The sequence below is a fragment of the Mauremys mutica genome, chromosome 2 (assembly GCF_020497125.1).
Source record: "Mauremys mutica isolate MM-2020 ecotype Southern chromosome 2, ASM2049712v1, whole genome shotgun sequence".
Lineage (NCBI taxonomy): Eukaryota > Metazoa > Chordata > Testudines > Geoemydidae > Mauremys > Mauremys mutica.
Genome location: NC_059073.1, coordinates 246,873,374 through 247,017,552, shown reverse-complemented (window position 1 = coordinate 247,017,552; position 144,179 = coordinate 246,873,374). Strand labels below are relative to the sequence as shown.

The 144,179-nt window shown below is 43.0% G+C and overlaps 2 protein-coding genes across 2 annotated transcripts; both read left to right on the top strand.

The window, feature by feature from the left end:
- Positions 1 to 33,678: 33,678 nt before the first annotated feature.
- SDHAF3 (succinate dehydrogenase complex assembly factor 3) lies at positions 33,679 to 121,609 on the top strand. The gene is made up of 2 exons (XM_045006486.1): positions 33,679 to 34,164; positions 120,680 to 121,609. The coding sequence occupies exons 1-2, from the start codon at positions 33,982 to 33,984 to the stop codon at positions 120,881 to 120,883; spliced, it is 387 nt and encodes a 128-aa protein (XP_044862421.1). The 5' UTR covers positions 33,679 to 33,981; the 3' UTR covers positions 120,884 to 121,609.
- On the top strand, positions 34,352 to 51,630 carry LOC123364387. The gene is made up of 3 exons (XM_045006485.1): positions 34,352 to 34,960; positions 48,542 to 48,622; positions 49,240 to 51,630. The coding sequence occupies exon 3, from the start codon at positions 49,426 to 49,428 to the stop codon at positions 50,410 to 50,412; it is 987 nt and encodes a 328-aa protein (XP_044862420.1). The 5' UTR covers positions 34,352 to 34,960; positions 48,542 to 48,622; positions 49,240 to 49,425; the 3' UTR covers positions 50,413 to 51,630.
- Positions 121,610 to 144,179: the final 22,570 nt, after the last annotated feature.

Here is a 144,179-nt window from a genome sequence, read left to right as displayed (position 1 = left end):
CCTAAAGGTTCAGGCATGTCTTTATTCTCCTAAGCAGTGCCTCACCATCTACACTACTATTTCTATCCATGCTAGGGGTGTGTGCAGTGTATATACTCTACACACCACAGAGACATAGACTTTGGACTTGTCTACACAGGAAAGGGTGGGGTTTTTGGGGGAGGGGGTATAATTTTTTTTTTTTACATAAACGGCCTGGCTTCCTCTCGTCCCTCCCCCCAAACAATTTTTTTTCAATGTATCTGGTGTCTGATCCCACTTTAATTAATCCACTTTGGAAGCAACACATCTCAATTTCAGAATGAGTTATGGTGCTATACGCAAGGCCCTACTTGAATCATGGGACAATAGTCAAATAATTGCACCAAGTTGCGGACAAGATATGGAAAAGTAATAATGGATGTTTATTAATTGCGGTCATTTGGAAAAGCCAGAGAAGACCTATTTGTTTAAGAAAAATGTGCTGCAACAATATAAACACTCAAGTATTATGTTATGCTTGCTAGATTTTTGATAACTAGACATTTTGCTGCAACTATATTAGAGTCATTAATGTGCAGGGCTGACAGCAGGAGCCCCATCATGCATGGTGCTGACAGCGCAAGCCCCAGGTGCTATCAGCTTGGATAAATGGGTTCTTCAGTACTAGTAGAGGAAAAAAGTGTGTGGTAGATCTCAAAATGTATGCAAAATTATGGACTATGCAAAGTAAGCTCATTAAACTCAAAATTGCGGTGAAAGCCCAATATTGTGGAATCTGCAATATCGCAAATTAAGTAGGGTCTTAGCTATAAGGTTTGTGTGGCTGTATCCCTATTTCAAATTACCTATACCACTTCAGGCAGTCCTCCCACTGCTATCCCATTCTGCATTGCTCCACATCTGGATGAATCTGTCTGCTTACTTGTGTACCCTCCACTCCTCCAGGGCAGGGATGCCGGAACCAGGAGGATCAGGTGAGCCATGGCCCCACTACTTTTAAAAGAGGGAGGGCCATGCCTGCCCACTTTTTAACATGGGTGTAGTTTGGGGGTCTGGGAGACATGTTGCCCCCACCCCCCCCCACAAACTGCAAGCCTTGGGCAGGCGCAGAGTGGTGATGGCAGGGCCTGTGCTTCATGGCGGGGGTGATCAGCTGATAAGGTGATCCACTTCCCTGCTGGAAAGTTCAGCCCCTGCCAATGTTGCCAGCCATTTCCAGGTAGCGGGGCTGAGGTGGGCCTTAGCCCCCCCTCGCCACAAGGCTTGGTCCCTCTCAATGGCTCCTCCTCTGCTCCTCCTCTTCCCTCTGAAGCCCCGACCCCTGGCCAGGCTGGAAGCCAGAGCTGGGCTGTGATAAGAGCTGCCCAGGGAGCCTGGGACACTGTGGGCACCCCAGACTCTCCACCTGCCCTGGGCTGTGCACCATGGGTCCAGCACTTTCCTGAGGAGGAGTAGGGGGCGGGGCCATTGAGAGCGGGATGCAGACCCTCCAATTTTCTGTCTAGCCCACCTCAGCCCATTCCTCCCCCCCCACCCCGCCCACTGGCTCCACTTCCCAACCATGTTTCTGGCTCACCCATTGGCTTTGGCATTTGGCTTCTGATCCCTGGCTCTGACCCTTGTCTCTGTGTTTGACTGCACCCAGAGGCATGCTGTGGTCCTGATCTTTGACTCTGCTCTAACCTCCAGGCCTGGCTTCCTCCATGGCTCTGACCATTAAGCACCACTGCCCATGTCTTAGTCCCAGACATGCTCCTTGCTTACATGTGATCCTGTCTGGAGATCCTGGACTCCCTTGCCCTCTGAGGAGAGCAGCATGTCCAGTTCCATCTTACTGAGAGCCACCAGAATCTGAAGCCAGCCCTGCTCACTTTGGCCTTGTTGACACTAAAGGAGTTTGAGGTGCTAACTACCAGGCTCCATGCCTGTAATACTCCACACACAGAAGTGCTCTCAATGGTACACAGGTGGATCAATCACCATTTGGATTAGACTTGGTTCAGAGCCTGCCCTGTGCTAGTCCCCCACAAGCACAATACCACTGTCATTGAAAACCACTGGCATCAGAGTCCCAGTGATGTACATAGTCTTCCCACTGCCATCCCACACTACACTGGTTACTGCTTGGGTGGACTGTCTGGACTACTTTCTGCACTCCGTTGCAAAGAGGACATGCTGGAAAAAGCCACTTACCTATACAAATAGCACTGCACACTACACTGCATACTGGAGCAATTGCACTTTGTTTTCTCAGAGAACACCTTCTTCTATTTCTGTACAGTACTCTGATTCTATCAATACGTCACACAGAAAGCCAGTTTGCAAGCATGGTGCCAGCTGGCCTGAGGCTACTGTTCAGACAATGGTATTCACTTGGGGGGAGGAGATCCAGGCCCAGCTGAACTTGGTCATTTTCAATATTTTAGGGTATGACTGGGTGTCTGAGTGACTGGGCATCATTCTGAGCAGCAAGCAATGCCATGAGAAGATAAAGGGTTGGAAAGTCCTATATAATAAACTGAGGCAAAAAAGTTGGGTCTGGCTCAGGGTGGAAACTTTACTCCTTTCATGATGAGCTGAATGGAATTCTCTGGTGATTCTGGCAAGTACATCATGCCATGCATTGCTGGGATGAGGAAAATGCCAAGATAAATTCTGAGGTCATGAACTGAGCAGACCAATGGGACAGGGAGCCCAACCAGAAGATCCTGGAAACTTTGCTAGGATCTCAGAATCTTCCTGTGGGCTTTCTGGATCCAGAGATGGGAGCTTACCTGATTCAGAAATAAAAGGAGGGGCTTTTTTCCACTCGTGGATAAAATGTGCTGATGTGGTCTGATTTTGCAGGCCCAGGGACTGGTGGAGCAGATTCCTGGGTTCTTACGAACGCCACTGTGATGTTGTCTGATTAAAATATGACCATATAGATAATTGTTGCAAATACTTATATATTTGCAGCAAATCTTGTACAAAGGTGGTCAAGTGAGGTGTCTATGAAAAGGTTATGATTTGCTGGTTATGATTATGCTATCTGTATGCATGTATCTTTTTTTATTTGAAGTTATAAGTATTGGCTCTATAAGTGGATTTCAAATGTTTGCTCCTGGGCTAATGCCCACAAGGTAGCTAGCCAGCACATCTTGGAGGGACTATTCAAATTAAGTGGCTCATCAAAAAGACACTTAACTCACAGTAGACCATGCAAGACGCCCATCTACACTGAGTGGACTGTCCTGTAAATGTGCTGTTGTGGAATATAGGTATGAATTGGGCATGAACATGTGACTTGCCCATGTGACTCCAAACACTATCTGGTCACCTGTGATTCGCCACTAGCTGGGCTGAGGTTTTTGTTTGAAACAATGGGTTTCCCTCCACATGGCAGAGGATATAAATGGCCCTGGAAACCCCTCCATTTTGCCTCTCCCTGTTCCAGCCTCTTTCTTGCTCAAGCTTCTGGACTATGGACTTATACTGATGGGAGTATTCTAACCAAGGGACTGAAGTCCTTCCAATGATTTGGAAGCAACCAGAGACTTATCAAGCCAGAAGTTTATTCCATCACTGCTACAAGCCTGAACCAAGAACTTTGCAATTACTGTATGTATTTGACTCCTTTAGCCAATTTTAACTCTCACTTTTCTTTCTTTCTTTTTATGAATAAACCTTTAGATTTTAGATACTAAAGGATTGGCATTTGCGTGATTTTTGGGTAAGATCTAAGTAAAATATTGACCTGATGTGTGGCTGGTCCTTTGGGATCAGGAGAACCTTTTATTTGATGAGACTGGTATCTGCCCTATTTCTCAGCCTTGGGGCGTATCTGCCCTATTTCTCAGCAGTTCATCCTGAATTTGCCATCCTCAGTTGTGATCCACTGGGGCATGCTTGCAGTCACCATTGGTGTTTATAAAAGGATGCGTACATGCTCTCACTTGAGGGCCAAAGCAGTCATCTTTCACGTGTTCTGATCATTCCTATTTCTTTCCTGTGCTCCACCCCTTCAGCCTTTGCCATTCTTCTCATGTTCCACCTCTGCAGCATCTGCAACAGCTGCTAAGCTCCTCCCTGCCTGCACTGGGGAGCTTTCGGTCCTCTGGCAAAGAGAAGGCTTTGGATGACTTTCGCTGCTGCACCTCTGCTTCTGATGAACTTACCACCAACATGGTCTGCAGCCTGGGTTCTGACAATGTAAATCTGGCCCAATGTTTGCAAATACATTGAACTTGAAAACCATGATACAATGCTAAGTAGTATAATTTATATATTCACAAACATAGGGCAGATTGTGGATATCAAAGGGCTGAGGGGAGCACAAGGAGCCTTCTCTTGCACCCATGCCCAAGCAGCAGCAACAATATGGCTGAGAAGTGGAGCCAGTGCTCTATGTTAGCACCAGGTGTGGCCCAGCTCAGATGTAGCCAGGTGTATAGGGTAGCACACGCTGCACTCATTGAAAGAGTGCTGGAGCTGTAACTTGCACTGTCCAGAATCCACAGGAGGAATTCTGGTTAAGCCAGTTACAATGCTTCAAGGGGTGCCTGCTGCAGTGTGCTCTTCCATGCATTTCAAATGCAAGGCTATGCCTTAAAGTCCCAATCCAGCCTATAAAATACAGGGCTGGAGTGGGAAATATTTAACAAGGCTACTCCTTTTGCTTGCTGACCTTGCTCCAAAAGTATTAAACTATTTTCTTTATTCCAATATTTAAAGAAGGGGGACAAGATTCCACATTGTTCTTATACTCAAGCTCTGGACACCTATATACCCTATGTCATTATTGTTTCCTTATTACATTTTAATCATTATTACTCAGTCTATGTACATTATGCCAGAGACAGAGAAGAATATCCTAGATTGTCTCCTAATTCCCAATCAATATGGTCTCCTAATTCCAGCTTTGTGTTTTTCCCTCTGAGAGTGTGGAGAAAATAACAATCAGAAGTCTTGATTTTCTGTGTCTGTATCACAAACACTGAGTTGGCTCTTTCACCAGCCCCTTCCCATTTCAACTTGGGGCGATCTCAACTGCCGCAGAGCAGGGTGATCTCCAAGGTAGCTAAGATCCAAGCCACTTGGGCTTTATAGGTCAAACTATCATATTGGATGAAAACCAGAAACAAAATATAAGCTAGTGCACATCATAGGGCATAGGTGCAAATGTTGCCTGAAAGAAGCACCACAAAGCAAATAGACTTCTCTGTGTGGCATGAGCTGAAGTTTCAGAATGGTCTTCAGGTGGAGCACCACATGGAGTGTATTTCAGGAATGTGGCCTGTAAGTGACAAAGGCATGGTGAGATCTGCATCAGAAGAAAAAGGTCACAATGCGTCACCAAACATAGGTGGGGGAAAAAAAGCACACAGTCTGGGCCACTGTTGGCTGGAAATGTAGACGTAGTTGTGGATCTAACAAGACCCACAATTTTATGGCCTGTGTTATGCAGGATGTCAGAGTAGATGATCAGAAGGTTCCCTTCTGGCCTTAAAATCTATGATTCTAGATTGCTAATCTGAATAACAGGCTAATTCCCTCATTTGAGGGGGCTGATTGATCTGTGCTGATATAATTTCCTCTGCTTCTTTCCTCTAACCCAGGGGTTCTCAAACTGGGGGTTGTGACCCCTCAAGGGGTCATGAGGTTGTTATTTGGGGGTCATGAACTGTCAGCCTCCACCCCAAACCCTGCTTCACCTCAGGCATTTATAATATAAAAAAATGTGTTTTTAATTTATAACGGGAGGTCACACTCAGAGGCTTGCTGTGTGAAAGGGGTCACCAATACAAAAGTCTGATAACCTCTGAATATTACTACAGTTTTACCTCATTTCTCTCCTCCAGTATCTCAGAAGGAAAGAGAGTTGCTTCTTCTCAAGTCCATGGACTTCAATACATCAGGTAAGTCTTTTTCCAGCCCTACATTGAGATTGCTCTTTATGACACATGTCAGATTATCACTCCTGCCTTTGTAAATCCATGTTAAAGGATAATTGGTCAAAGTTTTTGAAATGCAGGTTTCTGAAGTTCAAGAGCTCCCTCAGCCTCTCTTAGCCGAGGAAGCCTGGCATCACTGGTAGCTTACTCATGCTATTCAAGGTAGCCTAGATGTTAATTCTCATGTTTTCAAATATAGAAGGAAGAGATTTTTTTTTCTTGTCCTAATTTTTGAATTGTAGCTTTTATCCTTTAAGAAGGCCTTCTTGCAAGAAAGCAAACATGCCCTACTCTAAACAAGCCATACATACATACATCGTATATCCCCAAAGTATGAGTAGGTTTTACAAACTGAGACTTTTCCTACCAGCTGTGAAGATCTTCAATTATATCAAACTTGGGGATATTTTCTTCTCTCACTCAGATTTTTTCATAGAGACTTACTCTTGCTACAGAATGAAAATGGTCCTTCTTGTTGCATAAGGTGAACTACTGAGGCTCTTCTAGTCCTTATGTGCCTAGGACTATACTGATACTTTTGGTTAAGGGATGCCAAAGTTTAAAAAATGTTTGGTGAGAAATAGGGTCCCTCTTTCAGATTCTGTCATTCACACCTTCTGAGACAGGCAGGTGCTTTTAGATCAAGACCTATCAGGATAGGTACCTATGGGGGGAAAAAGATTTTTGGTAACAACTCTTTAATCTAGCAGAACAGACAACATAGGGACAATAAGGTTGAAAAGAAAAAGTGAATATCTCTAGTGACTTTTTAGTCAGATAGTAATATAATTTGAGATTTTTCTGACAAAGTGGAAACGTTAAGGAACATGGTTTTTTCCTTCTTCTTTCCTTTTACTTTTTAAAAAGGAGAAAACACTAGAGCATATATTATTAAAATTCTGTAAGTAAAAAAGCTTCAGCAATTTCTGAATCTGCATCCTGGCCTCCACTCTCAAAAGTTGTCTTTGTATTTTTTTTTTAATATGTAACTGACATGATAAAAAAGACTTAGCATTGTTACAATCAAAAAGATATTCCTTTTGATGTTTAATTTGTTTAAATTTTGCACTGAGGTTTGGAAACACAAGAGACAAATTCCTTAGGCTGAGTCATTAGAATGTGTGCTCAGGAACACTTAGTATGCACCATCACTAAAATTAAAAATAAATGCAAGTAATTACCAACATGGTTTATCTATTTATTTCTGTTTTAATAATTTTTGCTGAATGTAGCCTGCACAAAATGGCAGGGTATCAGATCAGGCCTGCCATATGAAATGAATTTGATACCTCTGCTCTCAAGGATCTTTACAGAGTATTTTCTAACTCGCCAGGTGGGTTCACCACATCCCCATTTCTTTGCAGGGCCCTGCAGTTGAGCTTTGATTGGTCCAACATATAATCATTTTCTCCCCTTCTCAGTTGTCATTCCTTTAGGAGGAAGAATCCCATATCATCTTTTTGGATTGGCCCTTTGTTATGTATTTGTCTCAATGTATTTGTAGTTCAGAAAGTGCCATAATAGTTTATGGGACAGATGAAATCATTTCAGTGCAGCCTGTCTCAGGGCTCATCTAACTTCTCCATAGGGAGATTGCAGTCCCACTGCAGCTTGGGCAACAAAAATAGTAGCTTCCTACTTATAGTGGATTAAAGGGACAAAAGCCCAGATCCTCAAGTGTTTTTAAGCATCTAACACCTACATTGGGCATTAGGCACCTACATGCCTTTGAGGATTTGGGCCATACAGCCAGCACCAAAGCCAAAAGAAGTCAATGGGAGGCAATGGGAGTTTTTCCAGTGGCTTTAATAGAAACTGGATCAGGTCCATTGTTCTTAGACAGGTTTTGGCGTAATAGGTGAAATCCTTGCCCCACTGAAGTTTACGATAAAACTCCCATTGGCTTTGGTGGGGCCAGGATTTTACCCAATGAGTGCTACATTAACTGATGTTGCTGTTGTTAATAAACCAAAACACTGAATTAATTCCACCTCCATACAAAACAAAAAAGGGGAAATTTAATAGGGGAAATATTTTCAGGATCCCAGGAGCAGGGTTTGAATTGAGGAAAGACAGGGAAGAACACTGCTTCCGTTGGTAAAAGACTTGCTAATATTGAGACGCTCAGGATAGAGATGAAGGAGAGCCACTCATGCTAAACATTTAACATTTAATCTTTGCCCAACATCATTTCACAAACCAATGGAGTGTTAAAAAAGAGTGATGGTCACAGATTCCTGCACACCCTTGTTTTTACAATTATGACATGATAACGGTGCTTATTTATCCTACCTAAGCATAAGTATCTACGCAACTTTACAGCGTGTACTTAAATTCATTGTCTGCAAAACAAACTTTACACACCACAGATGAAAACACTTCAGGCTTATTTGAATAGAAAATAAAAGGGATTGCATTACTCTACTCCTTTGCAAATTGGAAAAAAAGAGGCATATACCCCTTCAAAGTTCAGATTTCATTTTCTTCAAATGAAGTTTTGGCAGTTATATTTACAAAACCTCTATTCTTTGCACAGATCTATAAATATTCCAGATTTTTTTAAAACAAAACCCTTGTAGTGAGTTAAAAAGAAAATAATAGGCTGACAAAAATTCAAACCGAAGGTCCCAATTTAGCAAAAAAATGGCAAGAATGAAATTTGAGCAGTCTCTAATAACACTATAACTCTGGCCTAGATCACTTTAAATTGTTAAATTCATCTCCCCAAAGCTATTGCATTTTATATATAACAAAACTGAATATGAAGTGGAGAAGAAATGTGTATAAATCACTTGGATTGTTAGAAAATATACCTGAGTAATAAGCCAATATACATAACCTATCTTATAGGCATGTATACAGATTTATGGTTTGTTTTGCAATTTGGCATTTTTTTCAGCCTTCCATGATTTTGTCATTTTAGTACATTAAAACAAACAGCACGGAAACACAAAATACTTCTTCCACAGCTGTGTTTACTACTTTTTTTTTTCTTCTCAACCAGGCAACCAGTCTGGAGATAAGAGGTTTTCCTGCTGTGCAACACAGTGTAATCAGTTGCACACACAGTACCCACCTGGAGTATTCCAATGTGCAAGAGTAGATGGAAATTAAAGCATTAGAATGGAAAAGTCAATAGCTTTTCCAGAGAGGCATGTTTGAAACAGCAATAGACTCATTCCCTTTTTAACCATATACACATATAAAAAGGAACTTGGAGAATTTGCTCACAGTGTAAGTCTGGATTATACAGGAAATAAACAAAAGGGAACTCCATTTTTTTAATCAAAACTTTATTTTAAAGGCTTTCCAAAATATTTCCATATTATCTGTTTTTTACTGGTAAGCATGATCTGACTAGCTATTTTCAAGCGTTGTTAATACATTTTTATATAGATTTGGCTTTTGTGAGTGTGAAAACCTAATGGACAGAGATCCAATGCAAATTAAATTATTTCACCACAATTTTGAATTTTTGAAAAATTTCAACAAGTCTGTATAAGATGGTCAACCCCCCAAACCCAACTAAAACATTGCTGAATTCTTTTACAAAATATTTTTGAAAATGTTCATAAACAGTTTTGACCAGCTCTAATATCTACCTTTGAAATGAAATGTACATGTCTATGGCACCTTTTCTACTCCAGGAAAAATAGTAGACCTGGTGTAGAGAAAAATACTCTCTCATCTTAAATCAATAATGCTGCTTTCTATTCTTCATCCATTAGTGACAGGCGATAACATTTTCTAAAGCACCTATATTACTTAGGAATTTAAGTGCCATTTTCAAAAGTGGCTTTGGTACTAGGGAGCATAAGTCACATTTGTGCCAGATATGGTGATTTCCTGCAATATCCTGGACATACTTTATTGAATTACATTAAACCTTATTGAACTAAATTTATGGATCACTGTGGGCCAGGGATTGGGTGTAATTCCGTGGGGGAGGGTGACCATAGCTCTCCAGGAAATAAGAACAGTGGCGGGTGGTTAAGCAAATTCACTCAGGTTGTAATACCTCCAGCGAGCTACCTCCACTGAGGGAAAGATTCACATATACTGGTTCCGACTGGATTTTCCAGGGACCAACAGACAAAGAAAAGATTTTTGGTTAAATAGCTTGAGTTTAAATTGACCCCTGGCCTTCTTTCTGATCCAACAACTGGATTGGACCTTCAATAGGGCCCTCATCCTTCCTGGGAAGGGTTGGAAGGACTTGGCCCAGTCTGAGGGCTTGTTCTGAGCTAACAGCTGTTATGAACTGGTGATCACAGGAAAACTCCTGGGTGGGATTTGAAGGTCTGCTCACTGGACAGAGCTCTTGCTGGAATGGGGGTGATCTCTGCTAAGCTTATTAGCATGCATGTAGGTTCCTTTCATTATTTTTACTATGTTTTCTCTGTAATGCATTTACCTTACGAATAAATGTGCTTGCTTATAAAGAACTGCTGGTAAGTTAACTTGGCAATTACATGGTTAAATTTCTGAGGAGAAAAGTAAAGGCGGCCTGCTTAGGCAGCTTGATTTGTAGGCTTATTTTTCAGGTTTTTGTTATGTTATATGAATCCCTATGTTATAATGGGTTAATGTAATGATGTTTGTGTGCTGCTTATGCACATTTATGGTTTTGGATGCAAACTTGTTGGCATCGCCATATTGAATAGGGCTAAACAATAGCCCTTCTCTACAGAACTTTCGCGCCATAGAGGTTATATATATAAGGACACTGTGTCCAGCAACGATGGCTGTCTGCCCTAGAGGCAGCCCGTGAACCCATCACTTTGCGTGGATTTCGAGAGTCAACATTGTCGGCATCACTTACCTGCAAACCATCCAGGAGGATCCTGAGCATGTGCCAAGCCGTACCATTTGCTCCATCTCAGCCAGGTTCCTGCGGTGAACTCCATCTTGAGGCAGTGGAAGGTCCGGACCCCAAAAGCCGCTGTAGGGACTAGGTTCCCAGTTAGCTGTCTGCTGTCCACTTGCCAGTCACCACCATCACCCCGCAAGTATAAAAAGGACTCTAATTAGGGATACCCATAGTTTGCTAAGGGTTATTTGGGTGCCGGGCTTCAGGCCCAACTGGTTCCAACCACTGTGCTGTTTTGCTCTGTTTATTGTTTCTCCCCCTTAACTGTGTTCACTTTCCCCAAATAAATAACACTTTGTTTGCACCTTAGGCTTGGGTTAAGTTTTACTTCCCTGGGGAATGGGGTGGGGTCTGAGGGATTTTATTTTCCCAGGTGATAGTTACTGGATGCTGAGGCTGAATCACAATCTTCTAATTTAGTTTAACTGTTGTCATAAGTTCTCCAGTACAACAGACTTTGCTGGGGAATTCACAATGTAAGCTGAGGGCTGTGCCACCTGGAAATTCCCTGATCAGGAGGGCGAGAGACATGGGTATCATCCCAAGAAAAGTGATGGCTGAGGATCTGGGAGCTTAGAGTGGGTGCAGTTGCCCTGAGCTGTGACACCATTCCATTGACTTTCACTGAACTATATGCTGCTAAGAGCCTAAGGCCTAGATTTTTAAAGGTATTAAGGCATCACTGTGTTCTACATTTCAATACCTAAGTCTTATTTTAAAAAGTGATTTAGGCCCTTAGGAACCTAAATCTCATTGTCAATGGAGATTTTGGCCCTTAAGTGCCTTAATCTCTTTTGAAATGAGGTGTATGCTCCTAAATCAATTAGACTTGCAACACTGAGTGCAACAATGCCTAAATACCTTTAAAAATCTGCACCTAAGTCTCTTTTTTGAAAATGGGACTTAAGTTCCTAAGTCAATGAGGCACTTCTAAAAAATTGTCTCATAGGCTGGGATTTTAGGCAAATTTGGGTGCTTAACTCCCTTAGTCTCCTTTGAAGATCCCAGCTGTAAAATTAAGTTCTGTTTCCCTATAAATTGATCATTTTTTAAAACTGTCACATGATAAAACAGAGTATTGTTTCCTCTCATGTTCAGAAGATATGGTGATTTTGAAAGGTACACAGTAGGACCATAGTGCTTTATAAAAAATTCCAATATTTTTTAGCATGCACATAGAGATACTTGATAAAGGATACAAACTGACATCTTTAGAGGAAGCTCACTAATATATTCCCTTTTCTATCTGCTGTATCCATCTGGTAAATCTCTTAGAGTGTCGAGAGGAAACTCAGTGCAAATCCTGAAAATATAGAAAATACCTGAAAGCAGATCAAACAGAAGTTTGACCTCTTTCCAATCCTAGAAAAAGCAAGAGAAAGATAATGATTGCTTCTTAGGAAGGAACCAAGGAAGTTGTATAAGTACATACCCAGACTACTACTCATACCAAGGATACAGGCTGAATAAAGTAAAACATTTATAGTGGTACTGGCTGCAGTGTAAGGTAGCTACCAAACTTGGCTTGTCAAGATGAATGACCCAATTATCTCTCCTGTAACATGGTATGTCTGTTCAGAATTGTAGCTATACATGATCCACTAGAAGTATAGAGCATCAACAAGTCAAGGCAGTTCTGTGTTGTATAAACTTTCAGTTGCATCCAGAAATGAAGAGAGGAGCTTTCTATAACTGTGGGTTATATCTTTACATTCTTCAAGGGTCATATAAACAAATAAAAAAACCAGGCCATGTCTTTCCCCCAAAGCCATATGGACTAATAGATTAATCCCAGGACAAAAAGCTATGAGGTCCTATATTCTAGCCAACGGTTGGAAGCTGAAATCAGAGAGTTTGAACTAGAAACAAGCTACAAATTTTTAACAGTGAGAATAATTAATCATTAGGACAACTTACCAAGGAACATGATAAATTCTTTATCACTTGGGGACATCAAATCAAGACTGGATGTCTTTGTAGGGTGGGATTTTCAAAAGCATCCAACATTAACCCTAATCTGCTCCTGTTGAAGTCAGTGGGGGCATATCATAGATTTCAATAGAAGCAAAGTTAGGCCAGTGTTGACCCTTTTTGAAAATCCCACTCATAAATGATTTTCACTAGTCCAACTCCCAGTTGTTAAGCTAGATGCAGGAATCTCTGGGCAAAATTCTTTGGCCTGTGTTATGCTGGAGGCAATAGTTCTAGCCTTAAACATATAGGGCACTTGTTACAGCTGTTACATGCATTTCCATCTCTGCTACTGCCTGGCCTTAAAATACTTTGCATTCATCTAGCAATATAATAATTGAGCCTCATTTCCCCATACTAATATAGGGGTAATGATGCTGACCTATTTCATAACTAAAAATGTCTATAGAGTGCTTGAATAAGTGCAGAGTATTAAAACCTGAGAGCTGCATTTTTTCTGAGTTACTAACCATTTTCCTTTCCAGTATCTCCTTTGTAACAGCTTCCTGCAAATGTTTATGCACAAGGGTGATTTTATGTTTGGGCATGGTTCCCCTGAATTCACTTGGACTACTCATGTGCATATGGGTTTGCAGGAATGGGGCCTGTACATTTATAACGCACCTCATCAAAATTCTCTTACAAAACGTCAGATAATGCAGGAATTCCCGCATTGTGGTGTAATCTATAAATGAACACTTGCAATACCAAGATTATTCCTCAAAGAGTGTCAGCTTTTCTAAGGATTTACGAACACTATTAAGTAGAAAAATAGATATATGTAGACATAGACTGATCACATCCACAATGCCTATGCATTCCTTTCCTTCAGGATTGTTTACTATTATATCCCTATGAAAGACACTTTCAGTGCTGGTGTCCATAGAATATAACTGAATGAGGAGTGCTTTCCTTCTCATAGTTTTGAAAGAAAGGTGATAATCTAATTAAATGAGTAATGGTCCTTCAAATTAAATATTGAAAAAGAAACAAAGACATGATTCTTAAAAATGTGAACAGATTAAAAAGAAACAACCCACATTCTGTGCCCAAAGATCTCCATGCAGGGAAATTAATGGACAATCTTGAGAAATCCATTGGATACAAAGCTATTTTACTGCCATGTGCCAGTTTCCTTTTTACGTTGTTTCAGCATTTCTGTCATAACAAACATTGCCCAAAACTGTGGCACCCTTTTCTCTTACCATTTTTCGAGTGGTAGTGGAGCACACATTGATCTGATTTCTTTCATTTTTTGACATCGTTATGTCATCTCTATCCATTTACTCTGACAGCATTTCATTTTGACATTGATATGTCATCTCAACTGACTTTGCATTGAGAACACCACGAGAGTGTTGTGATGATACTATACTAACTGCAGTTTGAATAAATAGGGTCTTATCATGACTGCAGAAAAAAATTATATCAGAAGTAATTGTTGTGCGTGCTCAGTAACAGAGTTTCGGACTCAAATATTTCAGCTATTTCAAAGCCTTTTCTTTTAAAAATGATGAAAAGACTTTATACTACATGCTATGGGCAACATTTAGTCCAAGTGTAAGCAGGTGCAACTCCAGTAAAGTTTATATTCCTGTTACATTAAAAAAAGATGTTAAAACAATGTTGTTTATGTTGCAAAATCAAGCACTCGGTAGTTAAGAAATGCCAGAATTTAGGATGCCATGCAACCTTAATTCTTCAGCCTTGTGTATATGCATTATGATAAAGTCTTTAATTACATGCTCACATAACATATTGTTTTAGAGGATCTCTGCCTCATTCAGTGCAGAGGATGGAAGGTGCTCAGGGAATTAGATTGTTCAATATTTTTTATCATCATCATTACATTAGTGGTCCCTAACTTATTTACTGCACACCATGCAGTGAACACTTCAGTCTTTATTTCATAGTCTCTTCTAGGACTCTCATCACTGCAATATTCGAGTGCTGGGTGCACCCAAACTTAGGTTAAAATGTTCATGATCAGTTATTATTTTGGCAGGCTGCCAATATTTTGTTGCTGCTCCAAGTAACAGAATGGAAATGATGATTTTCAGAAATTTGTATCTCAGTCAAACCTGAACTGAACACCTTGGGAAAAAGAAAAGGCACTTGTCTGGCTCCAGGGCTTTGTCCCAGTTGACTTGCAAAGGCATGGTACAAAGAATGGAGGTGTTAGTACTACTCACTAAAGGTCAAAATAATCTTTTATAATGAAAAGTATTAGGCAGCCTAAATCTAAGGGTTTCTGCCAGCTCCTTCCATAATAATTGCCACAGAATTCTTTCCTCCAAAAAACAATAGACCTATTTCTGATCTCACTTTAGATCAAAGCAAATCAAGTGTAACTTCAGTTTTTACACTAGGGCAAATCAGTTATAATTCTACTGGAATCAAAGAATTTACAGTTAGTGTGAGATTAAACTCATCCTCTATGAGAGGAAGCATGGCCCAGTGCATAAGGGTACTGGACTGAGACTTACAAAATGTGGCTTCTATTCATGACCCTTTTACTGATTTTCTGAATGGCCTTAGACAGAGCACTTTACCTCTTTGTGCCTATCTTTCTCCTTCAACCACTTGTTTATTTAGACTGTAAGCTCTTCCAGGTAGGGAAACTCTCTTATTAAGTGTTTGTACAAGGTCTCTCTGAAGGGGCCCTGATCTCAGTTTAGGCCTTTATGCACTACTGCAATACAAACAATAATATATGGCTCTCTCAGATCTAAATTATGTTTTTGCTTCTTCATAACTTAGGGTATGTCCACACTACCCGCTGGATCGGCGGGTGGCGATCGATCTATCAGGGATCGATTTATCGTGTCTCGTCTAGATGCGATAAATCAATCCCCAAACGTGCTCCCTGTCGACTCCAGAACTCCACCAGGGCGAGAGGCGGAAGGGGGTCGACAGGGGAGCCGCGACCGTCGATCCTGCGCTCTAAGGATGGGAGTCAATCTAAGTCAATCTAAGATACGTCGACTTCAGCGACGCTATTCTCATAGCTGAAGTTGCGTATCTTAGATTGATTCCCTCTCCCCCCCACTCCAGTGTAGACCAGGCCTTAGTGATGATGTAACTAGTTATACTATTTTGCACATAAAATGTTCATGAATTATTAAGTTTAGAAAAATTACCTTTATAGAATTAAACTTGGTATCAACATTGACAAATGCTACCAGTCATTCTTGGCTTTTTTGTCTGAAGATAACAATACACACTATGCTGTATACATCAACACAGGGGGTTGGATGAGATGCCCTCCTGAGGGCCCTTCCAGCTCTACAGTTCTCCGATTCTATATAGATATGGATTTTTTTTCTTCTGCTTGGGCAAAAATTGCTATCTTTTATTATTTTTTATATACTTCTATAGCTGTGCATGGTGCTTTTCAGTCAAATAGAAACATGGGGGGGGGTTGTTCTCGCTTACACAGATGTAAACAGTGCAATATACTGGAGTAGTGTCATTGCAGTTAATGTGTGATTGGAAGCAAAATAAAAGTCTGTTCTATGAGGAGTTTGCAATCAATTAAATCCAGGACAATACAACATGACAATAGGCCATTGTGGACAGGGACATGGGACTGAGGCAGAGAAGGAAGACAGTAGGATAATTAAGATCTTGGGGAGCATGGTTCCCCAATTAAAAATATATAAAAATATATATTAAAAAGGTCTGACCCAATGTGCCTATCTGGGGTCCTCATGGTGCCTGCACATCTAGGGTAGCCGTTGTGCATCGGTTATCCCACCTAAAGGGTAGAATATTTTTTATACTGGACATGACCTCATTTCAGCCAGATTTGAACTAGTAGGAGTTGAAATAGAATTTGTTGAGGTAAAATGCTCCTTTTAAGTCAAAGCGCACTGCCTTTTTCAGACACTTTGGCCCTAACAGAGGTGTGTGGGGCACATGCAATGGAAAACCTAGCTGTGGCCTATTCCAGAGCCAACTGAAGTCAACAGAAAGATTCCCATACACGTCAGCAGGCTTTGCAGCAGGCTCTTGGAGCATAAATCATCTTGCAAAGGGCTACTTGAAACAGAGACAAGGGGCCACATTCTCTACTGGTCCAATTAATGCAGCCCAGCTGAAGTCAATGGCTTTGCACCAGTTTACATCAGTAAAGCATTTGGGCCAACGTGTCATTTCTGACACTCATCACATGTGAAGATTTCACCCTCACTTCGTATTGCTTTTGTTTTCAAACTCAAGCTCCAGGTTCAGCATTTCCATTTCAGAAAATGAACTATAGTTCAGAGTAAAGGTTTTTTTTAAAATATCAAACCGTATTAAAATAACTAGTTAAGCTTTTAAAAAGCTGTTTTCCAAAAAAGCTTAAAATGAAGTTTCTTGAGTTTCTGTTGATCAAAAACCTTCAGTTTCTTGCAAAGCTTAAATCTGGGATTACTGCCAAGTGTTTGCTTCTCTATTGCTACCATATTTTGACCTCAAATGGAACTCTCTAACTACATTACAAATATTATTATATCATGCAAATTAGGAAATGTTTAACATAAAGCCTGAGATAAAATAGTTGCTACTGCTATTTTCCGTTATTTTATGAAGTGGGAAAGCTGTAAAGTATTTTAAGTACTCAATCCTGTCACTTAAAATGTTGAAGAATAAATTACTCTGCAGAGGAGTGTCTCATAAGTTTGCTGAGCCATGATATGGATCTTTGTCTCCTTCCCTTGTCACTTTCAGTAACAGTTCTTTAACAGTGCTTTCTGTCCCACTAAGAGTTATGTTTACTTTATATCATAGGTACCATATTAGATTAATCCAAGGGTATTCTGGCCAGTTAGTCACACATTCCTTAAACTTCATTTTCATCGTTTTTTATAGTAAAGATCTTAATTTTTAACATATACTTTGCTGGAGGGGGAAAAAATCGCAGAACAATTAACAGTATTGTTTACAGGACTGGGTTCTTCATTTGCAGCCAGATGAATATGATTAATATGCTATTGGTGTGGAACAACAGTGACACCTAGTGTTCAGTTAGAGTGCTCTTAGGAGTGTTGTCACTACTAATATATGTCATATGTGACATGTAGTTACCAGATTTTCTGTTCCTGTGCCGGGGCAGCAGATGGCAGGATAAGCTGAAAACGAAGAACATAAAATGTTGTTTTAATAAGACTTGCATTATATGGAGAAATTAGCTGGCAATCTGATAGAAATGATAAAACAAATCAAGTATTTTACAATTGTACAATTACTATTTGAATATAAAAATAATGGGCTAGCTCCTCAGCTGGTGAAACTGGTGTATCATCATTGAATTCAACAACATTTTTAGTTATGCTTTGAAACTATAGAGAGAGTGGAGCTATGCTGATTTATAACATCTGTGGATCTGGCCGAAGAAAAACTAAAAGCAGAGGCAGGAAGTGCACAATAAATCAAGCATCTACTCTTCTCTTTAAAAAGAGATATACACAAATAAAGGCTTCCAACATTTAAAATGATATAGTCATCACTTGTGTGCCACATTGCTAACGCTATTTGCCAGTTTTGTATTAGAATAATATAAACTCTGTAAACTTCATGCAAAATATTGCACACAATCCCAAAGAGATACATGGTATTCCAACAAACACCTTACAATGTAATTCATATACCACGGTCTTTACAAATCAATAAAATAGGCAATCAAAACAAGTATTTTTCTGAATCGTGGAAGGTAAGTAAATTTCACACCAGCTAAGTTCAAAATGTATCATTTTGAAGTGCCCTGTCCTCCATCAACTCTACTCCTATAATTTTTAGTTCTGCTGCTTCACCAAGATGATGCAGTGCAGCAGAACCAGCACCATAGAAAATCATCATATTCTCCTTCTAAAAATGCTAGGTTGTACCAATTTACTGGGTGAGTGGCATGGGCTTGGAAATGTAACACAGCTAGTGCCAGCATACCATCCAGAGGAGGAATACTGTGCTTGGAAAGAAGGTTCTGACTCAAGGCCCATGAAAGCAAATCAATCCACAGTTAAGTGCAACAAAGGCCTTGACTCATCTCACTGGACTGGACCCAGATCGGGATTACCTGGGGTTCCCAGGTGAAAGGCCCCCAGCAGCAGAACATCTGTGAAGGCAGCAGAAAATATCCTGCAGGCAGTGAGTACTGCTCAAAGAATGGCCAGTACTGGGCAGGGAGAGTATAGCCTGGGGAATGATTCAAATGTATGGATTAAGAGGTAAGGCCCTGATTCAGCAAACCACTTGAGCATGTACTTAACTTCAAGCAGGTGCTAGTCCCATTGACTTCAGTGGGACTTAATAAGGTGCTTAATGTTAAGCATGTGCTTAAGTGTTTTACTAAATTGGGGGTTTACAATGCAACAGAACAGCTGAAATCCCCAGTACAATTTTGAATGTATTTTTTGACTTACTTTTGCTACAATGATGTGCTCACTGGACAGCAGGAGGAGGAGGCTGGAGAACAGAATTAAAGGGGATGGGGGAACTACCTCTCATGTCACAGCCTTACTACCCAGCAATGAGATTTTCACAAGGCAGTAGCAAAAAGAAGAGGAGGAAGAGAGAATGGAGAGAAGGGAGGAGAAAAGACACAAAGTGGGAAAGGAACAGAAAAATCAAAGAGAGGCAGAGCAGCACCTGTTATGCTAGTAGTGATATTTATTTGTTGTAATAATAAAACAGAAATCTGTGATGACAATGGTCAGATGTTTGAAATACCACAGAAAACTCTAGGAAACCTTATGCAATGTGTAGGACTTTACTCTCCTGGTGTGCACTCCAGGCAGGGCCGGCTCCAGGCACCAGCTTATCAAGCAGGTGCTTGGGGCGGCAACTCCGGAGCGGGGCGGCACTTTCAGGTATTCGGGGGCAATTCGGCAGAGGGTCCCTCACTCCTGCTCGGAGCGAAGGACCTCCCGCTGAATTGCTGCAGATCGCGATCGTGTCTTTTTTTTTGGGGGGGGGGCTGCTTGGGGCGGCAAAACCCCTGGAGCTGGCCCTGGCTCCAGACTTAGAATTTGTCTTCAGATCTTCCTTGCGGTAATCCTAGCAGCTGGAAAATTGAGAACTGAATTCCCCCTTCAAATGCCATCAGAATGTAGCATTTGAGTCCTGACTTGCAGCATTCAGGATGCAGGACAAAACAGGCATGCATGTATGTGTTAAGCTGCTTGTTTGAATATGACATCCCGGCTTTCAGTTTTGAGTGGGTAGATTGTATATTGAAAAAAATCAAGACCAGGAAAACATTTTCCATATTTTCCGATACATGTAAGTTCTTTTAAAAGAAATATCATGAGATGTGAACTTTCATGTTAAACACAGTGACCTCTAAGAACAAAAAAAGAATAAATCAGATGTAGACTTCCAGGCTGCTCTCCCAAGTTACTAAGTCACACCCAAGTCACTAATAGAGATCAGTCTAGATCAGCTGATAAACTGGGCATAAGCAAATAATATGTGTTTTATCACGGCTAAATGAAAATGTATAAATCTAGGAACAAAGAATGTAGGCCATACTTACAAGATGGTGGAATCAGTAGGAAGCAGTGACTTTGAAAAAAGATTTGTGAGTGGGGTGGATAATCAGCTGAAAATGCGCTCCCAGTGCAACACTGGCCAAAGGCTTAATGCAATCCTTGGATGTCTAAGCAGGAGTGTCTCGAATAGGAGTAGAAATATTACTTCACCTCTGTATTTGGCACTGGTGTGACTGTTGCTGGAATACTGGGTCAGGTAGTTCTGGTGTGACCAATTCAAAGGGGGAGGGATAGGTCAGTGGTTTGAGCATTGGCCTGCTAAACCCAGGGTTGTGAGTTCAATCCTTGAGGAGGCCACTTAGGGATCTGGGGCAAAAATTGGTCCTGCTAGTGAAGGCAGGGGGCTGGACTCAATGACCTTTCAAGGTCCCTTCCAGTTCTAGGAGATTGGTATATCTCCAATTATTACCTTATTAAAATGATGTTGACCAACTGGAGAGGATTCTGAGAAGAGCCATTATAAGATTAGAAATTCTGCCTTATAGTGATAGACTCAGGAGCTCAGTCTATTCAGCTGAACAAATAGGTTAAGGGATGACTTGACTACAGTGTATAAGTAGCTACATGAGGAACATTTATTTAATAACGGGCTCTTCATTCTAGCAGAGAATGTTTTAACATGGTCCAATGGCTAGAAGTTGAAGCTAGACAAATTCAGACTAGAAAATAAGTTGTAAATCGACAACGGTGAGGATAATTAACCATTGGAGCAATTTACCAAGGGTTGTGGTTGATTCTCCCTCACTGACCACTTTTAAATCAAGATTGGATGTTTTTCTAAAAGATCTGCTCTAGGAATTATTTTGGGGAAGTTCTAAGGTCTGTGTTATACAGGCAGTCAGACTAGATGATAACAATGGTGCCTTCTGTCCTTGGAATCTATTAATCTATACTGTGAGAATCAGAAACTATTTTGACTCTCTTTTAGAATTCTTTGTTCTACTTTTATTTAAATTCCCTGCAGAGTCAGTTACATGCAATTTTTGTATATATAAAAACATTTGTTAAGAAAGATAATAAGGGGGTTTTCTTTTAACCAAACCAAAAAAAATTGTAACCACCAGTCTCCCACTGAAAAACATAGGCTTGCTTAGGCTATTTGTCTAAACGGACATTGTGTTGTCAGACTGGAACCTACTTTTAGGATATGTAAATGCATGTTTTAACATTTCCATACTGAAATTTTCAATGGAAACAGGGGATTTTGTTTACTACAAATAAACCTCTCCCTATAAGGTCTGCAGCTCAAACATTACAGCAGGGGCGGGCAAACTACGTCCCACGGGACCGTCCTGCCCGGCCCCCAAGCTCCTGGCCCGGGAGGCTCACCCCCAGCCCTCCCTGCTGTTCCCTCTTGCCTGCAGCCTCAGCTTGCTCACTCTGCCACCAGTGCAACGCTCTGGGCAGAGGGGCTGTGAGCTCCTGGGGAAGCGCAGCTGCAGAGCCCGGCCTGACCCGGTGCTCTGTGCTGCGTGGTGGCGGCAGTGGCGTGGCCCGGCTCCAGGCGGGCGGTGCAGCTGTAGTGCCACCAGCCACCAGTGCTCCAGGCAGCGTGGTAAGGGGGCAGGGAGTTGGATAGAGGACACAGGAGTTCGGGGTGGTGGTCAAGGGTGTGGGTGATGGTCGGGGGAGAAACGGGGTTGAATGGGGGCACGGGTCCCGGGGGGGCAGTCAGGAAGGAGGGGGGGTTGGATGGGGTGGTGGAGGTCCAGGGACAGTCAGGGGACAGGGAGTGGGGGCATGTGGATGGGGCAGGGGTCCCAGAGAGGCCATCAGGGAACAGGGGGGGTTGGATGGTGCTGGAGTCCCAGGGTGGGCAGATAGGAGGTGGGGGCCAGGCCCGACTCCCTCCCCTAACTGGCCCTCCACACAGTTTATGAAACCCGATGCGGCCTCAGGCCAAAAGGTTTGCCTGCCCCTGCATTACAGCCTTGCACTTGTGCATAAGAGCCAGAGAGTGAAACTGACTAGAAATGAATTACATACAACTGAAACTAATTTGTCCATTTTCCCTGTACAAATTGAGAGACCTGTGAAAACGCAACCAAGCAGCTAAATGGTGTAAAATAAATCAGGTCTTTGCAATGATATAAGGTGTTATTAGTGAAAGAGTTCAGAACATTGGTTTTTTAAAAAATATATGGGGAGAGGTCCTTAGCTGGGCCATAGATCTGCTCTTAAGGAGGCTATTAAGCCACTTCGTGCTGCCCTGATCTTTTGAGCAGCTGGGGCCTGGGTCAGTTCTGCTTCTTTCTGGAAGAATCATTTAAATTCAGATACCCACCCATGGTGACCATCTAATCCAAAGAAATCAGACTGCATACCTCTCAAGTGAGGTACTTTCTTATGTGTAGCATGTGCTCTTATTGGCATGTTTTGTCCTAGACCAACTTCACCCATAGCAAAGTAAACAATGTTTGATGTGTTAGAAGCTCTTGTGTGTTAGTGGCCTGATTTTCAGTAATCCAGTCTGCTTACAGCATGTGTGTACAATGATGTACCAACTTTGCATACGCACCACTGTGTATGTATATGTGAATTAGGGACTTCTGCACACACATGGCTAGATAGACCATAATGGCCTAAATTTTCACCAATGATGTTGGGTGTCTCAACTTGAGACATCTGAAAAGGGCCTGATTTTCAGAGACACTTTGGTATACTTCTGAGCTATGTCTTGCCATCTGAAAATCAGGCTCCATTAAGATGTCTTAAGTTGGGCACTCAAAACACTGGTCACTTTGGATAACTGAGGGCTTATAATAAAACTATCACAGACATTATCAACCAAACCCATCAAACTGCAAATTTCTTGTCTAACCTTAGGACTGCAAGAGGTCGTTCATGTTAATCTGCCAAATGAGAAACTCTTCTCTTCATCCTGAGGGACATCCAAAAGATGGACATGTAGGCTATTTGAGTTGGAGAGATGAGCAAAGAGCTGGAAGTGAGGATGGTCTGAGTTCTAAATCTGGCTCTGCCCCTTACTTGCTACAGGGTCTTGGGCAAGTCACTTCATCACAGTCTCAATTTTCCCACTGGTAAAATGCTGGTACAGTACTTAACTATTGCACAAGGGTGTTGTAAGTATTAATCATTAGTGGCTGTACAACCTTGGGAACATGCAACACTCTATATATGCTAATTATTATAACGAGCTTAGAGTCTTCCTCCTCCTTACATGTTTTCCCTTTGTGGGCATGGTCAGCCTCCCTCCTCTGACCATGGACTGCAGCACACTGGCTGAGACGTACCTTTCCATCATCATGGGACAAAACAGTCATAATGTTAAGTTTTTATTTTTTTTTAACTCAAACACTACAGCCAGCCAGTGCTGACACAGGTATCCCTCCTTCTCTCCCCTCTCTCATTTTAGAGACTAAACAAAGACAAGATTAAGATGTGTTTAAAGTCTTCTCAGATCTACAAGCATTCTCTTATTAGATGGTGTTCAAACTATTTCTGAATGTTTCAGCATATCTTTACTTTTCTTTGATTCTTCTGAGGTTATATGGGTGGTTACTGGCAGAACTATACAAATACAGTGTTCACAGCTCAGCAATCCTTGGATCCAGATTTGGAGTTCAATGTGGGTGGCATGTGAGTAAATGCCAATAAGGAGGCTACGACAGGGTTGTTCCTTACAGAAACTAAATGACTCAGTACAGAGCCTTTGCAAGCTGCAATTTAAGGGCCAGAAGTATTTTTTTGTAACTACTCAAATGCAAGTAGCAAAGCTTAAATTTTGCAATGATGTTATTTATATTTTTATTAACATTTTTAATCTTGCCTGAAGGCATCTTTCTGCTAGCCAGTGTCAAGAGATAATCAATGTCTTTCAGCACTATTGCTGCTAAGGACATTTGCAACTCTCTGTGCTGCTGGAACATAATTCAGTTCATTTTAGGGTTAAGACTTCAAACCTCAGTAAATGTATGTTCCTTCTGAGACATCTAAATAATCTATATATAGATTTCCTTAGCACACCCTGTACTTTTCACTGGTTTCGTGGATAACTTATCTCATGATGAGAAAACATCACCCAAACTACTTTTCAGAAAATCCATCATATAGATATATTGCAGACCAATACAAATCTGTGCAAACCATAGAGGAAACAGGGTCTAGTGGACAAAACATGGATTTGAGAGTCAGGAATGATGGCAATATAATCCCAATTCAGCCACTGACTCAATGTGTGGGTGGGTGTGGGGGATATCACAACCTCCCAGGTTCTCCATGTGTAAAGTGGGAATGCTAGCACTTTCTAAGGTGTTTTGAAGTCTAGTTGGATTAAATTTGTACAGTGTTTTGAAATGAAAAGCAATATGTAAGTGGCAAGTATGTGTAACTATATTTACCTCATAAGACACACAAACACACAATAGCCATGTGGGAATCTGGAACAATATCAATGACAGCAAGAAAACAGACTTTCAATTTATGCAAATACTAAGTATTTTATCCATATGTGTGATATCATCCATCTAATGAATATATATATATAATTAAAATTGGTGATATATATCAATTGCAGCTGATGGTCACCTACGGAGAATATCCCTTGCTGTTTGTCACCAAGAGTACATTTACACTACAGCTGAGCATGCCATCTTTTTAATGCTTCTGTAGGGTCCCTCTATCTGGACTAACTTTGAACATGTCTATGTTAATCCTCAGATTGAAGTTCTTCTGTCTGCACTATGTTTCTTTGCAGAAGATTCCAGTCTTTGATATTTTCATAAATGTATTTAATCAGTCCATTAGCAATGGAAAACTCACTTGTTACCAGTTTTCTAAGTCTTAGTTTGGTCCAACACCAGGAGGATAGAACAGCTGTACACATCTGGTTTTTTTCTCCTTATCAGTACAATCATCATTGTTTCTTAAATCCGATGTGACTTGTGTACTGTGATCATTTTGCTGTATTTGCTGTATTTCTAGTAAAGCAATAGATCTGAAATATTTCAAAACTGGTCCTTGGTATTGTTCAGTAGCTGAGCTCAGGGGTGATGCATGCTATATGTTTCAAGAGTCTCAGAACCTTAGATTCCCCCTAGATCTACAACAAAATAGTTATAAGAATCTGAAATTGTTATAAACATTCATTTTAGGGTTGCTGTATCTCAGGAATCCCTTAACCAAACATTCCCAATTTGCACCATGATCTGCACCACAATCCCTGTTGTGGAATACCAGTTTCAAGACAATTGCCTTATGAATGTGCATTATTCCAGCAATTTGCATATTAAAAGCAGCTTCTTACTGAGGGAAGCAGGGAAAGGGCTCCATCTGAGGAACTCTTGGATCAAATGACTACATTTGCACAACCAACCCTACTCCTGTTCCTATTAAGGTACAGAAATTTTCAAAACAACCAGGGTATGCCTGTGGATTTTACAGCTGTTAAGGTTGAGATTAGTGTAGTGTTTAACTATAATGGTGCCATTACCCCGGTATGATACACTTTGCTTAGATATGCCCTGAAGGCCCAATTTTAATTGATTTTCCAACATGTGAATTAGGTGTTTCACCCAGTCATTAATATAAAATAGATATTTTCCACCTTTGTTCAATGATCAACATTTTTATTTAAAATAGGAGACTATGTTACCAGAACACATTATTCATAGCCACTTAAAAGCAGAATTTCCTCAAAGTGAGCATTCTAACTTCAAGAGGTCACTGTCCAGAATACTTTCTACAGTGTTATAATGAAATGTAATAATTGTCTATATATTAATTTGATTCCCCATAAAACTGGCATGTTATTTCCATAAAGTCTCAATATATTGTTGTGTCAAATATGATAACAGTAAACCATCACTTAATATTTCAGTGTAAACCAGGTCACTGAAAGGTAAAAAGCAAATGTCTTTCACAAATTAGCTGCGAGTTTGTAGTTAGTAATCTTGTTTTTTCCAATTCTGAAAACTAGTTTTATGTGGCACGTAGAAAATATCTTCTATTTGCCATATCAGGGGTTCAAGCCTATGAGCCACAGAGCTAATTAACTATATAACTAATTAATATTAAAATCCATATTTCATACATGTCATCTTCTCAGTGACGAGAGACACAGCATTTCTTTTAGATTATTATTAGCCCTGCCTCCAGATGTTTTTTGAAATGCAACCATGGCATTGTAATCTCCAATTTGGCCAAGGAACTTTCAGTATTTATATGCAGAACTATACTTTTCCATGTGGTGCCAGATTTAAATCAGGAACACTGATACCTGGTGTCATACAAAGAATCCACAAAGGAAACATATTTAGAAGAAAATCCCTGTCAAGGCATCAAAAAACAAATTTGCAGATCAAATGAACAGAGAGTGAATAAACAGCCACTCTGATGCCCTCAGGCTATAATCTAGTACTGATTTTTTCAACTAAGGAATGCCATAAACAGAATAGAGTGGTTACAGTACTGCACATTGTTTCATGTTGGGTTTATATTTGTCCTATGATTGCAACCTCTGAAATTGGTTTGAGAGAGGAGACTCATATCTGACAGTCTAGGGAAAAGCAAAGTATTTTAATAGACAGCCAATAGGTTAAACTTCCCTGGACAAGTAGGGTGCAATCAGAGAGCATCTAAGGGGATAGTCATGTAGTTTACTGGTAGAATATTGTTTATGACAAAAGATGAGTGCCAGCAGATTATGTATATTTTGTTTTACCAATAGAAAATTATTTGGATTCTTTAAATGCCAACTCATTTTAAAAACAAAGCCTTGTATCTGAAATCCCCCAAACTCTGATGAAGTGGATCCACATCTGAACTTTGTGGCTTTGTGCTGAATCAAAATGATGAACACTCTCAAACTATGGAAAAGTTCAGATTTCAATTCAACTTTTGCAGTTCAGGCTCCAGCTGTGTTTTAAAGTCTGCAGCATGTTTTGGCTTGTCTTTCACAATTACATCTCTCACTACCAGAACATTGAACACCTGCGTTGTTCCTACAGTGGTTGGGTATAGTAGAGTGTATAGCAGGTATAAACTGTCACAACATTTAACAATGCTCATGCTTCATTACTTTCATGTGTTTTTTCTCATCCCTATGTCTTGCCATGTTGCAAAGGTAGAGGAATTATAACTGATTTGTGACTAGACAACTTGGTAAAAAAGGTATGTTCTTCTCAACGCCTTTGCCACGAGTACTGCTGCCAAAACTGAAGCAGCCACATAGAGTGCTGAGGAAACTTAAAAAACTTAATTAGGGGAGACAGGCAAACAAAATAATGCTGTAGTGTATTTACTTAGAGCTGCAAGATCGCCAGGGAAACCACATATGCTTCTCATATAAAACATATTTAACTAAAACAGAGGATGGGACTACAAGCTTACGTCTAAATTCATTTCAATACGTTTGTTGTGTTCAGATTCCCTTTGGGTTAATGTAAAGTTGATCTGAAAGCTTTAAAGCAATGTAAAGCAATCGGTTTTTTCCCTATGGCCTTGGGGGCCCTATTCTGTGAGATTTGGAGTGCCCTTAATTCCCATTAGTCAGTGGAAGCTGCAGATTCTCAGCAGTTCCAGGAAGTGCTCCGTTCTTCACAGGCTTGGGCCATAAACAATGCTATTGTTTTACAGTCATATACAGTTGTTCTACCTACCCTGGCAACTTTTTATAATCTTAATTAATTTGATGTAGTGATATTCCCCATAGGAGGTGTTAAAGAAATATTGGTCATTCTTTATGTTTTGCATATTTTGTTTTTCAAAACACCAAATGGGACTCATTCCACATTTAGGACTAATTTGAACAATTAGAATGTATTTTGCCATCTGAAGCTGAAACCAAAATAATTACCCTACAGAATCAGGGTATTTTGGAGAGGATCTGCCTTCATGGAGATCACTGCAGAATTAGGACCTAAGTTCTTGCCACTACATCAGCCTGGGTTTCTTCACCCTGACCTAGCTGTGCCAGGCCCTCAAGCCTTCTCTAGCACACACACAGGTAAGGCCACACCCATCGGCAGATGGACATCATAGGGAGTACCCTCACCATTGGGCTATGGGATATTCTGATGTAGGTCTCCCTCAATCTCTCCTGTTAAAGTTGTTTCACTTTGGGTAACTAAGTAAATATTACTGGGCCACAGAGACAGTGAAAATGATGCTATAGCCTGGTGGATAGAGTAGGGCACTCACTGTGGAAGGGGTAGACCCAGGATCCAGTCTGCCTACTCTAAAGACTCTTTAATTATTTATCCAAAGGAGAACAGCTTCAACAGCAGAAACCGAGGGAGCCCTTCATCAGAAAATCACACAGTGCAATGATGAAGGCACTCACCAAGGGATGGCAGATCCCTGTTCCAATCCCTTCTCCTCATCAGGTGAAGAGTGGACTTAAAAATGGGTGGTCTCACATTGTGGGTGAGCACACTAACCACTGCGCTAAAGTTATGAGGGAGCTCCCTCCTTCTCTCCCCTCAGGCTGTTTTGTGTAGCACTGCTTGGTCTCTGAGCACGCTTAGTGGATTTGGGCCTGCATATGAGTTAAGCAGACAAATACCTTCCCTCCCCGCCCCAGGTTCATGAACTGTACTGGAGCTTAGATCTTGAGTGAGGCTGCAGGACACATGCATGGAGGCAGAAACATAAGCATCTAGAGAACTTTTACAGCAGCTACAGGGTTAAGCAGCAGCCACGTGGAGGTTTTGTGAATACCAGTGGTACCTAAATCTGGAAGTCAGGAGCCTAAGTAGGTTTGTGGAATCAAGCCCAATGTGCCCACATGCAGAATTCCAAATTTCCACAGGGTGGTATCTTTTTTTGCTAACAGTCACTTTATGTATTTAGACATTAATGAATATTTTCTAATTTCTGTTCTACATAACTTCTCCCCCAGTTCATAATTTAGATATTTATGCTATCTCAGTTATACAGACTTCCCATATAGAAAACAATGTTGGTTACTATGGCAAGGTAACTAAGACCAAGCAGCTATACATATACAAAGACCTAAGGGTGGGGGGATTTAATGCATGGTGGTGACATTACACCATGTAACGCTATATTTTATTATGTTAGTTAAATTCAACTTCATGTTTTGAAATTATTTGGCTATTTTCATTGTTACTAATTAATTTGGTGGGTACAGCTGAAACAAATGAGTGTTGCTATTTGAAACCCTCACTCCCCCACCACATACAAACACACCTACCTCTTCCTTCCTTGATGGGCCACACACAACTCTACCTCCCCACAGAGACATTTTATATAGAGCATTTTCATCTCAGCCTTGCAAAAATTTACTTCTTTGCTTGCCTGGGGAAAGTGCTCTTTGGACAGGCAAATAAAATATTATTTTTTCATTACCCGGGTAAGGATGGAGGAACAAATAACCACAGCACTGTAGACATAGCAGGGCACTGTCTGGCAGTGATCTGGGGAGAGGGTTATTATTTTTATTTCATAGTGCCCACATGTCTGCTAGGCACTTCACAGAACATGCATTAAAAAGGCAGGTTCAAACTTTGAATTGTTGAGGATCTGTATGATAAATTTATCAGGAGTGAGGACATGCCAGGGAAACATGTCTTCACTCAGGAAAAAAAAGTATAGTTTTTAACTCATGTTAAGCAAAACAGTGTTCAAATCCTAGGTTGTCTTCAGTGAAAAAAAATGTGGTTTTTACATATAGTTATTAAGGTTAAGATTTTGTCACGGTTAGTCTTAATTTTTGTTTATTGCCTGCAACCCGTCTGTGACTTTTACTAAAAATAACGAAGTGGGGGAGTGTGGTGGGCTGGCCGCTGGGGGCAACTGACAGCTCCAGCCCCTGTGGCCATGGGAGCTGAAACCAAAGAAGTCACGGAGGTTTGTTAAAGTCACAGAATACGTGACCTCCGTGATTAAATTCTATCCTTAGTTAGCATATACATAAGGCACTTGTAGTTTTAATCTGTTACTGGTTCAGTTAGACTATAGGGCCAGCTAACACTATTTAAAATTACAACTGTCTACAGGTACTTCTACACAGTACACTCCTTGTAGCACAGGGTATACCAGCATGGGTATAAATAGCAGTGTAGATGGTGAGGAACAGCTTAGGTGAGAAGAGTAAGGACATAGCTGAACTCTGTGGGTATGCACCCCACTCGCCAAGCAATTCCTTCCCCCAGGGTACTGCTGTCTCCCTGCTGCAGTGAAAGGCTTCAGTATCAGGGAAAGACTAAGGGGGAGGCAGCAGGAAAAGACTCCTGCAGTGCGGAGCTGCCAGAGCCTTTCACGAATAGGTGTAGCTGCGCACTGCATTGTGGACACAGCCTGCTTTTCACTTCAGCGAGTAGCTACACCCTGCACCTCGCTGCCAGGAGTGAGCAGTACAGACATAGCTTAGGTGGGTTAGTTAGCAAGGGTTAGCTTCACACTAGTTTAAATGCACCATTTTCACCCAATGAAGACAAGCTTTTGACAAAGCCCAGTGTAGGAAAGGCCTGTTTCCTGCACGCGGAAATCTGAAGGCCAGGGTGGCACTAGCAGGTTTGGAAAGACCTAGTGGCATGGGTGGTGGGTGGAGCCCTCCTTAGGGGAGGCTAGCACTCGGCTCCACCTCTTCCGCCCCCCTTCCCCTCCCCCAGTCGGAGCCCTGAGACCCCTTGCTGCTGCCCCATGCCAGTGCTGAGTACCCCCTTCCCAGAGGAGTCCCGAGCACCTGCCCCTCAGCCGGAGGATCCACACTAGCTGGAAGCCCGAATGCTACCCCCACTCCTCGGCTGGAGGAGTCCTGGGCTAGCCGAAGCCCTGAGCCTCCCCGCCGCGATCTGGAGGTGCTCAGGCCAGCCACAGCCGTCCTGCGCCTCCCCTCCACTAAACCCAAGATACTGCAGGGAAAAACCTCTCAGCAGGCTGCCCTTGGAGGCTACACAGCTCCTCCCATCACACCTCCCTGGGACCTTTCCCTCCCCGATGGGCTGCTCAGCACCTTCTTCCGCTGACAACCGTTTCTTTCTACCCTCCCCTTCCACACTTTGGAAGCTCCTCAAAGTCACGCCATCACAAACTCAACACAAAATTCTCAGGTCTCCCCCTTACTGTCACAGTGAAAATTGTAACAAAAGGAAAACAGACAGGAGGCCAGCCTGCTGCCTGTCCACTTTTCTCTCTTCCTCGCCCCTTGACCAGCTGCCACCCTGTTTGCTTTGGCGATTGTCCCAATGCCTGTGGCCAGAGTATTTCCCTTTGCGACTCTGAAACATGCCCTGACATGCAGGTCTGGAAGCTGGGCCCAGCGGCGGAAGGTGATGTAGAGGCTTTTGCTAGGGCAGGCAGGCAGGGGTGTCCTTGATGGCTAATTGTCTCTCTGGAGGTGAAAATCAACACTGTGAGGTATCAACAGAAGTCGCCCTGGAAGGAGCAGGTGAGGAATGTGCTGGCCAGGAAAGGCATTTCTTTCTCCCCATTCAAAAGGTGTTATGCTCCCCGTTCTTTGTAGGTGACAAATCTGAGTAACTGTCCCAGATTGAGATGTCATTAGAGGAGGTTTTGGAACAAACTGATAAAATAATAAGTCACCAGGACCAGATGGTATTTACCCAAGAGTTCTGAAGGAACTCAAATGTGAAATTGCAGAACTACAAACTGTAGTCTGCAACCTATCATTTAAATCAGCTTCTGTACCAAATGACTGGAGGATAGCTAATTATAGCCCGTTTAAAAAAAAATGGGCGTCACGAGGTGATCCCAGCAATTATAGGCCAGTAAAACTCACTTCAGTACCAGGCAAACTGGTTGAAACTATAGTCAAGAACAAAATTGTCAGACACATAGATGAACCTGATTTGTTGGGGAAGAGTCAATATGGTTTTTGTAAAGGGAAATCATGCTTCACTAATCTACTAAAATTCTCTGAGCGAGTCAACAAGCATGTGGACAAGGGGGATCTAGTGTACTTAGATTTTCAGAAAGCCTTTGACAAGGTCCCTCAGCACAGGCTCTTAAAGTAAGCTGTCACAGGATAAGAGGGAAGGTCCTCTCATGGATTGGCAATTGGTTAAAAGATAGGAAAAAAAGGGTAGGAAAAAATAGTCAGTCCTATTCAACATATTCATAAATGATCTGGAAAAAGGGGTAAACAGTGAGGTGGCAAAATTTGCAGAGGATATAAAATTACTAAAGATAGTTAAGTCCCAACCAGACTGTGAAGAGCTACAAAAGCCTCTCACAAAACTGGGTGACTGGGCAATAAAATAGCAGATGAAATTCAGTGTTGATAAATGCAAAGTAATGCATATTGGAAAGCATAATCCCAATGATACATATAAAAGGATCTAAATTAGCTGTTAGCACTCAAGAAAGAGATCTTGGAGTCATTGTGGAACAGTTCTCTGAAAACATCCACTCAATGTGCAGTGGCAGTCAAAAAAGCAAACAGAATGTTGGGAATCATTAAGAAAGGGATAGATGATGAGATAGAAAAGATCATATTGCCTCTATGTAAATCCATGATATACCCACATCTTGAATACTGCATGCAGATGTGGTCGCCTCAGCTCAAAGATATATTGGAATTGGAAAAGGTTCAGAAAAGGGCAACAAAAATGATTAGGGGTGTGGAATGGCTTCTGTACGAGGAGAGATTAGTAAGACTGGGACTTTTCAGTTTGGAGAAGAGACAACTAAGGGGGTATATGATGGAGATCCAGAAAATCATGACTGATGTGGAGAAAGTAAATAAGGAAGTGTTATTTACGCCTTCTCATAACACAATAACTAGGGACCACCAAACTAAATTAATAGGCAGCAGGTTTAAAACACATAAAAGGAAGTATTTTTTCACACAATGCACTGTCTGTGGAACTCCTTGCCAGAGGATGTTGTGAAGGCCAAGACCATAACAGGGTTCAAAAAAGAACTAGATACATTCATGGAGGATAGGTGCATCAATGGCTATTAGCCAGCATGGGCAGGGATGGTGTCCCTAGTTTGCCAGAAGCTAGGAATGAGCGACAGGGGATGGATCACTTGATGATTCCCTGATCTGTTCATTCCCTCTGCGGCACCTGGCCACTGTTGGAAGACAGGATACTGGGCTAGATGGACCTTTGGTCTGACCTCGTAGGGCCGTTCTTATGTTCTGTTCTTCCTAGGTCCATCAGTAATCTCCCTGCATAGGAAATAATAAAGCAAGAACTCTCCCCCAAACCCCCACAACCAGGGGTACAGGGGCAGGGGAGGCAGAGCCTCCCTTGGTCTATTACACCCGCAACCCATGGCTAATGGAGTCATAGGTATGAGGCTCCGGAGGCTCAGGCCAGCCCAGGGAGAGGAAGTGGTTGCAGTCCCAGCCAGGGAGCCTCCACGCGTGGGCATGGGGGCGCCTGAGCGCGCTGGGCCGGGGACTCCCGGGCTCCGCTGCCCCTCCTCTCCCAAGGGGCGCCCCGCCCCGGCTGCTACTCGGCGGGGGTGGCGGGTGGGGGCGAGCGAGCCCCTGAGCTAGGCCGGGCCGGCTGGCGGGGAGTCGCTCACTGATCCGCCCCCCACCCCGGGCCTGGCGGAGGAACCCGACGCGCCGCGTCCCGCCCCCGGTGCTCCCGCCTCAACCCTCCGGCACAGGAGCGTTTCTCTCCGCGCTCCGCTGCCCACCCGGGGAGCTGCCCCAGCACCGCCCTGCTGCTGAGCCCAGCCCGGCCGGCACCCCCAGGCGGCGGCAGCAGCGCAGGCCGCGGTAGCCCCAGCCATGCCGGGCCCTGCAGCCCTGCACGTGTCCCGTGTGCGGGCTCTGTACCGGCGGATCCTGCTGCTGCACCGGGCGCTGCCCGTGGCGCTGAAGGCGCTGGGCGATGAGTACGTGAAGGAGGAGTTCCGGAGGCACCGCTCGGTTGGGCCGGCTGATGCCCAGCGCTTCCTGCGGGAATGGGAGGCAAGTGCCCTAGGACCAGCCTCCCCCGTCTGCTGGGAGGGCTGCGGGCCATCTAGTTCCTCCCTCACCTCGGTCTTGCTTTAGGGCCCTGCCTCAGCTGCACCTATCAGCTCACAGCCTGGGGCTGGCGCAGGGGACGGGGGGAGTCAGGAGATCTGGGCTCTGCTCCGACTTAGTGTGTGGCGTGACCTGGCCTGGGCGAGTCTGTAGGCCCAATATTTTCAAAAGTAGTTGCTGAGCACCTGCAGGGTGCTTTGAGCAGGGGATTGGACTGGATGACTTCCTGAGGTCTCTTCCAACCCTAATATTCTATGCAGCTCCCAGTGATTTAATTGTAGAAAACCTAGGGCTTAATTTCTCTCTGCCTCAGGCCTTCCTTGTATAGTATGGAAGCTGTGCTGTTGACACACCTCTGCAAAGTACCCTGAGAGCTGCAGATTTTTTTTAATAAAGCTAGATAAGTGTAACCTATTTATGATTATTGTGTACTAACCTCCAGCAACCTCAGCACAAGATTAAGGGATACCCATAATAATAGGCTTCTCTCTGTGCAGGATTCTCATTGCATGGCACCAGTCTAGTAGAACTCTTATAGCTCTTAAGGTTTTTGGCTGGGGTGGGGTATGTAGGTTTCTGGGTATCCTTATGCATTCATAAGCTCAAAGTGACCACAGGGGCACAGTTTCCTGATATTGGTATGTGTAGTGGTCTGTCACAATTATTCTTAGTCCTGTGCAGGTCTGCCACAAAACCCATAGTATCTTTGAGGCATTCTTCTGACCCGGCATTGGCAGAGGTAGGATCTCTTGATGCGTTGGAGTGTTTTTTGTGTTAAGGCTGATGCTCGTGCACCAGGAGTCTGTTTTTCCCAGGATAGGAAGTCTTGACAATGATGATCCAGCACCTCTTATGGTGAGGATTTCACAAAGCAGATAACATGCACTAGAACCCCTCCATCACTTAGACAGTTCCAGCTGTGTAAATGAGGGAAGGCTGAGTATCAGGGTGATAAAAGCTGCTCTTTGGACTCAGGTGAGCAAGAAGACTAATTCTGTGCCAGATAATCTCAGCAGTAGAGGAACACACCAATGTCTGTACAGGAGAGGAGCCCAACTTTCTCCAGTTTTTCTAGAAGCTGACTAAACAAATGCATTTTAATTGAAACTGGTCCAAAAATTTACAAAGTCCCCAGTTGAGGTACATAGGCCAGGCTGCTCTTGCATCCTATTTTGGACCAGCAACTGAAGGAGGTGTAGCAGACCCTTCATGCAACTGTCCAAGCCTGGAAGACAGCCAAGGAAAAAAATATTTTCTTTGTGAGGCTGATCCCAGCTATCAAGCTTTCTGGAGAGACTCAATAGCAAAAGTACCAACCTCAGGGCAGAGTGTTAAGAACCAGCACCAACCCCCCTGTAAGCTGTTGGTCGGGGCTCAACTCTCCGGCTGGCGGGAGGGGAGCCACACCGACTCGCTTCTTTTCTTCTGCTGGTCCTTTAGGAGTCACAGGGAACAACGTTAGACCGCCAGGCCCTCTGGTGCAGGGGCTGGCCAACAGCAGTTCAAATAGGCCCAGGCCCTCAGGAGCAGGGGCTGGGCAACAGTAGCACAGATAAGCCCTGGCCCCCTGGAGCAGGGCAGGGCAACAGCAGTTCGAATAAGCCCTGGCCCTCTGGAGCAGGGCAGGGCAACAGCAGTTCGAATAAGCCCTGGCCCTCTGGAGCAGGGCAGGGCAACAACAGTTCAGCTAAGCCCTGGCCCTCTGGAGCAGGGCAGGGCAACAACAGTTCAGCTAAGCCCTGGCCCTCTGGAGCAGGGCAGGGCAACAACAGTTCAGCTAAGCCCTGGCCCTCTGGAGCAGGGCAGGGCAACAACAGTTCAGCTAAGCCCTAGCCCTCTGGGGCAGGGGCTTGGGTAACAGCAATCAGTCCTAATAAACCCAGGCCCTCTGGAACAGGGGCTTGGGTAACAGCAACCAATCTCAATAGACCCAGGCCCTCTGGAGCAGGGGCTTGGGTAACAGCAACCAGTCTCAATAGACCCAGGCCCTCTGGAGCAGGGGCTTGGGTAACAGCAATCAGTCTCAATAGACCCAGGCCCTCTGGAGCAGGGGCTTGGGTAACAGCAATCAGTCCCAATATCTGAAGGTTCACAGGTTCAGGCCCTCTGGCAGGGGCTGAACACAAGGCACCCAGTCAGTTAGTGGAAGCCCAGGCCCTCAGTCAGGGCGGGGCAACAGCAGTTCAAGTCTATGAGCCCAAGCCCTAGCTCAGGGCGGGGCAGCAACACCCAGAGGGCTCAGACCCTTAGGCAGGGCTGAGCAGTAGTTCAGTTAAGCCTAAGTCTGAGCGCTGGGGAGAGGGGGAGACTGCCACCCGTGAGTGGGGTGGCAGGGGGGGACACAGGCCCACCCACTCCACTGTGTCCCAGCCCGGGGCCCTATTAGCGGCTAGCACGGCCGCTGGTCAGTGGGGTCCTGACCGAAACACACCGACATGGGCACCTCGGTGCCTATAGCCTGACAGGGGTCGGCTATCCCCGGGCTACAGTCCATCTCCCCCTCCGTGGGTACCTGCTCCTCGGTCGCCGGGAGATCGGGCCAGTCCATCTGCATGGGCTCCTCGGGACCAGGGCTTGGGGGCAGGTCCGGCAACTCCTGCGGAAGTCCGGCCCGGCTGCCTCCGACGGCTCCTCTGGGTAACAGCAGGGCGGAAACGGCGGCGGCGGCTCCTCCTCGTACCGGGCGGGAGGAAGTCCTGGCGGCTGCTCCGGGTTCCAATCCCGGGGAAGTTCCGCAGGTTCCTCTTCGTACCGGGCGCGGGGCAGTGGAGGCCAGTCCGGGTCGCCGCCTCGGGTCCTGGAGGGTTCCCAGTCCGGAGCTCCCGCCGGCACGTCTGCTCGCGGCGGTGGCTGGCTCCTGACTGAGCTCTGGCGTTCTCCTTTTCTACTTCCTGTCCCGCCCCTTGACTTCCGGGGGGCGGGGACAGGAAGTGGTGGCTCAGCCCAGCTTGGCTTCTGGGAGGGAGCGCCCTCTGCTGGGCAGGAGGGGAGCCACACCGACTCGCTACACACACCCCCTTAAGTCTGGCGCCCGGCGGTCGGGGCCAGGCTCTTCCATTCCCCCGATACGGGACATGAAGTCCGCGTTAGTATGGTCCTTGCCAGCTCGATGCAAGATAGTAAAAGCATACGGCTGCAGGGCCAAGTACCACCGCATGATGCGGGCATTCTTGTCCTTCATCCGCGTCAGCCAGGTGAGGGGGGCATGGTCCGTAACCAGGATGAAGGGCGCCCCCAAAAGGTAGAACCGGAGGGCTTCGCAGGCCCATTTTATGGCCAGCGCCTCCTTCTCTACCACCGCATAGTTTCTCTCACGGGGGAACAGCTTGCGGCTCAGGTACAGTACGGGGTGGTCCTGCCCATCTATTTCCTGGGACAGGACGGCCCCCAGACCTACCTCGGAGGCGTCGGTCTGCAGGATGAATCCTCTATTGAAGTCCGGGCTGTATAGTACAGGTTCTCGGCAGAGGCATCCCTGGAGGCGCCGGAAAGCTGTCTCGCACTCCTGGGTCCATCTTACCTGCCGAGGGCTGTCCTTCGTAAGTAGGCCGGTGAGGGGTGCCGCTATGGAGGCGAACTGGGGGATAAACCTTCTGTAATATCCAACCAGGCCTAGGAACTGCCGGACATGTCGTTTGGTGGTTGGGGTCGGGCAGTCCATTAGGGCTTGGACTTTTCCCACCAGGGGTTTTACTTGCCCCCTGCCAACGGTGTAACCTAGGTAGGTAGTCTCTTGCCATGCGATTCGGCACTTCTTGGGGTTAGCCGTCAACCCTGCCTGCCTTAGGGACCTCAGGACGGCCGCGACCCGGAGCAGATGGTCTTCCCACCGACGACTATAGATGACTACGTCATCCAGGTACGCGGCAGCATAGTCGTGGTGGGTTTGGAGTAGGCGGTCCATCAGCCTCTGGAAGGTCGCGGGGGCCCCATGAAGACCGAAGGGCATCCTGGTAAACTGATACAGCCCCGTTGGGGTGGCAAAAGCGGTCTTCTCCTTCGAGGTCTCTTCCAGGGGGATCTGCCAGTACCCCTTGCTGAGGTCCAAGGTGGTGATAAACCGGGCCTCTCCCAACCGGTCCAACAGCTCGTCCACTCGGGGCATCGGGTACGCGTCAAAGCGCGAGACGGCGTTTACCCGCCGGAAATCGATGCAGAACCGACGGGTGCCGTCCGGCTTGGGCACCAGGACCACGGGGCTACGCCATTCACTTCGGGAGGGCTCGATAACGCCTAGGGCCAGCATCGCTTGTACCTCTTCTTCAACGGCCTCCCGCATTCTGTAGGGCAGCGGCCGAGTTGTTTCCCGGATCACCTTTCCGGGCTCCGTCTGAATGGAGTGGCAGACCAGTGAGGTGTACCCCGGGACGGCGGTGAAAGTCTTCCGGAAGGCCCTCAGGAGACAATTCGCTTGCTTGCGCTGGTCTTCGGAGAGCGACTCCCCAAGCATGGGGGTCGGGGGGTCCTCTGCCTGGGGTACTTGGGGACCCAGTTCCGGCTCGGGCGGGTATGGGTTGATCAGGAGGCCCTCTCGGTCCCGCCAGGGTTTTAACAGATTTACGTGGTAATGCTGCGTTTCTTTACGTCTACCAGGTTGACGCAGTTCATAGTTAACCGCTCCCACCTTTCGGACGACCTCATACGGTCCCTGCCAGCGAGCCAACAATTTGGACTCGCTGGAGGGTAAAAGGAGTAGGACCTGGTCCCCTGGCTTAAACTCCCGAACTTGGGCCCCTCGGTTATAGGTCTGTTCCTGTCGCTCCTGGGCCTTCTTCAAATTTTCCCGTGCTAGGGTCCCCGCCTGAGATAGGTACCCCTGCAGCTGTAGGACATACTCCAGGAGGCCCTGGGCTGGGGAGGCCGCCTGTTCCCAGGTCTCCCGCACGAGGTCGAGGAGCCCACGCGGCCGGCGGCCGTATAGCAGCTCGAAGGGGGAGAACCTTGTCGAGGACTGAGGGACTTCCCGGACCGCCAGCAGCAAGGCAGGTAAAAACTGGTCCCAGCGGCGGAGCTCCCCTGGTGGGAACTTCCGCATCATCCCCTTGAGGGTTCGATTAAAACGCTCCACCAGCCCGTCAGTCTGGGGATGGTACACGGAGGTGCGGAGTTGTTTTATCCCCAGAAGAGTACATACTTGTTTCAATAGCCGGGACGTAAAATTGGTTCCCTGGTCCGTTAAAATCTCCCGCGGGAGTCCGACTCTTGCGAAGATTTTTACTAGTTCTCCGGCAATCGTCCGGGCGGTCGTGCTACGTAGGGGAACGGCCTCCGGAAACCGGGTGGCATAATCGACGAGGACCAGAACATACTGGAATCCCGTTGTGCTCTTCGGGAGGGGCCCCACCAGGTCCAGGGCAACCCTCTCGAAGGGTATCTCCATTAACGGCATAGGGATCAGTGGTGCTCGAGGGACCCCTGCGGGTGCGGCGAGTTGGCACGCCGGGCACGAGGCACAATACTTCTGGACGTCCTGGTGGATCCCTGGCCAGAAGAATCGTCCCAAGATCCGGGCCAGTGTCTTTTCCTGCCCCAGATGCCCGGCGGCCGGTACATCATGTGCCAACTTTAGGACGGCCCGCCTATGACACTGCGGGACTACCAGCTGGGTTTGCGGCTCGCGGGTGCGGGGATCCCGGTCGATCCGATACAGACGGTCCTGCCGTAGCTCGAAGTGCGGCCATCGGGCGGCTTGTTGGGGGTCCTGGACTACCCCATCCACCGCCGCGAGCTGCTCATAATAGCGGCCGAGCGTGGGGTCCGCTCGTTGGTCCCTGCAGAAATCGGTGTAGAGGCGGGGGTCCCGGGGGGGTTCCGAGGGCTTTTCTGTGTCGGTTGTAACTTCGGGTTCCGCCTCAGTGGCGTCCCCAGTGGGCTCGGGTAGGGGCTCCCGGGGTTCCGCTTCGAGGGTCGGCGTAGCGCGTAGCACCTCTTCGAAGGCAGGCCAGTCCCGCCCCAGGACAACGGGATATGCCAAATGAGGAGCGAGGCCGACGATCAAACGCCGGGTGACCCCTGCGACCGTCAGGGAGACGCGAGCACTGGGATAAGGCCGGATATCCCCATGAATACATTGCAGGCGTATTGGCTGCAACCCGGGGTCCGGCGAGGGTCCCAAGCTCTGGCGGATTAGTGTCTGGCCACAGCCAGAGTCGATCAGGGCCTCGACCTCCTGGCCCCCGACGACGGCAGCGACAGTGAGTTTGGGACTCAGGGCGGGCCGAGCTCGGTTGTGTCCTGCCCAGACCTGCCCATAACTGCAGTCCATCTCTGGACAGTCTCTCTGGAGGTGTCCTAGCTTCCCGCAACCAAAGCAGGGGCCGAGCTCCGGCCGTTTACTTCGGGTGGCCCCTCGGGTTGGACTTCGGGGTGGACTCCGTCGGACCCCCGGGGTTCCGGGATTGGGACCGGCAGGTCCGGATCGGGTGGCGGCGTCCCGCCAACGGGCTTGAGGTTCCGGCTGGGAATTAAGTCCGCGGCCGGGATTTCGCACCGCCTTCGCGGGGCTCCCCTTTTTCTCCAGGCGAGCAGTCTCAGGCCTGGGGTTGGGTCGCGGGAGCGTCGGCCCCATCGCCGTCTCAGCGGCGAGGAAATCCTCCATGAGTGTCACGGCTGCCGCGAGCGTCACCGGTCGATGGCGGAGCACCCACGCTCGTCCGCGTGAGGGCAGGATGCTAATAAACTGCTCTAAGACGACCTGCTCTGTCACCTGCTCTGCAGTCCGGAGATCAGGGAGGAGCCAGCGTCGGCCGGCCTCCTTTAGCATCTGGGCCACCGCCCGCGGCCGGGCGCCCTGCGGGTATGTCTGGCTCCGAAATCTCTGCCTGAACGTCTCAGGGCTGACGTCCAGCGCGTCTAGTATAGCGGCTTTGACCCGGTCATAATCGCGTGCGTCCTCAGTCGCGAGGTCTCGATAAGCCGTCTGGGCCGCCCCGGTCAAGTACGGGGCTAACAGCGTAGCCCAATGTTCTCGGGCCCATCCAGCGACTAGGGCTACGCGCTCGAAAGTAACCAGGAAAGCCTCAGGGTCATCATTCGGGCCCATCTTGGTCAAGCGGAGGGGAGCCGCCATCCGGGGGGCTCCGGCCCCCTCACCCTCCGGTCCTTCTGCGGGCCGAGGGCGGGTAACCAGGAGCTGCTGAAGCTGGGTCCCCAGCTGCTGTAACAGTTGCTGCTGCTGCTCCAGCTGGGCTGCGTGTAGCTCCTGGGTGAGCCGGAGGTGGGCAGCATCCCGTTGCTGCTGCTGCTCGTGCTGAACAGCCTGCTGCTGTTGTTGCTGTTGCATTTGAGCAGCCTGCTGCCGCTCTTGGCTCTCCACGAGGCGTTGGATTAAGTGCTCCATATCCATGGTGGTCCGGGGGGGGGTAGATAAACCCCGCCCCTCTCGTTACCCTTTCTCACAGGGTAGAGGTTCGGCAGGTCCTCAGAGAAGGCACCAGTGTAAGCTGTTGGTCGGGGCTCAACTCTCCGGCTGGCGGGAGGGGAGCCACACCGACTCGCTTCTTTTCTTCTGCTGGTCCTTTAGGAGTCACAGGGAACAACGTTAGACCGCCAGGCCCTCTGGTGCAGGGGCTGGCCAACAGCAGTTCAAATAGGCCCAGGCCCTCAGGAGCAGGGGCTGGGCAACAGTAGCACAGATAAGCCCTGGCCCCCTGGAGCAGGGCAGGGCAACAGCAGTTCGAATAAGCCCTGGCCCTCTGGAGCAGGGCAGGGCAACAGCAGTTCGAATAAGCCCTGGCCCTCTGGAGCAGGGCAGGGCAACAACAGTTCAGCTAAGCCCTGGCCCTCTGGAGCAGGGCAGGGCAACAACAGTTCAGCTAAGCCCTGGCCCTCTGGAGCAGGGCAGGGCAACAACAGTTCAGCTAAGCCCTGGCCCTCTGGAGCAGGGCAGGGCAACAACAGTTCAGCTAAGCCCTAGCCCTCTGGGGCAGGGGCTTGGGTAACAGCAATCAGTCCTAATAAACCCAGGCCCTCTGGAACAGGGGCTTGGGTAACAGCAACCAATCTCAATAGACCCAGGCCCTCTGGAGCAGGGGCTTGGGTAACAGCAACCAGTCTCAATAGACCCAGGCCCTCTGGAGCAGGGGCTTGGGTAACAGCAATCAGTCTCAATAGACCCAGGCCCTCTGGAGCAGGGGCTTGGGTAACAGCAATCAGTCCCAATATCTGAAGGTTCACAGGTTCAGGCCCTCTGGCAGGGGCTGAACACAAGGCACCCAGTCAGTTAGTGGAAGCCCAGGCCCTCAGTCAGGGCGGGGCAACAGCAGTTCAAGTCTATGAGCCCAAGCCCTAGCTCAGGGCGGGGCAGCAACACCCAGAGGGCTCAGACCCTTAGGCAGGGCTGAGCAGTAGTTCAGTTAAGCCTAAGTCTGAGCGCTGGGGAGAGGGGGAGACTGCCACCCGTGAGTGGGGTGGCAGGGGGGGACACAGGCCCACCCACTCCACTGTGTCCCAGCCCGGGGCCCTATTAGCGGCTAGCACGGCCGCTGGTCAGTGGGGTCCTGACCGAAACACACCGACATGGGCACCTCGGTGCCTATAGCCTGACAGGGGTCGGCTATCCCCGGGCTACAGTCCATCTCCCCCTCCGTGGGTACCTGCTCCTCGGTCGCCGGGAGATCGGGCCAGTCCATCTGCATGGGCTCCTCGGGACCAGGGCTTGGGGGCAGGTCCGGCAACTCCTGCGGGAAGTCCGGCCCGGCTGCCTCCGACGGCTCCTCTGGGTAACAGCAGGGCGGAAACGGCGGCGGCGGCTCCTCCTCGTACCGGGCGGGAGGAAGTCCTGGCGGCTGCTCCGGGTTCCAATCCCGGGGAAGTTCCGCAGGTTCCTCTTCGTACCGGGCGCGGGGCAGTGGAGGCCAGTCCGGGTCGCCGCCTCGGGTCCTGGAGGGTTCCCAGTCCGGAGCTCCCGCCGGCACGTCTGCTCGCGGCGGTGGCTGGCTCCTGACTGAGCTCTGGCGTTCTCCTTTTCTACTTCCTGTCCCGCCCCTTGACTTCCGGGGGGCGGGGACAGGAAGTGGTGGCTCAGCCCAGCTTGGCTTCTGGGAGGGAGCGCCCTCTGCTGGGCAGGAGGGGAGCCACACCGACTCGCTACACCCCCAAATTGGTCATGAGTTCTATACTTAGATTTCACCAACCAATTATCAAGTATAAACTCTCAGGTACTACAAGTGCCTTAACATAGAGTCACAGACAGTCCCCTTGGGTACTCTATCAGTCTTGCCACCCAGATAAGCCTACCTTTGTGCTAGATGGTACCTTACATCAAGAGTCTCAGCAATATTCAGGTTACTTGTAGTCCAAAAGGACCAGTCACTTACCTCAGGTCAATTGCACCTTAGAGCTTACACCAAAGACAATGCTTGTAGCCAATCCTGAACTATCTAAAGATTTATTAAATAGGAAAAGGAAACAGAGTTATTTACAAGGTTAAAGCGGGTAAACATATATATAGAAATAAGCTACAATCTTAAATTTCAAAAGGTAATAGTAGATTCTCTAATAAGCAAGCTCTGTATGTCCTTTAGGGCTAATCTAGGTTAAAATGCAGGGGATCCCTGGTTTATGACTAGGAACCTTGCCACCAGGGTCCAAGCAGCAATGAGAAACAGTTCCTTCTTGTTACAGGTTTTTATTTCCTCCCCTTCTGCTCTGAGCTGCGAACTCATCTGATGGGAGGAATTCACTTGCATGATTCATTTTTATAGGGATGGCAGAGATCAATCAGCAAAGTCTTTTGTCCTCTTTAATGTTCCATAATAGTTTGTTTGGAGTTGATGGGTCTTACCTGTTGGGCAGGACATAACACCTTCTGTGGGAGACCAGCATTTCATACTAGTTAATGTGCCTCTCCTGTCTAATGATTTACACAGTTACCGAGGCTTACAATACAAATGCTCAAATATTATTGTATAATATGGGATACATGTTATAAGTGAGCATGCATGCAGCAACTCACAAGCATTCAATAAAATCTAACACATTCTTATAATTCTGATATCTATTATAACAATACTAATACACAGGTGAGCCTGACTGATTCCAGTTATGGATTTGTCAGTGTTCAATTGAGGCATGGTGACCTTGGCATGAGCTGGTACCTGGTCTCTCAGCATCACACTGGCTATAGCTCTCGCCATCCTTATGAGAGTTTTGTGGAATCAGCCATGGCTAGAGGGAAGACCATTTGTATTGCTCCTGAGTATATTTGGAAGAAGAGTTTACAAGATCAGAACACTATCTCAGTCTGAGTCAATCAGTAATATATTCTCACTAGTGGTCGGAGAGGAGGGAGTGGTGGATTAGGCCTTCATCCGAAGAGGGACACCTTTCTCTTTGCCTTTCACTGGAAGAAAAAGCTACTGGTCTTCTGCTCATGGCATCAAGAAAAGACCATGTTAGCTAAGGATATTTTCTCCACCAGCTGGGGAAGGATGCTGCTGTACTTCTTTTCAACAGCCTACCTCTGGTAGCAAAGGACCTGTTAAAGCTTATGAGACACAAAGGTTTAATGATCCTAATAGTCCCATATTGGTCCAATCAGGTTCAGAATCCGGCTTCAGTAGTCATTCAGAACTAGTACTTCTCTATCAACCTGGGAGCCATCTCTCTGACATCTTGTTCTTTTTAGGTTAAAGATCTTCAGGTATGGTATCTCTGAGCAGGTGATTTGGTCCTCCTGGCATTTCAGAAGCCATCTACAAAAAGGAGCTACAACTCCAAGTGGATAATTAAGAGTCCTCTCCAAGGTGGTGTTGGAGTTTCCACAGTAGTGAGTCTGTCCTCTTGCCAATGCTCTTTTCATGCTAGAGGAAGGCCCTTCATCATGAGTTTGGTGTAAAAGGGTCTTGGAATAGACTGAAACATTTAGAAAGTCCACTTACCTTCTTGTTTCTTTTGTCACCAGTTCAGTGGGCATGGCTGTTACTACAGGACTATTCCTGAATGAATATCTGATTGCATTTCACATTGCTAGGACCTGGCTGACCTGAAACTAGAAAGATATGTCAATGTTCGCGCAATTCAGGTGAACACTGACCATAACCTACCTTCATGGATGTTTCCATCAGACATGCATAAAGCAGCTACATGGTTTTCTCTCCACACGTTCACAAAGCATTATTGCATAGGCTCATCCTCCAGGAGGAAATCCTGTTTTGGATTCTGTGGTCTAGAATGCATTTCCAAGGTGGAGAAGGCCAAACTCTTCCACCTGCAGAAGTTTTTGTTTTATGTCAAGATATCCCAAATTTTCATTGGTCTCACTTGTGTGGGTTTTTCTTTCTGATAACATTCAAGTCTGCTGAAAGAAATAATTATGTCCAATTATTTGATTTGTAAGAGTCACTTGTTGCTCTTTATACTGTTTAATACTGTACATAATAAAAGACGATCTCAGTTAATGCTTTTGTCATTAACTTTGTTATTGCCACTTGTTTTAATTTCTCTCTCTTTGGACATTTTTCAGTCTTTCTTTCCTGAAGTGAGAGTCCTGCACAGATGCTCTCATTAGACAGGGAAAAATATTTAATTTATAATTCTCCTTCTCTGAAAAGATCCTCTTTCAGGATTCTCGTTCCCCTGCCTGGTTCCTCTAAGAGTCTTTTAACTTTGAATTTTTTTTTAAAGACAGCTTTCTCTTACACCTTGTTTCTCATTTTTTGTCTGAGGTGCACTTTTTTTTATTTGTAATCTCACATTGATCATCTTGAATGGTTTTTTCTTTCTCTTACCTTCATGTGCTGCTCAGTATAAGAACTGAATAATTAGAAGGCAGCACTTTTAGAGTCAGCAGTAGAGGCGTGCAATGGCTAACAGGGGGCCTGACTTGCATTCTTTATCTCACTACCTCTAACCTTAAGGGTCAAAAACCTTTTGAGAGTAAGAACAGTTCTATCAGCTTTTCACTAAGGAGTCACAGCTTGGGTGTGAGAATCCTGCAAGATATCCTTTTCAGAATAAAAAGTAAATAATTTTCCAATTTTCATTTCCCTCACCAACTGATAGAGCTTGGGTTTTATTTGGTAGTGAATTCTATAATTAAAGCTGTAAAACAGTTTCCTTTCATAGCTGCCTGTAGCTTACAACTTTGGGGTTTAAATTTTCCATGGCTGGTTCTTCTCCAAAAGTTACTTGGAATTTTTTTTTTTTTATTTTTAACAAAATCCCTTTTAGTCCCATTGGAGTTGTGAGAAAGTGGTAAAAATACGTTTTTCAGCAAAAAACCTGAATTTCAAAACCTGAAATTTTGGATGATCTTTAATGAGCATTAATGGTTTTGCAAGGCATGGGGGTGGGAGCGGGAAATTGGTTTAGATTTAATAGTGTCTGTTTGAAAATGGCATAGTGCACACTTCAAGAGGGATGTGTTATATGGACAGCTTGAAAAGATGCCAAGGTAGATTCAGGCTTTGCCAAACTGTTCATGTGGATCTTTTTACCTATATCTCAGTCGTCTTATTTCCTCCCAAAATTATGTCAATCTGAAGGTGTGATTACTAAAAATCTCATATTCATTTCACAGGGCTAAGGGACTTTTTGCACCTCAGAATGCATTAAGACTCCCAGAGCCTTGGAAACATGAAATAGATAATTGGGGAACAAGTCCCAAAGCATTTCTTCATCATTCTCTTCCCTTGCTGGGAAACAGGTTCTCAGGCTAGTGTTTAGCTCCTTTTATTCCAGTGGGATATAGGTTGTCAGTTTATCCCTTGGCTGGAGGGAATAGCCCATTCAATACTAACTTCATGGAGGCTGTAGATTAGTTCTTGAACATCCTGCAATAGTGCACCTATGAAGTGCATGCATATGGTACACTTAAAGAAGTGTGCATTAGCGGTACTAGCATATTGCTTATTACAAGAAACACAACTGTGCTTTCAGAAATTCTGTATGCACCCAGATGTTTTTCTTTCTTTAAAAAACATCTAGAGGCATTTTTAAAACAACTGACAAAATCATCCAGAGCATAGGACTTGGTGGTCATGGTGGACTTCAGCTACCCAGACATCTGGGGAAAATAATACAGCAGGGCACAGATTATCTAGCAAGTTCTTGGAATGTATTTGAGACAATTTTTTATTTCAGAAACTGGAGAAAGCTACTAAGGGAGAGGCTGTTCTAGATCTGATTTTTAACAAATAGGGAGGAACTGGTTGAGAATTTGAAAGTGGAAGGCAGCTTCAATGACAGTGATCATGAAATGATGGCGTTCATGATTCTAAGAAAAGGTTGGAAGGAAAACAGCACAATAAAGATAATGGATTTCAAGAAGGCAGACTTTATCAAACTCAGGGAGTTGGTAGGTAAGATCCCATGGGATGCAAATCTAAGGGGAAAAACAGTTCAAGAAAGCTGGCAGTTTTTAAAAGAGACATTATTAAGAGCAAAAGAGCAAACTAGCCCATTGCGTAGGAAAGAACGGAAGTATGGCAAGAGACCACCCACTTTCAATAATCAGAAACGCAATAAAGAGTCCTACTAAAAGTGGAAACTAGGTCAAATTACAAATGATTAATATAAACAAATAAAACAAATATATAGGGACAAAATTAGAAAAGCCAAGGCACAAAATGAGTTTAAACTAGCTAGAGACATAAGGGTAACAAGAAAACATTCTACAAATACATTAGAAGCCAGAGGAAGACCAAGGACAGGATAGGCCAATTATTCAATGAGGAAGGGGGGAACAATAACATAAAATGTGTAAATGGCAGATGTATTAAATTACTTCTTTGTTTCAGTTTTCACCAGAAAGATTAGTAGCAACTGAACATCTAATATAGTGAATGCCAGGAAAATGAGTTAGGATCAGAGGCTAAAATAGGGAAAGAACAAGTTAAAAATTACTTAAACAAGTTAGATGTCTCCAGCAGGGCTTTGGAGTGGAGCCTGGAGCTGGAACGCGGAGCAGTGGAGCTGCAGGTTTTTGCCCAGAGCTGGAGCGGAGCCAGAGTACAGAAAATCTTGACTGCTCCACTGCTCCAGTTTTTTTTAAAAATTTCAATCCAAAATGAATTATATTTAGCAAGAAAGCCCTAAAGGTGCCAAAAAGTTTCAGATTGTATAACCATTGATATTAACATCTACTTTACCACTTTACGTAATATGTCATAGTTATTCTCACTTCAGCCAAAATCAAGATTTAATGTACAGATACAAAATTACAAAGTTTTTTGGAGATATGTTTTATTAAAGAATCAGATAATTATCAGACATCCGGCAACACTGCAGACTGCTCCCACCCTTGTGCCAAGGTTAGGCTAGTACGTACTCACGTAGATTAGTTAGATAGATTAGTATGTGTTGATACTTCTTTTGTAAGGGTTGATCAACGAGACACGCTGAGTGCTGCGATTATGGAAAAGTGTGACGCAAGACGCAACATTTAAGATATCACAAACAGGTATATTGCAAAAAAAATAATCTTTTTGTTTATTGATATATTAAGATATCGCAAGAGATATTAACCAACCTGTTAAATGAACCGGTTATTTGCTCTATCTTTTATAATCTATTCAGGCTGATGAAGCAAAAACAGATTTCCGAAAATTTGCTCTCTCTATTAAAAGGACTGTGCTTGCAATTTGAATCTGCTTTCCCGTTAATGTTTATTTTCAACCTTGTAACGTGTAGCCACTGTTCTACAATTAATGTTGTAGAACAGTGATAGCACGTACTAACGCTACAGCACATACCAAATTTAATTGATATATCTATATTAAAGCGTTTTTGAGATAGTAATTAAAAACTTGGAAAATATTTTATAAAAAACCTAATTTGCAATTTATACAATAAAGTTTATATTAATTATGTATATTAAAATACTTCTTACTTCATTAAAACTGCAAGAAACATGTTAATATTTTAACATATACTTTAATAATAATTTTATGTAAAAAGAAAATGCGATAATTTTTGTACAGAAAATCCAAAATAAATTCGATGTACCTTAAGTGGTTAAGATATCACAAGCAGGTACGTTATAAAAAATGTAATGCTTTTGTTCATTGCTTTTCGAAGATCATAACAAGAAACATTTGGATGCGGTAGCAGCACAAGAAGATTTGGCCATGGCTTCAACAAAAAAATCAAATCTGCCCCCCATGATTGATAGCTGATTTATTGAAAAGGATCTCAACAACATCTTTACTTTTGAATTTGAAAAGCCAAAATTTGGGCATTGGGAAAGGAAAGAAGAAATCGGCAATGTGCAAGGTAGAAAAGGAAGTGAATGGTGAGCTCAAACCATGTAGCTTCAAGACAAGTGAAGCAAGTGTCATGAAAAGTTTCAACCTTTGGCAGCATTTAAAATGTAACCATCCTGAAAACTATGCGGCTCTGTTTACAAAAAAGGACCAGGAAGATGAGGCAAAACAGAAAGCTGACGCAGCTAAACAACGTTCATCTGGCTCTTTGAAAACTCCTGGAGAAAAGATCTTTTGCAGAGCTTCATCTGAAAAGAAACCCAAAATTGAGCAAACAAAACATGACTCATATTTGAAGTCCTCAAAGGTTACAGTCACCGTGGATGCCAATACTTTCTGTGAAGGGCTGATTGAAATGGTTTGCTTGAGTTCAACACCGCTCACTACCTTCAGGCTAAAGAACAAAGGATTCCAAAAAATTGCAGGTGAAATGGGTCGGCAGCTTGGTGTTTTTATGGGGCATGATGCAGTTTGTCATTTAGTTGTCGGCACAGCTGAGTTTGGTTGCGAAGAGCTCAAGAAAGCTTTGGAGCAAAAATTGTACTACCTGAAAATGGATGTGGCAACCTATGGAAACAGAAATTTCCTTGCAATCAATACTCAGTACTATGAAGACGGAAAAGATAAAGCTGTGGTAAAAACCTTGGACATAATCAACACTGAAGGGCATCACAATTCTTTGTACGTGAAAAGTCAAGTAAAAGCTATTTTAGAAAAAATTGGGATCAGTGAAATGCAAGTGCTGAGCATCTGCATTAACAATGCAGAAAACATGACCTGTGTCTTCAAAAATTTCAGTGAGGACAATGAAACCATTTCTACCTCTGAGAATAGGGATGTGGACAGAACTGAAGCTATTTTGCCCGATGAAGGAACTAAAGGAATGGATGAAGTCGAACTCAACATAGATGCTGCTGCGCAATGGGTTAATGACCCTAGCCTCATACTTCCAACATGGCTTCATGAGGATGACTCAAAGTCCAACTGATGATGTGTGGTATTCACACTCTTCAATTGGCAATCTGTAATGGACTGAACAAAGAACATGTGAAGAAATTTCTGGGAAAAATTCGACAAGTCATTGTCAAACTACAAACTCCAAGGATTCAAAGTGTTCTGCTTGATCTACATGGGGTAACTCAATCATTGGATTCTGTGACTCGCTGGGGTTCAACATTTGCGATGATTGATCGGCTTCTCGTTTTTCAATCTTACTGTGAACAAGTGACTGCTGCTGGAACAAGAGAACTCAAGTTAACAAAAGCTGAATGGGATGAAGTGAAGAATCTGCGAGACCTCTTGGCAAAGCTAAACCAAACAACCATGAATTTTCAAGCTGTCAATGTAACCCTGTGAGTTTTAATGAAGGAATGGTGAAAACTGTCAAAATTCTTGCAAGAAAATGGTGGACAAATTGCAGAAGGAATTCTATCCTCCATGCAGAAACGCGAAGAGAAGCTTTTTGACAATATTCATTTCCTTGCTGGAGTTTATGTTGATCCACGGTATCGGATTCTTCTTACCGCAAGGGAAATACCAAAGGCAAAGGAAGGGCTCCTTGATATTGCTCGACGACTCAAAAAACAAAATCTATTGCTACATTTGAATTTGGCGAAAGAGGTTGAAGAAAACAAAACACAACAAAAGGAGTCATCAACAATAGAATTTGCTGTTTCGGAAAGTTCACATCCTTCAGAAATAGCAGGCTGTTCTCAAACTTCTGTCTTCACTCTGAACTTGTTTGAGCATCCATCCCTGAGAAGTCATCACGGGGAACTGGAGATAATTCAAGTATCAGTTCTTCAGAAGATGATTTTGAAAAGGAACTGGATAAACAAGAAAGACACTGGCGAGTTTCTGCGATTTATATTTGTAATTAAACATTATTCGAGAGAAACTTTTGAGAAGATTGTGAGGCGATGGAGTCTATTTGTAGGCTAAAAGTTAAGTCTGTTTTTGAGGCCATTTACAGCTACCCACACCGCATTCAGGCTGCCTGTAGAATTGCTTCGAGCATGCCAACAACTCAAGCTAGTGTAGAGTTACTGTTTTCGGCTTTGAAGTTAATTTTAAATCATTTGCAGCAGGCTATGAAAGGCAACTTGATTGCTGCAATAATTTTTTACAGAATGAATTATGAACGATTCTAGTTTGTATCATTGTTGATGACATTTAAATTGTTTTAAAAGTCTGAATAAAAATAATGTTTTTTCAAAATTACAGTATACACTTTTTTATTTAGTTAAAAATTAATTTGAGTCAGCGCGCAGAGCGGAGCTGGAGCAGTCACTATTGGTAGCAGAGCTGGAGTGGAGCAATTCAAAAATCGGATTGCTCCAAATTCCTGGTCTTCAGGTCACCAGGGCCTGATGAAATACATCCTAGAATGCTCAAGGAGTTGACTGAAGAGGTATCTGGGCCATTAGCGAGTATCTTCAAAAAGTTATGGAAGACAGGAGAGATTCCAGACGACTGGAAAAGGGCAAATATAGTGCCAATCTATAAAAAGAGAAACAAGGACAACCTGGGAAATTAGACCAGTCAGCTTAGCTTCAGTAGTATCCAGAAAGATAACGGAGCAAATAATTAAACAATCAATTTGCAAACACCTAAAATATAATGTGACAAGTAACTGTCAGCATGGATTTGTCAAGAACAAATTATGTCAAACTAAATGAATAGCTTTCTTTGACAGGTTGACATGCCTTGTGGATGGGGGAAGAGAGGCAGATGAGGTATATCTTGACTCTAGTAAGGCTTTTGATACTGTCTTGCATGACCTTCTCATAAACAAACTCGGGAAATACAGCCTAGATGGAGCTACTATAAGGTGGGTGCATAACTGGTTGGAAAGCCATTCCCAGAGTAGTTTTCAGTGGGTTCCTGCAGGGATCAGTTCTGGGCCCAATTCTATTCAATATCTTCATCAATGATTTAGATAATGGCACAGAGAGTACACTTATAAAGTTTGTGGGCGATATCCAGCTGGGAGGGGTTACAAGGGCTTTGGAGGATAGGATTAAAAATCAAAATTATCTGGAAAACTGGAGAAACGGTCTGAAGAAAACAGGACAAAATTCAATAAGGACAAAATGCAAAGTACTCTACTTAGGAAGGAACAAATAGTTGCACACATACAGAATGGGAATGACTGCTTAGGGTGGACTACTGCAGAAAGGGATCTGGAGGTCATAGTGCATCACAAGCTAAATGTGAGTCAACAGTGTAATGTTGTTGCAAAAAAAGCCAACATCATTCTGGCACGTATTAGAAGGAGTGTTATAAGCAAGACACTAGAAGTAAATCTTCCTCTCTACTCCACACTGATTAGACCTCAGATGGAGTATTGCGTACAGTTCTGGGCGCCACATTTCAGGAATGATGTGTACAAATTAGAGAAAGTCCAGAGAAGAGCAACAAAAATGATTAAAGGTCTAGAAAACATGACCTCTGAGGGAAGATTGAAAAAAATTGGGTTTGTTTCGTTTGGAGAAGAGAAGACTGAGGGGGGACATATCATCAGTTTTCAAGGACATAAAAGGTTGTTAGAAGAAGGAGGGGGAAAATGTTCTCTTTAACCTCTGAGTATATGTCAAGAAGCAATAGGCTTAAATTGCAGCAACGGCGGTTTAGGTTGGGCATTGGGAAAAACTTCCTACTGTCACGGTGGTTAAGCACTGGAATAAATTGTCCAGGGAGGTTGTGGAATCTCCATCATTGCTGTTTTTTAAGAGCAAGTTAGACAAACACCTGTCAGGAATGGTCTAGATAATACTTAGTCCTGCTGTGAATGCAGGGGACTGGACTAGATGACCTCCTGAGGTCCTTTTCAGGCCTATGATTCTATTAAATGCTAAATAGTGTGTCAAAGCAACTTTGAGGTTTCACAATTAAAATAATGTAACAGTTAAGTTTCTTATAGCAACATTAACTTGGCATGTTGCACATGTGAAGTATTTTTATTCCTGATTTTCTTGTTAGATGTACAAATACAACTTTAATTCCTGGACAGGCTTTTTCCTCACTCACTGCACCATACACGATGCATATTGCAATGTGGTTCGATATATTGTGTTAGTGGAGAGAGAGAATGTGTGATCTTATAATTAAATATTGTATCTTAATGTAAACACATGAGAGCTGAGCTGTTCCAAATGTGATGTTAACTTTGTCATTTCCTGACTCTGAGTATCTAATTATACAACCTTAATGTTCTCAGCATTTTTTTGTTTCTTTGTTTTTTAATGGATTTTCCTGGATTTAAAAAAAATCCTTAATCTGGAGCTATTTGACTTTGTGGTTGAAACTCTTGTTAACTCCAAGAGAAGGCTTGGCCTTGCACCACTGCAGTCAATAGGAGTTTCAACATTGATTTCATTCGTAGGAGGATCATGCCCACTGTGTGTCATGCCTTTCTGAGTATGTATACTGGGCTGATTATAATTGGGACTGTGGTTGTGTTGTGTCTTCTTGTTATCCAGCCTTCTTCCTGGATACTTACTAATCGTTAAAATAGCCTTGGCATTTTTTGACCAAAACTTACCACTGTTCCAAACAATTTTATTGTTCTCACTTTATTATTTACATAAAACAGCAGATTCAGGAAGCTGAGTGCATCAGGTGTTTATGTCAAGGAAATCAATCCGCATCATTTAAGTTCTCCATATTTCTCTATTTTGTGACCATTTTTTGTATCCTAGTATTTTAGGATTTTAGTTTCTGGACAGATATCCTTAGATATGAACTCAAATCTCAATGTGGAACTTGAACCTATGATCTAGTTCACAGGCAAGGATGCTGCCATCTTAAATACATTTGCAGAATATAAAAAGATAAGCAAAAGATTAAACAGATTTCAAGACTAATTTTAAAGAAAAATGAGAGAAATGGGATCAAGTTTGAGATATGTCTTAATAGACGAACACAGAATAACCCTTGAGTTACTGTAATATTGCTGTATTTAAGATCCTACTTCATTTGCGATATTGCGGAAATTGCAGATTCTGCAATATTAGGCTTTCACCACAGTTTTGTTTTAAATCAGCTTACCTTGCACAGTCCACAATTTGCATACGTTTTGAGTTTTGGAACACACACTTTTTTGCTCATTAGTACATTAAATGAGCTTGGAGAGTTTTGGGATTCATCTGCAGTTCTACAGCATTTTCCAGAGTTAGCAGAGACAGCAAAGCGATCACTATTGATCTTACCTAATTCTGTGGATGCTGAGTGTGCAACATCTTGATACAGACAAGTGTTCACAAAGCAAAGATAGGACATGAAGGAGACCACTGTAGCAGGGTGTGCTGCACTAACATTCAATCCCTGTAAAATATAAATGGCTAAAGTGAATGAATTTCTGTAGCAGTTCTGTTAAGAATTTGTCTTCTGAATTTTATATTGTACCAGTCACTTTTTAAAAAATGAATAAGAACATAAGAACTGTCATACTGAATCAGACCAAAGATCCATCTAGCCCAGTATCCTGTCTTCCGACAGTGGCCAATGCCAGGTGCCCCAGAGGGAATGAACAGAACAGGTAATCATCAAGTGATCCATTCCCTGTTGCCCATTCCCAGCTTCTGGCAAACGGAGGCTAGGGACACCATCCCTGCCCGTCCTGGCTAATAGCCATTGATGGACCTATCCTTTATGAATATATCTAATTCTTTTTTGAACCTTGTAATATAATATAGTTGCACCAAATTGTCTGGTTATCTTAAAAAAATAAATAAAATAAAATTAGCAGGCATAACTGATGGATTCACAGGTCTCGTGCTCTGGAACAGCCTCTGGGAGAACTCCCTTCATTGTGTCAACCTTCCTTGAGTGTTGCACACAATGGAGTAAGCCCCTTGGCTTCACCGCCTCTTGGGACCAAACCTCGCAGCCTTCAGCACCTCTGCATCACCTTATGAGCTCCCCTCAGCGAGTCCACTTGAATTGAACATCTGGGGAAGGTTTGCACACTCAGAGGGCAATGCAGCCTGACTTTATTAAACTGGAGTGACTCATAGACAGCATTGTAAAGGCAGATGGGTTTATTAGATAAAGTCATTCCGTTAGCATAAAGAATGGAGAAGCTACAGCAAAGTCAATCTGGGTCTGTCCAGGACCCTCATCTTTCGTGCGCTCTCTCTCTCTCTCTGACCTTGCTTGAGTCCCAATCCTGAAGCGAGAGTCCCGCTTCTAGCAGGCTGCACTATACCTCACCCCAAAGCCGTCCTCTGTCTTTTGTTCTGATTCCTGGGAAAAACAGGTCACCTGGCTACTCACCTCAATTCTTTGTTCTCTGGCTGGTTGCAGCTGGCTGGCTTCTTGCAGAGGGTGGGTCCCAGGGTCATGAATTGCTAGGTTACAAAATGTCTGGGACATTGTCTGGGACATTGTATGGGCCCAGGCAGCTAGGTGGCAGTCACACCTGGTCCTCTGGGTCTCTGCAAAGATTAAACCACCTTTTCCTACCACCTAGTTAAACATGCAGTACATAGGGGAAACTGAGGCACACACAGTATTCATACAAAATATTAAGAAAAATTCCCACTTTGTGTTAATAACATAATAAATGAGTGTTTATATCATTCCAGCAAATTTTTCTTAAACAAATAGGTGTACTGTGGCTTTTCCAAATTACAGCTATTAATAAAGGTCCATTATTACTTTTCTATGATTTTCCATGTCTTGTCCGCAACTCAGCAGCAATTATTTGAAGAACATCCCACGATTCAGGTAGGGTCTTAGCTATACTATAATTTTTACTAAAAAGAGACAAAGAAGGGTCACTTTAATTTGCTTAGTACAGGAATTTAGGAAGCTTGTTAAAAAAATAAATCCCTAAACTCTTAAAAAGATGTAAGTGGCTAATGAAATATTTTTACAGGAAATCTAATTTGACTTGTTTGAACTTACAAAATAAAAAAATGAACTGCTTTTTGAATGCTGTCGCATGAAACAAGGCCTCTAAGAATTAGATTAATAGGAACAGTCTGTACGTAAATGTTAACTTTATAAAAATAATTAGTAGTATAATGTCATGTTGTGCCTATTTATTTTTTATAGCAGTGGGCTCAGATTAATGATTTGTATCTTGAAACCCATGGGGAAGTATTAATACTAGAAGGAGATACTTCTAAAGAAAACAAGCTTTGTTAGTCAGGAACTATAGCTCTTCAGGTGGATTCAAATGAAGCATATCAATTATTAATATACATTGCTTTCTATTTTCTAAATATTTAATATTTTAATTAAAATAATTGGTGCTCATTAACAAGAGGCAGCTGGCATAATTAGATTGATAATGATTATTGCCTGGGAATGTTATTAATGTTGACAGAGCTGACAAGTAATTTAGCTCAACCTCTAAATTGTACAATAATTGATGAGTATGTATTGCTTAAAACAAATAATAAGCTAATATTAGTTACCGAACTGGTTGGGTTACAAATTATGGGTTAGTGTTGTTACAGCAGAAAATTCAGCTGAATCTTTTTTTATTCACTTCTAAGACATTTGAATTGTCCTCCTCCAGTCCTTAAGGCTGCCATGTTATGAGGACCAGTCTTCTAGCTAAGAAGGCTTAGGCTGTCTTGGGGCTACAGAGAATCACTGAAGAGTGACGAGTCCATCTTCCTAACAGGCTAAATAAATTGCCTCTGTACCCGTTTCTAGCCATTATTGGCCCTGGAGCATGGGATTCTGACAGCCTTTCTATGAGCTGCTACGTGGACTGAAATTGATTCAGAGTTGTGCTTTACCGTAGTTGCTTGGTTCATTGAAAAAGGGAGATGCTTGTATTACTCTCTAGTAACACATAAAGGCATATCAGGAGCTGTGGAAAACATAATTCCAACTATACATATAAAGTGATGGGGTCTAAATTAGCTGTCAAGAAAGAGATCTTGGAGTCATTGTAGAAAGTTCTCTGAAAACATCCACTCAGTGTGCAGCGGCAGTCAAAAAAGCAGATTGTTGGGAATCATTAGGAAAGGGATAGGTAATAAGACAGAAAATATCATTGCCTCTATATAAATCCATGGTACATCCACATCTTGAATACTGCGTGCAGATGTGGTTGCCCCATCTAAAATATATATATATTGGAATTGGAAAAGGTACAGAAAAGGGCAACAAAAATGATTAGTAGTATGGAACAGCTTTTGTATGAGGAGAGATTAATAAGACGGACTTTTCAGCTTGGAAAAGAGACAGCAAAGGGGGGATGTGATGGAGGTCTATACAATCATGACTGGTGTGGAGAAAGTAAATGAGGACGTGTGTTATGAGAAGGAGTAAATAACAAGAACTAGGGTTCGCCAAATGAAATTAATAGGCATAGGGTTGCCAGGCGTCCAATTTTCAACTGGAATGCCCAGTCGAAAAGGGACCCTGGTGGCTCTGGTCAGCATTGCTGACCGGGCCATTAAAAGTCCAGTTGGCCGCTCGCAGCAGGGTAGGAAGGGTGCCTGCCTAGCTCCGCATGGCTCCTGGAAAGCTGCTGGCATCTCCCTCCAGCTCCTAGGCATAGGGGTAGCGACAGGGGCTTCCGTATGCTGCCCCATCCCCAAGCATCGCCTCTGCAGCTCCCATTGGCTGCAAGCAGGGGTAGCACACATAGAGCTGCCTGGCTGTGCCTCCACCTAGGAGCTGGAGGGAGCTGCCGGCAGCTTCCGGGAGCTGCCTGAGGTAAGTGCCGCCCAGAGCCCGCATCTCTCACTCCCTTTTGCACCCCAACCCCCTGCCCCAGCCCTGAGCCCCCCCACACTTGAACCCCTTGGCTCCAGCCCGGAGTCCGATTCAACACCCCGAACCCCACATGCCCATGCCCACCCCAGAGCCTGCCCCAGCTGAAGCACCCCTCCCCCACACCCCAACCCCCTGCCCCAGCCCGGAGCCGCCTCCTGCACCCTGAATCTCTCATTTCTGGCCCCATCCCGGAGCCACACCCCCAAATAGAAAGTTGGCAACCCTAAATAGGCAGCAGGTTTAAAACAAACAAAAGGAAGTCAACACACAGTCAAGGTGTGGAACTCTTTGCCAGAGGATGTTGAGAAGGCCAAGACTATAACAGGGTTAAAAAAAGAACTAGATAAGTTTATGGAGGATAGGTCCATCAATGGCTATTAGCAAGAATGGGCAGGGAAGCAAAACTCTGAAGTATCTCTAACTTCTGTTTGCCAGAAGCTGGGAATGGGCAACAGGGGATGGATCACTTGATGATTATGTGTTCAGTTCATTTCCTCTGAAGCACCTGTCATTGGCCACTGTCAGAAGACAGGATACTGGACTAGATAGACCATTGGTCTGACTCAGTATGGCTGTTCTTATGTTCTGGAGGGGCTGGTCATTTAGACTGAGGACCTCTAGGATTATTAATTATTCTGTTTAGTTTTTCTCACTAATGTTGTCACGGAAAGATAAAAGCTCTGATAAATCAATGTTATTTAATCAGATTAATTTCCAAACTGTTGATATGACTCTAGGTGTTGGGTTTATTTACTTGTTTTTACATCCTGGATGACTGCAGGATGTGGTTTTAGGGATCTTATAATATTTTACAGAACATAAATTAAATGCTGCTATTCACACACACTGTCTGATGTTCTGCAGGGTCTGCCTTTAATAATGGCCTTATATGATCCTGATGTGACTCCCTTTAACTTCAGTGAGTGTTGGGTTGGGCACTATTTGAAGTAACATGTGAAAGGCCCCATCCAGCTTCCTCCCTATCAATGACTGGGTCTCCTACTTTCACATAACCACAACATCGTTTCCTGCTTCTGAACTCCTTGGGCTCGTGTGATTCTCCCTACGCCGCTTTTACTTGTTCTTAAGGTCTTTGCCCACCCACAAATGGACTGAGATGTTGAGAGGTGAAACCGAAAAACAATTTTTCAGGTGATGGTTGAGGAATTGTATTTAGGGTACTGAGCTTCTGCTATCATCTGTGAATGCTGAAATCAACCTGGGCTATGAATGGAAAATCTGGGGTGCCTGTTTGATTGTCCCTCAGCAACTGTATTGGATATATAAGCCTAAGGGTATGTCTTCGCTACTGGCCGGATCGGCGGGCAGTGATTTATTGTGTCTACTCTAGATGCCATAAATTGATTCCTGAGTGCTCTCCCGTGGACTCCTGTACCCCAGCTCAGCGAGAGGTGCAGGCAGAGTTGACGGGGGAGCGGCAGCAGTTGACTCACCATAGTGAAGACACTGCGGTAAGTCGATCTAAGTAGGTTGACTTCAGCTACGTTATTCAAGTAGCTGAAGTTGCGTCACTTAGATCGTTTCCCTCCCCCCGCAGTATAGACCAGGCCTAAGACTGCTGCTACCTTTCTATAGTCTGCTGTAAGTGGCAATGAAGTACATTACATAGATGATCTGCTCTTTGTCTAACAGTGTAATAGATTTTTGAAAGTTAAATATGATTTTGAGGCATTTGTCATTTCAGATTTTATAAAAATTGTGACATAAGGAGTGCTATTTCATTGACATAGTGCAACATTGCCAGATACAGTAGCATTGGTTTTTAATGACCTTTTGATTATGTGGATCAAAAACTATTAACAGTAAATTCCTATTGCTGCTGATAACCTTAACTCTAACTTAGAGTGTTCAATGGGCATTTGGTTGTAAGGATCACATTGGAAACTGTTTCTTTAGTTTTCTTTGATATTTCCCAAAGTCAGGAAAGACTTTCTCACTCTTTTGAGTGCCTTTAGTTGTGGCTGATGAGTGAGAGCTTGTGAGAGTCAGACAGGACCACAGACAGAAAATCAGGATGGTGTTCTGACCTGTCAGGCTAGATGTGTGTGGTGTGGCTGCAGTGACTTCCCTTAATCTGCTTGATCTGCTTTGGCATTAAATGCTGAGTCTTATTCACTCTCTATGCAAGGTGAAGATTTTGTTTTTTCTGCATCTTTGATTTGGGAAGTTTCCATAAAACAGCATTGAGGTGTAGTGATCATTTGGATAGAATAGGGGTAGGCAAACTTTTTGGCACAAGGGCCACATCTGGGTATGGAAATTGTATGGTGGGCCATCAATGTTCATGAAATTGGGGGTTGGGGTGCAGGAGGGGGTGAGGGCTCCGGCTGGGGGTATGGGCTCTGGGTTGGGGCTAGAAATGTGTTCAGGGTGTGGGAGGGGGCTCTGGACTGGGGCGGAGGTTTGGGGTGCAGGTGGGTGGGACTGAGGGGTTTGGAGGGTAGGAGGGGGATCAGGGTTGGGGCTCAGGAGTGGGTCAGAGGGTGCAGGTTCCAGGCAGCTCAAGCAGCTCCCGGAAGCAGCAGAATGTCCCTCCTCTGGTTTCTATGTGGAGGCATGGCCAGGCGGCTCTGCGTGCTGCCCCGTCCGCAGGCTCCGTCCCTGCAGCTCCCATTGGCCCCATTTGCTGTTAGTCTATAAGGTGCCACAGGATTAATAGACGTTTTGCAGCATGAGCTTTCGTGGGTGAATACCCATTTCTTCGGATGCAAGTGGTGGAAATTTCCAGGGGCAGGTTTCCATCACTTGCATCCGAAGAAGTGGGTATTCGCCCACGAAAGCTCATGCTGCAAAACGTCTGTTAGTCTATAAGGTGCCACAGGATTCTTTGCTGCTTCTACAGAACCAGACTAACACGGCTACCCCTCTGATACTTGACACCATGCAAGGCACTGCATTTAGCCGTATGGAGTGGAAATCCATCAACCTCATGAAGAAACTTGCACTCAACTGCTAGAACAGGGCCTCATCCTCCCTGATTGAACTCTAGCTTGCTTCTTGCTTGCCTATATAAACCTGCCCCTGGAAATTTCCACCACTTGCATCCGAAGAAGTGGGTATTCACCCACGAAAGCTCATGCTGCAAAACGTCTGTTAGTCTATAAGGTGCCACAGGATTCTTTGCTGCTTCTACAGAACCAGACTAACACGGCTACTCCTCTGATACTTGATGATTTTATGTTTTCTTCCAGGTTATTGATATAAATGTAGAAATAGCATAGAGGCAAGAAAAGATCCCTATGGGACCTTAATAGAAACACACCTGCTTGATGACAGTTCTCCATTTACAGTTACATTTTGAGACCTATCATTTAGCCAGTGACTAATCCACTTAATGTGTGCCATGTTAGGTTTTTAATCAAAATGTCAAGCAGGACCAAGGCAAATGCCTTCCTGAACTCTAAAGTGTATTATGTCAACACTATTACCTTTTATCAACCAAACTTGTAATCTTAACAAAAAAGATATCGTTAGTTTTCCATAAACCCATGTTGATTTGCATTAATTACATTACCCTCCTTTAATTCTTTATTAATCAAGTCCCTTTACAGCTGTTCCGTTATCTTGCCCAGTATCAACGTCAGGCTGACAGGCCTGGACTACCTTGGTCATCCCACTTATCCTTTGTAAAAACTGTCACATTAGCTTCCTTCCAGTCTTTTGGAACTTCCCCAGTGCTCCAAGACTTATTAAAAATCAACATTAATGGTCCTGAGAGCTCCTCAGCTGGCTCCTTTAAAACTCTTGGATGCAAGTTTTCTGGACCTGCCATTTAAAAATGTCTGACTTCAGTAGCTTCTGTTTAACATCCTCCAGATTTACTAGTGGAATGGAAAGAGTGTTATCACCATAAATGAGACTATATCATCTGTTTTCCCCCAAAAATTCAGAACAGAAATATTTACTGAGAACTTTTTTCTTTTCTGAATTATTATTGATAATTCTACCCTTTTCCATCCAGTAATAGACCAATACCATTGTTGGGATTTTTTTTTTGTTTCCAACATATTTTAAAAACTCCTTTTTGTCCTTAACTCTGCTGGCCATAGATTTCTTCTTGTATCCCTTTGCTTCCTTCATCAATTTTCTACAATTCCTAACTTCTGATTTGTATTCATATCAGTTTCCTCTTTCTTCCATTTGTTATATATTACCTACTTACTTTGTATAGTTGCCTTCACTTCCCCTCTTTAAACCAGGTCATTTTTTTAAACCGGTACCACCTACTTCCTCAATTACAAGATTGTGGCTTTTGGGGCATCTAGTAAGGTGTTCTTAAATGATTCCCAAGTAGTATTCACATTTTTTTAATTAAGTTCTTCTTCCCAGTGTATTTAGCTAATAATTTTGTTTAGCTTTGTGAAATTGGCCCTATTAAAGCAGCAGGTGTGTTTGTACACTGGTTTGTAAATGTGATCAAGACATGATCACTGGTACCTAAGCTGCTATTAATTTTTAGTTCTTTGATCAGTTCCTTTTTATCTGTTAGGACAAGGTCTAATAAAGAATCCCCCAGTGTTGGCTGCAACATCTTTTTTGTTTAGAAACTCCAAGGATGTTTAAGTACTGGCAGCATGAGACCTCCAGCGTATACCATTCAAATCGAAGTCCTCATGATCATGCAACTTTTGTTCCTATACATCATATATAAGTGTGAAAGGAGGTGGTCATCCTGTTCCCCAGTGTGATTTGGTGGTCTGTTGCAGACACCAACTAATGTTGTGCATTGTCTGTTAGTACATTGATCCATAAACATTCAAGATCATTTCTTCTAAGTTATCAGTGACTTGGAAACAGGTAATGACATTTTTGACATAGAGTGGTAATCACCCTCCCCTTTTGTGCACTCGATCCTTCTGAAATAGATTATAACCACTGATTTTAACATTCCATTCATGCAAATCATCCCACCAGTTTCAGTAACACCAACTGGAGGGAATTTATGCTGATAAATGAGCAATTCCAATTCCTCCTCTGAATTACCCAGACTCTAGAATTGGTGTACAGGCAATTCAGGAATTTCTTCTTTTCATGTTCTTTGGTTTCTTGATTAATTTTATTCTCAACATCTGAATTTTGTGCTGAATGCCTATATCTTCTCTCTTTTTACCCTCCCTTTTTGCTGTTAGTTTTACCCTCTCCTGACTACTCTAGCTAGTCTCTTCCCAAGGGGGTTCTACTGAGATGGAGGCCATCTAAACTGTAGAGTCCACTCCCCTCATAGAAGGAGTGGGGGCAATGTTCCACAAACCAAAACCCTCTACCCTACACCACTTAACTAGTCAATGCTTTACTTCCAGGATTCTCTGCCATCTGTCTTTCTTTGCTCGTGGGACTAGAAGGATCTCAAAAAAAAATTGCTTGAATTTCTTTTTTCAGCATGCTTCTGAATTCCCTGAAGTCATCTATTATCTACGAAATATCCCGCGACTTAGTGTTATTAATGCCAGTATGAACCATCACCAATGGATCCTTGTGCATCCACTTCAGAAGCCTATCCAATCCGACATCTCATGTCTTGGCCCCGGGAAGGCAGCAGACTGTCCTGTTGTCTGCCTCTCCCATGCAGAATGTTCTTTTGATTCATCTGAGTATTTGATTCTCCAGCAAGAATTGTCTGTCCTCCTTGGATGATAGGAGAACTTTCTGCAGGCAAGCTTGATTTTCTTACATGTTGGACTGATCTGCCATCCATGTGTGTCTAGTACATCTCTCCATTCCCTTGGACCTGCAGGATCGTGAGAGGTATATCTTCCAAAGTTTCCACATTGATGACCTGGTATTGATTTGAAACTTCTATCTGTGTGGAATTCCTCCCAATCCTCTTTGGTGGCTACAGCCTGCCTATCCTTATACATCTGCCGCCATGTCAAGTGCTGCCATGACCTTTTTCCTCCGGTGGTTACAAATGGCCAAGCCTCTTTTCTGACTTCCTCCCTGTCTGATTCCTTGATGGCCACCTCAAGTGTTCCTTGAGCCTAGGATATTGGTATTTACCAAGCCTGGCTGTCTCAGAACTCCTCAGCTTCTCTGATTCTCAGTAATGTCTCTCTTTGGCCCCCTCCAATCCAAGATGTTTTTTTCAGCTGGAGCATCATGAGGAATTGCCTGCACAAATGTCAATATGCAGGTTTCAAAATTGTTTTCCTTTTTTAAGGCTATACTTCGTAATTGCATGTGTGAGGGTGCACCTCTGCACTTTTGTCCCATTGGCTTGCTTGCATGAAGTCAATTGCAGGATCAGGGCCTAAGGTAGAGTTTACTGTGATATTGGATTCTGTCAAATCAAGTATGCATGTATGTGAGATGAGGAGTTTAAAGTTTTGTCTTTGTAACCTTGTGTTTGGATTATAGAGGATCTTCATTTTGCTTGAAAAGACTTTTGTATTGCTGAAGGTTTTCAACACTTGAAGCTGGGCTGTATGAATGTACATACAGTAATAGCTCCTATAATTGATTTCTTGCTGTTTACACTGTAACCTAATACTTGGAGTACATTGAGCGGCTTGTTGTTTGTACTGAAATCTTTTTCCTGTGCCTGGGAGCTACTAATTTCAAATTGTATTTTAATTGGCAATTACTTGGAAAATCAAGCTCTTGGTAATTATAGTGCACTACAAAGTACATTGTTTATCTTTCTGATTTTTTTAAGGTCATATCCTTTAATTTCTTTTATATTAGATTTGTTGGGGTGCAGTGGGTTTAGATGACTCATTAAAATGATTTGTACATTTTCTTTAGTTGCAGCGATCTATAGTACAGGTGAAAGTTGAAGCTGCGGCATGTTGATAGTTTAGCGTAACAGGAATGTATCCTGTTGTTTTCTTTACATTAAGAAATGAAGCCATTCCACAGACTCAAAAAGCCAGATCATAGGTCATCCATCCACCTGCCTTATCTAGCCAGCACAAAGCACTGGAAAGTGGCCCATAAGGGGCAGCTGCAGATTTCCTTGATATAGGGAATCCCTGGGTGGCATAAAGCTAGTGCAGCCAACTCTCTATTACTTCTTTCCCTTCCTCCTCCCGCTAGTTACTCCATTCCTGACATTGTAATTCCTATAGGCCATAGAATCATAGCCTTAAAGGTCAGAAGGGACCATTATGATTGTCTAGTCTGATCTCCTGCACAACGGAGGCCACAGAATCTCACCCACTCAACCCTGTAATCAACCCCTAACCTATGTCTGAGCTATTGAAGTCCTCAAAACATGGTTTAAAGACTTCAAGGTGCAGAGAATCCTCCAGCAAGTGACCCGTGCCCCACGCTGCAGAGGAAGGCAAAAAATCCCCAGGGCCTCTGCCAATCTGCCCTGGAGGAAAATTCTTTCCCGACCCCAAATTTGGTAATCAGCTAAACCCTGAGCATGTGGGCAAGACTCACCAGCCAGAACCCAGGAAGGAATTATCTGTAGTAACTCAGATCCCACCCCATCTAACATCCCATCACAGGCCATTGGGCATATTTACCACTAATAGTCAAAGATCAATTAATTGCAAAAAAATTAGGCTATCCCATCATACCATCCCCTCCATAAACTTATCAAGCTTAGTCTTGAAGCCAGATATATCTTTTGCCCCCACTGTTCCCCTTGGAAGGCTGTTCCAGAACTTCACTCCTCTGATGGTTAGAAACCTTTGTCTAATTTCAAGTCTAAACTTCCCGATGGCCAGTTTATATCCATTTGTTCTTGTGTCCACATTAGTACTGATCTTAAATAATTCCTCTCCCTCCCTCCCTGGTATTTATCCTTCTGATATATTTATAGAGCGCAATCATATCTCCCCTCAGCCTTCTTTTGGCCAACCCATTATATCTTGTACAGGTCAGTGTAGGCTATAGCACGTTACCAATTCAGTTTGTCTGAATCTGGACCTGAACAGACCATCTCTGAGGATGAATGTGCAGTTTAATTCTCCAAGCCATTCAGTCCCTAATCTCAGCAGAGAAGCTATTGGCAAAGTGCTGAGTTGTGATGATGGTTTTGTGAAGTGAATACCAGCCCATAATGAACTGATATCTACTGTCACTCCGGAACTTCTTGTTATAAAACATATGGAACTGTGAATTCACATAGTGCTTTACAGAGTTGGACATAATCATATGTAACTTTAGCGCCCTCGTGGCCAAGATGGAGTTTGCTCTGCAGGCAGCTCTGGCCAAGAGACAGCGCGCGCAGGAATGCAGCAGGAGAAATCCCTTCCACCCAGGGGCACCTGTTCCAAACCCCCCAGAGTGAACACACACACCCACAGGAAAAGTACAATGGACATAACAAAGGGAGATATTTATTTACAGAGGGCTGGGAGGAGAAAAACAACAAGGAGAAATATAGGGGGAGCAGTAAAACAGGGCTGCATTCAAAACAAGGCCCCACGGACCCAGTGGTAGCACAGTCTGACAGGGCAGACACTGAGCAATGTGTCTGCACACAGAGTTCAGGAGGCCTGAGCAAAGTTCCAGTCTGGTGGTGAGTCTTGGGTGCTCCTGGTCGTCTTCAGCGCCAGTGAACTTTCCCCAGCAAACCCCTCCGGTGCCTCTTCTGCCGCTCTCTGCAAAGCCCCACAGAGCGACCCCTCCCCACTTAACTATCTAACAGCCTCCCTCCTTATTCCCAGTGCAGAGTCACAAGCCCCAGTACTTACAGCCCCATGCAGCTCCGGGCAGCCGTGATACTGGATCCAGCTCCGGCCTGTCCTTCTCGGGCGATTCCCCCTGGCACAGGACTTCTCCTGGCTCCTGTCCTGGGCTGTCCCCAATTGGGCCTGTCCTCCTCAGGCCTCAGGCAGGCTCTCTCTGCTTCCTTCTCCAGGGCCAACCATGCTGCTTCTCCTCTCTCTCCCTCCAGCTCCAGCCCTGCCCCCTGGAGTTTCCCTCCTTTTTTTTACTCTCCCCCTCCCCCTTGGGAAAAAGATTTAAAGGGGCCATGCTCTCTAAACCCCAAAGGGGTTACACATATATAGGGGGAGGGATAGCTCAGTGGTTTGAGCATTGGCCTGCTAAACCCAGGGTTGTAAGTTCAGTCCTTGAGGGGGGCCACTTAGGGATCTGGAGCAAAATCAGTACTTGGTCCTGCTAGTGAAGGCAGGGGGCTAGACTCAATGACCTTTCAGGGTCCCTTCCAGTTTTATGAGATAGGTATATGTAATCTGCCATACTGTTAAAAATAACTTCATATCCTATCACCAGTCTTCCAAATGATTAATTCTCCCTTTAGATAAAAACATTTAAAAGTTTAAAGCTTTAATAGGTATTCTGGCAGTTGTCTGTTTTTATGCATTATCTTCAGTTTTTGTTTACATATGTGCCATTTCAGAAGTTTCCACATGATGGCAGCAAATACTTACATTTCAAAAGCTTCTTCCTAGACTGGAAGAACTCAGGAATTTTCATGCTTTAAATGTAATGTAATCAGATCGCTTACACTGTAAACTCTTTCCAAAAATCAAATGCTAATCTTATGCTTAGAATTGTAAATATATAGTATGGGTCCATCCCTCAGTCCTCCAGCTCTGGCCCATTTGTTTTATCCTGCCCTTTTGCTTGGATACATACCTCTTGCTTTTTTAATTATTCTGATTTTCTTGTCTTTGGATGACATTTTCTTTTAAATTTTTTGCAAGAGATTCTGGAACATGCAAAATATATTTAAAAAAATATTTTAAATTGAATGTATAGATTAATTTTATGTTATTCTCCATTGTGTTTGTTCTCTAATATGTTTGAAGACCTTACATGTCTCTGTATCTTACTTCTATATTACACCCAAATAATCTATGTATTAAAAATGTCAAAGCTGCAAATTTCAGCACTCAAAAGTCTGGAACTGCTAGAATTAAGGTTGCCAGTGCAATCTGAATTCACACACCCCTCGTCCCCAGGCACATGCATTATGGTCTTTCAATACATGATCACTTACTACTTTTTCCACAGGGCACCCGCCTTATTCAGTGAATAAGGTAGTTATTCAGTATTTCTTTTTATCTTCTTCATTCATCCAAACTAGAGCTGGGTAAATAACTGATTGTTGGAAGTTCTGAAAAACAGAAACAAAAATCTATTTGGGTATGAATGACAATGAATAGTCATTGGGCCAGAGAAAGCATGAGAGTGACTCTAGCTTGGTGGTTAGGGAAGTCACCTATGATGTGGGAGATGCAAATTCAAGTCCCTGCTACAGTAACTGTTTCATTATTTATACATTATTATTACATTATTTATAGGAGAGATTGTGAGAGGCTCACCCTGGAATATCCTACTCTTCTGTAGTGAGGGAGACCTAAATTTATATCCTGTCTCCACATCATGCAGAGTGAATCTGGGCGTACGTCCAGACTACCCGCTGTATCGGTGGGTAATGATCGATTTATCGGGGATCGATATAGTGCGTCTCGTCTAGACGCTCTATATCGATCCCTGAACGCGCTCCCCGTCGACTCCGGAACTCCACCAGAGCGAGTGGCGGTAGCGGAGATGACGGGGGAGCCGCGGCCGTCGATCCCGCGCCGTGAGGACGGGACGTAAGTCGGAATACGATATGTCGACTTCAGCTATGGTATTTCCCCCCTAGTGTAGATCAGGCCTGGGTCTCCCACATCCCAAGGGAGAGCCCTAAGTGCTGGGTTAAAAGTTATAAAGGGTAGACTGCCACTGCTGCTATCTCCTATTCCTGTTTTGTGAATGGCATATAAGTCCCAGAAAGATTATTTTTGGGTTGAAACTATTTGGCAAATTCATGTCAAATTTGTGAATAGTTTGGGGTCAATTAAAACTTCATTTTTTGGTGAAAAATTTTGCTCAACTCCAAAACTTGCCCTGAATATAAAATTGTCAGTCTCCTCCTGCATGTCCCTAGGGTGCTTTCACCAGAGTATGTGAGCGCTTCACAAACATTAATGAATTTATCTTCACATCGCACCTGTAGGGTGGTATTATCTTATTTCACAGCTGGAGGATTGAGCCACAGAGAGATTAAGGTCAGAATTTTCAAAAGCGCTCACTAATTTTGTGACACTTAGGGTTTTCTGAGTACTTTGCATTTTTATAGCATTCTTACGTTCAAAGCACAGCTCCAATCAAATTAATTTGCATTTGTGAGTGCTCTGGACTTCAGCAAATTTGATCCAGAAGATGGGGAACGCACAATTAGTGACCAGCTGTGAAAACATTGGTTCAAAAGACTTGCCTGGCATCATATAGAAACTCTGGCAGAGGCAGAGATAGAATCAAATTATTTCGGGTGGCATTCAGCTGCATGAGCCACAAGACCATCCTTTTTCTTCCTGCAGTTCCCTGCCTATCCTCTCCATATTTTCCAACTTCTACAACAAATGAGGCAGGACCCTGTGGAGAACAGCCTCAGTCGCTACACAATTGTGCGCATTCCCAGCACAGGTTCATCCTGACCTGTTACTGAATGAGGCAGGCGTCTGGTGGAAAAAATAGTATGTGATCATGTAATTACTATAACATAATTGCTTATGCAGCCTTAATTCTGGCATTTCCTAATTTTTGGCTGATTGACTTTTTAACATAGCTTATTTTTAATGCAATTTCTTAGCTTTTATATAAAAAATCCAAATTGAAAAAAACAGAAATTCTATCAAGATATTGACCCCCAGCTTGGGTCATCAGCTGGGTCTAAGACTTCAGAACCACAGCAGAAACCTCTGCCATTAATGGAGTAATTGGTAGCAGTAGTAGACTGCTATCCTTCATGTGGACAAGTAACTATAATGAGGGGATGAGACATGCTCTTTGCCAGCAGAGGAATGTAGAGACTGAGGACTTCTGGGTTCAATTCCAGGTTCTGTAGAGGAATGGGCCACAGTGGTTATATACCCTTCTGCTGCTGGTCTTACCCTACCCCCCTCTGCCTCTGCTCCTGCCCACACACGTTGGCTCCTCCCTTCCCTCTACTCATGTCCACTCACAACCTGGCCCCTGTCCTTCTCCTCCTTGGCTATTATCCATCTCCTGGCTCCAGGCTCCCTGCCCGTTTGCCCACCACCACCTTTCAATCACCTTCAAATTCTGTTCCTCCCTCTCTAGCCTCTCTGCATCCCAGTCACGTTCCTTCCATCTTTTCCTCCTTGCTGTTTGGGTACGCAGAAGGGACATTGAGAACACAAGGGAGGCAGTTCTCAGTTCTGTTGCTTGACATTGGTCTCTGGCAGCTGGGATGAGCAACTGCAGAGAAAGTCCTGCATGCTCAGTGGACACAGAATTTATCTGCTAAACTTTAGCAAGCCTCTACTGAGCATGAGTGAACTGAGATCTTTGGAGGCATGTAACTTGGCCTATTTTGGGTAGTTTTTCACCAGGACAGCCAAAGGTCCATCTGTGACACCGCTGCAACCCTTGCCTCACCCCCTTGCCAAATATCAAGTTCCTGCTCCAAAACATGGAAGTGCTCCAAAACTTCTTAATGAAACAGTTATATATATGGACAAAATAACATTTTTTTCTAATTTCAGTTTCAGAAATGTCAACACCCAGCATGAAACATTTCAGCCCAAATGGTTAAAGTTCAACAAAGTTATAAGCAACACTAAAACAGGGTCTTATAATGGGAAGTGTATGGTAACCTTAACCTTAACCATAGGTGTCAATGCCATCTCCCCTTATAATTATGTTCCAGTTTCTCTAGAATTATTAGTTTACTCGTGTGTGTGTGTGTGTGTGTGTGTGTGTGTGTGTGTGTGTGAACACATCTATACAAAACCTTTTTACTTCATTTAGAATAGTTAAGCTATGTAATTTAAATTCTTAATTTGTTTCACAATTCTTATTTTAATTTACACCTGTTTGAAGATTACAGCAAAATACCATAGCTGTTCTCTGTTCCTCTTAGATTGATAGATTTGTAGAAATTCACTTTGGCACATGTTGACAAGCTTCCTAATATGATTACAGTAAAACAAAAGAGTTTCTGTAAGATAGCCATTCCTTTGAGGTGTTAGATTCAACAAAGCATACAATATCATGTCTTTAGTACCTGGCAAAAATGGTATCTCAGATAGGTATATTTTCTGCAGTTCTGTTATTGATACGCCATTCTGTATGCTTTTTTTATTCTTTTCATGACTCTAATGTTGGTACTGAGCATCCTGGTTCCTATCTGGAAATACAGTACCATCATTGTCACTATGAGGAAAATATATTAATTGTATAGTTCTCCTTAAGAAAAATAGTGCTGTTCCAGGAACTGGTGAGAGGGGTGGAAAGTGCTTTGTGAACAATGTAATTTGTTATCATGAATGTCAGTTTTGCTTACCAACTGACAGCAGATGGCAGTCCTGAGCAGGGAGACCAGCATACGTAGTAGGAATGACTGAATGGAGGACAGTGTTTGTGATGTCTTGTTCCTTAGAAGCCTTCATGACAATAATCTTGGTATTTTCATTCGTCTCTTTAGAGTATGTAAATTATACTACAAGCGATTAAATATTTATTGGTTATTTTCTAAGCACTATCTCTCAGTACAAAATATTGTAAAAACTGTTCTGAAGAATTTTTGTACTGTTGCAGTGAAAACAGATGGATTAAAAAGCCAGTAAATAAAACTAGCTTTCTGATGCTGCAGAGTCATTGAATTTTGGAATTAGCTGAGTTGAGCAGCTGTTTTAGTTGACTGGAAACTAAAGTAGAAATATCTCACAGCTCAAGCAGCTTTGTTAGGAGATTGATCTATATTATACTTTAGGGTTCACTGAAGGGATTAGGGGTCTTCATTGGGAACTGGAAAAGCTCACTCATTATCATAGTTTTCAAAGTACCTAACTGGTTTTGGAACGCAGGTCCCCGTGACTTTCAATGGGACTTTTTCTTCGAAATCATTTAGGCTCTTTGGAAAATAATACCCAGTCTCTGGGTAATTACATATGTCGAGAAAAAGAATGGAGTTGCCAAACAATAAAAATGGGCCATGATATTTTAGTCCCTAGTAAGAATTTTCTATTATTTATGTATTTACTATTTATTTTGGAAAGAACTTAATGTGGCTAACTGTTTTTGGTTATGAATGATGGCATGTCCTCATATCTGAACTGTAAGTAACATGCATGTATATCGGAAGCAGACTCCTATTTTTTAATGGTTGAGGGTTTCATACACTCATGGCATGGATAAACCTTGTGTTGTTCAGCATAGAAGCCTGCATTGGAGAACTAGTGGCTCTAATAAACTGCAGTTGGTGAGGACAAACTGTTGTTGTTGCAGCCTATAGGCTGGAATATCAGCCTTCCCTTGCTCAGCCCCAGGTTATGGGGATGGATTTCATCTCCCTAACCCCTCCTTGCTCCACCAGTATAGAGCCTATTCTGCTAAATGTAAAAGGCTTTCCAGTTTAGTTAAAAATTGATTTAAGGTATATGTATTTAAGGTAGTATTCTACAGTGCTGTATTGAATAGTGGACGAGGGACCATTGTAAGGATCTTTTTATTTTCCATTGTACTTCAAGAATGTGCTAGATTCACTTGTGTTGGTGCAGGGAAACAGATAAGGACAATGGGGTCCCACTCCAGCCCTGGGGGATTCACTGTGGAGGAGAGCAGGCAGTGTCTTTATCACTGCACTTCCCCAGGGTTTCCACCAGAGGAGGGCAGCTTTAAATTGTGGCTGGGATTCCATAGAGGCTTTGTCAGTTTAAGACTACCTGAGGATATTCTGAATCAGTGCAGCCGTTGCCACCTTAGCCGTACCTTGGCCCAGCCAATACTCCTGCTGTTTGTAGCAATGCTACTGTGTGCCCTGTGGGCCTTTTGGAAGAGCAGTGATTGCAAGGTGCTTTGCTCCTCTTTAATGCCCCAGATCAGAGGAGTTTTAAAGATACGGTGTTTGTTATCATATGTGCACAAGTCTTTTTTTTTTTAAATGGTTAAGTGCATTTCCCTCCTCATCTAAATCAAAGGGACTGAAAAGATGGTTTCTTAAAAAAAAAAGAAATCATTTTGGGGCTTGAGGAGAAAGTGGAAACAAGCAGTTAAAATGAAAGATTGACATTCAGTAGTGTAAGTGCTTCTATCGTATGTTTTGGATTTTATTGTATGTCTCTTGTCTTCAGATGGATAGCTATTACATTTAACCTAATCTGTTTTTTTTAATGGGGAAATTTGGAATGCACATTCATATTTCTGAAATATTGGATGACCAATGCATTGAGCAGTAGAGGTCAGCTGTATATTAAAAGTCCTGCATTTGAAAATATGATTTCAACGTTGAAATGCTAAAACCATCTGCTTTTTTCATTAGTATGAAAGTTAAAAGAATGAACTGGTACAAAGACACTTTGTAAAATCCTTTTCTGGCTGTTACATATGGTAAAATGGGTTTTGGATAAATAGCAGAAAAACAAATCTGAGAAATCTGTTTCTTAAATTGATACTTTACAAATGATGTCCCATAGTCTATTTATGTAAAGGAGAACATGAGGACCAGAAACAGTTTTATAATATGCATTTATTCACATTAGTCAGCTTTTGTAGTGAGATTTTTTTTTCTTCCAAGGACACCTTGTTTTATTCCCACTAAGTTTCAGAAACAAGACTTCTGACTTCGAATTCCACTGTAACATGCTGAATCCTTCCTTTTTAAAATACTCTCTGTAATCTTTCCTAGTATGAGCTATTAATTCATTGACTGCAGTTTTCCTGATACTGATGTGCAATGTGTTAATTGTCCCCAAGATTCATTTGATGTCTATTCCTTTGTCTTGTTATACATATTAAATAATAAGACCTGATCCAAAGCCCATTGAAATTGATAGAAAGACTGCCAGTGACTTCAGTGGGCTTTGGCTCAGTCCCATATTGCAATAATGCTCTGTTTAGAGGTCAGTGAGGTCCACATTGTGCTAGGTGCGGTCTGAACATATGGTAAATTCCAGACCTTGTCTCAAAGCCACAGACACTTACTGCAGTAACTGGCAAGGTCATGTAGCCACAATCAAAACCGTGGCCTGATTTTGCTCTGGTTACTCTGGTGGAATTACTCATGATTCAATAACACTGTACAGCTGTTATATTGAAAGATGTCCCGGTAAGAGACTGTGCCAGTGCTAAGGGAAGTGGGGTGAGAGGAGTAAAATAGCATGTAGCAAGCCAGGTGGCTGGCTGTGTTATGGAACAGCTCCTGGAGGGCACTGCACTTCGTCTGAGCAATTCTGGGTTTAATATGAAGAAGGCTAAACTGTGAAAGTTGAGGTTTAGTCAATGTGTGTTGGACAAAATATTCCATTTACTGGGCAATATGCACCCAGCTCCAGTGCTGGCTGAAATCACCCTTTCAGTCAGAATCGTGGAATGATTAAATAAATGCAGTCCGGTTTCTTGGTGTTTGTTTTTTTCTGCACTATATCAGGCTTTCAAACTATTGCTTTTTAATTGAGACCATGGCTTTTTGTGATACTTTTTGCAATTGCACTATGGATTCACAAACAGCAAAACTTTTATTATAGCCTTTTTAGAATCAGTAGTTTGAAAATTGCAGCCAAATATAAAAAACAAATACTTAACAGTTGTTCAAAATAATCTGTTCTTCTTATGCTCCTCTTCCTTGTTTATTTTCCTTTGCCGGGCAGAATTGAAATCTTACATGCTGAAAACAAAACTGCGTCTGTCCTAGTATTTGTTTGCTTTATTCCATACACAACAATTTTATTTAGTGGCTTTTGTACAAACAATTTGTAAGTGTCACTTAAAACATAGGTAGGGAAACCAGAAAAAGAAAATAAGTAACAAGTAAACAAAATTATTACATTTTTGTAAGTGTGCAGAGTAGAACAATAATGAAAAGACATACCAGTCTATTCCAGACTTTTGGCAAAGACTAGCTAAAATATAAAGAGACAAAACAGGTAGGGCAACTAAAATGGTTAGGGGTTTGGAGAGGGTCCCATATGAGGAAAGATTAAACAGGCTAGGACTCTTCAGCTTGGAAAAGAGGAGACAAAGGGGGGATATGATGAAGGTATATAAAATCATGAGTGATGTGGAGAAAGTGGATAAGGAAAAGTTATTTACTTATTTCCATAATACAAGAACTAGGGGGTCACCAAATGAAATTAATAGGCAGCAGGTTTAAAACAAATAAAAGGAAGTTCTTCTTCACGCAGCGCACAGTCAACTTGTGGAACTCCTTACCTGAGGAGGTTGTGAAGGCTAGGACTATAACAATGTTTAAAAGGGAACTGGATACATTCATGGTGGCTAAGTCCATAAATGGCTATTAGCCAGGATGGGTAAAGAATGGTGTCCCTAGCCTCTGTTCGGCAGAGGATGGAGATGGATGGCAGGAGAGAGATCACTTGATCATTGCCTGTTAGGTTCACTCCCTCTGGGGCACCTGGCATTGGCCACTGTCGGTAGACAGATACTGGGGTAGATGGATCTTTGGTCTGACCCGGTACGGCCGTTCTTATGTTCTTATGAAAGTTGAATTTAAGGAATGAATATATATACATATATATTCTGAAATAAGTGAAGATCAAGGTAACAATCACACAAGTTTGAGGAAAGATACATCTAATTTGAAATACATTGGATTTTAGAAGGAGAAACGCTGGGGAATGAGATAAAATATAGGGAATATAGAGAAACTAAATTAGTTAAATTCTAGTTAAATTCTTACTCATATCATAGAGAGACTGTTGAATATGGACATAATTCTGAAGGTGATAGAATCATATCAATATATGCAAGCAGCAGTTATAAATTCTCCCAGTAAGATTTCTTCATTTAGCTCAGAACACAGTTCAAGGCAAATGATGGCTGGCAGTATCCCTCAGATTTATATTTTCTATCAACCAGCATTATCAGCACTAAGTGAGCATGTGACAATCCGTGTTTAGTGTTGTGTCCCGCATTAGGATATGTAGAGAGACAAAGATATGTTCTCTTTAAAAGAAGGTATGATGTTCCTCTTCAGTTATTTTACTGAAATATACCTTAATAATATAAAAGAGACCATAAAGTGTGAAGATGGACCAACGCAAATAGAAAACTATTCAGCTAAGAAAATGGAGACAAATTCAGTTTTCCAGTACTTCCTAATTGGAGAAAACTGAGAAGATTGAAGAATGTGAACTAAACTTGTATTCTCGTGTACATCCTGCTTTTTCACTCAGTCTTCTAAAACACCATTAAATATTCCAAAAGACAGATCACCCGGTGATTCTGGTAGTCCATAACTAGCCTCAAAGAAATTGGTATCTGGATTTAGTAAACATGTTAGTGTATTGACTGATTCCAATAAAAACTACTCATCCTAAGAGACAATGAAATACTTGTCTTTGCACTGAAGTATCGTTAAAACTCAAGCAGTTATGTGAAAGAAACATTTGCCTCAGAAAAGTAACCATTGCAGAGAATATTGAATTCTCTACAGCCAGGGCTGTCCCTGGGCCTCAGCACTGGCACTCCTAGAGTTCAGTTGTCAGCACTGAGTACCATTTTATTGTCAGATGGACAAAATCTAATCTCTTCCCATTATGTTATCAAATTCTCATAAGCTGTCAAATTTTATATAGTTGTCTCCAAATCAGGAAGTGTCCTCTTTGGAACCTGAATGCAGTTCTGAAAGCTTTAACAGATCTCTATTCTGAACTTCTTTCTTTGGTGTCACTCTATTTCCAACCTATTAAAGCAGTAGTCCTCACAGCCATTACCTTAGCAATAAAAGGTTTCAAAGCTGGGAAGTCTATTCAGTGAAGAACAATTCTGAGTATTCCACAGAGACAAAATCATATTGAGAACTTTGACTCAATTAATTCCTTAAAAGAGAATGTAGTTTTCCAGAGGGTAAAATAAATCTTACTGTATTTCTAACCAAACTCTCTATCTGTGTCAGGAAAGACTGTGTGGTACATGCTTGATATGAGAAGAACTATAAGGCTCTTCTTCAGCTGAACAAAGGATTTTAGGCAGTATAGCATGCATTTGTTATTTTGCATTCTGGAGGTAAAAGGGGGGAAAATCTTCTTTCTTTATAGCCTGGTTTTTCTATCCATTAGATACACTTATATAAACTTATTCAGTTTCCTATAAAGAAGCACATTCATCTAGAGCTTGTGGAAGTCCTTTGCATTAATAGAGAAAATGTGCAAAGTTTCCTTTCAGTCCATTGTACATCCTCTCCTCACAAAACACTATTGGCTAAATTTAGACTAAATTCTGGTGACAGTCTTCAACAGATAATCATCTGGCAGAGGTGAGACTGAGGGTGTGAAGGTCTACAATCTCCATTCTATCAGGGAGACTTTTAAGTCAGCACAGCTTGAAAAGTGATGCTGCCTGGGAAGGGGATGTGACCAGGGCAAAAAGGGAGGTATCCTGATTAGCACGTCTCCAAGTGGTGATGGCTGTGGAGGGAAACTGTGGAGCCCTCAGTAGAAATTAGAGCTGTCCCCATCTGATGGAAACACCAAAGAAGGTCAGACAGAATGATCATCACCTGCTTTCCCTTGGGGTGAACACCAATAAGTGGGTTTGCTGTCACAGGGATTGTGATTTATACCTTCTGTCACCAGTCTGTCTGAGCATGATTTTGTGAATTAGAATCTGCAAGTTTCATTGCATGCATCCTTCAGTTCAAGGTGCTCCAGGATGTACTTGGCATAAAGTAGATTGTTCTTAAAATAGAAGGTATTTTCCTCTCTTTCACACATTTCCTTCCTTGTGGTACTCAGCTATTATACATTCCATATGTAATGGCTTTGTGGATATGCAGCAAGGTAGGCAGAAGAAAATTTGGCATACCTTTTTATTTTTTCTCTAAAATGGCTGCCAACCATGTTCTATATTATTTGTTTTAATAAAGGATAGTATAGAATTTTGGGGGCAAAATTCACTTTATGCACATAAGAAAGTGCTCGTATTCTTAAGGTTATTTACTCAAATTACTTTTTTCTGCATCAGTCTCAGTTGATGTTACAGTTTAATGTGTATACCCCAAATTAAAAAACATAGTAAGAGAACCAAAAAAGAGCCTCCGTCGCTAAACAACAAACAACAAAGTAAAAGAAGCAGTGAGAGGCAAAAAGGCATCCTTTAAAAAGTGGAAGTTAAATCCTAGTGACAAAAATATAAAGGAGCATAAACACTGGCAAATGAAATGTAAAAATAATTTGGAAGGCCAAAAAATAATTTGAGGAACAGTTAGCTAAAAACTCAAAAAGTAATAGCAATTTTTTTTAAGCACATCAGAAACAGGAAGCCTGATAAACAACCAGTGGGGCCACTGGATGATCGAGGTGCTAAAGGAGCACTCAAGGACAATAAGGCCATTGCAGATAAACTAAATGAATTCTTTGCATTGGTCTTCATGGCTGAGGATGTGAGGGAGATTCCGAAACCTGAGCCATTCTTTTTAGCTGACAGATCTGAGGAACTGTCCCAGATTGAGGTATCATTAGAGGAGGTTTTGGAAAAAATTGATAAATTAAACAGCAGTAAGTCACCAGGACCAGATGGTATTCACCCAAGAGTTCTGAAGGAACTCAAATGTGAAATTGCAGAACTACTAACTATAGTCTGTAACCTATTATTTAAATCAGCTTCTGTACCAGATGACTGGAGGATAGCTAATGTGATGCCCATTTTTTAAAAGGGCTCCAGAGGTGATCCCGGCAATTACAGGCCTGTAAGCCTGTCTTCAGTACTGGGCAAACTGGTTGAAACTATAATAAAGAACAATATTGTCAGACATATAGATGAACATAATTTGTTGAGGAAGAGAACGTGGTTTTAGTAAAGGGAAATCATGCCTCACCAATCTACTAGTATTCTTTGAGGGGGTCAACAAGCATGTGGACCCAGGGGATCCAGTGGATATAGTGTACTTGGATTTTCAGAAAGCCTTTGACAAGGTCCCTCACCAAAGGCTCTTACACAAAGTAAGCTGCCACGGGATAAGAAGAAGGTGCTCTCATGGATTGGTAACTGGTTAAAAGATAGGAAACAAAGGATAGGTATAAATGATCAGTTTTCAGAGTGGAGAGAGTTAAATAGTGGTGTCCCCAAGGGGTCTGTACTGGGACCAGTCCTATTCAACATATTCATAAATGATCTGGAAAAAGGGGTAAACAGTGAGATGGCAAAATTTACAGATGATACAAAATTACTAAAGATAATTAAGACCCAGACAGACTGCAAAGAGCTACAAAAGGATCTCTCAAAACTGGGTGACTGGACAACAAAATGGCAGATGAAATTGAATGTTGATAAATGCAAAGTAATGCACATTAGAAAGCACGATCCCAACTATACATAAAAAATGATGGGGTCTAAATTAGCTGTTACCACTCAAGAAAGAGATTGTGGAGTCATTGTGGATAGTTCTCTGAAAACATCCACTCAATGTGTAGCAGCATTAAAAAAAAATGAACACAATGCTGGGAATAATTAATAGATAATAGGACAGAAAATATCATGTTGCCTCTATATAAATCCATGGTACGCCCACATCTTGAATACTGTGGTTGCCCCATCTGAAAAAAGATATATTGGAATTGGAAAAGGTTCAGAAAAGGGAAATAAAAATGATTAGGGGTTTGGAACGGCTTCCGTATGAGGAGAGATTAATAAGACTGGGACTTTTCAGCTTGGAAAAGAGACGTCTAAGGGGGATATGATAGAGGTCTATAAAATCATGACTGGTATAGAGCAGTGGTTCTCAAAGCGGTTCCGCCGCTTGTTCAGGGAAAGCCCCTAGCGGGCTGGACCGGTTTGTTTACCTGCTGCACCTGCAGGTTTGGCCGATCGCGGCTCCCACTGGCCGCGGTTCACCACTCCAGGCCAATGGGGGCTGCGGGAAGCGGTGCGGGCTGAGGGATGTGCTGGCCTCCCTTTCTGCAGCTCCCATTGGCCTGGAGTGGTGAACCGCGGCCAGTGGGAGCCGCGATCGGCCAAACCTGCAGGTGCAGCAGGTAAACAAACCGGTCCAGCCCGCTAGGGGCTTTCCCTGAACAAGCGGCGGAACCGCTTTGAGAACCACTGCTCTATACCAGTCATGATTTTATAGACCTCTATCATATCCCCCTTAGACGTCTCTTTTCCAAGCTGAAAAGTCCCAGTCCAGGCCAATGGGGGCTGCAGGAAGCGGTGCGGGCTGAGGGATGTGCTGGCCTCCCTTTCTGCAGCTCCCATTGGCCTGGAGTGGTGAACCGCGGCCAGTGGGAGCCACGATCGGCCGAACCTGCGGAAGTGGCAGGTAAACAAACTGGCCTGGCCTGCCAGCGGTTTTCCCTGAAAAAGCAGTGGACCGGCTTTGAGAACCACTGGTATAGAGAAAGTAGATAAGGAAGTGTTGTTTACTACTTCTCATAACACAAGAACAAGGGGTCACCAAATGAAATTAATAGGCAGCAGGTTTAAAACAAATGAAATATTTCTTCACACAATGCACAGTCAACCTGTGGAACTCCTTGCCAGAGGATGTTGTGAAGGCCAAGACCATAACAGGGTTCAAAAAAGAACTAGATAAATTCATGGAGGAGGTGCATCAATGGCTATTAGCCAGGATGGGCAGGAATGGTGTCCCTAGCCTCTGTTTGCCAGAAGCTGGGAATGAGTGATAAGGGGTGGATCACTTGATTATTACCTGTTCTGTTCATTCCCTCTGAGGCACCTGGCACTGGCCACTGTCGGAAGACAGGATACTGGGCTAGATGATCCTTGGTCTGACCCAGTAGGGCCATTTTTATGTTTCTTAAATTCTTATCAACTTAATTTGAGACATTACCTATTGTGACATTCCCCAGGATACAATCTGGACTACTGAACAACTGTCCTCTCAACTGTTGAACCTGGGGTGTCTTTTACTTGCTTTGTTGTGAGAACAATCACTCCTGGCCTGTTTACATCCAGCCTCTAGCATGCAAAATCACTCCCAGCTGAAATATGAGTGCTTCTAGCCAGCCACTCCTGAACTGTATTACAGAGTGACACCAGCGAATTCCCAGTCCCAGACTTGTCCCCAAAAATGTTTGTCTTGTACTGCCCAGCTCTTTCCTTCTATGCAGTACAAGCTCATAGAAAGTCCATCATTTCATTAATAGAAAATGAGGCATGAAAGTCAGAATTGGTTACAAAGAAACAAAAGGTAAAATGCAAACTAATACCTAACTTATCAAGCTAAGTGAATCCAAAGCAAAGATTTCTCTCACCGTATGATTACAGCAGTCTGGCTGGATCTTTCACCCAGGACCCCACCCCTAGTTCACTGATGCTGCTTTTGTCTTTCAAACATTGTTGATGCCGTGAGTAGAGATGAGGGGAGAGAGGTGATTTGTGTCCTTTGTTCACCCTTCTTATAGCATTTCTCTTTGAAAATTATCTGCAGCTGGGGTTCAGGGGACAGCAAGTCTGATTGCCAAGATGTAAGTTTCTTGCTCACACTCCTCTTCCTGCCAAAGAATGATTGTCCAATTGATTTTGTTGATACCTGGCTGAGGTGTCCATTTGCCTTTAGTCTCTGAGGAACTGGTTTGGGCTGCTTCCTCAGATTTGGAATATGCCTTAGGAACATCATACAGTAGAATCTTACAACTTTGCATACAATGTTGCCACACGTGTTTTACCAGGACAATAATGATCAGTGAATTATGAGTTTTCAAATGGTACCTCACAAGGCATACTTTTTTAACAAGATTTATCATAGTTTTGTATATGTGGTGAACATAAGGGCACAGTCTGTCATACCTTTACCAAAGTTAATTTTGTAATTTAGTTTTAGTGGCTCTATACATTTGTCTTCAGCGCTTGCCCAGTATTGTGGTATTCAAACAGTTCCACCTCTGCAGTGTTCACTCATATATTTCATCTTCAGCAGGGTTAATTGCATGTTAACCATACCAGCACCAGGAAAAACACCACCCACCTAGTAGGATCTCAGCATAAGTATTCCAAAGAGTTTACATGTTTTACTGCCATGTCCTTAGAGTGGACTCTTTCTAGTAGATTTCCAATTTCATTTAATTATCCTAAACTATAGGAGTCCATTCTATTCAAGTTTTTCACCTGTGTCCATCACCATGGTATCCAGGTACCTAAGATGTTTCAATCTTTGCCATTGGCTGTAATGTGCAACTAGAAACAATGAGTGCACAGAGGCAGATGCATCTACATAAGGTGTAATAGCTTTAATGAAGATAACTTGGAAGTACCCCATACAAACTAGTCCTGTCTAGGAACTAGTGGGCCAAGCACTCTTTGACTATAACTTAATTCCACATTGGCCACCTCTGATGCATTTTGCTGCTTTTTATGCAGGTTGGTGCAGTGGACTGTTTTTCTCTAGCTACTGTAACTGAGCCAAGGGCACCAGTTACCACAGAGTGTGTCCCTTGATGGTTATACTGTGGTACATGTTCTGTGTGCATGGGTCCTAACCATTTTCTTTAATCAAGCTAAAGCTTGAAGCATGGATGCAGAACATGGTTAGGTCCCATCCATATTAGAAATTTTGACCGGGTTGCAACGGGGTGGGGGCAAAGCTCTTATCACTGGGTTCCAGGGCTCAATGACAATTGAAGTGTAGTTAGGTCCTTGAGCTGACCAGCTTAATTGTCAGTCTTGATAAGTCTGAGTTGAACCTTTGTGTATATTTGAGGCATAAGGGCCAAATTATTCTTTCTGCTTCTTCCCCTTTGTGCCATTCAGCTGCTATAAAAGGACTGATTCTGGCCATAGCAGAGAATTCATTTAGTGGTTAGTAAATCTTTATTGATGTAAAACCAGAAGAACTAGTTTCTGCATTAGGGGCTACGTGCAACTGTGTAAATTAGAGCAGGGGTCCCCAACCCCCGGTCCGCGGCCCGGTACCGGTCCGCGGCCTCTTACAAACCGGGCCGCGAACCGACCCAGTGGACCTCCCGCAGGCGTGCCTGCAGGAGGTCTACCCGAGCCGCGGGACGAGCGCTCCCTCCGCAGTCATGCCTGCGGGAGGTCCGCTGCTCCCTGGGCTCCGGTGGACCTCCCGCAGGCATGACTGCGGACGGTTCGCTGGTCGCGCGGCTCAGCTGGACCGCCCGCAGGCACGCCTGCGGGAGGTCCACCGGCTCTGGTTGAGCTGCCGCAGGCATGCCTGCGGGCGGTCCAGCTGAGCCGCGCGACCAGCGAACCGTCCGCAGTCATGCCTGCGGCAGCTCAACTGGAGCCGGTGGACCTCCCGCAGGCACGCCTGCGGGAGGTCTACCCGAGCCGCGGGACGAGCGCTCCCTCCGCAGGCATGACCGGTCCCTGGTCCTGAAAAGGTTGGGGACCCCTGAATTAGAGAGCCTAGTGCTGTAACTCATGCTTGGTCTGGAGCAGCCAGGATTAGAGCACCAGAACCAGCTGAGCTCTGATTCCCTGACCCCTCAGTCCCTCCACATATACATACCTGTTTTCCTACAGAGGGCGGAGCTCACCACAGGACAGAATCTGGCCTCAGGTTCAGGTGCCCTGATCAGAACCCCATTTGATCTTTGGGTGGGAATTCTGAAAAAAATGGACTAGGGGATGAATTCTGTGACTAAGGAGGAGAGAGCTACTTACTGGAGTGTCAAACTGTCCAGGAGGCAGCAGTTGGAGGGGGTAACCTGTCTCACCCAACACAGTATTTGGGGGAGGCTGGGGCAAGTGGAACCTGCATACTCTAGCAAAAAAAAAGCAAAACTTCAGGAACACACAGTGAAGTCAGGCTTTAGTTATTTTTGGCCATGGTCTTTTGGAAAGGGTGCCCATGGGAGAGACTGTAAGAGAGATCACAAGTGCAGCTCATCCCTGAACTGTAACGGTGAGTTTAGGACCAAATTCAAAGCATTCTTCCATTTATGCATATGTTCAAATTTTGCACACTATAATATGTACACACTAGCCATAGAATTTGCATGCACAAATCCATTTGTGTTAAAATCTGGTACAAATGGGTTTTGCACATGTTCATTCTGTCACTTTGCACAAGTAATGGTGCATCAAAAGTTCATGCATGAATGATTAGCGAATGGAAGCTGGGTTGAGAGTTATATGAAAAATTGGCTCTTAATGCCTTCATGTTCTATATCTGGGGGAATTCTGTGCCACTGTGCATGCACATAATTCATGTCCCCCCTCAGATTTTTTTCTCTGCAGACTATAGATTCTGTTGTAGAGGTGCTGCACTTATACCTGTTGCCCACCGGGTGAGAGGGCAGCCAGCGGGCAGAGAGGGATGGGAGAGACTGCTTTCCTCACAGTGAGGCCAGGTGAGGAGGCTTGGGATGGACAGCATGGGACATACGGGGCTGCTGTGGGGTCACGGACTGGGGTTCAGAAGTGAGGAGCAACCAGAACTAGACCAAGTATTCAAGGTGTCAGCACACCCTGGATTTATATAATGGGGTTATGATATTTTCTGTCTTGTTTTCTATCCCTTTCCTAATAGTTCCTAACATACTGTTAGCCTTTTTTGACTGCTACCATATAGTATATGCAAATTAGGCATGTGAATATTTGAAGATTTTAATTCTGAAAATCAGTCCCAGAGTATCAAAAAGATTTAGTTCCAGATGATTTCTTTCACAGGAGTTAAAACATTAGGCAGGCATTAACCAAATCAGTAAGTAATGGTACCTCACATGAGTTTATTTAGTAATCTGGCAGAAAGCAAGCAACAGCAGATAATGAATTTATTTGTGAATGAGCACTTCAAATTCGGGTTTATTTTCTGTTTTGTGTCTTTTGTTCTTCACCTTCAAATGTGCTCATTGTGTAGCATTTATTGGCATTCTAATGACCTTGTCCTAATTATCATATTCCATTTGTTGATTAAAACCTTCCAGAGAGTATTATATCAATGGCATGTGTTCCTATGCTTGCCAAGGTACATAAAACTACAGGGTCTCCTCTTTCATAAGTATTATAACTTTTTTGTTTGTTATGTTTTTGCTTAGAAATTGCTTATACACCACATTTCTGAGGGAACACATGATCCCAAAAAGAATGAGGAGTACTTATGGCATCTTAGAGACTAACAAATTTATTTGGGCATAAGCTTTCGTGGGCTAAAACCCCACTTATACCCAAATAAATTTGTTAATCTCTGTGGTGCCACAAGTACTCCTCATTTTTTTTGCTGATACAGACTAACACTCTGAAACATGATCCCAAAGATTTTTCAAATAGGCATGATAACTTTGACAGTAATAGTGGTAGAATTTCCCTAGAGAAATTCTACACCCACCTGGTGAAATAACTAGTGATGGCATTTTGCTGTTCAGAGGAGAATATTTTACACAGTTATTGCTCAAAAAGGTCAGTTACTACTTTGTCATATTTTTATACTTTACTATTTTAAAAATAGAAATGGGAGGAAGTTCTGTAAAGGAGGATATAAACATATGCATGGGATTGGTCTGTTTTTAAAAAATAAGAAAGTGTAGGCTACACATTATCACATCGTGCTTTCTCAGCCAGTAAAAAACAAGAAATACAAACACATATATCAGTCTTTTCATTGTGCAGCTGTATTTTGCATTTGTTCAGCATAAAATTAATTTCAACTTCAAAAAAAATGTTTGGGCAAACACTTGTCAGTTACAATATTTCTGAGTTAAAAAATTCTTTCTTTTTTTTTTTTTTGGCTAGTGAAGGTCCTTTGGCTTCCACTACCCACAACCAGTTCCAAAAATTAGGAAAGGCTGAATACTTTTTTTGCAATAGGGCGAGGAACATTGTGGTATTGTGGAAAACTTGGTATTGTGTTGCTTTTGCTTATGTGGATTTTATTTTTGATAGAGAAAATATTGACGTGCAATTATGGACAGAAAAGCAGTCATGTAAAAATAACCCTTTATTACTCAACAGATGTACACTTTGAATGTCTAAAGTCATATCTGCTTACTGACAAACTTTGTTTTAAACTAATTTTTACTTCTTTTTGCACTTCAGAATCAGCACAACTGTGAGATAATCATCTGGATTCTTTTGTGTCATGCTTCTTTCATAGAACAATTTAACAGTTCCAATTACAGAATATTTTTTTTACTGGGTTTGAGCCAAAAATAGCTCATCTTACCTTTCAGATATCAGGTTAATTTTACAGGACTGGTACTCTCTAAAATAGTAGTTGTACTTATAATATGAGCAAATTTGATATAGTTATTGACAGACAATATACTTGGAATCCCATAATGCTATTTACAGGGGCTAACATTTCCAAATCTGGGTACCTAAAATAAGCTCGTATATGCATATTTAGGCTGCAAAATTACAATGAGCTCCTCACAGTCATAGAGCTCATTGCAGGATCAGGATTGTAGACTTAGACTCCCAAATCTATCCTTATAACTTTAGGCACCCATGTTTGAAAGATTTGGTCAGTCATATCTCCCTGTAAGATTTAAAATTGTAGCTGTGGTATACATTTATGTTTTGGTACAACTAAAATGCTTTACTCGATAGCTTACAGAAACTTTCAGTGGATTCTAGCTTGCTTTTTGCTTATATAGTTATGCAACAATGTGGATGGGTGACAGGGTTAGAGTTTTTTTTAGAGAATTAGAAGTCATTTTTTAAGATCTGTGTAACTTTCTATAGGATCATCAATTTGCTAAAGAGCTTCTGTTAAAAGGTACTTTTTGGTCTCATTGTCTAACCTGCATTGGTAGCTTAGAATGTTCAGTGAAATCAATGCTACTTGCAAGTGTGTTTTTTTATTTGAACATAAGCTTTTGTGGGCTAAAACCCACTTCATCAGATGCATGCAGTGGAAAATACAGTAGGAAGATATATATGCAGAGAACTTGAAAAAATTGGTGTTGCCATACTAACCATAATGAGATCAATCAATTAAGGTGAGCTATTATCAACAGGAGAAAAAAAAACGTTTGTAGCGATAATCAGGATGGCCCATTTCCAACAGTTGACAAGAAGATGTGAGTAACGGTAGGGAGAAAAAAACTAGCATGGGGAAATAGGGAGTATTGCAAATTTGAGGTCTGCAATTGAGTGACCAGGGAGGTTGAAGTGTTCTCTGACTGTTCTTTTTTTTCCAAGGGGAATCAAAATACTCCAACAAAAAAAAAAATTCAAAAACAGACTCCAACAAGAAACTGCAGAATTGGAATTAATTTGCAAACTGGACACCATTAAATTAGGCTTGAATAAAGACTGGGAGTGGATGGGTCATTACACAAAATAAAAACTATTTCCCCATGCTAATAAATTTGTTAGTTTCTAAGGTGCTACAAGTACTCCCCGTTCTTATAGCTATGTATGTAAACCTCCTATGCCAAGACCATAAAATGATGCCACTGAACATACGAAGAGCAGAGGTGGTTATCGGAGACATTTATGTGTAATAATCAATGCTGTTTTCTATTGATACTTCATTATACAAGCCCAATGTGTTCTCCAAACATTGATACTGTTGGCTAAGGATTTCCTTAAGTATTTAGAAAAAAAATAATCAATCCAAAACTAAACTTAAGAATTTAAGAGTTGACACAAGTCATCAAAGAGAAAAGGGGAGGCTGGCAGCAAAACAGAGCCTAATTAAGATTGCTTGAGAAACCTTAATGACACCTACTGTAAATTATTTTCTTCTTAAAGCTTTCCCTTAACTTAACATTTCCTAGCTTTTCCGTTTGTTTTTTACCCCTTAACATTCTTTCTTGGAGTGCTTGCACATGTCCATTCTATACTACATGTATGCATGCTGTGTGCACTGTTGCCAGAGATTTTTCCCTTAGTGGCATCCATTGGGCCGGCTCTAGCATCCCCTGGAGCCACGCACATATGTGCTGGTATAAGGGGCACCACCAGCCCTGCACCCTCTCAGTTCCTTCTTACCACACATGACAATTGCTGGAACGACATTTTCTTGCTCTGGCAAAGATTCTTTCTTCCCAGTAGTTTTGAACTCTTTCTTCATTTGTAGTGTTAATAGTTTAGTGTATATAGTTTTTGCAAGTAGTGGTGGCATATATAGTTATTGTATATTGTTCCTATCATCAAGGGACTTTTCATCCCAGGGGCCACACATGCTCCAGTCCCTGGGCTTCAAGCTTTGTACCTCCTGTGGCAAAACTATGCCTGTGAGTAACCCGCACTGCAATTGCTTTATGTGCTTGGGGAAAAGTCACATAAAGGACAAATGATAGATCTGTTGGGACTTCAGATCCTGCACTAAGAAGGACCAGAACATCTGGCTAAAAGCTATCCTCATGGAAGCCACCCTCAGATCTGTCTCAGATCTGAGCCTCTATGATTTGGTGCTGAGTAATTTGGCCCGCTTCCAAACCATGGCAGATTTGATATCTAAGGTCATGGCCCACCCAATCACAACAGCTCGGGTGCGCCTCAAGCTATTGGTTCACAGGTCAGCTTGTATTTACCTGGTTTGATATGCTACAGATCCCTCCAGATGTGGCTAGCATCAGTATACTCCCTGAGCAGACAGCACTGGGACTCTGTACTTACGGTCCCTCCCCTGGTCCTCACCTCCCTGGGCTGATGGAAAGAACCAAGATTGGTAATGATGGGAGTGCTCTTTGTTAACCCACAACCATTGGTGTCTTTAGTCTCAGATGCATCAGACCTAGGATGGGGAACCCACCTCAACAACCTCAGGACTCAGAGCCTCTGGTCCTGGAAAGAATTCTCCTTGCACATAAATGTCAGGGAGCTGCGAGTGGTACATCTAGCATGCCAAGTGTTCCTTCCCCACGTCTTAGGCAAGGTGGTGCAAGTTCTGACATACCATTGCCATGTTCTATATCAATGAGCAAGCAAGGGCTCAGTCCTCTGCCCTGTGTCATGAGGCTGTCAGTCTATGGGACTTCTGTGCAAGACACTCCATTCATCTCAAGGTGTCTCACCTCCCAGGAGCTGGGAACATATTGGTGGATCACCTCAGCAGGTCCTTCTGTAACCATGAGTGGTCTCTTCACTCGGAGGTTGTCAGTGTCATCTTCCAAAAGTGGGGGCCTCGCCCGGTGGAATTGTTCGCCACCAGGCAGAACAGAGTTCACTGTGTGGGCATAGCCCAGGTTTCCTCTCTGATGTTTTTCTGCTCTTGTGGGCAGACTGCATACTGTACACCTTTCCCCTGATCTCCTTGGTTCACAAGGTTATCTGAAAATCAAATGGGACAAGGCAAGAATTATCCTGATAGCACCAGTGTGGCCATACCAATGTTGGTTTGGCATGCTTCTAGACCTCTTGATGGCAGCTCCATTCTCATTTCCACTCCACCGGGACTTGATTTCACAAGACCATGGCCAGTTGCTTCACCTGAACCTCACCTCCCTGCACCTAAATGCATGGACACGACATGGCTCAACCCTGAAGAACAGGCTTGCTCGGAACAGGTTCAACACGTCTTGCTAGGTAGTAGAAAGCCTTCCACCAGTGCTACCTACTTGGCCAAGTGGAAATGTTTCACTTGTTGGGCCTCTGAACAGGATCTTTCTCCATCTCGATCTTCTCTTCAGTCTATCTTGGACTATTGGATCTGGCACTCTGGTCTGTTAAGGTTCATTTAGCAGTCATCAGCCTTCCACACCCCAGTGAATAGCAGATCTGTGTTCTCTCATGAAATGACAGTCCAATTTCTCAAGGGGTTGGAAAGACTATCCTCAGGTTCATGAACCAATTCCCCCATGGGACTTAAACCTGAGCCTGGCAAGGCTTATGGGCCCCCGTTTTGACCCATTAGCATCGTGTTCCCTACTACTTCTCTCCTGGAAGGTCGCCTTCCTAGGGCGATCACCTCAGCCAGAAGGGTCCCTGAGATCAAGGCCCTTATGTCAGAACCACCTTACACAGTTTTCTTCAAGGATGAGGTCCAACTGCGCCCCTATCTGGCCTTTCTGCCAAAGGTGGTGTCATAATTCCACAACAACCAGGTCATTTTTCTACCTGTCTTCTTCCCCAAACCCCACAAAAGCTCTGAGGAATGATGGTTTCATATGTTGGACATTAGGTGGGCTCTCGCCTTTTACACTGAGAGGACTAAGCCCTTCTGTAAATCCACGTAACTCTTTGTAGCAATAGCAGAAAGGGTGAGAGGGCTGCCGGTGTCAAGCCAAATAATCTTGTCCTGGATAACTGCCTGTATTCAGACTTCCTATGAGCAGGTGAACGTCTCACCTCCAGCCATCGTGAGCACTCATTCCAGAAGAGCCCAGGTTTTGTCAGCAGTGGTCTTCACACAGGTACCAAACCAGGACATCCGCAGAGCCGCAACCTGGTCATCGTTCATACCTTCGTGTCCCACTATGCCATCCCCCAACAGGCCTAAGATGATGCTGGTTTTGGGAGAGCAGTGTTACAGTCAGCATGTCCATAAATTCTGAGCTCACCTCCTGGGGTACTGCTTGTGAGTCACCTACAATGGAATGGACATGAACAAGCTCTCAAAGAAGAAAAAAATGGTTATTACGCTTTTGTAACTGCTGTTCTTCGAGATGTGTTGCTCATGTCCATTCCATGACCCACCTTCCTACCCCTCTGTCGGAGTTACCGGCAAGAAGGAACTGAGATGGTGTGCGGCTGGTGGCGCACCTTATACCAGTGCATATGTGCATTGCTCCAGAGGGCAATGGAGGCAGTCCAACAGATTCCACTAAGGGAAAGATCTCCAGCAACAGTGCATGCAGCAAGCACACCCCTATCCTGGAATGGACATGATCCACACATCTCAAAGAACAATACTTATGAAAGGTTAGTAACTGTTTTTTCAAGACTTTTTCCTCAAGTTATTCAAATATAGTAACAACTTTAATGCCAATTTTAGAAATATTTTTGCTTCACCATATATGCAAAATAGATGAGAGTTCTATGGAGGCATTTAGGATTTTTGTTGGTACAATGTAGGGAATTACAAAACTGTATGCATTTCTAGGCAAAATAAACATGTCTGAGCAATTATTCTGGCTTTTTTCCCCCCATCTATTTTGGGCTCATAATGCAAAGCACACATAACATTATGAAAAATGCTTGTATTGTAGCAGAAGTAGAAAAGAAAGAACAGGAGCACATTTAGGTCCATTTGTCATTCTAGCAGGATTTATTTTATGGAGTTAACAGCAACAAGTTTTTCAAAGAAACAGATTTGACACATTGTATTTGATCTCTGCTAGGAGCTTAAAGGAGGATTAAAGAGGATTTAAAGGTGTCTTCTCAAAGTGCTTTGAAATAAGTCAGTCCTACATTAAAATACTTTTTAGTATTGAATTTCCTAAATATCACAGGGACATTCAGCATATAAAATGAATTCTGATTTTACCTAATTTTCTTTCTCTATTTGGGTCCTTAAAATCTTGCCTCTGAGACAATCCAGCATGTACTAGCTATAATGCAACAGCTACCCTGGGGTCCTGGTGCGTGGGTGGATGGGTGGGTGGGTGAGTGGATGGATGGAGAGATGCAGATTCAGACTTTAAGGTCAGAAGGAACCATCATGATCATATTGTCTGACCTCCTGCACATTGCAGGCCAAAGAACCTCACCCACCCACTCCTGTAATAGACCCTAACCTCTAGTTTAGTATATGGCATAGTCTTGAAGATTTCTTTCAAATAAAAAAAAAAAAATTATTTTAAAGACTTTAAAACATTTCAAAAATACTTGATAAAATAAGCAATCTTCATATCGCTAACCAATCTGTAGGGAGGCTCTGTGGTAGCTATGACATTAATCATAACTAGATTTGGCAGAATTCAACTTTTTAAAATATATAATTTCAACAGATAATATAAATGTTTATTTTTAAACTTTGTTTTTTTAAACAATTTTAATTTTTGCAGTTGTGCAAAATTATGGGTTTTAAGCATTTTTATTTTTATCCGTATTAAATATTCATGGTTGCAGGAAATTATGCAGGGGTCAGACAATATATATTTAATGACAGTGGACACTGATTCAAAAAGTTAAAGCTTTAATGGTTAAAACACAAATTGTCAACATCACATACCAAAATATATAAAATACATATCTTAAATCAAACTGTAATCCTCAGGCAGCATTTTTTCTTACTTTGCATTTCTGGAAATTTCAGTTATCGATGGAAATACTTTTTCATCGGTATGTGTGAGTATTATGAAATCAACTTTTCTTGACTTTTATTGATTTAAAAAACTAATCCTTCCAAGCCTAATCATAAAATGCTAGAGTATCAAAGCAGAGAAGGAGTTGTTGTTACTTCGAGAGACCTAAAATTAAAAGAGAGAGAAATTTACCATAAATGGTCTGAATGCCCTTCTTACCCTTGCAATTTGGGGCATGCAGTACAGATTGGAAGGTTAATTTAAAAAAAAACAAGCAAACCCTGGTCTTCTCTGAAAAACAGTATAAGTCTTTTTCCCAAACTGAATCATTAAAGTTTAGAGTTCGATTACTTTAACTCTCCCTTTTTCTTTTCCCTCCCTCACCTATCTCTGATCCTCTCTCACTGTAATAAGCAATCACAAAATAGAAAATAATCCCAGTATCACTTCTGGCCTCAAACAAGAATTTCACTTGTAATTTTGTATTGCTCTGGAACTTGAGATTTGAAATCAGAAGTTAAATAGTCTCCAGTTCAGAGACTAGAGACTTTAACCCCACAATTCTACCTTAAAAGAAGAAAGGTTAGGCCAGATTGGATGAAATAAGAGCAGGGAAATGGGAAAGTTTGGATGGAAAAAGCCCTCTCTTTTTTTCTTCATGTGCTGGTCCCAATGGATATTCACTGTGCTCCACGTGCCTGGGACTAGAAATTCTTTAATAGCAATATCTGTTGCTCTGTACCTTCATGCTACATTTCCTTGTGCTGCGAAATCAGGACATAAATGGCAATCCGGGCCGACTGCCTATGCCTGCACCATCAATCCCAGCACTGAAGACACCAGCCAGCTCTTCTTTGGATAAACCAAGATACATCCTTCTAAAGCAGGGGTCGGCAACCAGTGACTCGCAGCTCGCCAGGGTAAGCACCCTGGCGGGCCGGCCCGGTTTGTTTATCTGCCGCGTCGGCAAGTTTGGCCGATCGCGGCTCCCACTGGCCGCGGTTCGCGGTCCCAGGCCAATGCGGGAGGCAGGAAGCGGCGCGAGGGATGTTCTGGCCGCGGCTTCCTGCCTCCCGCATTGGCCTGGGACCGTGAACCGCGGCCAGTGGGAGCCGCGATCGGCCGAACTTGCCGACGCGGCAGATAAACAAACCGGGCTGGCCCGCCAGGGTGCTTACCCTGGCGAGCCGCGAGCCACCGGTTGCCGACCCTTGTTCTAAAGGATCTGGTGATCTACTGGGCTCTGGAGTCCCCAATCCATCTATCCATGAAACTGCTGTTACCATGGGAAAACAAAACTCCATCCATCCACTACTTCCTGATCCCCAGCCCCAGCAGAGTTATGATATTGAGGCACTCTCCCCAACCCATCTCCAGCTGTGCACCTTCATGCAGATGATGCTGACGGCCCCACCTCTTGAGTCTGAGGAATCTTTGGAAGAAGAACAAGAGTTGGTACCACGGTCTGATAAAGGCCTCTTCACAATAGCCTACTATAGTTAGGTCTTTCAGGGCTTCATGGAAGACCCTCCCACTGAGGGAGCACTGGTACTCATTGTATGATCTACCTACACCTACAACCTAAGGTGGCCACATTGGAGCACACTGAACTGTTACCACTGGGCTCTGGAGTTGAAATATTACAGATACTGACCTCACCCTCCAACATTTAGAAAAGAAGCACTGGCAGAATATCAGGAGGCACAGCCAAAGCAACCAGAACATCTAGTATGGTCAGAACCACCTACAGCTTCATCCTTATCCCCAGATGAGATGGTACTGCCTCTCCACCTGACAATTACAGGCAATACTAAGAGCTGCTCAGGAGGATAGCTGACACTCTCCAGAGTCCATTAGAGGACATGTAGGATCCAACACACAAGCTGTTCCACTCAATGGTTCCCACCAAAGTAGCCTTACCCATGAATGAAGCCATCTTAGACCCGGTTAAAGACATTTGGCAGACCCCAGGCAACTACATTCCTACTCCAAAGAGAGCTTAACAAAAGTTATTTTGTTCTCCCTAAGGGAACAGACAGAATACTTATTTTCCCACCCCAGCCCAATTCATTGATAGTTCAGAAGGCTACTGAATGTAGAAGACCCCATCATACAAAAGCCACCCCTTCAGATAAAGAGGCTTAGTGGCTGGGCCTACTGGGACAAAATAACTTCTTTTCAGCCAGCCCCCTCCTCAGGATTGTGAACTACTAAGCCTTTATGTTGAAGTATGACTTTCTCCATTACTGTAGGCTGATAGAGCCGGCTGACAGACTAGCTTCAGGGGGTAAGCTTTAATTTCAGGCCATATTTGATGAGGGAAGCTAGTGGCAGGTTGTTATTACAGGAACCACTTGATGCAGCAGACATGGCATCATGCTCACTAGCAACCTTTGTGGTCGTGAGACAAACCTCCTGGTTACAGACATCTGGGTTGCCTAAGGAGGTTCAAGCAACAATAGAGGGCCTCCTCTTCGAAGGGAGCGCTCTCTTCAGCAGAAGATGTACAAGGCACTCCATTCATTGAAAGATTCTTGCGCTGACCTTTGCACATTGGATTTACCTCACCTTTATAGAGAAAATTCTTGAGATCACAACCAATACCAACCACCACCACAGCTGTTTTACCACCCAAGTTCGTGTAAGCTACCAAGAAAGTGGCAAAGACTGCAACAAGGCAGAAATAGGGCTTCACCATTTTCCCTCCAGACTCAGAAGCCTTCTAAAATGGTATTTTAATTAGAGCTGTCACCAGTTGTTGTTCACTTCTTCCCCATTCGACAATTGCCTAGCCTGTTTCCTCCCACTGATCTTAACCTTGGACAGATGAGTACTGGACATTATTCCCACTGACTACCTTCAGGTTGCAGTCCACCCCACCTTCCAAACCCCTTTTCCTGTTCCACTTCAGGGATCCCTTTCATGTGAGGATTCTCGAATAGGAACTGGATTGCTTGATCCAGCTAGAAGCCACAGAGCCTATAGCTCTTGAACGCAGAAGGAGGAGTTTTTTCTCTAGGTATTTCCTAGTTCCAAAGAAGATGGGTTGGAGGCCAATCCTGGACCTCAGACAGTTGAATGTTTTCATCTGTCATACAAGATTCAGGATGGTTGCACGGTCTGCCATAATCCCTTAGCTGAAGGAACATGACTGTTTTGGAGCTCTTGATCTGAAAGATGCATATTTCCATATTGATATATATCCAACCCACAGGACATTTCTGCATTTTATGGTGGGTATGAACCACTTCCAGTACAAAATACTCCCCTTGGGGGCTATCAGCTATCCCAAGGGTATTCATGAAAGTTATGGCAGGGGAGTAGCCCATTTCCACAAAATACCATATTTCCTGTCCTCAATGAACCAACCAAGAAGTACACATAATATTGACCACCCTACTAGTCCTGTGCCAGTCCTTGGGCCTTCATGTAAATCCAGGAAGGTCCACTTTAATACCTACATGAACTATAGAGTTTATTGGAGCAACTCTGTACTCAATTATGGCCAAGCATACTTACCACAAGACAGGCTCCTTGCCCTCAGGGACCTCAGTGCTCAAATCCTTCTCATGCCTCACATGAGTTTGTTTCTGCCTGATGCTGTTGGTGCGCATGGCAGCATGCACCTACGTGACCTCATTCACCAGATTACACCTGTGAAGTCCTCAAACCTGGTTTAAAATCAGTCTCTACCCTAAACAAGGACTCCTTAAAGAAGAAGGCCTTGTTCTTGCTTCCAGTTTGAATGCTTCTCACCTGGTGGGAAGAGAGGAACAATGTATGCATAGAGATCCCCTTCACTCCTTTTCCTACCTCAAAGATATTCATTACTGATGTGCCTCTCCTGGGTAGGGGAGCACACCTGAACAACCACATAGCCCAAGTCTCATGGACCCTGCAGGAGTCCACGCCTCTTATTAATCTGCTAGAACTACAGGTTGTCTGCAGATACTTCCTATCCAGTTCAGATCAGGTCAGACAACATGACTACTGTTTATTATATAAACAAGCAGGGAGGAATGAGGTCCGCACCACTATGCAGGAAAGTGGTACAACTGTGGAACTGGTGCATAGCACATTACTCTCTCCGCAGTACATCTTCAGGAACTCATGAATTCCCTGGCAGACATTTCAGAAATGACCACGAGTGTGAGCTCCACTCTTTAGTGGTCCAACAAATTTTCCAACAATGGGGATACCTGTCTTGGGACCTCTTTGCACCCAAAGAAAACAATAAATTCTGAGCTTATTGCTTTCACAACAGCAGAGGTCTGAACTCAAGAGGGAATGCCTTCCTAGTCCTGGGGGTCAAAGTCATTTAATGTATTTCTTCCCTCTCATACCTCGTGTTCTCTAGTGAAAGTAATTCTAATAGCATATTGGTGGATTCATCATGACCACCGGCACATGCATTCACCTACAATCATTTTGCCCATGACTCTCTCTGAATGGGGACAGAACTGACCATCCCAACCTGTCTTTCTTCCAGCTCACAGCCTAGTTTTTCCATTGGGCAACAGACTTAGAGTGAACCTGCTCAAATAGAATGCAATCCATCTTGCTTAATAGAAAACCTTCCATACTCGTTATGCTGCTTGTGGAAGCATTTTCCCGTTTCCAGAAACCTCACCTTTCTACAGAACCATCAAAACATTCCTATATCCCTGACTACCTCTCCCTAAACACATCAAGACTTTCAGTTAATTCAATGAGAGTGCATCCAGAGGCTAACATCGCATTTCACCACCCTGTAGAGAGCTACTCAGTTTTTACTCATCCCATGACAGTCCAATTCCTTAAAAGCATTGTTAGCACTTTCCCTCTAGTAAATGGACCGCCAGCTCCCTGGGATCTGAATTTAGAGTTGACAGTGCTGATGCAGCCATCCTTTGACTCTTTGGCTTCATATGTATCAATGAAGGTGGCCTTTTTGACAGCATTTACTTCAGCTAGGAGGGTAGAATGAGCCTCAGGGCAGACCTGCCTTATATCATCTTTCACAGAGACAAGATGTCACTCTGACTACATTCTAAGTTTGTTCCTAAGATCCCATCAGACTTCCATCTGAATCAAACAATTCATCTACCTGTATTTTACGCAAAGCCCCACAATACTAGAGTCACAGGAACTTATACTTTCTAGATATACAAGGGGCCCTGGTTTTCCACTTGGACCGAACAAAGCTATTTCAGAAATCTCCTTGACTGTTCATTTCATTTGCCAGAAGATTGACGGGCGAGGCCATCTCTTCTCCAAGACTCTCAAAGAGAATCTCTGTCTGCATCCTCCTCTGCATCCAGCTTTTAGAAACTCTTCCTCTGCATAGTATTAGGGCTCACTTAAATAGGGCACAGGCTGCCCCAGTAGCATCCCCTCTTTCTCAAATTTGCAGGGCAACTACTTGGAGCTCAGTCCATACATTCACCGGACACTATGCCCTGACTCAAGTCTTGGCAGATTCTGGTGCCATTTACTTCCTTGTACCGTCCTCCTAAATTAGCAACTGCTTGGGAATCACCCACAGTGAATACCCATAGGGACCAGCACTCGAAGAAGAAAAGAAGGTTACTTACCTTATAGTAACTGGAGTGCTTTGAGATGTGTGGTTCTTCTAGACATTCACAACCTGCCCTCCTTCCCTTTTGCTTCAGATCTTCAGGTGATTTGTGAGGGCCAAGACTATACCAGGGTTCAACAAATAACTAGATAAATTCATGGAGAATAGGTCCATTAGTGACTATTAGCCAGGATGGGCAGGGATGGTGTCCCTAGCCTCTGTTTGCCAGAAGCTGGGAATGGGTGACAGGGGATGGATCACTTGATGATTACCTGTTTTGTTCATTCCCTCTGGGGCACCTGGCATTGGCCACTGTCAGAAGGCAGGATACTGGGCTAGATGGACCTTTGGTCTGACCCAGTATGGTCATTCTTATGATTTGTGATATTATTGGAACTGAAGGGGCAGTCAGTCTGCATCATCACTTATTCCCTCAGCTCGCAGCATGAGGAAGCATAGTGCACAGATGTGGACCAATACACGGTGCTATTGAAGAATTTCTGATCGTGGGTGCATGGAGTGTGTGTGTACTCCCAGTGAATATCCATAGGGACCAGACATCTTGAAGGTAAGTAGCCTTCCAACATTTTTTTGGCTTTCCTATAATTAATTTATAGGATTTAACACAAATGAGCCTCCTTTACCAATAATCATTTAAATTGTTACTTCACTTGGCTTTCCTGTTGCATGGTCCTTCCAAAGAGTTATTGGACACACAGTGGACATAAACCAGTCTGCAGTTTGGTATATTAACCAATTTTATTGAGGTTATTCTTAACAGAATTAATCTATATATTTCTTTTCACAGCGATATCACACAGAAGCACATAATGAGGGAATTTTAATGACAATTTTTTTTCTGTCTTTGGAGCCATTGACTACACATGCATGGCTGTTTTTGGAGGCTAAGATTTTCAAAGGGACTCTATTGAGTGCCAAATTCCGTCTGGAACTTTTGAAAATTCCGTCTGGAACTTTTGAAAATTCCAGCCATGTTGCCCAATGCCAATGACTCTTCATACTTAAAAAGCACATGGTACCATATATAAGTTTTCTTTTTATTGAAGTCCTAATGAAATTTCCAGGATTAGCTCCAGGGGAGGATGTCTAAAGATTCACATGAAATTTTGCTGAAATAATGACCCCCCCAGGGGCTGTAATCCCTATGGATAGTTGGACTGCCACAGTTGGTCTGTACTGGGGTGGGAAGGCGTGCAGGATAGAACTGGCCAAAGTAGTGCAAAGAACTGCAGGACAGAATCATGTACAGTATTTTCTATTACCAGTTTGTTTTCCAGATTGACCACTGAAGAACCCAATTTTATTCTATTGAAGTAGAAAATATGTAATTTATTCAGATAAATGGGTTTTTTTCCAGTTGGTGCTTTGTGCTGTGCATGTCAGTTTTTCAGACTAGCAACTTCCTGGATGATTTATGAAATATTACCTAAATCTGATATAAAATTATTCTTTTAACGGATTATTCTCAAACATCTTGTATTTATATTAGGCCAGTAACAGCAGCAGTTCTTGTCTGTGTGTAGAAAGAATTCTGTATTCTCCCACAGGAATTTCAGTGTTTAGATTTTCATTGCTACGTTAATTTCTAGTATATCTGAGTTTTTGGTTACAATCATCCTACATGACCAGTAAAAGAACACCAGTATTGAGTAATTTTTGGAAATATTTATGCTTGAAGAGCTTCATTGGGTATAAATTAAGTATATGAATGTGCACTGAAACATGGTGCATGCTCTTTAAAGTGCCATCAGCTGGGATGTGTAATCTTTCATGCATTCTTGTTTAGTGTCTGCAGATCTGGAAGCTAATGTGGTTGTCTTGGAAACAGGGTTTTTCCCTGCAAATATCTACATGTTCTAGCATATACTATTTCTGATGTTTTTACATTGGCTTCCAGGAAAGCCTGGAAGTAGTAGGCTTGAACTTCCCAAGAAAAAAATTGATGAATTTAAGGTGATCGTCCTTCAGCTAGAGAACTTTGTATAGAGCAGCGTAAGAGATGTTTCCATTTTGTGCTTTAATTATGTGCTGCTGATTTAGATTGGCAGAAGCCCTACAATTTATTACATCAAATGTCTGAATGAGATCACAATTGCAATTAACTAGAAGCAATCAATGTTAGAAAAATCCCAAGCTATAATTTGCTTGAGTTATATTTTTTAGTATAAAATTGAAAAAATACAATACAATCTGTTAAACCTTTTTTCTTATGCTTAATTGATGGTGTGGTTAAAAATGTTGTTCCTCATTCTATTCTAGTTGTAGGCAAGTGGTAAAACTTTGTATTCTGCCTGCGTGTGTGGCATTACATTTGCCAGACAAAATAGCAAGTGTAGGCAAAATGCATTGGACAGATTGTTTAGTTGGCAAGAAAGTTGCCAAATAAAGCATAGAAAATCAAAACAAAACAAAAAGAGAGTCATCTTTGGAATTGATTTTTCTTCTGAGAATTTATTAGAATGTGTATGAATATTTCTCAACAAAGCATTTATTTCCTTTCTATAACTTCTTTTGTTACTGTCTATTCTTCTAGACCTAGGTATACTTTATCATCATATAGAAGATTATAAAATAGGTTTATCATCCTGTTTATATATTAGAGCTCCAAAAAGAACAATTTTCTTTGCTTGTTTTGAATTTTTTAATTAGATTCATTAAGGTTTTTTATACTATCCCTCTGAAAGTAAATATTTTTCTCTCGGTACCATTTTAAAAGCCTCCCAGACCACGCTGACAGATAGTTGGAGAAGTAATTTTTTTTTCTTAAAAGAAGATAGTGTCTTTTAAGGCTAGATTTAAACCTTGATATGTCCAAGCAGGGGAAAGTAAGAACTACTGTTGAGCCGCTACATGGACTACTCAGACATGTTCTTTCCTCACCCCATTCCCTTCCTTCTATTAATTCCCTCACTTACTGTGCAACATTAAATTTCAGATGGAAATCTCTTTCTACAGTACTAAAGCAACTGCTTTCCTTCTTCTCCTCACCACTTCCATGTGCAGGGTTGGTGACTTTTATAGCTTTCTTCCAAAACTCATGAGAGTATGTCTGTCTATTGTGCATATTGATCTCTCGAAGACAGGGGTGGGCAAACTTTTTGGCCTGAGGGCCACATTGGGGAATAGAAATTGTATGGTGGGCCATGAATGCTCAAAAAATTGGGGTTGGGGTGAGAGTTCTGGTTGGGGGTGCGGGCTCTGGGGTGGCGCTGGGGACGAGGGGTTTGGGGTTCAGGAGGGTGCTCTGTGCTAGGATCAAGGGGTTTGGAGAGCAGGAGGGGAATTAGGGATGACAGGAACACAGTGACCGAGTGGCGCTTACCTCAAGCGGCTCCCGGAAGCAGTGGCATGTCCCTTCTCTGGCTCCTATGCATGGTGTGGCCCCCAATCCTTGGAGTGGGGCTATGCAACAGCTTCTGGGAGCCATGTGATGCGGCCCCCAACCTGGCACCCTGCGGGCCATAGTTTTCCCACCCCTGCTCTAAGGTCTGCTAATATCTGGTTTGTGTACCAAGTCTTTGGCCTCCCCCTTGGTCATCTTCCGTTCAAGATCATTGCAAGGGCCCTCCTACCAATATAACTCACAGGTCTCCACTGGACTTGTCCATACCACTGTATGGAACTTAGCTTCCCTCTTCAGTTGGGGCAACCCACATTAGGCCCCTCCCATCCTCATTTTTTTTTCTCCTGTCCTGGAATGCCCAAACATTTGACCATCTCAACATCTTTGTTTCTGTTTTGGAGAGTAAACTGATATTTTTTCTTGTAGGTGGCTAAGTCTGTTCCTTACACTAGGAGGGGTCAAGTTACAGTTTTATACACTCAGCTTTTTAACTTAATGGCATCTTGTTATCACAGAGAAGTGGGCCCATCTCCCGCCATTTGCATCAGGCAGCTTCAGTACAAAGTCAGGCATCACTCAAGAGGGCACCATAGATAGCAACTGTTGACCCTAGGTATTTAATTTCTTTTGCTCTTCTCTGCCTGTAATATCCTTTATGGTGGGTCCTCCTCCCTCAGTTATTATAGCCTCAGTCTTACCAACATTCATTCTAAGTCTCGCCTGCTCAAAACTGTTGCCATTTTTCAAAGTTGGTTTGCAGAGTCTCACAATCTTCTGCACATATCACTAAGTTATCAGTGAACAGCATATTTGAAGGCCGGATCCCTTTGTATATTTTTACTCATCACATCCAAGAAAATCGCAAACAAAAAGAGTTCAACTCTGACCCCTGGTACAGGCCGGTGTTTACTGGAAATTCTTTGCTGTAGCCTCATTGGTTTTGATTATAATAGTAATTCCATCATACATATCCTGGATAAGACTAATGTATCCTTATGGTGCACCACTCAGTCGTAAGCTCCACCAAACTAATTCTTGGTACATGATCATAGGTGTTCTCAAGTCCATAAAGATTATGCCCAGTTTCAGTCTTTTTTCTGAACTTCTCCAAGAGGATTCATAGGACAGATGTAGCATCAATTGTACTACTTCCTGGCATAAATCCATACCGACTCTTCCAAAGTGAAACTGTTCTATGCAGACATTTTTCAATTATCTTCTCCCATAGTTTCATAGCATGTCAATTGCTTTCTTCTTTCTCATACTTGTTTTTCAAATAGACTTTGTTTCCCTACTTTTTCACTAAAATTGGGGAACAAGTTCTAAATTTAAGGCCTGATCCAAACCCCATTATCATTAGCAAAGAGGCCCTTTAAAGATTGTGGGTTATTATGAGACCATGTATAAGGCTTTTAGTGACCTGGAATTTAGCTCTTAATTATTAAAATCACCATGTCTAGTCATAAATAAGAACATAAGAACGGCCGTACTGGGTCAGACCAAAGGTCCATCTAGCCCAGTATCCTGTCTACTGACAGTGGCCAATGCCAGGTGCTCCAGAGGGAGTGAACCTAACAGGTAACGATCAAGTGATCTCTCTCCCGCCATCCATCTCCACCCTCTGACAAACAGAGGCTAGGGACACCATTCCTTACCCATTGTGGCTAATAGCCATTAATGGACTTAACCTCCATGAATTTATCCAGTTCTCTTTTAAATGCTGTTATAGTCCTAGCCTTCACAACCTCCTCAGGTAAGGAGTTCCACAAGTTGACTATGCGCTGCGTGAAGAAGAACTTCCTTTTATTTGTTTTAAACCTGCTGCCTATTAATTTCATTTGGTGACCCCTAGTTCTTGTATTATGGGAATAAGTAAATAACTTTTCCTTATCCACTTTCTCCACATCACTTATAATTTTATATACCTCTATCATATCTCCCCTTAGTCTCCTCTTTTCCAAGCTGAAAAGTCCTAGCCTCTTTAATCTCTCCTCTTATGGGACCCTCTCCAAACCCCTAATCATTTTAGTTGCCCTTCTCTGAACCTTTTCTAGTGCCAGTGTATCTTTTTTTGAGATGAGGCGACCACATCTATACGCAGTATTCAAGATGTGGGTGTACCATCGATTTATATAAGGGCAATAATATATTCTCTGTCTTATTCTCTATCCCCTTTTTAATGATTCCCAACATCCTGTTTGCTTTTTTAACCGCCTCTGCACACTGCGTGGACATCTTCAGAGAACTATCCACGATGACTCCAACATCTTTTTCCTGATTTGTTGTAGCTAGATTAGCCCCCATCATATTGTATGTATAGTTGAGGTTATTTTTTCCAATGTGCATTACTTTACATTTATCCACATTATATTTCATTTGCCATTTTGTTGCCCAATCACTTAGTTTTGTGAGATCTTTTTGAAGTTCTTCACAGTCTGCTTTGGTCTTAACTAATAGTGAATATTAACAAAGTTATGTTACTACTAAAACATTGAGATCAAAAGCATTCAAGACATATATATATTCTACATCAAAACAACACACTTAAGTACAGATTAATTATCCATAATTTGTAATATTCCTACCTCTGTTATGTTTTATTACTGTTATACCATATTACTGACTTAACAGCATTGCTCTGCACCTTGCTTAACAGTGAGGACACAAACTTTCCAGCTTTGTCCCAATCTAAGATGTCTCATGTAAAAAAATCATGTCCAATTTGAAAGTCCTTTATGACAGGGTGCTGGGCAAGAACTGCTGACTCAGCCCTCTGTCATGCCAGCTCCCATTAAGGAAATTAAATTGGAGCTGGCCTAATTGGTGAATGGGAGACAGCTGCCCGCCCAATTAGCCTGGGTCTATATAAAAGACTGGGAGGAAGGAAGCCAGAGGAGGGGGGAGTGAAGGAGTAGAAGCAGAGTGATAGTTTTCCCCTCATGGGTGCAGACACTAGAACCCAAGCTGTGAATGGTGAAAAGGTGGTGGGAGCAAAACCTGTAAATAAACGACACCCGTGGTAACTGAACCCCAGGGTCTCCAAGTGACTTTGTCAGTACAGCCGGGGTAGGAGCCAAGAGGGCCCTGCAGCGACCCTGCTACATCCTTAAACAAACTAAAAACAAAATTATTGAATCTGTGATTGAGCCGTTTCACATTCCTCTAAATAAAGGTCATTCCTTCCTCTTAACATCATTAGTAAATTATGTTCAAATAAAGCAGCCCACTTACTATCTTCCTGATCTAATAATACTTCTCCATGATCATTACTAAATACTGCATGATTATATTCATCAGCTCCATTGTAACTGAACAATCTTTCATTCTCTTCTCCCAAATTACAAAAAACAAAACAGGAAATAAATAAATAAATGAAACATGACTTATGTATATGTAGTTGTAATTCACATGAATCACCACAAGGTCTTGACCCCTCTCCTTTTTCATTACAAAATATCTTTTCCTGAATCTCAAACAAAATCATGATAATAGCCAAATACGGTACTTCTTCGCTTATTGAGCGTTTTGTTTTCTTGCAAATTGGAATTTAGGACTCTTGGAAGTTTTCTGATTGTTTCCGTATTTACACAACACACAGATTTCATCCTGGAGAATCCCCAAAATTACCAATTTACATTTTAATTATGGATTATTACATAGTTTCTTGTACTCGGAGGCTAAAACATCACATAATTTAAGGTCTCCTAAGTATAAAGAGAAATGACAACTGCATTTTTCCTTCCATTTTTTCATGGTCTGACCTGGATAAAATCTTACTCACCAAAGTCACCAAAAAAAGGACACGCAAACTCTAGGGGTGAAATCTTGGAGCCACTGAAGTTAATGGGAGCTTTGCCATTGACTTCAGTGGGGACCAGGATTTTCCTTAGGTCTACAGAGGGCTCCACAAAAGCTCTTCATCCATTAAGGGAGCCGAAAATAGTGCAGCACTTACTCAGGTAACATGACACACACTGCTTTGAAAACCCTCCTACTTGGTATAGTTTGGTACAGAAGGAATATGCAAAGGATTGAATTTTTGTCTACTGAGAAGTGATTTTTTTATCTGCTTTTCCCCCTCCCCCTTTCAGGGTTGAAAGTTCCATTTGGTGCACCGGGGGGAGGGGGGGAGGGAGCGGAAGTGGTGTTATGGAGTGGTATGGTGCCACCTCTTGGCCATTCTGGGGAACAGCTCACGAGGTTGATGCCTCTTCCTGCAGTTGCACATCGCCTCTCTCTGGGTCTGCAGCCCCTCTCTCGCTCCAGGAGCTGCTGCAGCCTTTTCATGACTCAGCCCTCCAGCCAGGTCACTCTACACATTTCCACCTTCTGGGGTACCAAAGTCTTCCATCAGCAGTCTTCCCATTCACTGCCTCATAGTGCCACTCCCTCAGTGCTGACAGGGGAACCCAGGCCCACCTTCTACCCTGGGTTCCAGCTCAGGGACCCACTAACCAGCAGTCAAGGTCTGGTCCATTCTAGACTTACTGCCTTTCCCTGAGCCCTCTCCTATCTTCCCAGCCTCCCCCCTCTCTGGGTTTGCCAGCCAAACTGCACCTCCCTTCTCTCAGGGAGTGACTGCAGACTTTCCAGGCAGTCCCTCTTTACTGTCAATTTCCTGCCTTTATGAATCCGGCGCAGCTTCTTCCTCATCAGCTGGGCTTTCTCTCTCTGTCAGGGGTTTACTTAGCTACCTGATTCCTATCAGCTGTGGCCTGTTGATTTAATTAGCCCCCTTCTTTTGTGTTCTTTAATCCTTTCAGGACAAGTGTGGGGTGAACACCCCATCACAGGTGGCTTTACACCATCTTTCTACCCGCCAGTCCTGAGGACAGCTGAGGGCTGGTTTGCCCCCTCAGTACAAGTGAGAGTAGCTTTTTTCTTCTGCAGCCATATGATACCACTTTCAGTGTTCTACTTTAGTCATGTTTAGTGTGTCCAGGAAAAGAAACACCTGACCTGACCCAAAGGATGAAGATGTTGTTTCATCAGTTTTGTCATTTTCTTTGTTTGTAATCTAACCCATTTTGAATAGATAAATATGTTATGATTTTCCTTTTCTGGATTAGCAAAACTAATTTTAGGAATTTTGCTTTTAAAAGAATCATGCAACAATTTGCTGACAAATCATACAGGTATATAACTGAATTATCCCTATTCTCAGTCTGTTTTGTCTTCTACGTCTAAGTTCATGGATGTTTGTTTGTTTTTTCTCCTATATAGTGAACCCAAGTCCTCTGGGACTTTACTCAGTGATGGGCCAAACCCTACCTCTTCATCTCCATAAATTCCAGGGCCAGAAGGAACCATTGTGATCATCTAGTCTGACCTCCTGTATAACACATGTTATAGAAATTCCCCCAAATAAATCCTAGAACATATCTTCTAGAAAAAAATCCAATCTTGATTTAAAAAACTTTTAAGTGATAGAGAATCCACCACAATTCTTGTAAATTAAAAAATTATGCCTTATTTCTACTCTGAATTTGTCTAGTCTCCACTTCCAACCATTGGATCATGTTATATCTTTTTCTGCTAGATTGAAGAGCCCATTATTACGTATTTGTTCCCATGTAGGTACTTTATAGAATGTAATCAAGTCACTCCTTAATCTTCTCTTTGATCAACTAAATAAGTGCATAAGGAGGAGATCATCCTGTTCCTTAGTTTGATTTGTTGGTCTATAGCAAATACCAACTAATACCCCATCTTGTGCTTTATCTGTTAGGACAGTGTTTCCCAAACTTGGGACACCGCTTGTGTAGGGAAAGCCCCTGGCGGGCTGGGCTGGTTTGTTTACCTGCCGCATCCACAGGTCTGGCTGATCGTAGCTCCCACTGGCCGGGGTTCATTGCTCCAGGCCAATGGAAGCTGCTGGAAGTGGCGCAGGCTGAGGGACTTTGATCCATTCAAGATAATTTTCTTCTGAGTTATCAGTGATATGGAAACAGGTAGTTGCATTTTGGACAGTATGTGCCTCTCCTTTTGTGCACTCAATCCTTCTTAAGTAGGATGTAACCATTAATTTTAACATTCCAGTCATTCAAATCATCCCACCAGGTTTCAGAAATACCAACTAGATCAAATTAATGCTCATAAATGAGCAATTCAAATTCCTCTTCTTTGTTACCCCGGCTCGAAGCATTGGTATACAGGCAATTTAAGAATTTCTTCTCTTCTCTTTAGTTCCTTGATTAATTTTGTTCTGAATATCTCCATTTTGTGCTGAGTGCACATATCTTCCCTCTTTTTACCCTCCCCTTTTGCTATCAGTTTAATCCCCTCCTGACTATTCTAGCCAGCCTGTCCCTGAGAAGATTGGTCCCCCTTCTACAGAGAGTATACAAAATATACTGCCTCCTGTCACCATAGGAGGTAGACTAATGTTCCACAAAACCAAAACCCTATACCACATATGTAGCCAGTTATTCATGTGGAGAATCTTCTGCCTTCTGTCTTCTTTTGCTCATGGGACAGGAAGGATCTGAGCCCTGGTCTACACACAGCCCCTGGTTGGAACTAGGGTACGCGAATTCAGCTACGTGAATAACGTAGCTGAATTCGAACTACCCTAGTTCGAATGACTTACCGTCCAGACGCCGCGGAAGCGAACTCCACGGCTCCAAGGTCGACTCCGGCAACTCCTCCTGCCGCGGTGGAGTACCGGAGTCGACCGCGGCGCTTCCGGAGTTCGAACTATCGCGTCTAGATCAGACGCGATAGTTCGAACTCCGAGAAGTCGAACTCGCCGCGTCGACCCGGCGGGTAAGTATAGACGTGGCCTCAGAAAAGATTTCTTGTATATTCTTCTTTAGCATGCTTTTGAGTTGCCTGAAGTCATCTACTATCTGTGAGTTATCCTGCGACACAGTGTCATTAGTGCTGATATGAACTGTCACCAAAGGATCCTTGCCCATTGACTTCAGAAGTCTTCCCATATCTTAGAGTGGCATCTCATGTTTTGGCTATGGGAAGGGAGCCTGTTGTCTACTTGTCTCTTGAAGAATGTTCTTTTGATTCTTCTGAGTATCGAGTCTCCAGCAAGGATCATCTATCTTGAATGATTGGAAATCTTTTTGTGGGCAAGTTTGATTTTCCTACAGCTACCATCTGCATGTGTGTCCTGTACATTTCTCTGTTCCCTTGGATATGATGCATCAGAGATATCTTCCATAGTTTCTACATTGAGGACCTGTTATCTATTTGAAACTTCTAGCTGTATGTAATTCCTTCTGATTGTCTTCTCTCTGAGGGACACAGACTGCCCAGTTTCATATGTCTCCAATAGTGTAGAGTGCCCCCATGTCCTCTTGCCTGGTTATGAGCCACCAGACCTCTTCTCTGACTTCCTCTGTGTCCAATTCCTTAGTAGCAAGATGCAGTTTTCCTTGAACCTTGGGTACTGATATTTTCACAAACCTTGCTGTCTAGGAACGCCTCAGTTTCTCAGTAATGTCTCAAGTTGCCCCTCCAATTCAAGAATCTTTCCCTCCAGGACAGCCACCAACTTGCACTTCATGAACATGAAATCCCCTCTGTTTTCAGACAGGAAAGAGAACATGGCACATCCATTGCAGGTCACCACCACTGTTCCATCGCTGGCCATCTTGTTATCACATGTAGTGCTGAACCTGGAATGAAAGCCTCTCTCACTCATGATTTCTTTTAACCTTTCGTTTTGAAGAAGAACAAAAATGAGGATATTGAACTTTCTCGAAGTAGAAGAGACAGTGAACCCCATTCTCCCAAGCAAAAATGGTCTCTTATGTGTGCTTTCGAATTTATTTCTGTCATTAGCATAACATAACAGCATTCACTGAACTAGGTGGCAGTCTGTACATTGCAGTTCAAAGGAGATGTTTTTTCTTTCTGCACTTTGGAGCCAGCAAGACTGATACTTTCTTCCTTTGTCATGATATTTTAGAACTTTGAATATCATGCATTCAATTGCCTTTTTATAATTTATGAATTCCATGGGTGTTAATGATTCAAAGATAGGAAGAAAACTGTATGAACCTCATTATTATTTGACTAACCCATTCATTTTATCTCTGTAGTTATCACTTACTGTAAATACTGTCTTGCCCTTTTTTGTAGAAAAGGCTTAAAGATGATTTGCTTTTTTAAATTAACATTATAGATGGGATTTTCTAAGGAGCCTTAGTGATGTAAGACACAAGTGTCATTGAGATTTTTTTTAAATGGGACTTGTGCCTAAGCCACTTTATTTAGGCTCTTTTTGAAAAATCCACCCAATAAGCCTAAAAAGTATTCTTTAGTATCTCGTATTTCACTTGCTGGTGGCTTAAATGTAGTTTTATTGGGGACGCAATTCTAAATTGCTCTTAGGAGTTTGCTGCACAGAGTGGTAACATGTAGAATTAACTAGGGTCCTGATTTAGCACAGTTTTTGAGATTGGTGTTTTTTGACAGCTGTACATTTAGCATGTAAACTCTTTGGGGAAGAGACTTTGGGCTTGATCCCTGCCCCTTCTTGTGCTCTTTGTATGGATAGAGTGAGACACGAGGGACAGAAAGCTGCTTTAGCAGTTCTCCTTGCATAGCCAAATACCCAGGTGGTGTAAAATTGCTGCAGTTTGAGCCAATAAGGAGTCATTCAAGCCAGTGCTAGTTAGAGCAGTCCTAAGGCTGTTCTAATATGCACCAGGGACCAAACTAGCGCTGACTGACCCTGGCCCCACCTTACCTTGGACAGGGAGACGGAAAGACACCTACATGCCTTCCTTTCCTCCTCAAGTGCACTCAGCATGGCTGTGAAGCACCTGCAGACCTAGCCACTTGTCTTCAGTTTTGTCCATTTTGCAGAGTGCCTGCTACAAACTATTAGTAATAAACTGGGCAGAATAATCCTTCCAGTATGTATTGCTTTGTAAGGTATTGTGATGTACTGAGGAATTTTTCTATAGTTGGAAGTTACCAAGAAAACCCCCAAAAAACATTGTGGCAGAAGAGAGGTAAATTACTGATATGGTAGTGAAAAACAAAACAATTCATTAATTAAATTGATTGCAATTCTCATTTCAAGGACAATGACACATTGGTAGGTATTCACAGAAAGGTGATCTATATCTAGAGTATTTTACTACATGAAAACTAAGACATGCTGCAGGCACTTCATTCTTGATGCTCTTGTTACCTACATATAAAGGATTGTATTCATCTCCTCATTGGGACATAGAGGAGATGCATATTTATTTGAAGATTAGGTTGTTTTCCCATTATGGCTTTTAACTTACTATTGGAGTTTGTGTAAACCTTGCATGTCAAAATCTGTATGCAATGAACAAAATGTCACTTGGTATTGTAAGCAGAACCTTAAATTTACAGTTTTCCAAGTCAGCAAATGATATAATACATTTTGTAGATGTTTGCAAATTACGTAAAGAATAAATATGAATTTCAAACAGCAACATCATTGAATTCAGTAAGTATTCAAATCAAGTTTGGGTGGTTGCTGAAATGGCACCACACACAAAGTCAGATCCAGTGTATTTGTTCTTTTAGATGCTACTTTTGTAAATACGCTTTTGTGTTGATGCATCATTGCCTTTAGGTACGATAAGGTGAGACTTTCATTTTCTGGTACATGCAAAAGAAAAGGATGACACGTCTTTAAGCTCGTATTTTCAAGTCTCTGTTTCGTATCAGTTTGTGATGTATGCAGGAACTATTAAAGTTTTCTGAGACATCCAAAGCATTTTCACCTAGAGACAAATTCTGATGAACACACCTACCCTCACAGAGGCAGATGTCTCCAGGCAAAGGGGAATCAGTGGTGATATGCATCTAGATAGCAATTGTTAGGTGCCACCCTTGAAATGTCGTGGAGCAGAGAACTGTCACACAGAAGAGGTGGAAGGCAAGGGATGGGTATGCCCAGGGGACATGTATTCAAATCCCTAGCTCTTGTCCCTTCTTGAGTGGGGATGCGGGAGCTAGGGAAAGTGCTGTATCCTCAGATCTGCAGTAGCAATCACACAGTAGCTCCCAGGCTGCTCACCACCATGTGGGGGAAGGTATTCCTGCCCCTTTGGAATCTAGCCTCATTAGGAATGGCATAGCTGCTGAGCTATGTTCTCATTAGCATAGGTGCCTTGCAAATTGTGATGTCTGAATGCCAGAATGTAAAGAAAATGGATATAATTCATTATCATGGCCAAGATTTCATTTGCACAATTTATAGTGTATATGGTGGTCTGCTTTAATAGACAGAAAACCCACACAATCTGTAAAATGACTTTAGATTCATTTACTATATTTTGGATTCCTTTTAGGGTTCTTCTTTATTTTTCAATTTCTGTCCTAGAGATACGTTGCATAAATGCCAAGAGCTTTACATTGCTTGTTTTCAGTATTGTTACTGAGCAAGATCATACAGCTGTTGCTGTTTGGTATTCTAAGAAGGACTGCACAACAAGAAGTTGATTTTTTTCTTCTAGATCTACCACTTAAAAATCAATACTAGTTGGATTGTACTTTGTGTAGAATTTTGCAACTACAGTGAAACTAAATAATTTGCCTCTGTAACAGGTCAGTGATTTATTAGACTACTAAAGGCTTTGGAATTCAAATTTGGCCATCTAACTTTACAAGAATTTGTACAGACTGTAGAACTGAAGACTAGCTAATCTATCATATATGTTGTTAATAACATTGGATTTTCACTTATCTACATACAATCCCATCCACAAACCTAGGGCCAGTTCCTGCCTAATGGAACTCCACTAAAATCAGTAGAATTACAATAGGAATTAATTTGATCTCTTGAGTATAAATCATAGTTAAAACTGACAATGTTCTGAACACACTCCTAATTTAAGAGGGGAAAAGTGTAGTGAGGAAGAAAACACGTTATGAAAGAAAGATGGAGGTAAAGTTTTTAAATGCAGAGTTATAGCTCCTTTTAATGTTAATAGAAATCATGGACAAAAGTCCCTGGACTAAAAACGTGGAGCATCTGCCTTAACTTAGATTTGCTCGTTTAATAGTTTTATTCAAAGACTTAATTATCCGTGCATTAAACTTCAGAGCCATGGGATAAATTTATATAGAATCTGATCCAAAGGCTATTGACTTGAATAGGTTTTGGATTAGGCACATATACCATATATGTGGGCATGCTATATTTGTGATGAATTACACATATAGAAATACATTTATCATATGCCTATGAATACATCATTTAGCCACTAATTCATTTCCCCAGGATATATTCTAAATTACAATTGTAATGGTGGCTTTTGTAATGAGAATATTTAAGCGCTAGTAACTGGACTGATATCACTAACTCTGTTCACGTAAACCTCTGAACAATTATAAATGGGAATATATCTCTATTCCCCCTCATCTAGTCCTCCCCATGATTAATCCTTTACAAAAAGTGTTGCCTATTCAGAACAGAACAGTTATTCAATAAAATTCAGTTAAAACAATATTTTAATCTATGCAAAATGTAGTCTCTTTAGTAATTCAAACTGTTGTATTCAGAGTTACACTTCAGGATTTATAGAAGATGTTAGTGTTGCTTGTGGAATGGACCATAAATACATTATGCTCAAATGCATTTTCTGCTTCATTTCTAACTTTTAGAGTTTCATTGTTCCCAGGTCTTCTTAAGAAAAGTAAATAATTAGGCTCCAATCCCACAAAACACTGAAGCCTGTGTTTAAATTTAGTATTTGAATAGTTCCATTGATTTCAATCAGTGAGCATTCTAGGCAGCTCAAAATGCTCAAATCCTGTAGTGATCTCCCTCAAATCCCACCCTAGATCTGAACTGTCTTAAAAAATAAATCTACCCTTGAAAACATTTTGCTTCCCTTTTCACCCACCTCCCCCGCACTTCAGAACTGACATCCAGTCTTGTTGCATGAAACTGAGGTTTCCCAGCCTGCTCACAGTATCATTTTCTTCTCAGCTTCAGCAAAAGCCCTTGTGCTGAGCGGCACCGAGAAGTGTGTATATATAGGAGGTAACAGCTGGGAATCTTCTGGCTCAAAACTGCAGCTGTCAGAATCAGCAAGAAGAGACCACTGAGTAGGTGGAAGGCTTGTTGAGATGTTCCAAGCCCAGCAGTGTTACAGCTGTATTCTGCTGCTGCAATTCCATTGCCTAATTACCTGGAACAAATTTACAGAACCTTAGGCTGTCTGGCCAAACCAGGAGTCTTGACAGTCAGCAAGTTATAGTTGCGCTTTTCAAAAGAGGGGGAAAAGTAAGTTTTAATTCTTGTCCCCCTTCCACTTTAATCCCATGCCACCTTAATTTCTCATTATCTCTTATAAAAGCTAAATTTGGGGGGGCATTTTAAATAGCTCTCCTTTTAATATTGAGGAATACACAGTGAGAATTGTACATATTCATTGGCCTGTGCTCGACTGTTGAAAAGCTGGAATGGGATTGAGGAAGTGGTTTGTAATACGAGAAAAGCAAAGGGGTCTTGAACAAACTTAAGTAAATATCCAAAACAATATGGAAATGTTTATCCCTTTCCTTGCCGTTTTCCCTTATCTTCCTACTAGCAATTATTAGAAGAGATGGTTGCCATATTAGTGCACAGTGTATGAATCCCCATTAAGGATTCTGCCACCCTTGTTTCAACGTGCGTATGTACAACGTGCCTGAGGTGGCATGTGAGTAGGACTCATCACTGACTTTGGTCCACTGGTTGAATCATTAGCTTCCCTGGCCCAGACCGTGTACTGACAGGGAGTACAACATGAACACTGCTCCATGCCCCGCACCACCTTTGCTTATGGTACACAGTACCTTATACTTTGAATAGTCCCACTGAAACCAGTAGGGCTGTCCAAATAGTAAGGTACTACACACCAAGGGCAAGTGTGGCAGAATGTGGGCCCTTAACCTGTAAAGGCTAGTTTAAACAAAATTATTTTAGGACTATTTTCACCACTGTTGCTCATGTTGGTTAGTACCTTACTACGTATTGTGGTTAGATGTTAATAGATGTTTGGCTGTGTGTGTGTGTGTGTGTGTGTGTGCTCTATGTACCATACCAGCCCTGCGCAGACAGCTGGCACGGCAGACCTCGAGCAAACCGCCCAATGACCACAAGATCCATTAAGGGACGTAGGCACCCAGCCAGGTTTATTGTTGACGAAGCTCGGTACTAGTATCCCACAGACTCTGCCAGACCACTAATACATGTATGCTCATAACAATGGACTAGCTCAGTGAACAGCGGGACTTTCCATTCCTCTGTAGGCCAGACAAAGATACTCCCTCTGAGACACATCTTTATGCCCTGATACAAACAAGTCAGTACTGCCTCCTGACATGGCTAGTAATAACTAGGGCTGTCAAGAGATTAAAAAAAGTAATGTCTATTAATCACATGATTAAAAAATTTAATCTTAATTAATTGTGCAATTAATCGTGCTGTTAATAGGATATGATTTATTTAAATATTTTTCAATGTTTCTACATTTTCAAATATATTGATTTCAATTACAACACAGAATACAAAGTGTACAGTGCTCACTTTATATGTATTTTTTTTACAAATATTTGCACAGTAAAAAAAAATAGTATTTTTCAATTCACCTAATACAAGTACTGGAGTGCAATCTCTTTTCCATGAAAGTTGAATGTACAAATGTAGAATTATGTACAAAACCCAACTGTATTCAAAAATAAAACAATGTAAAACTTAAGTGCCCAGAAGTCCACTCAGTCCTACTTCAGCAGGAGATAATGCTGCCTGCTTCTTGTTTACAATGTAACCTGAAAGTGAGAACAGGTGTTCACATGGCACTGTTATAGCCAGCGTCACAAATACTTACAGGCCAGATACGCTTAACCTTCATATGCCCTACATGCTTCAACCACAATTCCAGAGGACATGCATCCATGCTGATGATGGATTCTGCTTGATAACTATGCAAAATCAGAGCTGACTGACACATGTTCATTTTCACCATCTGAGTCAGATGCCACCAGCAGAAGGTTGATTTTCTTTTTTGATGGTTCGGGTTCTGTAGTTTCCGCATCGGAATGTTGCTCTTTTAAGACTTCTGAAAGCATGCTCCACATCCTGTCTTTCAGATTTTGGATGACACTTCAGATTCTTAAACCTTGGGTCAAGTGCTGTAGCTATTTTAGAAATCTTACATTGGTACCTTCTTTGCGTTTTGTCAAATTTGCTGTGAAAGTGTTCTTAAAAGGAACATGTACTAAGTCATCATCCGAGACTGCTATAACATAAAATGTATAGCAGAATGCAGGTAAAACAGAACAGGAGACATAGAATTCTCCTTCAAGGAGTTCAGTCAAATGTACCGGTAATTATTTTTTTAAATGAGCATCATCAGCATGGAAGCATGTCCTGCAGAATGTTGGCCGAAGCATGAATGGGCATATGAATGTTTAGCATATCTAGCATGTAAATACCTTGCAATGCTGGCTACAATAGTGCCATGCGAACTCCTGTTCTCACTTTCAGGTAACATTTGTAAATAAGAAGCAGGCAGCAGTATCTCCCGTAAATGTAAACAAACTTGTTTGTCTTAGCAATTAGTTGAACAAGAAGTAGGACTGAGTGAACTTGTAGGCTCTAAAGTTTTACATTGTTTTGGTTTTGAATGCAGTTATGTAACAAAAAAAATCTATATTTATAAGTTACACTTTCACAATAAAGAGATTGCACTACAGTACTTGTATGAGGTGAATTGAAAAATGATTTCTTTTGTTTATCATCTTTACAATGCAAATATTTTAAATAAAAATAATATAAAATGAGTACTGTATACGTTGTATTCTGTGTTGTAATAAAAATCAATATATTTTAAAATGTAGAACATCCAAAATGTTTAATTAAATTAACTGTGATTAAAAAAATTGAGTTAATCACATGAGTTAACTGTGATTAATCAACAGCCCTAAAAATACTATTTTATTTTTTTACAGTGCAAATACTTGTAATAAAAAAATAAATATTAAGTGAGCACTGCACACTTTGTATTGTGTTGCAATTGAAATCAATAGATTTGAAAATGTAGAAAACATCCAAAAATATTTCAGTAAATGGTATTCTATTACGGTATTAACAGTGCAATTAATCACTTGAGAGCCCTAGTTAGTACCCATCACCTTGTACATGTTGGTTTGATCAAAACATTTTTATTACGTACTGTTATCCTGGCCGTATCTTTTAGGAGGGGTCAGTGTGTTCCTGTTATCCCTGGGGAATGTGTTTGTACCATCCTTGATATGGGGATGTTTTGGGACTACTTGATACTGAGATGTATTTACGTGACTACTCTGTGACTAGCACTTCTTAGGAATGTGTATTTTTGCAATATCAGCCTGTTTTTGCCAGATTCTGCCTCATACCAGGCCTCTGCTACAAGGCCTTATGTCTCAAGCTCTCTTCCTACTACATTCCCCCGCTTTTTGTCTTTTTATGGGGAGAATATTTATCCATTGTTTTTGTAAATGCATAATGCATGGACGGAAGCTAGCCTAGTGGGCTAAACACTGTAATGTGGCCATCTTACTTTTCCATTCACACATATATGCCCCATCTGTCCCTTCATTTGCACATTCCCTTGTACGACTGATGGACAGATTTTAATTGTTTTTAGTTCCTTATAGTGGACCTGGGAATGTTAGGCCCAGGACCATGACTGAGGTGTGGGGTGTAGAGTTGTGCTTTGATAACCTATGAGTGACATGAGGAGGCCTTTATACTTAGTTGATGAGATGGGTTTTGGTCAGGATTATAATAATACGCATATGTGTATATGTTTGTACCGTAAACATTTTTATAGGACACATTTGGTTCAACACACCTTACAGAGTATTCAGGTATACAGATGTTCAACAGTCCTTACAAATTGCACAAGTACAAACATTTGCTTTTAAAACATGAATAAGCATTTGATTATTCCTTATAATTATTATTTATTACTATGGCAGTGTTGCTAGCTAACTGGGGTTTTTTTTTTAAACCCAGTGTTGTAATTCGGCTTGTTTGGTTTGATGTTTCATGTAGTAACACATTTCCATTAGTGCAGCTACTGTTATGGCTTGTATTTTCATTAATATGTATTATACCAAGTGTTTGGACTATTGGGTGGAGAGTAACATCCTTTTTTTTTTTTAAATCTTTTTTCCAAGGTATTTTTTATCTTTTCTCCAGGTATTTTTATTTTTTTTGCACACTTTTATCAGTGTGGTTAGATGTTTGGCTGTGTGTGTGTGTGTGTGTGTGTGTGCGCGTGTGTGTGTGCGTGCGCCGCCCCAGCCCTCTGCAGACAGCTGGCATGGCAGCCCTCTAAAAATAAATACTTTGCTTCAAAGATTAACAATTGAATGTCAGTAATACAAACGTTAATAATGAGAATTTGGTAAAAATTGTGAGAAATATAGTGCTATACCTAAATACGCCCTACTTTTAGCAATGCAATTTTAAAAAGCAGCAGCAGCTAAGAATTGTCCTAAGCATATGCTGAAAAGGAGCATTTATTGTAGCCTAGACTGTTAGTGTTGGAATGCAACATTTAGCCAGTAGCATGCTTTTAAAGTTAAACATGTTATGAATGATTAGGGTAGAAAAAGTCATAAGCATTCTACTTCGGCAAGGGAAATGATATGTCAACATTCTTCATTGCACCTATTAGTATAAGGCTATTGTGACTTAGAAAGATGCAGTGTAAGCTTATGGATTTAATACATTTTGTAATAGTTAAAATGGTGTTGAAAAATTGGAGATGGTATAGAGGAGAGCCACAAAAATGATCCAAGGGCTGAAGAAGATGCCATATAATGAGAGATTTAAAAGATCAAACTTTTGAGCTTATCAAAAAGAAGATTGGAGAGGTGGCTTGATGACAGTGTATGAATACTTTCAGGGGGAGAAAATACTGGATACTAAAGGCTCCTGCTCAGTCTAGTGGAGAACAGCATAACATAAGATTTGACGGGACCTCCTGGTTCATTGAGTCCAGTCCCCTGCTTTTGCAGGCAATTGTGTACCAAGAACTCATGGCTCAAAGTTAAAGCCAGACAAAATTCAAATGAGCAATCAAGCACAAATTTTAGCAGTGAAGGTGATTAATCATTGGAACATGCCACCTAAGGAAGTGGTGGGTTCTCCATCTCTTGTAGTCTTCATATCAAAACTTGGATGCCTTTCTGAAAGATATGTCTTAGTCCAGGTGTCAGCAACCTTTGGCCCACGGCCAATCAGGGTAATCCGCCTACAGGCCGTGAGATATTTTGTTTACGTTGATTATTGGCAGGCATAGCTCCCAGTGGCTGCAGTTCGCCGTTCCCGGCCAATGGGAGCTGCAGGAAGCAGCGACCAGCACATCCCTGTGGCCCACACCGCTTCCCACAGCTCCCATTGGCTGGGAATGGTGAACTGCAGCCCCTGGGAGCTGTGGGAGGCCGTGCCTGCGGACAGTCAACATAAACAAAATGTCTCATGGTCTGCCAGTGTATTACCCTGATGAGCCACGTGCCAAAGGTTGCCAACCCCTGGTTTAGTCAAACACAAGTTATTAGGCTCAATGCAAGGGTAGCTGGGTAAAATTCTGTGGCCTGTGTTATACCAAATATCAAACTAAACAACTTAATGATTCTCTCTCACCTTAAAATTTGAATCTTTGCATAGTGAGATACTTATTTTTCTAGTGTGCATACTTTTGGGGGTTTCTTTTAATAAGATTTTTGGTTACGTTTAATTTCTTCTCTCCTGCCCAATAAAGAAAATGCTATCCGTAGGTCGGGCTCCCTGGATAGATGTGTAATTGTGGGCTAAGCTGTAGGATTTAAATTTAAAAAAATGAAAGAATATAATATAATCGTAATAAATCTTTTAGTAATTGACAAAGCTAGGACCTTGGGTGGTGAGATTCCCTATTGTGATGATCTTGAATTTGGAGATATTAGTGTTGTAAAAATAATTAAGTAGGGTCATATTTTAAGTTTAGATAACTATATCAAAATGCAATTAGCATAAAAAATAGTAGTAATGTTCATTACCACTCCCATGTACTTTCCTAGTAGACTATTGCTATCCATGGCAATTATTTAATGCTGAAAGGTAAAACAAGGTAAAAGGCAAAAGCTCTGTGTAAAGGAAAAGTTGAACTCAGATATCGGTGCCATAAGCAGTCATCTAAGTAACTGATAAGCATTTAGAATGTCTATCCACCAAATAAATCTTTTCCCATGAGAATATCTTCACCATTTCAAGCAAGTAGAACCTTGGACCTTGCGAAGAGAGTTAAAACTGGTGTAAATGCAGAATTCTCTGTAACTTGACGTCTTTAAACCACGATTTGAGGACTTCAGTTACTCAGCCAGAGATTAGGGGTCTATTACAGGAGAGGGTGAGTGAGGTTCTGTGGCCTGCAATGTGCAGGAGGTCAAACTAGATGATCCTGATGGTCCCTGCTGACCTTTAGCTCTATGAGAACCATTCCACCCTATCAGTGCCTTTCACATAGTCATTGCCAATTCATAATATGGTATTTCCTTCTGTTAGTTTTCTGACCTCTTTCTGAATGCCACAGGATTCTCTTTTTGAAAAATTGCTTTGTTTATAACTTTTCACTTTCCTAGCTTGTGACACTTATAGAATTATTATAATGTATATGAGACCTGATCAAAAACCTCACTGAAGTCAATGGAAAAACTCCCATTAGAGGGTTGGGGGGAATGATAACCAATGTCAGCATGAGACCAACTGGAAATCTTGTATGCATTTTTAAAATTATTTGTACATATGCTTTGAGTGCTGGAGAGATGCATTTAAAAAATGCATTATAGATAAGCACCCCCAGGTGAGGAAGACACATCAGCCCCAATTCAGGAAAACATTCTTGTTCAGTAAAACACTTAAACATGTCTTGGGTCAATAGGGCTCAGGCATGGTCTTAAGCACTTTTCCAAATTGGGATTAGAGACAGAGTATTCCAAATTAGGTAGGGTTTTATGGATCAAAATCTGATTTTACCAGGAAGCATGTGACTAGCCAATAGTTAGCTCAGGCTTTGGAGCACAGAATATTGTCAGCATGCTACTAAGCAATCAGAGAGCAATGTTATAGATTAGCGGTTGAATTATTCAGTAATTTTCAAGGCTAGCCCCATGAGTGTCTTGCAGTATTCTAGTGTGTATTTGCAGGGAAGTAGTATCAGTCCAATCACACCAATGTGCAAAGTGAATTCTGTTGATACTTTTGCTCAATAAAGTCTATAAAAACATAGCATCTAAAATTAAATATACTATTGGACAATGGAGATGCATGACTAGACAAAATATGCAAATAAAGTGGTAGAGAGCTGATGCAGATTTTTTTTAAGCAGAACTGTAAAGTTATCAAAAGATATTGGAATTTTGATATATATATTTTAATAAGTTTTCATTCTTAGTGAAGATGCCCATTACATCATTTTGTTTTGCGAAGGATGCATGGTAAAAGGACTGTACACTTTGTACATATTAGCAGAGTCAATCAACATAAATCTTACTTGTGTCATCTTTCTTTGACTTTCCCCCTCCCTTTCTGTACTAGATCTATGCAGAAATGCTGTGGCAGCAAGCTAACCAAGACAGACAAAACTCAAGAAAAAAGACTTGCTTTGGAACCCCCCTCACAGAGGAGAAACTTAACGACTTCCATAATGAACAGATTGGACAGCTGCAGGAATTGATGCAAGAAGCCACTAAACCTAATAAGCAATTTAATATTTCTGATGATTCTGAATACAAGAACTAGATTTTTAAATGCACTTAAAAAGCATTTTATAGAGCTTCCTTTTTCAATTCGAGTAGAACATTATGATGAAGAATAATGAAAGCTGATGATGTGGTAAATTGTGTGTTTTAACCTGATGTATCTGTTTCCTTATGCAGTGATGTTAGAATTACTTTATGGTCCCAAGTTATGTAAATTATAACAAACACTTGTACTTTGCATTTTAGAAAATGTGCTTTATTTTAAGATTTTGGTAATTGTCATGTTTTCAAAATGGAAAGTTTTATGCTAGAATTGGATTTAAGCACCTGGTAGGTCTTGATTTCAAGCCAAGTCATTATTTGTATATCATCCACTTTTTCCTCTAATAATGGAAAGGATGCAATCAACAGTAATTTTTTTATGGGGATTCAGCAACTACTGTACAAAGAAGGAATGTGTGCTACTGATTTGGGTTTATTGCATTGCAAAGAAGTAAACCATGCTTACAAAGATGTGTTGTTCTTTCATTTGAATGCTAGTTTTCTTCATAAGTTTTATTGTGGAATTTTCCTTTAAACAAAATACATTTTTTATTCTAAAATTCACCCTGCTTAAAACCACAGTCTTAAGAGCAAAATAATCTGTTTTTCAGTTAGATCCCTAGAATCTATCAAAGTATGATTCCCTTCCTTATCCCTGAAATCCTGCTATTTTACAGCTAAATTGTCTTATTAATTCAGCAATAAAATAATTCTTTAGTAGAAATGCATACACTGAGTCATTGTTATACAATTAAAATATAAAGAAGCTTAAAGGCTCAGTATCATCCTCTATTCTGCTTTTATACAGAATCCAATAACAGGAATGACCCCCCTTTCATTGTATTTTATAAGTATTAGAAATAGATTAGACAAGCTTTAATGGAAACAAAGCACTGCATTCTGCAATACAGTGTGTGCCTATTGTAATGCTCAGATCATTGTGATGTATGATGTACAGAGTTTTGTAAAAAAAAATGCCTCTCATCTCTTCAAAATGCACAACCTACGCACTCAAAGGCAATTTTCTCTTCAGTATTTTAAACCTATATTTATAATTATTGCTCATGTTGTTCTACTTTTGGATCTTCCACTGACTGCTACCTGAGTGTTCAAGATAACAATTTCTTTCCTCTTTAGGGACAGCAGCTTTGACAAGGAATTACATTTACAGATATCTCAAGCTGTAGCAAAATGCTGTGTTTGCCTAAGGGTACGTCTACACTACAAGACTATTTCGAATCAACTTAATTCGAATTTGTGGAATCGACCTTATGAAGTCAAAGTTGTGTATCCACACTAAATACACTAGTTCGACTGTGTGAGTCCACAGTAACGGGGCCAGTGTCGACTTTGGAAGCGGTGCACTGTGGGAAGCTATCCCACAGTTCCCGCACTCCCCGCTGCCCATTGGAATCCTGGGATTTCCCCCCAATGCATGCTAGGGGGAAAAATGTGTCGAGGGTGGTTTTGGGTAACTGTCATCATTGAACCGTCACTCCTGCCCTCTCTCCGTGAAAGCGCCGGCGGGAAATCTGTTCGCGCCCTTCTCTGGTCGGTTACAGCTCGGACGCCACAGCACTGCGAGCATGGAGCCCGCTGCGATCATCGCTGCACTTATGGCTGTTGTCAACTCCTCGCACCTTATCGTCCACCTCTTCCACAGTCAGCTGCTGAGAAATCGGGCGAGGAGGCTCCGTCAGCGTGGTGAGGACAGGAAGTCACAGAGAGGCGCAGACCTCTCACAAAGCAGGGTACGCCGCGCAGTGGAGATCATGGTGGCAATGGGTCAAGTTCATGGTGTGGAACGGCGATTCTGGGCCCGGGAAACAAGCACGGACTGGTGGGACCGCATAGTGCTGCAGGTCTGGGATGAATCACAGTGGCTGCGGAACTTCAGGATGCGTAAGGGCACTTTCCTTGAACTCTGTGACTTGCTGTCCCCTGCCCTGAAGCGCCAGGACACCCGGATGCGAGCAGCCCTGACTGTGCAGAAGCGAGTGGCCATAGCCCTCTGGAAACTTGCAACGCCAGACAGCTACTGGTCAGTAGCGAACCACTTTGGCGTGGGCAAATCTACCATAGGGCTTGCTGTGATTCAAGTAGCCCACGCAATCATTGAGCAACTGTTCTCAAAGGTAGTGACCCTGGGAAACGTCCAGGTCGTCATAGATGGCTTCGGCGTGATGGGATTCCCAAACTGCGGTGGGGCTATAGATGGGACTCACATCCCTATCCTGGGACCGGCCCACCAGGCCAGCGAGTACATTAACTGAAAGGGCTACTTTTCTATGGTGCTGCAAGCACTGGTGGACCATAGGGGACGTTTTACCAACATCTACGTGGGGTGGCCGGGCAAGGTTCATGACGCGCGTGTGTTCAGGAACTCTGGTCTGTTTAAACGCCTCCAGGCAGGTAGTTTCTTCCCGGACCACAAAATAATGGTTGGGGATGTGCAGATGCCTACAGTGATCCTCGGGGACCCAGCCTACCCGCTAATGCCCTGGCTCATGAAGCCCTATACAGGCGCCTTGGACAGTGAGAAGGAACTCTTCAACTACCGGCTGAGCAAGTGCAGAATGTTGGTGGAGTGTGCTTTCGGACGTCTGAAGGGGAGATGGCAGAGCTTACTGACTCGCTCGGACCTCAGCGAAAAAAATACCCCCGTTGTTATTGCTGCTTGCTGTGTGCTCCACAATCTCTGTGAGAGCAAGGGCGAGACCTTTATGGCTGGATGGGAGGTTGAGGCCAATCGCCTGGCTGCTGATTACGCTCAGCCAGACAGCCGTGCCGATAGAAGATCCCAGCGGGAAGCGCTGTGCATCCGGGAGGCTTTGAAAGATAGGTTCCTCGGAGAGCAGGGTAACCTATGACTCTCCAGTTGATTTACAGAGAAGCTGAACCTGAGCCTGTTTCAGTGACTGTTGACTTCGATCTGCGGTTACATACCCCGTTCTCCAGGTTTCCCCCCTTCCAACACACGTTTTAAAATAACTTTAATGGAACACTGATTATTAATAAAGTTTTCTTTAATTATGAATTCCTGTTCAAGGGTTGAAACATGGACGAGGACTGTGGTGGGTACGGTGTGCACTGATGTCCAGACCGCTTCTACACTAGAGGAATGACAGGCTCCTGCTCCTACAGCGGTCTCTGGGGGGAGGACGGTTGCAGGTGGGTGTGCAGGAAGGGGTGGGTTTGCAGGAAGGGGTGAGGGGTGCCGTCTTTGGGACGGAGTTTGGATGCAGGCTCTGGACTGGGGGTTGGGGCGTAGGAAGGGGTGAGGGGTGTGTGGGAAGGGTGAGTATGTGTCCGTGGATGAGGGCTCTTGCTGGGGCTCAGGGCATCGGAGAGGCTCGTGGCTAGGGGGGAAGGGCATGGTAAGGGCAGCCTGCCTTGCCATTTGTGGATGTCAGGCGCTAGGACCCTGGGGCAGCATACACCTCACAGACTGACCCGGGGCAGCATTCACCTCCCAGAATGACCCTAGTGCCTAGTGACTGCAGTCTGTGTGTGTCCTGCTGTTGATCCTGCCCCCAAGTCTGTACCCTGGTAATGGAGGCTGTCCTATGCAATTAAAAAACCCTTCCCCCCCTTCACACAAAGTCTTCTGACAAGGAAAACGTGACAGAAACAGTGAATAACAACAAACTACTTTTAATACTCAACTACACAGTGGGGGGATGAAACTTGGATTTGGGACTGGGTGATCCAGGAAGGGAAGCACTTCTCACACTTTAGGGAATGAGAGCTGTTTGGTACATGAGCGCTCTGCTGGGGTGGAGTGACAGTTTTCACGGCCCCTAGCGCCCCTCCTTGTTGTGATTTTGGGTGAGGGGGGGACAGGACTTTGTGGCGGGGGAAGGCGGTTGCAGATACAGTTCAGGGGGGCTCTCTGCTCCTGCCTGCGGTCCTGCAGAACATCTACAAGGCGCCGGAGCGTGTCCGTTTGCTCCCTCATTAGCCCAAGCAGCGTTTGAGTCGCCTGCTGGTCTTCCTGCCGCCACCTGTCCTCCCGTTCGCTGTGTGAGCGCTGGTGCTGACATAGGGTCTCCCTCCACTGTCTCTGCTCGGATGCCTCGGCTCTGGAGCAAGCCATCAGTTCCAAGAACATGTCGTCCCTAGTCTTTTTCTTTCGCCGCCTAATCTGCGCCAGCCTCTGTGAGGGGGATGCCGGGGCAGTTCGTGAAAGAGCCGCAGCTGTGTGATGGGAAAAAGGAAGTGATTTCCTTGAAAAGATACATGTTTGCGAACACTGAACACAGTCTAGTCAGTTTCTGTGAACAAGACCATACAGGGCACCTAGTCTCACGAGCTCTCAGGACAAGTTCAAGATTTCGGAATACGCTTTCATTGGCTGCGGTCTTGCACAGGAGATCGGACAAGCGGGGCGGTACAGCTGAATCCGTGTAGCAGCCAGGCCTGGTAAGCACTACACTATAGGCTGCTTAACAGTTAATGGATAGTTGTGCCCTCCCGCTGAAGGCAATCTGGAAAGCATAAAGTCTGACCCTGTTCCAGCCCCTCGCGGCTGTGCACGGGAAAGATCACTGTATGCTTTTCCTCTGTGGCCTCCAACACGTGGCTGTTAAGCGAAGGTCATTGCTATGCAAAGTAAAAGTCAAGGATTCACAATAGTAACAGTACACTAATTGCCCTAATTAGATGCAGCAGTCGCCGAACGAGATTAGCCTGAGGCAGGTCACTCGGAGAGAGCGAGAGCGGATGCTGCTCGAATCCCTGCACAGACCAGGACCGTACGCTGCAATGCTGGTGGAGGCAATGATTCCGCTGTACATTAGGATGGCCTGGCGCGGAAGAGTGTGCTTCCACAGAGCACCAAATAAGGCACCTCTCCCCAGGAACCTCCTGCGGAGACTTTTCGAGCTGCTCTCTGAGAGCTTCGTGGAACTGTCCCAGGAGGATTTCTGTTCCATCCCTATCTGTGTGGACCTTCTCTTTATATAGTTTTTTAAGCAAAAGGTTTTATATAGTTTTTACATATTTTCTATTCCTGTTTTTTAAAAAATAAATGTTTCCATGTTTATAGCACTTACCGACTGATCCTTCCCCTGATTCTGAGTCCTGGTTAATGGCCGGGGAGGGTTGGTAGGGGATCTCTGTGAGGGTGATGAAGAGATCCTGGCTGTCGGGGAAAGCGGTATTGTAAGCGCTGTCGCCTGCGTCGTCCTCCACAAACCCCATCGCCGAGGAACTGCCCCTCGACACTATCCAACACTATCCCATCCTCAGAGTCCACGGTCACTGGTGGAGCAGTGGTGGCAGACCCACCTAGAATGGCATGCAGTGCCTCGTAGAAGCGGCAGGTCTGGGGCTGTGCTCCGGAGCGTCCGTTTGCCGCTCTGACTTTTTAGTAGCCTTGTCTCAGGTCCTTGATTTTCACGCGGCACTGCGTTGTATCCCGGCTGTATCCTCTGAGTGCCATGGCTTTAGAGACCTTCTCGTAGGTCTTTGCATTCCGTTTGTTGGAGCGCAGCTCCGAAAGCACAGACTCATCGCCCCACACAGCGATCAGATCCAGGACTTCATGGTCTGTCCATGCTGGGGACCTCTTTCTATTCTGGGATTGCATGGACTCCTCTGCTGGAGAGCTCTGCATCGTTGCAGGTGCTGCTGAGCTCGCCCCGATGTCCAACCAGGACATGAGATTCAAAGTGCTCAGACAGGAAAAGGAATTCAAATTTTCCCGGGTCGTTTCCTGTGTGGCTGGTCAGAGAATCCAAGCTTGGACTGCTGTCCAGAGCGTCAACAGAATGGTGCACTGTGGGATAGCTCCCGGAGCTAGTAAGTTCGATTTGCATCCACACCTAGCCTAATTCGACATAGCCATGTCGAATTTAGCGCTACTCCCCTCGTCGGGGTGGAGTACCGAATTCGAACTAAAGAGCCCTCTAAGTCGAACTAAATGGCTTCATGGTATGGACGGGTGCACGGTTAATTCGAATTAACGCTGCTAAATTCGAATTAAAGTCCTAGTGTAGACCAGGCCTAAGTTACTGTTCTGAGAGCTAATTCTGAGAGGTTTAGGGAGTACCCTGTATCTCCCAGCTCCTGAAACCCTCAATAGGAGTTGCAGGCTGTTTATCACCATTCAAGGATCAATCCCTAGATTGGGTACAAGGGGTGCTTTTGATTGCTGTGCAGCATGTCCTGGCAGCATGCCTTTGCTGCTCTTGGTACCACCCAAAGGCCCAGCTAGTATCAGGACCTCGTGTTATGATGTAAACACATAGGACGACATGGTCCATTCAAAAAATCTTTAGATTTTTTTTTTACTCAAACTCCAGTTCAGACCTTTGAATACAGTTCCTAAACTTATCAAATTTAAATTGGATTTACAGTAAATGTGGTAAATTTCTGTAATAAGTCTACTTCAAGTTTTAATGGGGAACAATGTGTGCTTTCATGGGAAAGCCTCTTTAAATAACCTCACTTGTAAAACCTTGTTTTTATAGTTTCAAGCCAAGTCATCACCCAACATTTTATATTTCTGCCTCTAGAACATTAATATTTGAATGTGAAAAACTGTTATTCTAAGACTAGTTAAATGCAGCTTCCTTTGTCAGTACATAAAATGAAACCAATCTGACTCTTAAATAGCTAGTAGAGTAAATCTTTAGTCATATAAAAATATTTGGTGGCGGAGTTAGTCACACATATGTCTTGTAGACAAACTGGGTAATAGAGTGATTTGGTATGTAAATATCTATATTAAAATATTTAAATGGACACTGGACCTGAAACTTAAGGTAAATTGAGGATAAGATTAATCTGTATTTAAAAAAAACAAAAACCACCCCCTTTTTAAAAAAAAATGCAAGGCCTCAAGTTTAATTTTGTCCCTGAAGTTCAATTTTTTCAGTGCAGAGTTTTTAATAATAAAATAATAATAAATTGGAGATATACCAATCTCTTAGAACTAGAAGGGACCTTGAAAGGTCATCAAGTCCAGCCCCCTGCCTTCACTAGCAGGACCAAGTATTGATTTTTGTGCCAGATCCCCAAGTGGCCCCCTAAAGGATTGAACTCACAACCCTGGGCTCAGCAGGCCAATGCTCAAGCCACTGAGCTATCCTCCCCCCCATATTATTTTATTATCAGCTTGGAAGTAAAACAATATTCTTTACCTACACATTTCACAAAAATCTAGTATTGATGGAAAAATCTCAACACATTATAAGCTTTATAAGACTATTGGTCATAACGAACAAGTTTTGCTCCAATCCTACTAACACTGCAGGTGCTTAACTTCCCATACATGAATAGTCCTACTGAGTCCTTAAAAAACAACTAGCTACAGATCCAGCAACAAACAGTGAGGTGGTGAAATGCTTTGGTTTGTAATACAATGAATGAAAGATAAGGGACAGTGGGAATCTGCTACAGCCCACCAGCACTGAAAGAGAGTAAGAAAGTTGTTAAGGAATGCATCTATCGGGTTCCTTAGAAGTACAGGATACACTACTGATGGAGGATTCTAAACTACCTTGTGTTGGGTAACAAATATGGCCAAACGTGCATCCAAAAGTCTTCAAAATTATGTAGCATGCAGGTAATGATCTAAAATGTTAAGTCTCGATTAGAGGAAAAGCAATATTGGATCTACTATTATCGAGAGGAACAGAGTATATGAGAATCTTGGGAACTACCTGAGGCTACTTGAATTCTGCACAATAAAGACTGGACTCAGAGAGCATAGAGTGCCCAGATATTAGATTTCACACTGCAGATTTTGGAAGATTAAGAAATCTGGTGAGTAAGGTCCAACTGAGGAAGTATTAAAATCCCCTAGTGTAGAAGGAGGTTGGAGATTCCAAAAAGATGCATAATTAGAGCACAAACTACCCTTTCACTGGAGCAAAGGAGGGGGGAAAAAGACAACAAACAGCAGAAAATGTGGCTTTATGAGGAGCTGATCAAAGGTCTGAGTAAGTGGGTGTTGTTAATCACTAGAAATGGAAAATGGAGAGGTAAACACAAATATAGTCTGTAAATGCATGACCTCTTTCCAGGGGCCCCCAGGGGCAGCCCTACTGTAGCTCCTCACCTCAGTTTCCCTCATGGGTCCCCACTAATGCCATATCAGCTTAGCATTTAGTCCATTAACAAGACATAGTCCATAACAAAAGTCCTCAAATATAATCCAATTCCACCCCCACCTCCCAGTACATATCGTCTGTAAAACCCAGCTCACTGTACTGTCTTCTCCCACACCTCTGTCCCTCTGCCAGGACTATCACCCCAGCTTTTCCTTGTGGGGATCTCCCACCACCTCTGTGCTAGGAGCATTCTTGCCAGGGGATCAACTTTCACTCCCCCAGCTCTCTCACAGCTCCTCAGGCTCCAGCTCTCCAGCAAGGAAACCAGCAGGTAACCCCCCTTTGCTGCTCCCCCTTCCTTCAGGCCTGTCTGGCCCATGGCTCCAGCTTAAACTACAGTCTAAATAGATAAGTACCCAGGGAATAGGGGAAAAGATACAATAAAAGCAAATAAGACCCACAATTAACAACTCACCTGTAACTAGATTTTTTGATTAGCTCATCTTGATGCACAACACAGCAGTACATAACCCAGCTTCCTTGAAAGTTACTTAGCCCTTAGTGACTTTTCCTAATTGAGTGCTACCCTTTTATTGGAATTTCCCCCCAACATGCATTTTGCTGGGGGGAGGGGAAGAGAGACTGGTTCTTTAAATTTGCTAGAAAGAAGCTGCTGCTCCCCTAGAAGCAGCCATTTTAATTGAATGCTTTTGGATGTGTCTCTCTTTTTTAGCTGGTAAGTACTTTCAATTCCTGGGACATTTTCCCCTTCTTATTTTTGAGAAAATATATTCCTGTGCTTTTTCAGGAGGCTCCAAGAATATGCTTTGGGGAAATTTCCCTAATTTAATTAGTAGTATGAACATGCTGAGTAAGGCCTGGTCTACACTAAAAAGGGGGTTCGAATTAGGGTACGCAAATTCAGCTACGTGAATAGCGTAGCTGAATTCAAAGTACCCTAATTCGAACTACTCACCCGTCCAGACGCGGCGGGGTCAAACTCCGTGGCTCCAAGGTCGACTCCGCCACCGCCGTTTGCAGTGGTGGAGTACCGGAGTCGACCGCGGCACTTCCGGAGTTCGAACTATCGCGTCTAGATCAGACGCGATAGTTCGAACTCCGAGAAGTCGAACTCACCGCGTCGACCCGGACGGTAAGTGTAGACTAGCCCTAACAGTACATACCATTTATGGCTATTAGCATCACCCTGAGTAGAGGAAATCAAATCTAGAACACTCCTTTTGTCTTTTTATAACTAAGGGAAATATTTAGAGGGAGTCAGTCAACTTATGACTTTAATGCAACATGAAGACAATCGATTGAAATACTTATGTTCAGTATTATTAAACATGGAACTCTTGAGAGCAAAGACTATATATTTGTGCCTTGTACAGGGCTGGTACTTAAATACAAATCATTATTCATGAAGCAGTTTGAGTCTTCTAAGCATTGTACAAGAACATCTGTTTGTTATTATGGTAATGGCCTGAACCAAAACTTTGTTTCTAAGCACCCCCAAACTTTGGGACAGTTAATGAACTTAATGGCTTGGCTCTTATCAATATAAAATACACATTGGATGTGAACAAGTATTCAGTTCTATTTGAACAGGATGCAGTTCCCATGGATTCTTGCATCAATAGCATTGGGCTCTTGTACCATTTTTAAACAAAGCCTGTAATGTCATCTGTTAAAAGACAACATTATGTATTCTATCATTATTATTTGTATTACCGCAGTGCCCAGAAGCTCCAGTCAGATTGGGGACCCATTGGGCTAGGTGCTGACAATCCCTGCTCTGCAGAGTTTACAATCTAGATTAAATCAAGATTCAGAAAGGGAGTGTAAACAAACAGAGGCAGGGAGTCATGTAGGGAAGTTGATGGTAGCAGTAACATGGTGTAGGTAATTTAAAAATGCATAAATAAACCATAGAATAATAACCATAACTCCTGATGGGTACTTGCCTAGTTATTATCAGTTGGCAATTTACTATAGGCATAGTGGTAGGAGTGGTCGTGAAAGAATGAAAAGGAAGACAGAGTAGTGGCTGCGCAGTGAGGATGAAGCTTGGAGGTGCTTGTGGGAGAGAAGAGGCCAAATCAGTGATCAAGCCTGGCATTGTTGACACAATTAGAACATTGGGCGTGGAAGATGATCTTTACAGGAGTGTTTAGAATGGAACTTTTGGGTGAGGTGGGACAAGAAAGGCTGTAGAGGATAAGGTTATAGGCACCCAGATGGGAGAAAGGACCTGGATGAGAGTTTTAACACTGTGGACAGAGAAAAGGGATGATCTTGGAAACAAGGAGAGGAAGAAACAAGATTTTGATATGGCCTGGTTGTGTGAGGGTTCTGTCAGAAAAAAGGCCCGTGCCTGAAGATGGCAATGATAGGACAGACCTTTGGGAAGGGAGGGCTGTGCCCAGCCTAAAAGTGGGGCTGAAGACTCTTTTGGTTTTGTGCTTGTTTGCACCTTGGAAGGGATTGGACTTGTGTCTTAGAGAGAGGGCCAAGTCACCTCAGTGACCTGACCATGCTGAGGGCTGAGTGAACCAATATGTGTGAGGGGGAAACTGAGGCAGCAACAAGTCTGGAGCCAGACCACATAGGTGTATGCTGTTACAGTGTGCAAGCACATAGATCATCTAGAAAGAGGGTGTAGATGGAAAGATGTGTCAAAGACAGAGTTCTGACAGGAAGTGGGGTATGGGAGGTAGAGAACCGATCAAACAAGACTGAATGAACAATCAGAAAAGTATCTGAACTGCTAAGAGAAAACTGACAACTATGCTTCTACTTCGGGCATTGAGAAAGACTTGAAAATTGTGTGTTGGAAGCGGGAAGGCTTGAGTTAGGAAGATGTCTTAAGTTCTGTGCCATTGAAGCCAGAATTTATGTTGACTTTTGTCTCTTTCATAATTATAAAATCTGTCACCTCTGTACACTATCAATATCATATCTTTTCACTGATTATTTTAAATTTACATAGTCCATGGTATGTCATTATGCCATTTGTGAATGGAAGCACAAATCAGCTGGCTCTAATTCACATTCATCATAATCAATTTCACAAGCAATGTCTGCCTGTAGCAATTGCTTAAAACCTCAAAATATATGCTGTAATTGAATGTTCTAGCAGAATATATATAGCAAAACATACCTTTCCCCTAGTTTAGGCAATAGATAAAAGCATAATGGTTAGGTATAATAATTTGGAGGCATTTCAGTTGCTTTTATGGTATAATTGCCAAGTACAATAATACAAACCTAAGAAAAGCTAAAACATTAGAATGTGAGTTCTTTACTCTTGGATAAAAATAATTCAGGGGATTTACATCAAAAACAATGATTTTATTTGCATATACTTGTATTTATCTGTGTAGAAAACAATTATTTAGAAAATAATTATTTACTTCAAACCTTTCTTGTTTTTCCTTTGCAAACAAGTTGCAGTCTAACCCCCCCTTTTCATGATTAAACCACAGTCAATAGAATTATGTATAAATCTGAGTAATTCCCTTGTTCTACAAGAAATGGTATTTAGCTGCACATTTACTGAGGCTGTCAGAGGCAGAATAACAGATCAAGGTTCTCATCTAATGAGTCTTGAAATGACAGATCCCTCAGAGATGTGACAAACTCTCCCACTCAATGTGCCCAAAATACAATTTTGGCAGGTAAGTAAAGTCTAAATGTCTTCATGCTGAAAAGTAACTAACATCTGTTGTGGTCAGTGGGCTGTTTTGTGGACCCTTCCAGGGGTAATATACGTTAAGGGCTGAGCTCTGTTAAAATTTACTGTCTTTTCATGCCACAGTGCTAGATTCATAGTGTTGGCTTCCAGAACAAGCTGCTAAAAAAGCTTTGTTTTTATGTACATTATATGGAAGAGCTATTAAACATTGCAAAAGAAATAATGGGTGCAGTACTAGATGGAAAACAATATCAATTAGAAATGGTCATTTTTTTTTCATTTAAACATTTTTTTGATTAAAAATGACTTTTTGACTAAAATTTTTGTGAATGATTTTTCTTCATGCTTCCTTTTTTCCTTTTTTCCTTTCTCTCCTGGAAAAAAAAATGAGGAAAGGGGGAGGGAATGAATATTTTTTTCAGTGTGAAACTAAAACATGTTGAGCATTTGTCCACGTGGATCCAACTGTAGGTGTGTGCAGCCCAGATGTGTGAACTTGGAATCTTTTAGCCAGCAGTGCCCTGCATGCCGTCATGCTCCCCTTTCCTGAGGGCATAAAGGATGTAGCAACCCCAACTTCCACTCAGTTCCTTCTTACTGCCTGTGGCAGTGAGACAGAGCTACAGTGTCCAGCTGCTTCCCTGTAGTTTTTTTAGGGCTCTTCTATACTGCCCCAAAGTTCAGATTATGAGGTTGAAAATAGCAGTGTGCACCAAAGTGCTGCATTGTGACTGCCATGATGTGCACGCTGCAGGCATAGTCCTCTTCAAACAGGAATCTTTTAGGCCTAGTCTACACTAGGGGGGGGGTCGATCTAAGGTACGCAACTTCAGCTATGTGAATAGCGTAGCTGAAGTCGAAGTTCCTTAGCTCGAATTACTTACCCGTCCTCACGGCGCGGGATCGACGTCCGCGGCTCCCCCATCGACTCCGCTCCCGCCACTCGCTCCGGTGGAGTCCCGGAGTCAACGGGAGCGCGTTCAGGGTTCGATATTTTGTGTCTAGATGAGACACGATATATCGAACTCCAAGAAATCGATTGCTACCCGCCGATCCGGAGGGTAGTGAAGACGTACCCTTAGTTTGCACCTGCTGTGTCCACACAGGGAAGTTATAGCACAGTACTTTGATGTGTGCTGATGTTCACACCCCTGTAGACTGAACTGAATTAGATAGTTTTAGGATAGTTAATTTGTTAGTGTTACTGCTTGTGTAGCTATAAATAGAGGTGGTTGGAAATTTTCCAATGGTACTTAGTTTCATTGGAAAATACTGGTTCATCAGAAAATGGCTGGTTTCCTAGCAGGCTGCTGGCAATCATGGGTTCTGGGATCCACAGTTCCAGGGCAGCCTGCCATGAAGATTGTCCCAGGCTAGGGACCCCAAGACTACCAGACTCTCTGCTGCAGCGCATGAAGCCTACCAGCCCTGATAACCCTGGCCAGTCACCCCAGCTGAGAATGGTGCATTCTTCATCAAATCAACCTGATAGCCCTTCATTTGCTAGGGCAGGGAACAATTTGATGGATTACCTCAGTAGGAAGGGCTGTAAATAACTTGGAAAGGGAAGTAAATAAATTGGTTCTAGGTCAAGTATTCCAGAGATGTGGGGCTGGGATTCCCTCTGTAGACTATTTGCTACCAATATTAACATGAGGTGTTCCATATTTTGGTCCCAGGGAATAGTGAATTCAGATGCACTCTAGTGGATATGTTTCTGATTCTTGGGGGGAAAAGCTGCTATATGTCTTCTCCCCCTGCCCTTATTCCGCTAACTCCTAGCATTGTCAGGAAGATTAGTCAGGATAAGGTCTGGGTAATAACAATATCTCCAGCCTGGGCAAATCAGTTTTGGTTCTGATTCATTTCTTAATCCGCCCACTTCTTCCACTTCAAACCTTCCAGACAACATTTCACAGATCCAAGGTCTGGTGCTTCATACAAACCCAATGTTTCTACATCTGAGAATGTGGCAATCAGCTGATTAATCTTTGTTGACAGAAGCTGTTCGGCAGCAGTTGGATTCAAAGCAGAAATGCCTCTAAAGGACTGACACACAAAACTAAATGGAAGCACTTCAACCCTTAGAGCCTTCTATCTCAAGTTTTCTTGGACTACTTATTGTCTGTCACACACTCAATCAGTTCTATTAGAGTGCATTTGGTTGCTATCTCTTGTGTATAATCTGTAGGTGAAGGGTCATTTGTTCCCCACTCTATTGTTTCCAGATTTCAAAAGGATGACTCATATATTTCCATCAGTTAAAGCCTTTCCTACCAGTGAGTTGACTGCAATGCTCCTGTCCTTAATGGTCCATCCTTTTGAACCTGTCAGGGCCGGTGCAAGGATATTTTGCGGCCTAGGCGAAACTTCCACCTTGTGCCCCCCCCTTCTTCTCCTCCCCTGGAGCATCGCTTATTATAAGCTTTCAAAAATGAATACTGCATAATGTGGCATTGTTCATTAGAATTAATACAAGGGGGTCAGAAGAAATGATCACAACTGGCCTGGGGGAACCTAAGAGCAAGGAAGAGGCTGAGAATGCCCCCAGCTCACAGGGTCTCTAAACGTTCCCAGGTTCTGAGTACTTCGCTCTCTGGGGGGACCCAGGGGCAAGGAGGGCAGAGCCGGGGTCTCCCAGGGAGCAGGTGAGGATCTCCCTGGGGATCAGGGCCAGCTCCCCACATTGGCACAGTGCCACTGGGGGGTGTCAGTGTTTGGAAGCAGCACCCGCGCCAGCCCTTTCCCCTCCCCAGGCGCAGCGCATTGGAGGGCGAAGCTCGCCTGAGGTCAGGACCACGTCCTGCCTCCCCCAATGGCTCCGTCCCTCGGCCGTGCTTGTCGCCGCACCCGGCCAGCTGTCTCCTCCTTGCTCCACCACAGGCTTCCACTGACCATCCTGTGCGGCGCCTTTCACTGCGGGGGAGGATTTGTTATGGAGACGTCACTCCCTGCCCTGCCCCGCTCAGCTGACTCCCATGATGCTGGACACCGCTTTTTGGTGTCCCCAAATCTTGGTGCCTATGTGGCCACCTAGTTCGCCTAGTGGTTACACCAGCCCTGGAACCTGTTAATTATATCCTTTCTATCAAAACAGCATTTTTAGTGGCTATCACAGGGGTTGGCAACCTCTGGCACACGGCTCGCCAGGCCAGTTTGTTTACCTGCTGCGTCGGCAGGTTCGGTGGATCGCGGTTCCCACTGGCCGCGGTTCGCCATCCCTGGCCAATGGGGGTGATGGGAAGCCACAGCCAGCACGTCCCTCGGCCGTGGCACTTCCCGCCACCCCCATTAGCCTGGGATGGCGAACCGCGGCCAGTGGGAGCCGCGATCCGCCGAACCTGCCGACACGGCAGGTAAACAAACTGGCCCGGCCCGCCAGGGTGCTTACCCTGGTGAGCCGCGTGCAGAAGTTGCCGACCCCGGGGCTATCATTTCAACTTGCAGAATGAGATACAGGTTTTGATGGCGGGCCCTCCATAACTGTATTCCATAAGGACAGAGTTACTCTTGGGCTGCTCCGGAAATTTTGAATTTTTTGGATTTTAATTTAAATTAATTCATATATTTCCCAGGGTATTTTTCTGCTCCCAAGCTTCAAGGCTCTCCGATGGACACTCAGCTTCATAAACTTGAAGTTCTTAGAGCCCTGCTCTTTTACCTTTCTAGGCCAAAACATTTCCGAAAAGTCTCCCAAGCTTATATTAGCTGGTGAAAAATCCAAGGGAAAGGCTCTTGAAGTAGGTTTCAGATTCTATTAAGGTCTCTAATGTATTGAACAAACCACTCTGCCCCTTTCAAGTTAAGGCATACTCTTCTAGGACTCAGGCAATGTCTGTACCTTGTTCTAGGTGAATCCCTGTTTCTGAGATTTGTAGGGCAGCCACTTTGAGTTCTGCTCAGACATTTACCAATCACTACTCCATTCTAGATCAAATGCCCTATTTGGCAAGGATGTCTTACAGTTATTTAGATAGGACTCCCATCACTCACCTCCTTGAGTCAATCACCTACAGTGGGATCCATGTGGGAAAAATGCTCCAAGAAGAGAGACAGGATCCTTACCCTAGAGTAACTGGAGTTCAAGATGCCTTTGTCCACACAGCTCCCACAACCCATCCTCCTTCCCCATGGATATGGAGAGGAACCGCCCCTTTACATCTGAATGTCTGTGTGAACGAAGGAACTGAGTGCTGGGTTGGGGTGGCTAAGGCCATTTGTGCAGCTCCAGTGGATGCTGCTGGTTAAGATTCCAGGCATGCACACATGGGTTACACACATCTATGGTGAGATCTGTGGGGATGAATGCATCTCCAACTCCAGAGACTGTAAGGAAAGAAACCTCTTTTTCATTGAATTTAAAGTCTAAAAAGTTCAGCAAAAAATTTCAAACAAAAGTTAGGAAGTGTCTTGATTTTTTTCCACAGACAATGTAAAACATTTTTCACCAGCTGTATTATCAATTATTTGAACATTTTCAAATTGAAGTTCCACTGTGGTGTTGCTTAGGTGTTTTCATATATAGGTTTTCCTTGGTCGGAAAGTGAAAATATTTCTACAATTAAATGTATCCATCCAGAGTGGGGGTGCAGAGTGAGGGCAGCCCGGCTTCAGCAGCATTACTGAGCATGTTCAGTACAACTCAAGCAACAAATCTTGGGGAGGCACATGATGCAGCATGGCCCCCCCATGCGTCACCTCTGTATCCATCTACAGTAGTTAAAAGAAGGCATTATGGGCTCGATCCAAAAACTGCTGGAGTTGATGGAAACGATCCCATTGAGTTCAGTGGGCTTTGGATCAGGACTTAGAAAGGTACTAATAGATGTGCAGTTTCAAGTCTTTGTCATTGGGACTGAATATGGCTATTTTATACAGTTAAATTGGCACTGTTTGTTTTTTTCATCCTCAGCGGAACTGAATTTTATTTGAGTGTTTCTGTCACCATCACAAGTGTCATGTGAAAAGCCATTTATAAAATGATATGCAGGTGTGCACTGTTCTAGTATGCAGGTGTGCACTGAAACTGGTATTGGAGATCCTATAATTCAGCTGCTAAGCAACTGAGAATTACAGTTTAATTTTCTAGCCTTGAATAGTTCAGGTTGCTGGTGAATGTCAGGCATTTCAAGAAGCCCATTTAAATGCAGAGGATGTGGAGGAGATACCCACATCAGAGCTATTCTTTTCAGGTGACAAATTTGAAATACTGTCCCATGATGTGTCAAAAGAAGAGGTTTGGGAACAAACTGATAAATTAAACAGTGATAAGTCACCCAGACCAGATGGTATTCACCCAAGAGTTCTGAAGGAACTCAAATATGAAATTGCGGAACTACTAATGAGGTGTGGAGCATGCTGTCAGAAGTCTTAAAAGAGCAACACTCTGATGCAGAAACTACAGAACCCGAACTACCAAAAAAGAAAATCAACCTTCTGCTGCTGACATCTGACTCAGATGATGAGAATGCACATGTCAGTCCGCACTGCTTTGGATGGTTATCAAGCAGAGCCCGTTATCAGCATGGATGCATGTCCTCTGGAATGGTGGTTGAAGCATGAAGGGACATATGAATCTTTACTGCATCTGTCACATAAATATCTTGCAACACTGGCTACAACAGTGCCATGTGAACACCTGTTCTCGCTTTCAGGTGACATTGTAAACAAGAAGTGGGTAGCATTATCTCCTGCAAATGTTAACAAACTTGTTTGTCTGAGCAATTGACTGAACAAGAAGTAGGACTGAGTGGACTTGTAGGCTATAAAGTTTTACATAGTTTTGGTTTTGAGTGCAGTTATGTAACAAAAAATCTACATTTGTAAGTTGCACTTTCATGGTAAAAAGATTAAACTACAGTACTTGTATTAGGTGAATTGAAAAATACTATTACTTTTGTTTTTTACAGTGCAAATATTTGTAATAAAAATAAATATAAAGTGAGCACTGTACACTTTGAATTCTGTGTTGTAAGTAAAATCAAAATTTTTGAAAATGTAGAAAATATTTAAATAAATGGTATTTTATTACTGTTTAACAGTGTGATTAATCGTGATTAATTTTTTTAACTACGCTATTAATTTTTTTTAACCGTTTGACAGTCCTACTCATAATACAAAAACCAGGGGTCACCCAATGAAGTTAATAGATAAAAGGTTTAATACAAACAAGAGGAATTACTTTTTTAACACAATGCACAATTAATCTGTGCAACACATTTCCCCAGGATGTTGTGATGACCACATGTATAACTGGGTTCAAAGAAGAATTAGATAAGTTCATGGAGGATGGCTCCACCATTTCTGGCCAATGGGAGCTGCAGGGGTGGCGCCTGCAGGCAGAGGCAGCATGCAGAGCCCCCTAGCCACGCTTCCACCTAAGAACAGCACAGACAGGTTGCCGCTTGCAGGGAGCTGCCTGAGGTGAGTGCCCTCCAGATCCAGCATCCTGAACCCCCTCTTGCACCCAAACTCTCCCTATAGCCCATGCCTCTCACCTCCTCCTGTGGCCCAGGCCCCAGCCCTCCACCCCCTCCCTCACTCCAAATCCCTCATGGCCGTTCCTCTGCCTTGGAGCAGCAGGGGACATGTCGCCGCTTCCGGGAAGCCATGCGGAGCCAGATAGGGAGTCTGCTGGCCCCATACCAACTGGACTATAAATCAGACTTTCTATGAAGATTAGAAATGCTGGTTTATAGAGCTATCCAGTTGGCACAGAGCTGGATAACACAGCTTTTACTGTATTTATTTTTGCATATTAGTTGATGATTTACCACAGTGAATTTCCACTTCTGCAATTCAGAAATTAGCAAATTTCATAAAATGACCCTCGTTGTTCAGCATTTGTCAGCTTGTTATGGAAACGCTGTAAAACACAGAAACAAGTCTGTGTTCTTATCTGTAATGATTTTAAGGTATAGTCAATTGGAAAACTCAATTTGAAACATACAACTCCTGGCAAAGGTGAGTCTTCTCTTTCATATCTTTTGAGATGTTGACCTTAACAAAATGAACTGAAATCTCCAAGTGCTGTTAAGAAAGCTAACTACTCCGTTTACTGGCTTTCAACAGGCTAAGAGCCCTGTGAAATAGCAAAATTTTAGCTTGTTATTAAGTGGTTTCTTTGAAAGAATATTTTAGCATATAAAATGAAATGGACCAAATTGGCCTCCTGTGTAACTCCACTGGAGTTACATCAAAGGCCAGACTTTATTTGGTTTATACTGGTGGAACTGAGACACAAAGTCCACAGTGCAGAAAGCCCACCTAGGAAGACTTTGCAGTGGCAGAAAGTAACCACAATCTGCCCTGTGCTGGGGTTCTGTCCAATAAAAAGGGTGCTGCTAACTGGGAAGGGGTTGTGGCCAGGCTGAGTGATGCAATAATTCAGTAGAGCTCTCCAGCAACCTCGCCAACAGGCAGGGCCGGCTCCAGGGGTTTTGGCGCCCCAAGCAGCCAAAAAAAAAAAAAAAAGCCGCGATCACGATCTGCGGCAATTCAGCGGGAGGTCCTTCACTCCGAGCGGGAGTGAGGGACGCTCCGCCGAATTGCCGCTGAATACCTGAAAGTGCCGCCCCGCTCCGGAGTTACCGCCCCAAGCACCTGCTTGATAAGCTGGTGCCTGGAGCCGGCCCTGCCAACAGGCCTCCTATTAAGCCCTGGCTGTAAACCAATTCAGCTTCCCACATCCCATATCTCCTACTGGAGAAGCCATCCATTGTGGTAAGTCACCCAGCTTAGCTGCAGCAAGGGCACCTTCAGTGGCTCTTTGTTTGGATACGGCCTAATGTGTTTAAATGAATCTATCAAAAACTTGGGGAAATAACCTGCTGTGCTTTTCTTTGTTTTAAACATGTTTATTGTTTTTATATGAAATATAAGCACATAATAGAACAAAACATACATAAATACATACACAAGATGGAAATAGCATATAAATAACACAGTTCAATGTTCAGTTTTTGCAAAACCTGAACCCGTAAAGGTCATGCAGGGCACTGATTATTAAAGTAACAAAATAGATAAATAAGTGTGAACACAGTCTAGGGACTAATATATACCACACTGCAAAGGTATGCAATAGCTTCATGTCTGACCAGACATCCTTGTATTTTTTCCAAGCATTTCTGAGGGATTTTTTCCCATTAATGCATCAGTAGAGAGTTAACTCAGCCAGTCTGTGAATGAGGGAAGAGTTGTTGATTTCTATTTTCTCAAAATGACTTGTTTGGCCACTAGAATAATTATTGGAATTCATTTCTTAATGATAAATGGTAAGTCCAACTTATCTAGCACCTCTAAAATACACTAGCTTAGAGAAGGGAAAAGAGTTAAACTAAAGGTTTTTGAGAGAGCACTGAGTATAGTATTCCAGAATACATCAATATCCCACTTTTCAAAGTCCCACAGAGAGTTTGTTTGCAAGTTTGCTTTTGTGCATAAAATTTAAATATTATAATACGGCATTTGTAGTTACAAGATGCCAGGTGGTTCAAGAATGGCTCAGACCTGATTGTGACAAAATACCTGTAGTTCCCATCAGTGTTAGGATCATACCTGACTTTTCTAATGTAATCAGGGTCTGAATGAATGCTTCCCTGACAGCTAGCTGGGAGAGGAAGAGACTTTGGGTGTGTTTATGTAAACAGGGTTTGCTCCTGCTCTGTTTATATATTCATCAGATACAGCAGTGTCAAAGTGATCAACTTTGGCTGGTGTTGAGTACAAATCACTTTAGTACTGAATGCAGGGGTCGTGAAGTATGGTTACCAATGTTGTAATTATTGTAGGAATACAGAAAAGCAGGACTGTGCTTACCCTGTCCCAAATGAGGGGGCCACCCTCAATTGAAAGAACCTCGTTAAGCTAGACACTAGAATGTCAGAGCCCTGTAAAAGTCAGAGGGGTGGGGATAGGTATCCCCAGCCATGAGGCTGGTTTAACCTGTTCCTCCCCACTGTTCAAAGAAGAGAGCTAAATAGGCTTTGTTAGAACCCTCTTTGTTATGTTCAATGCCCTATCAGAGCTGAAATTAGTTATGGTAGGACTGTTTCTGCCCTGCCTGCTAAGAGCTAAAAATCACTGAGAGCTGAAATCACCTGAGATAAGGCAGTGTTTCTGTCCAGCCTGCAAAGAGCTGAAAATTACTAAGAGACTGATGTGCAGAGGTCATACAGAGAGGCAGGTGGCAGCAGAAGGTGACTGACAGTCAGCTGGTGTGGTGAAGAGGTGCGATGAGTGGCCAGCAGGGCAGTTGGTGCAGAGGCGCAGTGAGAATGGTGAGCAGGTGGCCAGTAGGGTGGCAGCAGAGATGTGTGCTGAGCAGCCAGCAGGGTGGCTGGTGTAGAGGTTCAGCAAAAACGATGAGCAGGCAGGTGGCCAGTGGAAGCAGCAAGCTGGCAGGAGCGGCCAGTGAGTGGCTGGCAGAGAGGGGCAGTGAGCGAGTGCCCAAGCAGCGACGTGAGTAAGGTGCCTCTTTACCCCACCCAGGGGGGAGGTGAACTCTGCAGATGCACCTCGGAACTCTGAGTCTGCACTGACCAAGGACAGCACCTGTGAGTGGGGTGCATAGAAGGGTTGGGCACGTGAAAGGGGCTTTTGGGTTAAAACCTGAGGATAAAAGGACACTGTCCATCCTACTTGGGAGTGGGTCTTTTACTCATGGTTTGTTTATGCACCCTGTTTGCAGTGTTTTCCCACATTAATACCCAGTTACTTTCCTTTTATTAAAAGTTTCTTTTCTACACTCAGACTCTGTGCTTGCGAGAGGGGAAGTATTGCCTCTCAGAGGCACCACGGCGTGGTGTGTAAGTTTCCCAGGTTACTGGATGGGGGCTCGAGCTGGTTCTGTGTTGGATCAATGGAAAGGACCCCTTAGATATTGAATCCAGCCTTGGTCGCTGCTGGCTCCAGCTGACAAAAGGGTTACGCTCACATGAATAGTTCCGCTGATTTAATAGGGTCACTGAAGCTACTCACATAAATAAGGGTTAGTGGAGCTATTAGCATATGTAAGAGCTGCTGGATCTCATCCGAAGCGTTGTGAGAATGGGAAAAGATATGTTGAAGCATATTGAGGTATTTCCATTTGTTAAAGTCTATATGAAAAGCAAGGACAAATGAAGGGAGGTGTATTGTAGATTCAAAGACACCTTTTAGAGATGTGGCAAGAAATGTGGAGGGAATTAGGCAGGTGAGCTCAAAGGTTCTGCCAAGTGAGAGTGAAGAAATTGATACAGGAGACTAAGTATGGATTTGTTCAAGGTCTATAAAGTGGATAGGGTTGCATCCACAGAGTGTTGGAGTGCCTTCTCTGATTATATAGTCTCTTAGGTAGCTAGGGTGCTAACCTTCTGGGTTTGAGACTGTCAGGGCTTGTTGTACAGGTATTTTTCAAGTTAAGCATTAAAGACTTATCTGGACAAATTCCTGAAAAAAATATTGCTATCTTCCCAGCGGATAACTCTGCAGATGGAAGCCATGAAACTTCACCCTTAAACATTTTTAGAGATTTTCATGAAAAGCATTTAAAAAAATATCATTTCTCCATATGACAGTGTACGTAGCTGAGCTGATGACTTTGCACACCTCTGTGCAAGCACGCCATGACATGAATAGGCTTTAGGGTTGCTAAGCAAAGAAAGTACCTGCTTGCTGCATATACTGTGTCTGGGCTTTATTGTAATGGTGCATGTCCAGAGTGAGCCACACTTCTGCATCTGCCATTTCATCTACAGGTACCCAGATATTCTGGGCAGTAAAACATTTCCACAAAGTTGGTGTTTCTGGGAGTGACAGCTCAGCAACATGTGCAGGATGTTGCTTCAGGGGGTAAGTAGAGGTACTTAGAATAAACTGTACAGACTGTCTATTGGTTACAATGTGCTTACAGTTCAGAAATATACCAGATCTTCAGGGGATGACCTGACCACTTATTGTATCTAGCAATAAGGGGGGAGGGATAGCTCAGTGGTTTGAGCATTGGCCTGCTAAACCCAGGGTTGAGAGTATAAGTCCATGAGTTTTGTCATGATGCTTTTGGTTTTCAGGCTCTTTTTATTTTAATGGACCTAGAAGATTAGGTTACCAAATATTTTGTTGCTGTTGATATCGTAGTGCCGTGGAGGAGCCCTAGACATGGACCAGGACCGCGTTGTGCTAGGCACTGCACAAACACAGAACAAAAAGTGGGTCCCTGCCCCAAATTGCTTACAATCAAACTATAAGAGGAGACAACAGGTGGATACAGACAAGGGAGAACAAGAAAACAATGAGATGATATTGATTAGCATGATAAGCAGTGATCTTTGCCCACCAGCAGCCTAACTGGTGTCAAGTGTTTTTTTGTAGGCATCACAACAAAGGAGAGTTTTAAGGTGGGGTTCGAGGGAGTTTTGTGGATGTTTATTGGGAGCTTCTCCCAAGCAGGAGGGGCAGTTACTCTTCTACGTCATTCTTGTAGTATAACAGGGGTGGGCAACCTGCGGCCCGTCAGGGTAATCCACTGACAGGCTGCTAGACTGTTTGTTTACATTGACCGT

What these genes read in the sequence shown, in the direction of transcription:
- SDHAF3 (XM_045006486.1), top strand. Translation starts at nt 33,982, where the DNA reads ATGCCGGGCCCTGCAGCCCTGCACGTGTCCCGTGTGCGGGCTCTGTAC. An exon ending in GCTTCCTGCGGGAATGGGAG is followed by an intron (nt 34,165 to 120,679) that starts GCAAGTGCCCTA and finishes TTTCTGTACTAG; the next exon opens with ATCTATGCAGAAATGCTGTG.
- LOC123364387 (XM_045006485.1), top strand. Translation starts at nt 49,426, where the DNA reads ATGTGCAAGGTAGAAAAGGAAGTGAATGGTGAGCTCAAACCATGTAGC.